Here is a 110174-nt window from a genome sequence, read left to right as displayed (position 1 = left end):
TCTTAATAGATTCCAGTCTTCTTTGGTGCCTCAGTAGACAGTAGAAGTTTTTAACAAAGTAGAATATATTCCCTGGTAAATTTATATTCCTAGCTTTTTATGGTTTTGCTAGTAGTGAGAATGATATTTTTTTTCACTGGCATTTCTAACTGGTTAGTGAATTTGGGATGTTTATTTTGTAACCTGCCAGTTCCTTGGAAAAGACGACTATTTCACTCAATCTTCAGTTTGGAGTTTCCATCTAAACAATCACATCTGCTGCCTATAGTCATTGTTTTCCTTCTACTTCCCAAATTTTTAAAAGCCCCCCCCCCCAATTTTTTGTTTGTTTTACAAAGGCACAACTTCAGTGTTTTTACACCTTTTTCCTTTTCTTGTCTGACTGCATTAACCAGACTTTCCAAACCAGCCTCTTGGTCTTGCTCCGAACTTTGATGGAAACGTTTGTCTCGCTATGAAGCATAATGCAGGCGGATCCTCTGAGAGAGGTATCTGCTTTCCCATGAAGGAAATATCTGATGGGAACGCCTGTGAACAGCATATCAGAGAAGCCCAGGCTGGTCTGTGCGCCTGAAAGGGGCTCTTGGGCCCCCCTCCGCGCTATCCACGCTCTGGTCTGGGGGCTGAAGTTTCTCCCTGCGTTTCCGCTTGAACAGCATCCAGCTGCCTCGCCTTTAAAATGCCGGGGCGGCCGCGGCTCCGCTCAGAGCCCCCATCTCGGCGGCTGGCCCGCGCTCGCCCGCGCCGCCGGGGCGCTGACTCAGCCGCAGCCCGGCCGCTGCCCGCCGAGCCGGGCCTGGACAGCTCCCTCCGCGCCCCGAGCCCCTGGCCGGCACGCGCCGCAGCGAGCGCTCGGGACGGCCTCGCCCGGTAAGCATTGCAGGAGCATCCCGGGACCCGCCGCCGCGGCGCCTGCGGGGCTGGGGCGCAGCGCGGTCGGCGGTGCCGCGGCGTCGCGCGGGTGGGTCCCCGGCCGCGGAGCCAGCCCACCGGCCACAGGCGGAGGATCTGCTCGCTGGGGTCCCGCCGGGCCCCGCCGCCCCCTCCGCGAGGGGACCCGCCTGGCCAGCCGGGACCGGGACGCCCCTCCTGGTGGCACGGCGCCCGGGGTGCGCCTCGGTGGGCACGGGAGGGCTGGCAGGTGGCTGCAGCCTTGGGCCGCCCGGGTGGGAGCCGCGCCGGGCTCCGCGTTGCAGCAGCCCCACTCCTGCTTCGGGGCTCGGGTCTCTAAAGCCTGGAAGAGCGGTGTGCTGTGTTCAAGGCGTAGTCACTCTCCTGGGCCGTCCCCTCTCCCTTTGGGGGTCCTCGGCCCCTCTCCACTGGGGGGTTTAAGGAGTCTGAGTTGAAACTGAATCAAAGTTAGAAATTTCTTTTCGTTAAGTTCAGTGCCTAAAATTCAGTCCCTTCTTGTGGCTGACAGTATACCTGGAACAGATTTTTCTCAGTGTAGCTGATGAAGGTCACATTTGAGGTAACTTCTGGGGAAAGTTCTGTTGGTGGCAGCCTTTCTAAAATGTCAGGCCCCGTTGGATTTTGTCCTGATCTGCAGCGAAAAGCCTCATACAACCTTTCAAATATTTTTTCCCTTGTCAGTGTAGAAGTGGAGAATGACTGGGTGATTTTGGGGGGAATGCATTATGGAACTGAATTTTATAATAGTCTCCATTGCTCATAAGGAAAGTTCTGGAAGGGAAAACCTGTCAGGAAAGACCAAGGTGATACACCTTCTCACTAGATGCCTGAACCTCCCCAGATTCCAACCAGAAAATCAGAGTATCTATGATGCAATCTTACTCGTTTACATAAAATATGTACCCAGGAAATTAGGGGGTTGATGCCTGGGTGCCAGGTAACTTGGGTCTCCTGTACTTTCCCTCCGTCTCTTTAAGCCACCACTTGAAATGAAGTGTAATAACCTGATTGGTGGTCTTTGCAAACCTACAAAGTGGGTTTAGGACATCAGAAAGCCGAACATCCAAGGCCTTAGATGTGATTTACGAATTGGATTTGGAATAAGGCTACCTTTTCAGGGATGGCTCAGCCTAAGACGTGTAGCAGCTTTGAGGAGAAGGAAAATTGTCAAGAAAAAACTTACCCTGGAAAACAGTTCTGGAACCAATGACTTCACATTTATCCAAAAGAGATATTGTGGGTCAGCTGCTAGTTGATTCTATATGATCTTTTAATATAGTCTTATTCCAAACGATTCATTTCCCAGTCACTTTTTTTTCAGTTGTATTTAATATTTCTGAACAACGTTCAGGTAATGAATGCTTGAAGTATAATGTGTCTCTGAACTCAAATACGTTTGGAAATTTATAGCAAATTTCCAGCTATTAGATAGTTAAGATGTAAATTTAAAATAGACAAGGTTATGGTAAAATAAAGGGCTTTTAAAATAGTAGGAACCTGAATTAGCCTGAAAAGAAATAGTTCTATTAACTGCTTATAAGTTGTGATTCAGAGGACTGCATGTCTCTCCAGTTTATTTACTTACAGGGTTAATGAAAAACGTAGCCACTCTGAATATACTGCCCCGCTAGTTAATTTTTCTCCAACAGATATTTACACGGCCAGGCCACACTATCACAGCACAGACTCAAAATCTGCAGTCCTTAGGTGGTTTGTGTGTAGTATCACTCAAATTCGACAACATTTCCAAGATTTACATGGAGAATGAAATGGTATCAAGGAAAATGTCCTTAAATTATCCTGTCCGGCCACAATAGAAAGAAGAGTGTTTCTAAAATTGACAAAGTTCCAAGACTCTGAGGCTAATGCTCTAGTAAGTCCTGACGTGTAGGAAGACCATAATGGCTCTGAATTTTGGCATCGAAGGCTCTGGAAATGGTCCATGTCAGTGAATTTTTTAGATAACTGAAGTTCACATTAAAAGTGGCAACATTTTCAAATATTTGATTTGTCTGGGAAGAAAATATCCCTCAAGTGCATCCCGTGCTTCCCTACAATTAGAAAGCTTGCTAATGAGAATGTATGCATTTCCTGACGCCTGGGGACCAGCCCCGTGAAAATCAGTTATCTTGTGTCCATAGCGGAGAAGGAGCCCTGACATTTGTAATCCAACAGATCAGCATTTAGTCCTGGCTCTGCCTGTGGTCAGATGACCTTGACTTAATCGAGATGCCTTTCTGAGCTTCTGTTCTCTCATTTGTAAACCCTAGGAGAACCGATACCTAAAAGTCAGTTCCATTTGTTAAGTACTTAGTGTTTGCCAAACATTTTATACATGCTGTCATTTAATTCCCAGAGAAACAATTATCATTCCCATTTTCCTGATGAGGAAACTTATGATCAGAGAAGCAACTTGAATTACCCAAGGTTAAAGGGTAGGAGAGCTGCTCTTCCAGACTGGGATCATCTGATTGTGAAACCTATATTCTTCTGACATATCAGATGAAGTTGCTAAAACGAAAACATCCCTGATGTAGAGTCAGCACTCAAAAACAAAACAAAACAAAACAAAACGGTAGCTGCCATTAACTATGATGACCAGTTCCACTTTGTGAGGGTGAAGTTAAATGAGGTCATTCACATTTGAGCCTGGGAAGTGGTCCCTCTGTAACTGGTCTGTATACAATCAGTTATTACATGGAAGCTCCTAACTCTTTCTGAGACTCGGTTTCCCTGTTTTAAACTTAGGAAACCAATGCCTTCTTTGCTGGGTGGTTGTGGAAATCATAGTCGGTGATGTATATGAAAGAGCCTAGCACATAGTAACGAAGCCTTTGTGGACCCCCCCTTCCGGAGTCTGCCCCTGTCTTTACCATGGACATCCGTGCTCCATAGGTTTCCTCTGTGTGTTCTTGAACACAGGGCCCTATGCTGGCCATTCGTAAAGGTGGTCCCCCCAGGAAAAATGATGCTTCCAGCCCTTCAGATGGAGCCCCCTTGGAAAACTTATTTCAAGGGAAATATAGAAGGCCAACATCCTTGATGGGAACAGGTGAAGTTGGGATCCCTCATGCCAGAATCTCGTAAGAGACCCCTGTAGCACAGAGCGGCGTCCATACAAACAAGCATCCTTCAGCGTGTCTGTCCCCTTTAGTCATGTCCTGCCCTCTTGCTGACTCAATGACAAAAGAGTGAACGTGCCCCTGGGTCTCAGTAAATGACTGGCCTCAAGGCACACATTTCATGTTCAGTATATAGTTTACACTCTGTTCTTATGGGAATTTAAAAAATTTTTAATTCTTTTGATATTTTTTAATGTTTACATTATTTTTAAGTATTTTATTCTACTCCATAATACGGCTTTGTGTTAATATAAAGCAAGGCAGCCCACTACCAACACCACTCTGAGAAGGAAGTGCCCTTCTATCCTGGGCCACAGTCCTGCACCCTCCATGGTATGCATTTCCCCAGGTAGGGAGGCCAGGCCCTAGAAGGGTTTGGACCCTTCCTCTAAAAGATCTGGCTCCTAACACCTTGGCACATAGAACCGTACAGACTCCAGAATGGCATTTAATCCTTGCCCTTGGGATGGCGTGACAGAAAGGAGCCCTGAGTTTCCCCTACAGATTGAGCAGGGTTAGAGAAGCAGCCACTCCTGCAACCCTTGCCCGTGGCAGACATTGGGGTTGAAATATGGTGTTTCCGTGGACATGAATGTGGACATGAATTTTCATGCACAGGTAGCCATAACAAGTTGACCAGAGGTGACATTCTATTTGTCATCCAGCAGTTGACATTAATAGCCAACAAGTGTCCTGGAAGCGTCTGGCCTTCATCATGACATCCGACTCTCTCCGGTGACACTGACTTCTCCTCGGCTCAGATTGAGCTCCCTGTGTTCTAGAAGACTGCAAACGGATTGGACACATCTGTCACGCCTCCTTCACTTGGCCAGAGCAGACATTGCTAGTCAGTCATGATGTTCTTTCCCACGCAGCCAGAATGAGGCCTCAGAACCCTCAGCAACTGCCTGGGGTTGGCTCATGAAATGGTATTTCGTTGGGCATTGTAGGCAGTAAGAAGATACTGGGGAGTTTTAAGGGACACTGTGGAGTTTTAAGACATAGGAGTAAGATGACGGCCCCCTCACCTTTCCCCAAGCCCTCTTATAAGCCATAGGGACATTGACAAAATCTACCCCTGTGCGGCTCAACATGTCCCCAAACTTGCTAAGACAGAAGTGCCAGCCCTCGGTGGTGGCCTCTAGGTTATCCTGATGCAGTGTTGCCAGTGGGCCTCGGGGAGCTCACCTGTGCCCACCTTGGGCTGCCTGCATTGAATCAGGTGTAGCTTGTACAAGCAGGACATCTGTGTTAATTTCCTGGGGTACTGTAACAAAGTACCGCAGGCTGTGGGCTTAAACAACAAGAACTTACTTTCTCACCGTTCTAGAGGCAAGAAGTCTGAGATCAAGGTGTCAGCAGGGTGGGTTTCTTCTGAGGCCTCTCTCCTTGGCTTGCAGACAGCTGCCTTCTCCCTGTGTCTTCACATCTGGCTTCCCTCTGTGTGTCTGTGTCCTAATCTCCTCTTCTTATAAGGAGCCCACTTGTATTGAATTAGGACTCACCCGTATGACTTCCTTTTACCTTCATTACCCTTTTAAAGGCCCCCATCTCCAAACAGAGTCACATTCTGAGGTCCTGGGAGTTAGATCTTCAACATACGACTTGAGGGGAGCCAGGGACACAATTAAGTCCATAACAACATCTGAGGGAATGATGCTTGAACTTGGCCTGTTTGAGAGGGTGCGGTCCAGGCTGGCAAAGTTACAAGACCCCATACAGAGGACCAGCCACAAGTACCAGGTCTCTGGAGGGCGTGGATGGACCTGCATCCAAACTTCCATCTTTAAGGCAGTTGTTCAGCTTCCAAGATGTCCCTCCTCTTGGAAATAGTCTGCTCCCCTCTCTTATTAACTGATGTTTGGGAAGGGTGCTCTTGTCCAGTGGGCCAACGAACTGGCCAAATGGACGTTCTGGATTTGACTCCCAGGAGGTGACCTGGGCTCCATCAGTATCGACCATTAGGCGGAATTGTCTAGTATGATCAGAGCATATGTTTCCCTTCCCTGTGCCCCAGTTAAAACACTAAGACAGTCATTCTCAGTGTCTACAGAAGAAGGGAGAAACATTGCCACCATTGGCAAACCACGCTTTGAAACTCCTGCACCTCCCCCCTGGCCGCATCTCCAAGCGACCAAGGACAATATTGTTAATCAATATACATGCCCAGTGGACTGAAACTCTCCTAACCATCTGTCTTCTTGTTCAGCACTTTCTCTGGTTTCTGAGAATGCTCCTTAGAAAGATAATGAGTATCTAGTGAGTGAGGGGAGGTTGGGTCTGCAGTATTTCTATCAAGAATTGATTTCCGGGACTTCCCTGGTGGTCCAGTGGTTAAGAGTCCATGTTTCCAACACAGAGGGTTCCCGTTCGATCCCTGGTTGGGAAACTAAGATCCCACATGCCACGTGGCATGGCTAAAAAATAAATTTTTAAAAAATAATAAATAAAAATAAGCATAAAAATAAAGATATCCAAAAAAAAGAATTGATTTCCCCTCTTACCACTCTGCTCCCCGTCCCCTCAGTGCCTCCACTCCCCCATTCAGAGGAGGGGTTCCCCACCTGTGATTCCAAGGAAGGAACCCTTAGGGTCTTGCTCGGTTACAAAATGAGGTGCAAGGGCTGCTTTGTGGCTTCTGGACTGGGTTAGAAAAGGCCATTCGACTAATGCTGGGGACACGAGGGACTCTGGGTTGCCAGGTTCCCCGGACCTGGCTCCAAATCTTAACTCCACTGCTTACAGCTATGTGACCACAGACAAATCACCCCACCACTCTGAGCCATAGTTTTCTCACGCATAAAATGGAGATAGGAACGCTGAATTCCGAAGTTCCAGGAGGAGCACAGAAGAGAACATGTGAAATCAAGTAGCACCGCGCTTACCACGCAGCAGGCCTGCAGAAGCGCGTGTGGAATCTGACTCTGATTGTACCTGACGTTGCAAGAATGAAACAGAGAAATTCTCGAAGAATCAGCTGGGAGGCTCGTTGTAAGGTTCACATTCAGAGGCTCAACTCTGAACCCCTGAATCAGAGCTACCCGGCACAGAGCTGACAATGCACATTTCAACAAGCTCTGAGAGAGATGATTAGCACGCTAAACTTTGGAGCCTAAAGTTTGAGAATCACACCCCCTGCTTGGGGAAATTAGCACTCTTTGCACACTTGCTTGATTTAAACTGTGGACCCCTCCAGGTCCACAGCTCCTTCTGTCTGGACAGAGACACGAATGCTCTCTCTCCTTCTCGACCTAGAGAGGCACATTCGTTCCCACAACAGGCTTCACTCAAGGGCATTTTGTAATTTCCTGTTTTCCACAAAAGTCACGACACAGCCGGCTGTCAGCACGACCTGTAGCCAAAGCTTTGCTGTCCAGGCTGACGTGGCCTCAATCTCCGTTGCACCAGCGCTGGAAAATCACAGAAGGACAAACAGCGGAGGCTGTATCTGGAAAGAAACCTGTGCTTCTAGGTCTAAGGCAATTGTGTCTTTGACCGTTACTTTTTTACCACAAAAGTCCAATTTCAATCTACTGCTCCAATTTCAATCTATATGTTCATCTTTGATCTGTCTTGTGGTATTTTTTTCACCTTTATACAGAGTAAACTTTGAAATGATCTCAGTTTGCTTCTTTGGAGGAGAAAGATTTTATAAGCTTAATAGCTGAGTCCTTTGGATTCAGAGCAAGGAAGGTTTACCATTTATTTTTAAAGGTATTTGCTCTGAAAAAATTTTTTTTCTGATTATTCAAGTTATAGATATACTTTGTAGAAGTTTGGGGAAATACCGAAAAATAAAAAAAGGAGGAAATAACAACTACCTACGATCCCCAGCACATCACTATCATTTTGGTAGTTCCTCCTGTACATACCTTTCCCCCCATATACACATACCTTTTTGGTGTTATTTCTCATTTGCTTGTTTACATAACTGGAATTTGTGAGCATAAAACCAATGACTTGTGTCAAGAGCAGAGGATGCTGTAGGGCTCGGGGTGGCCCTGGGACAGGGCTCACTCTTGGAGAGTGAGTTTGATGAGGACTTTGGACGATGGGCAGGGTTTGAGCAGCACAGGTAGGCAGGGTGTCATTTCAGGCAGCGAGAGTGGTGGCAGAAAGAAATAGGGGCAGCAGGGACAGAGCCTCAGGGTGGTTTTGAAACATGTCCACAAATTCTTTGACACTCATTCCACCAAGAGGTGGAGCCCGCGCCACCTCCCCTTGAGCCCAGGTGGGCCTTCGTGGCTGCCTCAGTGAATAAAATTGTTAACACAAGTTTGTGTGCCCGAGGCACAGTGAGGATACACAGTGAGGCCAAACAAACTGAAACATCGGCATTTGGAGCAGAGAAAGGGTTATTGCAAGGGGACGGGTGGCTCATGCCCTGAAAAGCCTCGAGCTCCCCAAAGGGTTTTGGCAAAGCCTTTTTAAAAGCCAGGTGAGGGAGGGGATCGCAGAGTTCACTGATGGGCTGATGATTAGGGAACAGGGTGGTGTCACAGGGGTTAACTTTGTCAGTCCTTAGGCTCCGGGAGGCCTGGGGCAACGTGCTCATGGTCATCAAGTAGTTAACATCTTCCATTTGATGGGGGGTTTTCACATCTGCAAGACAACTCCGGAAATTTGCATCAAATACTGTTACCTAGGTACTTCAGAGAGGAGCTAAAGCAGAGGATCTAGGGGGAAGGAAGGCCCCATAGGGTCCTGCTCGGTTACAAAATGAGATGCAAGGGATGCCTTGTGGCTTCTGGACTGGGTTAGAAGAGGCCGTTCGACTAATGCTGACCTCTCTTGGGACACTTGCTCTGTGACCCTTGAGCTGCCTGAGGTCGCCACGTGGAGAGACCACGTCACTGAGGGCAATGCCCGAGGAGCCTGCCTGCTCCAGCCCCCGCTATGAGTCTTCCCAGCCTGGACGTGAGACCCGTGAGCGACGGAGCCTTCCAGAGGACCCCAGGCCCACCCAGCACCCGACCTTAACTGAACGTCAGAACTCCCAGCAAGAGCTACCCAGCTGAGCCCAGTCAGCCTCCAGCTTCATCAGCAAAACAAATGACTGTTATTTGTTTATGAATCAATAGCCAGAATAAGTCTCTTCAGGGACCATGTTTATTCCAGTCTTGAGGCAAACACACGATTGCCAAGGGCAACACGAGGATGTCTGGGGTCACAGCCTGGAGGCCCTTGATGCCCAAGGCCTGATTTCCCCAAACTGCTCAGCTACAAGTCATCACCTGCAGAGGAATAGAATAACGGCAGCTGGTGTTTGCACCATCATCTCTACACGTGGGCACTATGCTTAGTGCTTTCTGTGACGTCACTCCTCTAATCCTTATCTTGACTCTATAAGGTTGCTGCTGTAACCATCACCCTATTTTACCCGTGAGGAGACTGGGGCACCAAGAGATTAAATAATTGACCCAAGGTGCATTGCCAGGAAATGGGATCGGGGCTGAGATTCAAAACCCAGGGACTGGCTCCGGTTCCTAGTCTCAACCTTTATACTCTCTCCCTGTCCAGGGAGTGCTGGAATACAGACGAGATTGTATATCTGAAGGTGTAGGTACTTAACGTACCAGGGGCTGAACTGACCTTCTCTGCGGGAAAGATCTAGTCCAAAGAGCTCCAGGAGGGTCTGCAAGAGCAGCGGCATCACCAGGAAACTTATCAGAAACGTAAGTCCTAGTCACTGTGTCACCTTTGCTTTGATTGCAGAGGACTGTGTCTGGGTCTGATTAACCTTTCTTACAACCAGCACTGTGCAAAGCTATCCAATCCTTGCTGACCAGTCCACCAGCATCACCCTTTGCTGTGAGCCCTTCTGTACAGACTCAGAGGAGAGTCTACCCAGTTTTCATCAATGACGGTCCTTTACTTTCCCGAAAAAGAGACCCCTTAATTTTCTGCATGTCCTCCTGGGAGAGGGAGGTCTGGCTTTGCCCCCCGTGTCTTACCTGCGGAGCAGGCAGCTACAAGCCCAGCCTGCCATAGTCAACCGTGTGTCAGGCTGCCCCTCCCCACGGTTCGGTTTATCAAGAATAATAAAAGGATGCTTGTAGGGCCTGTTGATCTCAACACACCCTTTACCAGCGTATCCCCCATCGTCCTGAGCTGGGGGCTTTGCACATAAATTCTCAGGCCTCATCTGTTCACTTGAATCCTGCTTGCTGGGCTCAGAGGAAAGAAAGCATTAGCAGACTGTGAGAGGATTGCTCTATGTTCTGCAGAAAACAAGCCGACATTTCCAAGGACTCTAAACAGAGAAGGGTGATGAGTAATAACAGGCTGGACTCATCTTCTCATTTCCCACACCCTTGGTGACTGGGATGTGAAATTCGGCCAGGTGCTGCGTGACGGTCTCTGTGCGGACGGGGAGATCCAGAAGACGGACGCTGTGCTGTTCCGCGCTCCAACAGAGCTGGACTCCTCTCGCTCTGCAGATGGCCCGGAGCGTCAGACTCCTCCAACACCCGCTGTTTTCCCCCAGGAGCCGCCAACACCATTCTTTCCGCTTGTGCAAAATGCTCTCCCATGTTTGTTTTTTAAAAATAAATTTATTTATTTTATTTATTTTTATTTTTTTTGGCTGCATTGGGTGTTCGTTGCTGCGTCTGGGCTTTCTCTCTAGTTGTGGCAGGTGGGGGCTACTCTTCCTTGCGGTGCACGGGCTTCTCATTTCGGTGGCTTCTTTTGTTGCGGAGCATCGGCTCTAGGTGTGCAGGCTTCAGTAGTTGTGGTGCATGGGCTTAGCTGCTCCGCGGCATGTGGGATCTTCCCAGACCAGGGCTCGAACCTTTGTCCCCTGCATCGGCAGGTGGATTCTCAACCACTGCGCCACCAGGGAAGCCCGCTCTCCCATGTTTCCTGCTCCATCTAAGCCGGAAGCCCCGAGAGGTGGGTGTCACTGCCCCATTCTCGTGAGGAAGCACAGCGACCCACCCAGGCTGCCACACTGGTCACTAGCTCAAACTGAGCCCAGTTTGAGACGGCCACGTCTGGTCTGCATGCCACCTCATCTCACGGGCTCCCAGTTGGGAGGCATTCTTTACCCAAGGGGGTGGAGAGAGATGCTTTTGCATCTGAAATTTTGCAGGAAAGGTAGGAAAGGAGGTGATGACACTAAAGCGTTTGGATTCTCTTAATGTGTCACTACCTGGCTGGCCCTAGAGAATATCTCTGACCTCTTGTCCAAGGCATGTGCTGCAGCTCTTGGGCACCAACCTGTGAAGACTCCCCCATTTCAGGGTCCTGCCCACCCCACTCCTCATTCACCCACCCAGTGGCCACCCTTCTAGGTCTCCTGGGGCCTGGTTCAGAGAACAAGCCAAGGTGACAGTGGACAAAGGGAATTCCCTGGGTGGTAAAGTGTCTAGTAACCATTGAAGTGGCCACTGCCCAATGTGTAACTTTTCCAGCATACCTTGGAGAGACCTAACTTTGCATTTACCAAGCTGGGGGAGCTTAAAAGCCCCCAACAACCAGGCCACATAGGAGACCCTGGAGGCTCCTGAAGCCAGGAGTAGTTGAAAGGAATCAGAGGATCGGCAGATGGAAACTACAGCTCAGCATGGTCACAGACGAAATCTTTGACAAGTCCAAGGCTCTGGACCTCCCTGGGTGACAAAGATTGCATGTTCTAACTCATGACCTGCTTCTTTAAGCAACACATGCCTGGAATAGCAAAATCAAATACCTCCAGAAGCCGGGCAGGGAACATAATGACTGAAGGAGGCTGGGTCTAAGACAATAGGGAGTGGTGGAGACTGTGGAAAATGAGACCCAGGAACTGTCTAAAAGGGATGCTGGCAACTTAGCTCCCACTACACGTTGCCGAGCCGATATGTAGGCCCAGGATCGCCAGACCCGACAATCTTCCAAAAGCAGAAACTCTGAATCTTATCCAAAACCTCCCAATGGCCAATTCTTTAAAATTAAAACAAAATTCAACTCATAGCCATTCTGCAGCCCAAGCATAGCATATCTTTGCCCAAATCTACCAGAGGACACTTTTGTGACCTTGGACGTCCACACTACGCTCGCATTGTCTGGTGGAGTGACATAGGAGACCCAGTTTAGAAAACAGACAATTCAAAGCTGTTCTGGCGAGGAGTAGCCGGATGGGACCATATCTTGGCCGCCCTTTGCTGCCCCAGGGGGTGTTGGCCCTGAGACCATGGAAACTGAGGATTCTTCCCCAGGCACACAGGAGCCCCCTGGTGGGCCAGGAGAGTTTCTGCAGGTTTCAAACTAGCCACGAAGTCCCTGAAAGCAGAGCGAAGGGCGTCTGGGGTGAAGGAGCTCATTTCAGGACCCGTCCATCTGGCCTGCCTCTCAACAGGGTCAGTCACTTGGAGTGACCGTGATGCAGTCAAAATGCAGTCTCTTTAGGGTGGTGTCCCCAAATCTTCTCAACCTATGTCACATATAATGGGCTCAGAGATATCTGCCTGGATAAGGAGGTCTCTCCGAACCTCAGTTTCCCATCTATAAAATAAGAATACTAGTCCCCGCTCTGCCCACCTCCCAAGGGCATTATAGGAATGCAAATGGGATATGGATGTGAAAGTGTTAGATGTGAATCAAGGCAGAAGATAGGGCTTATTGCCATTTCGCGTGTCTGGGTTCTTGGCTAGCAAGAGCAGACGAACTTGACTTTGGTCCTTCTCTCCTCCTTCCCCAGCTGCACTAGGCAAGCATCCAGGAGGCAGGCCCAGCATTATGGATTTCTGAATGTCAGAAGTCACATCAGGACGCCATGGTTTTGCCAGTGGCAGTGTGTTTCTGTCATGCTATGGGTAGAACGGGTGGGCTACTGCAGGGGGCCCACACTGGTCTTGAGGGGTACCTGCCTCCTTGACAGCCAGAGAGCCCGTCCAGTCCTGCAGACACTGGGTGATGACAGAAGGTAGAGTAGGGGCCGCCATCCCCACTGTCTCCAGCCACTGAGCATCCCCTCTGCTCAGAGGGGTGTATGGGGGTCCCTGCCCTCAAACGGGGAGAGGAAAGGAAGATGGGCACATGACTGCTGAAGCCTTTCTATGTTGGACCAGAGCACACACTTGAAGCCAAGTCATAAGGAACCCGAAAGGAGATCTTCAATTCACATCAGAAGGGGTGGTTTTGAACTTGGCCTGAAATATTTCTCTGGGGAGTGGGCTTTAGAGGCAGAAGGGTCTGTGTGAGCAAAGGCATGGAAGTGGGGAAAGATAATTTTTTTTTGGAACCAAGATTTTCAGTTTAAGAGGTAAGAGATATATTCATTTGTTCATTTTAATTGGCATTATTATACATTTATGATTTTTTAAGATATTTTTCCTGATTTGATCCAATGAAAAGACCAAGAAGCAATACACCCTCGTAGCACTGAGCATCCCTAGGACCCAGATTTTGGTATCTAAATACAAGTTCCCATTAAAGGGAGCCAGTTCTCCTTAGGGAAATGACTGATTCTAGGGAATGTTGCTAACTGATGCCAAAGACATCTTGTTGATCTAAAAAGCAAAGAAGATTTCAGGGACTGAGATGATGTCAAAAGCTTATAAAAACCAGATTCATAGGGCTCCGTCTGGTCAAAACTGGGACAATTTTTGCCTGATTCTACTTGACTTAAATGTATTGACTATGTGAAAATCTACTAAATCGATCAAAATATTGTGTTTGTGAAACACAGTGATTGGAGTATAATATATGAGAAAAGGAGAAGCAGGAGACAGGAAAGGAAGCGGAGGGGAGGGGAGGGAAAGAGAGGAGGAGAGGAGGGGAGAGAGGGAACGGGGGAAAGAGGAAAAGAAGTGAGGGGAGCGGAGCAAAGGCCACCCTCCCGCCTAGACACCCACTGCCTTAGGAAATCTGGACTGTTAAAAATAGGAAGGCACATAGCACAGGGAGATCAGCTTGGTGCTTTGTGTCCACCTAGAGGGGTGGGATAGGGAAGGTGGGAGGGAGACGCAAGAGGGAGGGGATAGGAGGATATATGTATAGGTATAGCTGATTCACTTTGTTATACAGCAGAAACTAACACACCAGTGTAAAGCAATTATACTCCAATAAAGATGTTAAAAGAAAAATAGGAAGACTTTTCCTGCGAGCTCCCTGCCCATCCAAACCCTACTTGTTCTGAAGGGGGCGGGGGGTGGGACTCTGGTGGGAAGGCTTCCCAGGAGACATCCCTGCAGGGCTCCTCCTGCCCTGAGCACCGGCACCCTGGCCCTGGGGAGTGGTCTGAGTGAGCGGTCACACCCAGGGGCTCTGCTGCCCATAGGTGAGCCTTTGACCTCCCGCCCACTTCTTAGTTGCTATTGGCTGGGCCATTGCTAGGTTTCTTTTTTTTTTTTCATAAGTATAGAAATTTATTATTTGTAGAGCACAGTTCCAATAAAATTGGGAGACTTTTCAATATCTCTCCCTTAATAAAGAAAAATTTTAGTAAACAAGATGACAAGGTACCCACATTATTTGGAGAAAAATTGTAACATACCTTGTAAAACAATTCTGAAATTGAAGAAGGTAAATTAAAATGATTATTCTGGACTAATATGAATGATTTAATGTTTTATAGGTGAATTTCTTAAAAGTCACTAAAGTTTATAGCAGAGTTGTATTTTATATGTGTTAATACCTGTGTGATACCCTGGGAATCTGTTTCTTTATTTATAAAGCAGAGGTACCGTGCCTCTCCCCACCCCCAAGGCCTTGGCCAGGGGGCAGTGAATGAGCACTAAGGCTTTTGGGCACAGCAGCTGGTATTGGCTGGATTCCAGCACTTTCACCCCATAGCGCTAGTCTCCCAGCGGCTTCCCCTCAGGGCCTGGCACGAAGCAGGACCCAAAGGTGAAGGAGGCCAGGTTTCTCCTGGGGACTTCTCTATGTCCCAGGATGTCTGGGTGGCTTCAGAATAACGATGCTAGCAGCTGAAAAGAAAATAATGCCCCTCGTCAAGGGCTGCTTGAGCGTTTATTCACTGGTTTTATTTTCATTTACAGGTGACATGTGCCACTGGTTTTTATATCTTGTACAAAGTGCCTCCAATAAACAGATGCATTTTTATTTTTATTTTTTTTCTGGCTGCACCTTGCAGCATGTGGGATCTTAGTTCCCAGACCGGGGATCGAACCTGTACCCCCTGCAGTGGAAGGGCGGAGTCTTAACCACTGGACCGCCAGGGAAGTCCCAAACAGATGTATTTTTAAAGAGCTCTTATCAGTGAATCAGTGAGACAAATCAGCTTCTAAAATCCTTTTCCCCTTAAGAGTTGTCTGGAAAGTTCTCAGGACTTCCAGAAGGGAGTCTCCACGAAGAGACTTCTCACGTTACAGGGCGATTAAGAACTGATTCCTCTGCGAAGAGCGCATCATTTGGTGGGAGGCGGGGTGCTGGGGGGAAGTTGAGCCTGCAGTTCAATGTAACAGATCCGCAGGCCGGCAAATCAGTTTAGCGTGGGCTCTAAGCCATGTCCCCATCGGGGTCACCTGGCGGAACAGGCAAAACAAGACAGCCATATAGAGAGGGAGAGCTTGGTCCTCCCTGGGGATGAGGGATATGGGCAGATGCAGATTTTATGAGCCCTAAAATTTATATAATTCAGGGAGCCCTCCTTCATAAAGCAACACAAAAATATGAAAAAAAATTAAGAACAAAAGAGGATCTTTATTTCGAATGAGGAAATAAATCACAGCCAATTACAAATAATAAAAACATTTCAAAAATATTTTTGTTTTAAAAAAAGATAAAAACCCTACAGACATCACAAAATCCATAAAAATTAACGTAATTTAAAAAATTCACTGCTTGCCCCACCTGGATGACATTCTTATTCCTACATTTTTGGCTGAATTTTGATCTCCCCTTCCTATTTCAACTACTTTGGTAAAATCATTTCTACAGAAAACAGAAATAGTGTCAATCTTCTTTCACAGTTGGCCAAACTTTGATTTCTTGGGGGGAGGCTTAATTTCAAATGTTTCTTTTAGCTTCGCACCTCATTACTGATAATGTCTTAAATTATCATATGTGAGGAAACCTCTGTCATGGTTTTCTCACTTATCAGGGGTTAAGATTTCAAGGCATTTCCAGTCTTCTCAGATGCAGACTGATCTTAGCTATTCTGAATGATGACACTCAGCCAGCTGTCTTTGATGTCCACACTACAGTGGGGTGTTCAGAGCTTCCTCACATCTTCATGGGTGTCAGTATTTCATGCCAATCCAGTAAGAAGTCAATAAGAGCCACACAGATGGCTGAACTAGGCCATTTCAGGCCAGGAAGAGCGTACCCAAGACAAAGGTGTGGAGTCCACTTTGGGGAAGTCCGGGCACCTGGGGGGGGTCCATGAGGCAGGAAAGCACATGGGAACAGATGGAGAGTGGGAAACAGTGTCAGAGGCTGGCAAGGCTCTGAAAATAGACTAAATGGCCTCTGCTTAAGGAATCCAAGGCCTGTCCATGACCATAAAAGCATGGGAAAGCCAATACAGTGGATTCTAAAGATCAAGTCAGACAAGCCTCAGTTTCAATCTTCCCTGCCACTTTGTAGCCAGGGAAACCTAGCTACACGTGGCATTTTTATAAGCAAGTCATTGTGGACCAGATAAATATATTCCAGTGATCCAAACTGAATGTATTTCCAACTGAACTTCCTCTTGGCCTGATCCCCCAAATGCCGCTGATTCTCGAAGGCCTCACACTGGAGGGGAAGTGAGCCCAGTGGTGGGCAACTGGAGTAGGAAGATGCAGTGTTCTTAATCATTTGAAGTTAATATATCTTGCTTTTGCAAATTTTGCTAAACTACATGACCATGAGAACATACTGTTAGAGCACATACCTCCCAAGGTCTTAGAAGGGGCCCATGCACGTGAGGGGCCCTGAAACTTAAGCACCATTAGCCTTATGGGAAAGGCACCTCTGAAGAGGGACACAGAAGATCTGGGAGGGCTTCCTGGAGGAAAGGGCCATTGAGCTAGGCCTAGGAGACTTTTTTTCATTTCCTGTGTAACTGTCAATTTTATTTAGTTTTCTTTTTTAATTTTAAAAAATTGCAGTAAAATATACATATCATACAATGTTACCATTTTAACCATTTTTAAGTGTATAGTTTAGTGGCATTGAGTACATTCACATTTTTGTATAGCCATCACCACCATTCATCTCTGGAATTTTTCCATATTCCTAAACTGAAACTCTTTGCCCATTAAACAGTAACTTCCCTCACTCAGGCCTAGGCTGGTCAATGAGCGTGAACATTTAAAGTGCAGGGACTAGGGCTTCCCTGGTGGCGCAGTGGTTGAGGGTCCGCCTGCCGATGCAGGGGACACGGGTTCGTGCCCCGGTCCGGGAAGATCCCACATGCCGCGGAGCGGCTAGGCCCCGTGAGCCATGGCCGCTGAGCCTGCGCGTCCGGAGCCTGTGCTCCGCAACAGGAGAGGCCACAACAGTGAGAGGCCCGCGTACTGCAAAAAAAAACAACAACAATAAAGTGCAGGGACTAGAATGAACCAAGGTCCCCGGTGTGTCAGGAGCAATGGAGATGGGGCAGGGAGGCTTGGGCAGAGCCAGGCCACAGCGGGCCTTGAAGTCCTGGCCAAAGGGCTGACTTGACCCTAGGGATGATGGAGCTGTAGCACGTTGGTGATTAATGCGGCCCTTTGACATGGCTAGTCTGGCAGTGGGCATCGGACAGAGAGATGGGCCGCAAGGGACCAGAAGGAGGGGCCCGGGTCAGAGCGCTAGGGCTTATGAAAGAGCAGGAAGGGAAGGTCTGGACAGGGAGGGCTTCAGAAAGCCGAGCCTCCAGAGCTAGGATGTGGCCGACAGAAACAAAAGGTCTAGGAGAACCCAGGCAGCACTGCTGTCACCCATCGCTCAGAATGTTAACAGGTGTCACTTGAAAGAAAAAGGAAGATGTGGCCAAATAAATCTAGGAAACACTAATTATGAAACAGCTACACTGAGGAATGGATAAAGAAGCTGTGGTACATATATACAATGGAATACTTCTCAGCCATAAAACGAACGAAATTGGGTCATTTGTAGAGACCTGGACGGACCTAGAGACTGTCATACAGAGTGAAGTAAGTCAGAAAGAGAAAAACAGATATCGTATCTTAACGCGTATATGTGGAATCTAGAAAAATGGTAGAGATGATCTTATTTTGCAAAGCAGAAATAGAGACACAGACGTATAGAACAAATGTATGGACACCAAGGGGGAAGGTGGGGGGGTGGGATGAATAGGGAGATTGGGATTGACCCATATACACTATTGATACTATGTATAAAATAGGTAACTAATGAGGAACTGCTATATAGCACAGGGAACTCTACTCAGTGCTCTGTGGTGACCTAAATGGGAAGGAAATCCAAAAAAGAGGGAATATATGTACACGTATAGCTGATTCACTTTGCTGTACAGCAGAAACTAACACAACATTGTAAAGCAACTCTACTCCAATAAAAATTAATTTAAAAAGAAAACAGCTACTCTGGATCTCTTGGGACCTCTAACACAGAAATCAGCACACTTTTTCAGTAATGGGTTGGATAGTAAATATTTTAGGCTTTGAGGGCCATGTGGTCTGAGGCCACTGCTCCCCTCTGCCACTGCCGTGCAGAAGTAGCCATAGATGTGTAAACGCAGGTGTGGCCATGTTCTAGGAAAACTGCACTTATGGACACTGCGATCAGAATTACATATCCTTTTCATGTGTTGTGATTTCAGTTTTTTGTTTCTTCAACTACTTAAAAATGCAGAAACCATTCTGATCTCATGGGCTATGCAAAAACAGGAGGGGACCAGATTTGGCCCACGGGCTATAATTAGCCAATGCCACTGTTCCATATCGGTGCAGTGGGAACATCCCAGAGGGACCAAGAGATGGGGTGTTTCCAAAATGGACTGAGCAACACTCAGGGGATCCCTCCCCTGTTCCAACATGTTCCAGGAAATTTTGGGCTAAGAATTTGAACCTGCACGATTTAGTATGGTTCTCAGCTGCTACAGTTTCAATGTTTGTGTCCCCACCAAATTCATATATCAAAATCCCAACTCCCAAAGTGATGCTATTAGGAGGTGGGACCTTTGGAAGGTGACTGGTCACGAGGGTGGAGCCCTCGTGAATGGGACTGGTACCCTTACCATAGAGAGAGTTCCCTGGCCCCTTCCACCGTGTGAGGACACGGTGAGATGTCTGCAGCCTGGCAAAGGGCCTTCACCTGTCTGTGCTGATACCCCAATCTCTGGCTTCCAGCCTCCAGAAGTGTGAGAAATAAACTTCTGTTGTTTACAAGCCACCCCGCCTGTGGTATTTTGTTATAGCAGCCCGAACAGACCGAGGCACCAGCAAAAGACAAGTCCGGATAGAGAGCTGGCTGAGGAGTATTTTGCAGTGCTTGCTAGGAGCCAGACTGTCTTCTTAGTGCTTTATGTATATGAATTCTTCTTAATCTTCATCACCACCCCATGAGGTTGTTACTGCCGCTCTTCCCATTTTGAAGATGAGCTAGCTGAGGCTCAGAAGGGTTCAGCGGTTTGCTCCAGGCCATCATCATGAGGGGACAGAGCCAAACTCAAGCCTTTTGAGAGGAGAAAAGGGTTGGCAGGGTGGTGGGGCGAGGAGAGGGCTGCCTTAACTGCAGAACTACACAATGACGACTCCACGCAGCCAGGAGCAACATACCGGGACATCCCAGTGAAGATGGCCAGCTGGCAAGATTGGCCCTCAGGAGAGAGGGCAGGCTGGAGATAGAAACCGGGACTTGACTTCCCCTGCAGCCTTCCAGAGTGACGTGATGCAACTCACTCCCAGCCGCTCCCTGCCAGACAAGCCCGCAAGTAGGTTACGCAAATGAACACGATTCAGGGGGAGCTCATTCTGAGATGCTGAGCTGAGGAGGTCCGCCAGCCTGGTCAGTTTTCCCCCGGGAGACACATGTGCACCATGGCCCTTGGATCAGGAGGGCACCTGTCCTGAATCCCTTCTATAGCTCACGCTGAGATGTGCTTCAGGAACCCAGAGAGAGAATCCCATTTTCTAGGCTTCATCTGCTCCCGTGTCTGACTAGGTCCCTGTCAGCACTGGGGTAACCCCACAGGATACCATAAGTGGAGGAACACAGGAGGCCCATACACTGGTTCTGTCTTGCAGCTCCTCCCCCTGCCTCATCATCTCCCCATGACTCCACAAGGAAGAACAGCTGAGGAGCAGGGAAAGAACTCTGGTTGCAAAGCACAGAGAGGCTACGCAAGCTGACCAAGGTCACACAGCCACCAAGAGGCAGAGCCATTACTCAGACTCTGGGGTGGGGGCCGCCAGACGCCCCTCTCTGCAGCTCACCGTCCCTGCCTCACTGAAGAGGGCCACGACCAAGAAGCAGGCTCGTGTCCAGAACTGAGCTAGGGCGTCTGGAACACTGCGGGGTGCTGGGAGGGTGAACCGGTGCAGCAGTTGTGAAGAGGGGGGCATTTTGATAGAGGTGATTTGACACAGCCAAGGTGTGGCGTCCCAGTTTCTACTTCTAGATGTTGTGCATGGTAATCAGCCCATCTCACCCTGTCCCTGACCCAAGCTCTGCCCAGGCTCCATCCATCCCTGACCTCCATCACCCTACTCATTTAGCACAGTGCCTGGTTTTTAAAAACTCTTTAGTGATTTGTTTTCCAAGTTTCGTCCAAATGCCCCTGGTCTCGGAGGATCAGCCTCCAAACTGTCAAGTTTCCATAACCAATCCCTGTCCCCAAACCCTCCCCTCCCCCAAGAAGTCTGCAAATGCATTGAAGGAAGGAGGCTGGTGTTCCTTGGTTTCTGGCTTCTGCACCGTGCCCTACATGCCAAGGACGGAACCCGCCAAACCAACCTGCCCGTTTTCCTGGTGAGGACACCAGGCTCGGCGACTCGCTCAAGGTCATTCAGCTTTTCCACAGTAGATTTGCTCCCATTCTGAAGGACACTCTTCTCCTCTGTTTATGAGGATGGAGGAGGTAGGCAAGGAGCCCTGTGATGGTGACCCCATTCCTGACCAGTGTCGGAACTCGTGGGGAGCCCTGTGGATCCCCGAGGGCTCTGGACACCCACAGGGGTGTCATCTGTCCTCACAAACATCTTTGCATAGCAGATGAGTCTAGCAGCTTGGAGGTGCACAGCCACCGTGGCTGCCTGCCTTGGAGGGATCATTAATTTCAGGGAGATTAATTACTCCCGGGGACAGCCAAGTCAGTCTCCCGCAGCTTGCCTCTGTTGGTCTGAGTCATTGTGGGGAAACAGGCTTGTGTCGCTCTCCTGAGCCCCTCGTACCAGCAAGTACAGCCAGCGGAGTGCAGCCCTCAGCCCTCTGATCCAGCTTTGGGTGGAAGGAATGCTTCTTGGATAATCCAGTCATTGTGGTTGTCCCCTTGTCAGAGGACACCAGGTGATTTGCTGTGTGGTTGGCTGTGTTTTGGGGAAGCCAGCACAGAGAGCCAGGCAGGTGTGCAGGCTGAAGGCTGGGAGTATCTTTACTCCTGCTGTCATCTTGGGGGACTCACGCCTATGGAGGGGCCATCAAAACAAAAATCAAAGCAACAGCAAATATTTTCATTACGTGTTTACTCTCTGTTGGACACTCTGCTTAGCCCTTTTGACATATATCTTCCTTTATTCTTTTCAGAGATCCAGTGAGACTCATTGGGATATTATTATCCCCATTTTAAAGATAAGGAGACTGAGACTTGAAGAAGTTACATCACTTGTCCAGTGTCACGTGGCTGGTGCGCCAGGTGGCCAGAATCTGAGCCTGGACATCTTGTCCCAGGACCTGAACTTGTAACCACTTCACTCCCCTCCTAAGAAGGGGACTGGTTTCTGTTTTCACGTGAGAAAGGGCTTTGAGATGTTAAAACAGCAAAAAAAACGGCTCAATGTGCCTGAGTCAGCCTGACTGTTTATGAAAAGACACTCCCTGCTGAGGCTCTCCAGGAGGTGGAAGGTTTTCTTTGGGAGGATGAGGGGCACGAAGAACCATGCGTTTTCGGGGAGTCCTGTCCCCAAGGTTGTGGTTGAGGCCTGAAAGGGCAACCTGAGCAGAGCTGTTGAACCACATGTACTGCTCATCCATGTCATGGAAATCAATTTCATTATGAGGAGAAGAAAGGTTGATTCTCTTCATTTAAAAGAAAAATCTGTTAAAGGCTCTTTGCCAGTGTTGAAAAGGTAAATAATTATATAAGGGCACAAATGAAATTGCTGTCAAATTAGAAATGTAGGTTCAATTTCCTAAACATCTCTTTGGCCGCTGGTCTGATGTAAGACATTTGGATCGCTACAAATGAATGAGACTTTGTAAATGAGTTCTCCGAGCTTGAGAAAAAGAAGGGAAGTTCACAAAAGCCAAGGGTTTTCCCTTTTTCGCTGGCTGCCTTACCCACACTAGGCTGGTCCTCACTGCCACTATCCTCGTTCACAACCCTCATCATCTCTCTGCTTGTTGATTGCAGGTCTCCAGGTGTTCAGTGTCCCAGGCAGACCCCACCCCATTCCTAGGGCGTGGCTCTCCCCATGCCCACCCCAAGTACTTCCCTCCAAACATAGGAACTTAACTATTCAGAGCCATTGTGGATCCCCACGCCCCAGTGGCCCCAGAAGCACCACACTGTCCGGGTGCCCAGACTGGAACATAGTCTCCTGAACCTGTTTAGCTTGGTAACCAAAGCAATCCCATGGTTATTGCTTTAATATCACCATTAATGGAAACGCGTTTCCAAAATATAAACTGTGCACAGGTATCAGCCATTGCTGTTCTCAGCGTGTACAGACCTTTCCCTGGTCGCAAGATGGAAAATGTTTTTACGAAGTTAATGGGCTTTTCTCTTTCACCTTCACCCGGTTCATCCTGGGCAACGATCTGCTGGAGAGGAGATTAGAATGCTACGGGCAGCATGCAAAAGAAAGGTCACGCTCATATTCAGTTCCTGACACAATCAAAAATACAATTATGCAGCAGAATAATAGCCTTGCAAGCCAGGCTATTTTCCTGAGAAGAAATTTTCCAAACTCCCTTATTTCCTTCTTTATTTAGCAAATCACAAACCAACTTAGAGTAGTTGGCTCATAAATTTCTCCCGTGGTTTAGAGCCTTGTCTCTGTTCTTAATGAGATATTAGCTGCATTCAAGAAGGCGAATTAGACTCAGGGGAAGTAAAATTTCGAAAAAAAAAAAAGAAGAAGGCAGGACAAAAAATGGCAGGGGGGATGGTGAAAGAGAGATTGAAGGTGGTGAGATGTGTCCCCCAACTTCTCCACACTTGGACTTGGCAGGGCAAGGTGCATTAGAGAAGTTGAAGGATCACTGAGGACTGAGGGTCCTTGCCCCTTGGGGATGGTGAGACACACACAGAGAAGCAGTGGTCAGATGCCAGAGCAGAATTAAACTCGATATCAATAACAGGAAGGCAACCAGAAAATCTCTAAATGTTTGGAAATTAAGCAACACACTTTTAAAAAACGTATAGGTCCAAGAAGAAAGCGCAATATTTTGAGCTTGTGGGTTACAGCTAAAGCACTACTTATGGGAAAATGGATAGCTCTAAATGCATAGGTTGGAAAGAGAAGAAAGGTCCAACTTCAAGGATGTATGTTTCCAACTGAAGAAGGTGGAAAACGAACGGCAAAATCAAAGGCCGTAAAGTAAGCGTAGAAATCAATTAGATAGCAAACATACAGCAAAGCCAAGCGTTAGCTTTTTTAAAAGATTAATAAAATTGGGACTTCCCTGGTGGCGCACCGGTTAAGAATCCGCCTGCCAATGCAAGGGACATGGGTTCGAGCCCTGGTCTGGGAAGATCCCACATGCCGTGGAGGAACTAAGCCTGTGCGCCACAACTACTGAGCCTGCGAGCCACAACTACTGAAGCCCGTGCACCTAGAGCCCATGCTCCACAACAAGAGAAGCCACCGCAATGAGAAGCCCGCGCAACGCAACAAAGAGCAGCCTCCGCTCACCACAACTAGAGAAAGCCCACACGCAGCAACAAAGACCCAACGCAACCAAAAAAATTAATTAAATAAAATTTTTTAAAGAAATTAATAAAATTGATAAATTGGTGAAGAAAAAGAAAGAAAATGCTAATTACTGGTATCAGGAATTAAAGGGCAGCATTACAATAGATTCTACATATACTAGAAAATAGTGAGATGGGACTTCCTTGGTGGTCCGGTGGTTAGGACTCTGCACTTCCACTGCAGGGGCCGTGGGTTCGATCCCTGGTTGGGGAACTAAGATCCCGCATGCTCCTCAGCACAGCCAAACAATAATAATAAATAAATAAACATTTAAAAGAGCAAAGAAAATAGTAAGACAGTGGTATAAACAAACAACTTGCAGTCAATGTGACAATCTGGATGAAATGGATACATTTCTTTAAAAACACAGCTTAGCAAATGTAGTGGTCCGAGTGAGGTGGCCTTGAAGTTTGGCTTTCTCGAGCTCCCCGCTTTCTGTGTGGCCTCTGAGACAACACCGAGGCTCAGCACCCCATCCCAGAGACTGAAGTGAGCTGCACAGCCATCAGGCCAGATGGAGAAAAGGAGAGGGCTCAGAGGCTCTACAGCCGGGGAGAGCTGGTGAGAAGTCATACCAACCAAAGAACCAAAACACCACCGCCAAGTTACAGCATCTGACAGCATGAGCGAAGAAGAGTGAGATGGGACCTAGCCCCAGTGACCAGGGGACGAGGGCAGCCACCACACCCAGTGCCACAGGACACATAATCCACACACCCCACCTCCCTGGAGCCCAGACACCATCTTAGAGAAGGATGAACTAGAAGACTCTTGGAAGGACCTACCTTTTTTTTCCCTAGAAAGCCCAAGTGTTGCCTTAAGGTGCTGCGTACAATCATCAGATCAGACAAAATTTAAACTGTGTTTGACACTTGGAAAAAGATTACTTCAATAACAGGCAGAAAAGAAAGACGTTACATTTTCTCTGTGTATCAGAGTTGTGATGGGAATGATTTTCAATTTCCATACATTGTCTCATTTCCAAGAGGACTATAGAAGTGTCAATGTATAAATTTTAAAAAGTTAAAATCGGACTTGCCTGGTGGCTCAGTGGTTAGGAATCTGCCTGCCAATGCAGGGGACATGAGTTCTATCCCTAGTCCGGGAAGATCCCACCTGCCGCAGAGCAACTAAGCCCGTGCGCCACAACTACTGAGCCTGTGCTCTACAGCCCACGAGCTACAACTACTGAGCCCACGTGCCTAGAGCCGGTGCTCCACAACAAGAGAAGCCACCGCAATGAGAAGACCGCGCACCGCAACGAAGAATAGCCCCCGCTTGCCACAACTAGAGAAAGCCTGTGCGCAGCAACAAAGACCCAACGCAGCCAAAAGATAATTAAAATTACGACTCTCATGCAAATATATAAAATGAGCAATGATTTATTCAATTCATTAACGAAGGGACCATCAGGATGGTAAGGCTAGCTCCAGAGAACTGGAAAAAGTAAATTATTCCAAGTCCCTGAAAGAAAGCTGCTTGAATACAGTTGCTGATTTACGTACAAAATTTTTAATGTCTTATAGAGCAATAAACTGTAAGCTCTGGAGTGATCTTTTCTACCAGGCAAAACTCTTTGCCTTGCTATCAGGCAAGAGTCATCTGCATTGCTATCACTTTTCTACAAGTTACATCTACTCTTCAGATCTGTAAAATAGTCTAATCAATAAATAGTAAGGAGCAGATCAAACAGAGGCCCACAGCCAGAGAGAAGCAATACAGCCTGGGTAGGCCTGCCAGACACAAGCAACACCCAGCAAACAGAGAAAGGACATTCAGCAATCCTATGGCCCCATTTCCAAACCTTGCACACTTGTTCTTAACAGAAATGGGTGAGTATATGTCGACATTTGTGCCGTTTGGGAAGCTGTGAGTATTCAAGTGACAGGAACTGAAAGTCCTCATTCTTTTCAGTGGTGACATCATCCCCCCACCCCCACCCCCAGGGGCATTTGGAGACTCAGTGTGACACTGGCCATCCAGCAGGATGCAATTTGCGGTTACACTGCTGCAGATCTGCAAACAGAACTGATTCTCTACCTCATGTAATTCTGTCAGCTCAAGAATTCCAGAAAGTAGCTCTAGAAACGAATCAATTGATTTGGGCGAAGTCTATAAAAGTATCTTGTTATTTTCTAATAACTAGCCAAGCCTCAAAGAAAATTAGGTCCAGGCCCTTCAAATAATTCAGAACAGCACCAGGAATCATACTTCGCGCCATGCCCACCATTGCTGTTTTTCTCAACCAGGACACATACCTGTCTCACGCTAACCAGCTCCCTCTGCCTCACTTCAGTGTAAGGCCTTCCAGCCTCAATGTGAAAGAATTGGGTATCTTGGGGAAGGTCGTCCAGCCCAGATGGAACTCTCTTTGTTTGAGATAAAGATAAAAAGGAATTTTTTTAACGATATGTACGTATCTTTTATATTTTTTGCACCTGTTGTTCTCCCCTAATCAGCCCAAAGCACAGCATCTCAAGGATTATTCATACTTTGTTGTACGGCAGAAGTTAACACAACATTGAAAATCATCGATACTTCAATTAAAAACAAAACAGCTAAAAGAATGGGTTATTCAGCTTTTGACTACCATATACCACAGTAGAATTTCTTGGTCAAGTCAATATTGCTTTGAAAGCTAGAATACCAAGGGAATAGGAGGTTATCACCCTTTCATTTCCGTGAGACTATCAAGGTCATGGAGTTCTTCCATCCTACAGAGAGGTGCTCCAACACAACCCCCCTCCCCCTCCCATCTAGCCAGGCCAGGTGGCTTGTGGTCCCAGGGTGGAAGGAGAATACGGTGGAGAGAAGTGCTTCTCAAACTCTCCAGCGAAGAACCTGTTGTTGCCGGGTTTCCCCTAAACTCCCAATCTGTGGTTTTACTGCTCATGATCAGTACTCAGCTTGTACCACGTGACTCATACCTAGCTGGTCAGTGCGGTGTCCCGGGAGAGAGTCCGCTCTCACACACTTGGATGTCACTGCAATGTCAAATTGCTGTAAAAGTTTCCTAACACTCACTCTCAAGTCTGTCCTGAACCAGGAAGTTCAAGGACAGACATGAAGCCTGCTGTAAAACAGACGGAAAGCCTGAAGCCCGTCCCTTCCAGGGCGAGAGATCATGGGAGGGAAAAGGGGGACGAGGAAGGTGAGCATGTAGAGTGGCAGGATCTTGTATCCCAGCCTCACATGCCTTGGGGGTCACACCTTAGGGGCTTTCAGAACGTCCAGCTACATGTGAGGAGCTCACAAACATGGGGCCAGGAGCTCACTTTCTGGGCATGTGGTGAGGGAAGTTGCAGGACCTAAGATAAACCCACTGATGCTGACCGTGTGCAGGAGAAGTGGCACAGAGGTGGTGAGATCACAAGCCCGAGGCCGTGCTCCTGGGTCCCCACTGCCTGTGCACAGTGTGCAGGGCACCTGGACATCACTGCGCATCCTGGGGTGTGACGTGTGACAGGGTCAAAAGCCTCGGGTTAGGAGGAAAGTAGGACCATGGACGAGGACCTGGAAATAGGGGCAAAGCCCATCATTCCAATAGTCTGGAAGGGACCAGGCACACTGCAGCAGTCACTGTTCTAGGGAACGGAAGCCAGCGAGGATCCAGAGGAGGACGCATGGATCTGAAGGTCCTTATTGCCCATTGCAAGGACGTCGTAACCACTCGTAGACACAGATGTCAACTAGAGGAGGAGGAGGGGGGAAGAGAGGCAGAACTCCGAAAGCCTGCACGCTTACCTAAAGATATGGACCACTGAAGTCAGCCTCAGTGGGAAGTGGAAAGTTGAACGACAAATAATGAATGAATGAATGAAACTGAAAAGCTGAAGAAAGTAGAAGACTGTGATATTGTTAATGAGTCTGTGCCCTACTGCTCACCAAGGTGGGTGCCTGTGAAGGACATTCAATCTGCTGTAGGAAGCACAGGTACTTTTTCTTTGCACGCCAAGGTTACTGGGTTTGTTTTGTTTTTCTCTGTAACATTAAGGAAGGAGCTGCAATTCAAGAGTCAGGGGAAGCATGTAGGAAACTATGTATTTCACAGAACAGAAGTAATTTTTAAATAGAATCTGCTAGGCGCACTCAATAAAACTCAGTAAACCATGATCCCAACAAATAAGATATGAAGACTAGAGCAGTTAATAGACAAAAGGGCAAAGATATGGGGCGGGGGCGGTGAAGGTTGCTCATTTCAAAATGAATTGCTTCCTTGTTTCCTTCTCTTCATTGTTTATGTCCCGCTGAAATTACCAAAGAAATAAAATGGAGACACAAACACCTGTAGCAGTGCAGGAAAAGGAGTCAGGGTGTCCTCAGAGGAGCAGAAGAGTATAACAATTTCTGGAAGATATGAATCAGATGGGAGCAGGTGACAATCACTGGTTAAATGCTCAACACTTATGTCAAAGGTTGACCCCCGGAGGGATATGGGACTATCTCCAGCAGGAGCAGAAGGCCCAGGGCCAGAGCATCAGGCCCTGGGGCTCAGGAGAAACTGAAAAACTCCAATCTGAGAGCCGTGTCAGGGCCTCTTGCATGAAAGGCTTGCCGTTTGCCCCAGGGTCTCGTGCATGGACTGCTTCCTAAATGAAGTAGAGAATTTGCTCTTGGAGACTGCTAACCCAAGCAGGAGGGCTGGGGGAGGGTGGGGGGAGGGGGCCACCCCACCAATACTGAGGGGAAGGGGAACTCAGGAAAGAACCAGACCTCGCAGCAACATCCGCAGGAGAAGGCAGGTTGAGCGATGGACATTAGAGAAAAACGAAAGCGTTTATAAAACTCTGCCCTGAACCCAGCAGGGAGGATCCAGACCAGGAAGGTGCCCTATTCCTTCTTAATTGGCTGCAATCGGGGGTTTGCTTCTAGTGTGGATTTTGAGCTGCCCACCTTCCCGTGGGAGGAGCGAAGGGCTAATCTCTTCCTTCTGTTTCCAGCCCAAGTTCCCTGAAATAAAACTCGCCTCGTGCTCCCCACTTCAGTCACTGTGCCCAGGGTGGACCCTACCTGTGGAGCCCTGCAGCTCTTAGAGCAGATGGCTGGGTGTGTGGAACCAAGGTAACTGCTGAAGGAGCCGCAGCGGCTTCCAATATAAATGGATCTCCACCTCCTTTCATAGAAGTGAGCAGACAAAAATATGAGGACATTCAACATCCCAACAGGCTGAGCAAGGCTCAGGATAAAGCTAGAATAAGGAAATGGGGTTTTGGTAAAAAGAAAGACAACGGGGCTTCCCTGGTGGCGCAGTGGTTGAGAGTCCGCCTGCCGATGCAGGGGACACGGGTTCGTGCCCCGGTCCGGGAAAATCCCACATGCCGCAGAGCGGCTGGACCCGTGAGCCATAGCCACTGAGCCTGCGCGTCCGGAGCCTGTGCTCTGCAACGGGAGAGGCCACAGCAGTGAGAGGCCCGCATAACACAAAAAAAAAAAAAAAAAAAAAAAGAGAAAGACAATGGAACAGGATAGAGAAGTCCAGAAATAGATGGTTCTGGTTATCGATTGCTGTGTAATTTACCACCCAAATCTTGATTTAAAACGATAGTAACTATTCATTTTGATCACAGATCTGGGAGGTGAAGTCGGCTCCGCTAGACAGTTATGGTTCAGAATCTTTCAGGGGGTGGTGGTCAGACGCTGGTTAGGGCTGGGGTCTTCTCCAAGTTCTTTCACTCCCGTGTCTGGCACATGGGTTGGGAAGACTCACACAGCTGGCACGGGAACAGCCTGGCTCTTCTGGCAGTCTCTCCACATGGCAGCCCCGGGCAGTTCCTGGCATCATATCACAAGGCTCCCAGAGCCAGTGCCCAAGAGAGAAGAGCAAAAGTTGTGTGACCTTTTCTAACCCAGCCCCGGAAGTGACACAACATCCCTTCCACCTCATTTTATTCACTGAGGCAGCCACAGAGGCCCATCCAGGTCCAAGGGCCATGGACTGCCCCTTTGGAAAGGATTTGTGGACATATTTTTAAATCTGTACCTCAACCCAGTTATATGGGTCACTTGACTTGCAGTGAAAGTGCCACAGTAATACAGTACGAGAAAACACGGTGTTTTCAATCATTGGTGCAAAAGAGATTGGATATCTGTTTGGGAAAAATAAAATGAACCTTACTTAACACCAAACACAGACATTTATTTTAGTGCATGGCAACATATATAATTTCTGGGAGCAAACAGGAGATCTTCATGATATTAGGGTAGGAAAAAAATTCTTTAAAAGGATATAGAAAGCACTAACCGTAAAAGGAAAAATTAATAATCTGTATTTTATTAAAATTAAGAACTTCTGTTCACTAAAGACATCAGCAAGGGAATGGAAAGGAAACACAAAGACTGAGAGGAGATATTTGCAATATACATGTCCGACAAAAGATTCTTATCTAGCATATATGTCATGCCTACAAATCAGAAAGAAAAAGACAAATAGCCCAATAATTAAATGCTCAAAAGAATTAAATAGGCATTTCACAGAGGAGGATAGCCAAATAGCTAAAAAGAAAAGGAAAAAAACCCTCATTTCACATTAGGGAAATGCAAATAAAACCCACACTATACCCAACAGAATGGCTGAAATTTAAAAGTCTAAAAATACCAAATGCTGATGAGGATCCGGAGGGACTGGAATTGCTGGAAGGAATGTAAATGTGAGCATCTACATTAGAAAACTCTTTGGCCAGATCTGCAGAAGCTGAACATGCAACTACTATACGGTCCAGCAACCTGACTTCAAGGAATACAACCAACAGAAATGGGTACATATATTCACCAGAAGATAAGCAAAGAAGTCCAAATATTTCTTAGCAGCACAATTCATAATAGGCGCAAGGTGGAAATAACCCAAATGGCCCACAGCTGTAGAGTGAAAAAGTAAATTGTGCCATGGTCACACAGTGGAGTACTTTACAGCAATAAAAAAGATCTATCGATAGAGGCAGAAATACGGTTTAAAAGTTATAGACAATAATTTGAGTGAACGAAGCCAGACACAAAAGAGTACACACTTCATTTCATTTATAGGAAGTTTATAAACAGATAAAACTAATCTATGGTGATATCAGAATGTGATTTCTTCTGGGGAGCAGGATACGTGTGTGTGTGTGTGTGTGTGTGTGTGTGTGTGTGTAACAAATATGCCAAAGATATTATATTAAGTAGTCATAACCACAATACCTCTATCATAACCAACAAAAATTAACCCCAACTCTTTAATATCATACAATATTTAATCCATGTTCAATTTCCCCCAAGTATTTCAAAGAAAAATATAAACATATAAAGTACTCAGAAATAAGCAGAAAATGTGCATTTTCTCATGGAGAAATGATAAAACATGATTAATGAACATGAATGAAAGCCTGAATACTTTTGTCATGAGTCAAAGATTCCATATCATAGAGATGGCAATTCCTTACTAATTAACTTATGAATTCAGCACAATTCCAATCAACATCCCAACAAAATGATTCTAACATATTTGAGGAGCCAAGGTACTCCTGAATAAAACTAGAAAGTGGAGGACTTGGACTAGCATATATCAAGATGTACTACAAAGTCATTGTAACATAGTTTCAGACAGCATCGTACTGGCACAGGGAGAGACAGTAAACAAAAATAGATAACGAGCCCAGAAGTGGACTCCTGTGTAGATGGAAACTTGAGGTTGCATTACAAATCACTGGGGAAAGGACTGACTAGTCAATAGATGGGATGAGATGATTGTCTATCCATATGGGGAGACATAACTGTACACCTCCATGTCAGATAACATGAAAATCAATTTCAGATGGATGGTAAACCTAAGTAAGAAAAACAGAATGTCAAAATTCTAGAAAATATATATAAGAGAATACATCGAAGATATCTGGATAGGAAAGGATTTAAGAAGTCACAGAAAGCATAAATTATAAAGGAAAAGATGAATGAGGCTGACTATATTAAACTTTAAAACAATTTGAGGGCTTCCCTGGTGGCGCAGTGGTTGAGAGTCCACCTGCCGATGCAGGGGACACAGGTTTGTGCCCCGGTCCGGGAAGATCCCACATTCCATGGAGCGGTTGGACCCGTGAGCCATGGCCACTGAGCCTGCGCATCCGGAGCCTGTGCTCCGCAACGGGAGAGGCCACAACAGTGAGAGGCCCGTGTACGGCAAAAAAAAAAAAAAAAACAACCCAAACAATTTGAACAAGTATAAATAGATTCTATGAACAGAGTTAAAAGACAAGCCACAGACTGGGGGGAAATTTTGCAAAGCACAGGACCAATGAAGAAATATCTAAAATAAAGAAACAGGGACTTCCCTGGTTGTCCAGTGGTTAAAACTCTGTGCTTCCAATGCACGGGGCATAGGTTCGATCGCTGGCTGGGGAACTAGGATACTTCATGCAGTGCGGCATGGCCATAAATGAATGAATGAATGAATGAATGAATAAATAATAAATAAAATAAAATGAAGAAACAAACAAGAAAAAGAAAAGTATACCTAGGACTAAACCTACCTACGGAGACAAAAGACCTGTATGCAGAAAACTATGATACTGATGAAAGAAATTAAAGATGATACAAATAGATGGAGAGATATACCATGTTCTTGGGTTGGAAGAATCAACATCGTGAAAATGACTCTACTACCCAAAGCAATCTACAGATTCAATGCAATCCCTATCAAACTACCAATGGCATTTTTCACAGAACTAGAACAAAAAATTTCACAATGTGTATGGAAACACAAAAGATCCCAGACAGCCAAAGCAATCTTGAGAAAGAAAAATGGAGCTGGAGGAATCAGGCTCCCTGACTTCACACTATACTACAAAGCTACAGTAATCAAGACAGTATGGTAATGGCACAAAAACAGAAAGATAGATCAACAGAACAGGATAGAAAGCCCAGAGATAAACCCACACACATAGGATCACCTTATCTTTGATAAAGGAGGCAGGAGTATACAATGGAGAAAAGACAGCCTCTTCAATAAGTGGTGCTGGGAAAACTGGACAGCTACATGTAAAAGAATGAAATTGGAACACTTCCTAACACCATACACAAAAATAAACTCAAAATGGATTAAAAACCTAAATGTAAGGCCAGACACTATAAAACTCTTAGAGGAAAACATAGGCAGAACACTCTATGACATAAATCACAGCAAGATCCTTTTTGACCCACCTCCTAGGGAAATGGAAATGAAAACAAAAATAAACAAATAGGACCTAATGAAACTTAAAAGCTTTTGCACAGCAAAGGAAACCATAAACAAGATCAAAAGACAACCCTCAGCATGGGAGAAAATATTTGCAAATGAAGTAACTGACAAAGGATTAATCTTCAAAATATACAAGCAGCTCATGCAGCTCAATATCAAAAAAACAACCCAATCCAAAAATAGGTGGAAGACCTAAATAGACATTTCTCCAAAGAAGATGTACAGATTGCCAACAAACACATGAAAGAATGCTCAACATCACTAATCATTAGAGAAATGCAAATCAAAACTACAATGAGGTATCACCTCACACCGGTCAGAATGGCCATCATCAAAAAATCTACAAACAATAAATGATGGAGACGGCATGGAGAAAAGGGAACCCTCTTGCACTGTTGGTGGGAATGTAAACTGATACAGCCACTATGGAGAACAGTATGGAGGTTCCTTAAAAAACTAAAAATAGAATTACCATATGACCCAGCAATCCTCCTACTGGGCATATACCCGGAGAAAACCATAATTCAAAAAGAGTCATGTACCACAATGTTCATTGCAGCACTATTTACAATAGCCAGGACATGGAAGCAACCTAAGTGTCCATTGACAGATGAATGGATAAAGAATATGTGGCACATATATACAATGGAATATTACTCAGCCATAAAAAGAAATGAAATCAAGTTATTTGTAGTGAGATGGTTGGACCTAGAGTCTGTCATACAGACTGAAGTAAGTCAGAAAGAGAAAAACAAATACCATATGCTAATACATATGTATGGAATCTAAAAAAGAAAAAAAAAAGGTTCTGAAGAGCCTAGGGGCAGGACAGGAATAAAGATGCAGATGTAGAAAATGGACTTGAGGACACGGGGAGGGGGAAGGGTAAGCTGGGACAAAGTGAGAGAGTGGCATGGACTTATATATACTACCAAATGTAAAATAGATAGTGGGAAGCAGCTGCATAGCACAGGGAGATCACCTAGAGGGGTGGGGTAGGGAGGGTGGGAGGGAGACGCAGAGGGAGGAGATATGGGGATGTATGTATATGTATCGCTTTGTTATACAGCAGAAACTAACACACCATTGCAAAGCAATTATACTCCAATAAAGATGTCTAAAAAAATTATTGATGTTATAGATCAATTCTACGCTTTTCTCTTGCTTTCCAATGAATTGTTTTCTCATTACCTTTTTTTCTCAATAGTATCTATTACCACTTTTTTCTGCCAGTATTTTATTTGAAAGAGCTAAACATGCAGAAAGTTAGAGAGAATATGGAGAATATCTATATATTTACTATCCAGTTTTAACCATATTTATATTTTGGTTTTAATATATTTAATATATATTTTATATTTAACCATATTTATATTTTATATTATATTTATATTTTAAATATAAAAATATTTATATTTCCATTAAAAAATCAAAGTGTTGTTCATCATCCATTTCCAAAATAGACCCCAGGCACAGGCTGAGTTTTAAAAACTACTAAGGAACAGATAATTCCTCTTCCTAAACTATTAGGGACACAGAATTATACAGAAATCTTACTCTTGTGCTTAAAAACTAGCACAACCTTGATACAAAAATCTAACAGAATAGCACACCAAAAAAATCAATAGATCCATTTTACTTAGCAATGGTTGTAATAAAATAGATAAAACATTAACGTTTGAATCCAGCAGTGTTTTAAAAATAGTATACAGAGTAGAACTTATTCCAGGATATAAATTTGGTTCAACATTAAGATATTTTTTCATAGACAGTGAAAAACTCCACGTTCATCTCAAAAGATCCTGAAAATCATTAGAATACTAGAATCAATAAGAACAGCTAGCATTTATTAAGCATTTACTATGTGCTGAGAATTTCCCATGTTTTATTTAATCCTCATAACAAGCCTATGAGGCCAGTGTCGTTATTGTCCCCTTTTTTCTATATAAGGGAACTAAAACGTAGAGAATTTAAGTACTTTGTCCAAGCTAGGAATAAAACTTCCTTAACTCGGTGCAAGTTATTTACCAGAAGCTAATAGCCAACACCATAATCATTGAAATAGGATTCCAACCCCTTGCTTGGTTCTCCACCAGCCCTCATCTTTGGCAGTCTTGTCTCAATTTCCTAGATGTTTCTTTTTAGAGCTATGTTATGCAGTCCACAGTAGGACAGAGGCCCTGCTTATAACTGGCACAGACGAAAAACGCAAGATGAATTTTTCCCCTCATGTCTTCGCACTAGAGCCTACCTTCTGCCATTGGAAGGAATTCAAGGAAATCAGAGATTTTTGTTGGAGATCATGGATAGTGTCAAGTCACTGCGCTCCCCAGCAATCAGCATTCAAGAGTGCTGGTCCCATAAAGGGATCCTTGATCACATCATTTGCCCTCTCTGAGCCTCAGTCTCAAAATAATGACACTGGATTGGATGCTGTCCAAGGTCATTACTTCTGATTCTATATTGAAAGGCTAATTATCCAAAATAAGACTCAAGTTACTTTTGAAAATTGCAGCAAAGGAATTTGCTTCAGCTTCTTGGCCCCCCTGCTGCTAGATAACACTTGTAAAATTTGTAAGAAGGAAATGTGAACATCTCAATTCATGGCTGGAAATGAATTATGTTCCTTAGAAAAGAAACATCTCTTCCCAGTTTGCAAAACTCTGGGCTCTTGTCAGTTTACCCTTCAAACCCAGGAAAGCAATTTGTGGAGCTCTGCAGAGGGGATTTGCATTAATCTGGGGGAAATACTATCAACAGAAAGTGTTCCCTTTTGCCATATGTTTAACACGAGGAGAGACAGAAAACATGCTCATGCACTTTCATGGAGCCCCAGCCCTAGCAAACAGGAAGACAGTCTTCAAAGTTTTCTAACGCAAGATGAGATAAGGACAGACATTTTAAAATCTCATATTGGTTCTGTGTAGCAGGATATTCAAAGAGATGGAAATTTAACATTTCTTTCTGGGAAATAAACTGCTGATGAGCAGACCTAGAGAGATGCTGGGGGAGGCGGGCATATTTGCATGAGGAGCCTGGGAGCCTCATGAATGGAAACTGATTGAGACTCTACCCTTTTGTCCCCGAGATTCAAGTTCCAGAAATCTGCTTCAGTAGCTCACGATTTGCCTGAACAATATCCAGAGGGAGGAAAGAGCAACGAAGCCTCTGAAATAAAATCATTGTGAGGATAAAAGCATTAGGCTTGGAATTGGTGTCTCTTGAGAGAGGAATGGTTTGAATCCCTGAGGCTGTGGATCCTGGGATCGGTCACAGTCCAGCATCCTGGAGGCTGACTAGAGTCCCAGGAATGTGGCTCGTACATGGGAGCGAATCTAAGGAGCTGTGATGTGGGGTCTCTTGACAGAGCACTTTGGAAGGCTGGAACAGCCCACACCAGGAAGAACCACCTACGCTATAAAGTAAGCTTCCTAGTTGTCCACCAGCTTCCCGAGGTGATGTGGCATCCTTTGGCCTCAAGGGGGCACTCCACCTGGAAGGCATGAGCAAACTGGCCTTTTGGTCATAAATAAGCACGTTGGGGACTTCTTAGTCCCCGGAAACGTATTCAAAGTTGGTGACTTTGGAGCTTGAGCTGTTCAGTAGAAGTAGTAACAAGAAATGTGTTCCTGTTTTTTTGTAATCTCAAACTGGCAAAGAGGAGAGGAAGCCTAGTGGTGGCCACCAGGCGGTCCCCAGTTCTCAGAACAAGGAAGGGTGCCTCCCCAGTCCAGGGAAGCTCCAGGGAGGCCATGATGCACTGGAGGACTTTAGGCAGCTTCATGGACTTGGTCTTGGTCTGGTTGCTGGACCCCAGCCCAACTTGGGCTAAGTAGCGGCTCTTGACAATCATTTCACAGAGACTGTTTAATTTTGTTTTCCAATACTGCATATTTTTAGTCCATTTTGACCATTTACATTCTAGAAAACATCCATATCATTGAATTTTTCAAATGTATTGGTGGAGTTTTACACAGCACTGCCTCTTTATATTTTTAATCTCCTTAGTGTCTACGGTTATAGCCTCTTTCTCATTCCTAAAGGTGTATACTTGCCTTTTCTCTTTTTTTCTAGATTAACCTTGCCAGAGGTTTGCCCAGGTTCAAACCACACAAAAACCTTTCTCTATGGTCTATTTTTAATTCTATTGATGCTCTGTTTTGTGAATTGTTAATTTCTGCTTTTAATTTTACTAATTTCATCTTCCAGATTTCTTTGATGCTGTTATTTTTAACTGTCTCAGTTGATTTCTTCTTTCCCTTTGTTTAATTCTTTTTGTTTAATCATGAAAGCTATGATTTTGGTCCTGAGTGTAGTAAACAGCTGTCACTCCCCTCACCCCCTAACTTCTAATATGTAGTATTCTCATTACAGTGATTTTCTAAATATTCTGTAATGGCAGCTTAATTTCCTCATTAGCTCAATAATTATTTTTTAACGTTATTTAACTCAAATAGCTTGTTGGTTTGTTAGTTTGTTTAATCCTTTGTGGTCGGAAAATACAGCCTGTAAAACTTCTACTTTTTAAAATACGTGGGTGTTTTCGTTGTAAATTGACACTAAATCAATTTTTGTAAATGTTCCACGAAGATTTGAAAATCATGTATATTCCCCACAGGTAACAAAAACGTCTCTTCAGCTTACCAATTATATTATTCAATTATTTGTTGTCATTCTCCTAGTTTTATCTTTAAATAGTCAAACACATATCTTAACCTACACTACTCTATCAATATTAAAATAGAACTGGCATTAAATTATTGAATTAATTAAGATTATTAAAATATTTACATTACCCAAATAATATTAAAAATGTATTATATTCTGATTTCCTTCCCCCTTCCCTCCACTAATTTTTGTTGAAATAATGTGGGATTTTAGATACGGATTATTTTTATAAAGTCTTTATGTTACGTAACTTTTATTTTTAAAATTCTTTTTTTAACATTTACATTGTTTTATACCTATATTTATTATAATTATTTACACTATAGATTATTTTATTGGTTTTATTATTCTCTGCACGTTTTCCTCTCCCTTGAATCTTTCACTTTGAGTTACTTAGTGGTATGAATAAATTTATATCAATATTCATTTATCGAAAGGGGTACCTCTTCAAGCAAGTTCTTTTTGGCTGGAAGGATGGAGGACTTGTATGCATGAGATGGATACTTCAAATCCATTAATATCTGAAAATGTCTTTCTTTTGCTCTCACAGCTGAATAACATTATTTTATACAGAATTCTTTGTTTTTACTCTTCCCCTTCAAAACCCTAAAGATATTACTTCCTGTCCTCAGGTAGTTAGTGTTATTGAGGAGAATCTGATGCCAGTCTATTGACATTATTTTCTTACGCTCTGTGAATAGCCTACTTTTCTCTCTCTCTTTATATCCTCATAGATTTTTTTCTTCCCCACTATCTTTGAAAGTCAGAGGTCACCAAGAAAAATGTAGGTGTAAGTCTCTTTCCATTAAAAATCCATCATATTCAATTAGTCCTTTTAAGCTACAGACGTAAGGCTTTCTTCAGCTGAGGCAACTTTTCTTCTATTATAATCTCTTCTATTCTTTCCTCTCTTCCTGAAATTCCTATTCCAAGTATAATTTAGCTCCTAGGTATGCCATGATACTTATTGTTTGAGCAATCATATTCACTTCTGTTTTCCTTTACTTCTGAGATCTTCCTGTTTCTTGTAAGTTTGAAAATGTCTGAGGCAAATGACAGGAGCAGGTCATGGACAGGATATGACAGGCTCTTCCCAGAGGCCTGAGAAGTCACGGGCCAGGTGTGGAGGGTAGCTGTGTAGTCATCATCTACTTTTCAGTGGAAAGCACAAGCAGCAGTCAGCATGGGGAGGATACCAGAAGGATGCTCTGAACTGTGGGGAAGAGCAAAGAGACCTGCAGGCCAGACTGAGACCAAGAGAGCCCGGTGACCCAACTCCACATCCCCATATGCACACTGAACCCAGGAACCAAGCAGGTGACTTGGGAACATGGTCTGAGGACAAACAGAGGGGAGTCTGAAAGCAAGCTTATCAAAGGAGGTAAAAAAAATCAGAGAGCAGGCTCTGAGCAGACCAGGAGTCATGTAAAGCTTTCCAAGTGTGTTTTGTCCCTGCGCTCGTGGGAGAACGGGAAAGATCTGGGCCAGTAAAGGACCATTCTTGCATTTGATCCACATGCCAACCCCATGAGATAGGCATAATTAGCCTTATTTTATAGGCAAGGAGATTGAGTCTTGATGGGGGCAACTTTTTCAAGATCCTCCACTAGTCAACAGTGAAGTCAGAATTTGAACCCACATCCATGTGTCCAGAGTGTGAGTTTTCCTGTGGTGTCACATTGCCTTATATAGCATTATATGTATATACACTATAACAATGTAGCATTATCAGTAGAAAGCTAGTGCCCTTCCTGGCATTATTCAGTGCACTGCCTTCCAGAAACGAAGATGATTTTTTCCAGGTGTTTTCTATTTGAGAGTGACTCTATAAGGAACAGAAGTTCCCTAAGTTTACCACAAAGAATGGATCTTTTGGTGTAAGGACGAGAACAGCCTTGCCCCTGTTCTCCTCTCATTGCCTCTCACGGTCTCTACCGACGCGCTTGCTCTGGCTCCTCCTGTTGCTGTGACTGCCGTGCCTGATGGATCAGCAAGCTGGGAAGGGCAAGAGCTACAGCTCCCACTGCACCAAGTTCCAGGCCTCAGTTCCTGATGCTACGGCCTCAGCAAGACCACCGATGAAACTCTCCGTATCTTTTTTTTTTTTTTACTTTTATTTATTTTTGGCTGCATTGGGTCTTCATTGCTGTGCGCGGGCTTTCTCTAGTTGCGGCGAGCGGGGGCTACTCTTCATTGCAGTGTGCAGGCTTCTCATTGCGGTGGCTTCTCTTGTTGCGGAGCACAGGTTCTAGGCGCGCGGGCTTCAGTAGCTGTGGCTCACGGGCTCTAGGCGCGCGGGCTTCAGTAGTTGTGGCGCATGCGCTTAGTTGCTCCGCGGCATGTGGGATCTTCCCGGACCAGGGCTCGAACCCTTGTCCCCTGCATTGGCAGGCAGATTCTCAACCACTGTGCCACCAGGGAAGTCCTCTCCATATCTTTGTGCAATTTCTTTCCCCTCGCTTTCCCCGACTCTATGGCTGCCTTTGTCTGACTTGCGTCAGTGCCCGAAGCTGCTGTGCTCTTGTTCCGTCTTCATTTGGGTTTTCAGTTCCCTTTTAAGGTGCGTTTTTCTGACAGCCTGCCAGTGAGTCACTCCTCCTCTAGTAAGTAGACATCATGTTCTTGTGTACCTTTGATTGATTTGTTTCCATTTCTCCAAACCTGGGGAAATAGAGCATGTCTTTTATAGATTGAATATAAGAATCAAAAGGATTGTGTACAGAAATGCCTTTCTCTTAAACCTCCACAGTGACTTCCTGTTGCCTATGTAACAAATGACCACAAGCTTAGCGGCTTAAAACAACAGAAATATATTCTGTTACAGTTCTGGAGGTCAGAATGAGTCTTAAGGGGCTAAAATCAAGGTGTCAGCTGGGCTGGTTCCTATGGAAGGCTCCAGGGGAAAATTCATTCCTTGCCTCTTTCACTTAAGAGAGGCTTCCAGAATTCCTTGGCTTCTGGCGTCATCATTCCAGTCTCTGCTTCTGTGGTCACACTTCCTCCTCCACTGTAGCCAAAAATCTCCCTCTGTAATTACTCTTCTAGGACACTTGTGATTACATTTAGGACTCAGCCAGAGAACCCAAGATAATCTCACCATCTTAAGATCTTTAACTTAATGACATCTGCAAAGTTCCTTTTGCCATATAAGATAGCATTCACAGATTCCAAAGATTCAGTTGTGGACTTCTTGAGGAGGTATTATTCAATCTACTGAAGTGCACTCTCTGGCTTCCAAAGATTCATCTCTATCCTATACACATTCACCCCATTCTGACATCCCCCAAATTCTCAACCCATTATAGCATCAACTCAAAGTCCAAAATTATCAACTCCAAATCTAAATTAATTATGGGTAAAACTCTGCGTATGATCCACCCTGGGGCAAAATTCTATCTGTGGAACTAGAAGTCAAGTTATCTGCTCCAAAAATACAGTGGTGAGACAGGCATGGGAAAACAGTTACACACATTCCCATTTTAAAGGAGGAAAAAAATGGAAGGAAGAAAGGAGTCACCAGTCCCAAGCAGTTTCAAAATCCAACTGGGAAAACCTCATTAGTTTTCAAGGTCTGGGGAATAATCTGTGACTCAAGGATCCACACGGCTCCACAGTCTGAGCCAAAGCTCTTCTTCTCAGAGTCATCACTCTACTGTCCTGAAGGGAAGAACACTTTGCAGCTGACTAGTTTTATCATCCTGCTCCTGCCTGTAGAAATTTTAGAGTCCAATAGCCTTCCTTCGTTTTATCTTGTCTGTGTTCCTTTCGATTCTAGCCAGCAGCATTTCTTTCTTTTTTTTTTTTTTTTGTGGTACTCAGGCCCCTCACCTCTGCGACCGCTCCCGTTGAGGAGCGCAGGCTCAGCGGCCCAGCCGCCCCACGGCATGTGGGGCCCTCCCGGACCGGGGCACAAACCCGCGTCCCCCGCATCAGCAGGCGGACCCCCAACCACTGCGCCACCAGGGAAGCCCCAGCCAGCAGCATTTCTAATGTAACATTCTCAAAACCTTGTATATTACCCATGCATGTCCCAAGGATTCACTCCATTAGATAAGAGGGTCCTCCAAAGATCTTTTCTGGATAATCTCATTTCTATTCCTGGTTTCTGCTGAGATGGCCAAGTGGCACATCTAATCTCTTCGGCACTAGCAAAAGGCTGTCCAGTACCACCCTTGGCCTTCTGTTCAGAACACGCTTTCCTGATAGTGGATCTCCTAATTTCAGCATCTTGTGCGATCTGGGTAGGGTAAGAGTCCTTGATGTAAACTTCTAGGCATTTCGAGTTCTCTGCACGCATGGGTGAAGCAGCTGCAGTAGCCCAAGGGCAGTCTTCTAAAAAACAGTAGGTGTGAGCTGCTAGGATCAAAACATACAGAGGCTGGGGGGTGTGCACACCAAATAGTTAAGGCAGTATGAGATCTAAGTGAGACCAACAGCGTCGGCATCATATTATAAAAGTGATACAGCAGAACTGGTGTGACGGCTTATGGAACCATGATACAATGCCGATGCATTCTCTTGGCAGAAATACTCTCTTTTCTTCTATCTGAAACGGTGCTGCTTCATACAGCCTCCTTGCTCTGGAATGTTTCTTAGAGGCTAGGGATATTTAAATATTGGAAGATAACAAGTTCTCACCACAGTATTCCATGAATCCCATCCCCTCCATACATCCTTCCAGCCCTGGTAGTGGTTATGGTCTTAATCATCTCTTAGCACATACTCATCATTTCTCTCTGGCAAGCCTGTTAATTGCTCTGATGGAGGCATGGAGCCACCAAGCGCAGTCCCACGGGACGACGTAATTGGTGTCGGGTTATGACACTGGACATCTTCTGTGTCCTGAGCAAATGTCATCCACTTAATCCATCTGTCGTGTGGGGAAGTGATTCTGACAGGTCACGTTTCATAATGGCTCCACTACTATTTATAGAACCAGTGGATGATTGCACGTGATCAGCTCCAATCTTTGTTACCTGATTGAATTCACAATGTCGGTACAGCTCGTTGTTTCTTCCCACAGTAATAAGTGACATGCTTTTCAGTCCCCTTGCTTCCTCCCAATTGGTGTCCAGAGGGCAGCGGCTAAGTGCAGGTTTGCATCTTCTCTGACCTTTCCTGTGAACCCACAAGGGGCGGGCCTGGCCTGGTTCCAGGCTGGCAGTGCCTCTCGGGCAGACTTGGACCCTGCCCTTGAGGAACTGACACACTGCTATGGACTGAATTGTGTATCTCCCCAAAATTCATATGTTGAAGCCCTGACTCCCAATGTGTTGGAGATAAGGCATTTAGGAGGTAATTAAGGTCAAACGAGGGAATAAAGGTGGGGTCTTCGTCTGATAGGATTGGTGGTCTTATAAGAAGAGGAAGAGTGGGCAATGACTCTCTCCCTCTTCCCGTTCTCATATTGGGCTGGCCAAAAATTTGTTCGGGTTTCCATAAGATGTTACAGAAAAACCCGAACGAAATGTATGGCTAACCCAATACACTGAAGAAAGGCCATGTGAGGACACAGCGAGAAGGAGGCTTGTCTGCAAGCCAGGGAGAAAAGCTCTCACCAAAAACCAAACCCGCCAGATCTTCATCCGGGACTTCTCGCCTCCAGAATTGTGAGAAACTTAATTTCTGTTGTTTAAGCCACACAGTCGGTGGTATTTTGTTACGGTAGCCCTAGCAGGTAAGACACACATATGTACAGAAATAAAGAAATATGTCAGCCCAGAGAGTAAGGTCTTGAGCCCCCCACTCTCAGCCCTGGGGTAGTACACACATTTGTATGTAAATCCTCTATTTGTGTACCCTTTGAATTGTGGCTGCCCTATTGCTTGTTGACTGAGATACTTGTTTCCAGGGCCTATATTTGGACTGGTCACTTTGTCCTGTGACTTTCCCATGGCATCTGGCAGGACTCTTTTCCATTTGGATCTTCTACACCCCAACCCTAAAGCCTCTCACTTCGACAAGTGTGCTGGGTCAGCCCAGAAGCCATTCCCCTTCAGGGTCATTCACTCGCCCAGATCAGAACCCCGGACTCAAGCAAGCTCACCTCCAGCCACCCCAAGAGCGTGGCCCGTGGAGCATCTGGCTCGCGCAGGCGCCATGCTGAAGGATGGGTCAACTCTGTTGGGGACCACTGAGCTGGCCCCTGGGAAGGCCGGTTCCTCAGCTCCCAGGGAATGGCAGCTGAGTTCAGTGTGGCCTCACTCCCGGGTGTCAGGTCCTCCCTGGGAAACGGGGCTGGAAGGGACATGTGCCAGCCCAGTAATTAACATTAATGAGCACACTCCATCTGGAGGGTGGAAAGATGAATCTGTTCTTTGCATCCAAGTTCTTGGCATTCATTCCAGCTGGAAGCATCCAGAAAATGCTGATAATCTTCCTCTGGGGCATGTTACCAGGTTATAGGGACCAATTCTCGCCCCATACAAGACACGGGAGAGTCAGAAGACAATTTCTCTGAGATCTGACTTTTACAATTGGTGCAGGGTATCTGATATTAACTTAAGGCAGACCATTGGCCGGGGATTTCAGAGTCTGTGTTTGAGAGGTCACACTGGGTGCAGCTGTGAAACACAAGAGCATGGAACTCCAGCATGTCCCTCCATCCCTGAGAGCCACCGAGGACCGTGTGGCATCGGTGCATGTGGCCCAAATTGGCACAGACCTGGCTGGGGTCAGAAATGTGAGTGTGCTCCAAGGTCAGCTATGTTGTCACTCTGAGATGCTGAGGAACCCCCTCCCCCTCCCTTAATTCCAGTCTCTTCATTTCTGAAATGGAGAGAGGTGGACTAGATCCGTATTTTCAAAGTATGGTCCAAGGAACCCTAAAAGTTCTGTGGGTGCCCTGAGTGGAAAATGGACACCACACTCCAGATGGTGTCGCCACTGGATAGGGTGAGAGGAAGTGGTCCTGCATGCTCTAGTAGTTACAACAGAAGGATATATTTCTGGAAAAAGAAAAGACAAAGCAAACATGATGAGGCAGTACAACTGTCCCTCAGTAGCTGTGGGGAGTCTGTTTCAGGATTCCACTGGATACCAAAATCCACAGATGCTCAAATCCGTTATATAAGATGGCACAGTATTTGCATGTAATCTATGCACGTCCTTCTACATACTTTAAATCGTCTCTAGATTCCTCACGATACCCCATACAATGTAAACACCATGTAAATAGTTGCGAATACAATGTTTATGTATCGAATACCTCCAGATGAGAGGGATGTCTGAGGACCTCCTAACAGTAGTTGTCTGTCTGGAAATGAACTGGATTGCTTGGAGAGAGAAGTCGTTAAAAACTGTTCTTCATGGTTTTCTTCTTGTACTTTTTGAATCTGAACTGTGTATAAGTATTGTTTTATACAACGATGTTAAATATGATCCTCAAATAATTAAAAATAGAATTACCGTTGATCCAGCAATCCCACTTGTGCAAAAGAATTGCAACAGGAGAAGGCTCTAGACGCTGTGAAGCAGGAGGCACTTGGGATCTTCCGCAGGATTGGGACGCTACAGAGGCCGCCACGGAGCTCGCCGGAGCCACCCTTCCTACTGCTGCTGCCGCCGCCGCTGCCCGAATCGTAACCGGTGGGCCGCAGCCGCCGGCAATGCCACAAAGGAAGAGGAATGCAGGCAGTAGTTCAGATGGAACCGAAGATTCCGATTTTTCTACAGATCTCGAGCACACAGACAGTTCAGAGAATGATGGCACATCCCGGCCATCTGCCCAAGTCACCTGCTCCTCGGCCCGGCTAAAGCAGAGTCCCCAAGATTCCAGTCCTGTTGGAAATTTGCAGTCTTTCGGTACAGAGGAACCTGCTTGTTCTACCGGGAGAGTGACACGTAGTCAGCGGCAGCCTACCCCAGTGGCCCCGAAAAAATACCCGCTTCGGCAGATTCGTTCATCTGGCTCAGAAAGTGAGCAAGTTGTTGACTTTTCAGATAGAGAAACTAAAAATACAGCTGATCGTGATGAGTCTCCGCCTCGAACTCCAGCTGGAAACGCCCCTTCTGCTGAGTCTGATATAGACATCTCCAGCCCCAACGTGTCTCACGATGAGAGCGCTGCCAAGGATGCGTCCCTGAAGGACTCAGGCAGTGATCTCTCTCATCGCCCCAAGCGCTGCCACTTCCACGAAAGCTACAATTTCAGTACAAACGGTCCTACACCAGGCTGTGACTCCCTAGGACACCTTACAGGAAAACACGAGAGACATTTCTCTACACCAGGATGCCCTCTCTATCGTAACCTCTCAGCTGATAAATGCAAGGTGAGAGCACAGAGCCAGGATAAGCAGAGAGAAGAAAGGATGCTGTCCCACAGGCAAGATGGCAACAACAGGCATGCAACCAGGCACCAACAGAGAGGCAGTTGCGATATAAGCAATACGTTTGCTGAACTCAGGAAGAAGAGAAATGCTGGGCTGAGCAAAGAACTGAAAGAGAAATATACGGAACACAGGCAGACCTATGGGAACACTCAGGAACCTCTCCTGGAAAACCTGACTAGCGAGTGTGATGGATGTTTTTGGAAGAGCACAAGCCCGGGCTTCAGAGGGTCTGGAGAAGTTAAGGCTGCAAGGCCAAATCACAGAGGGGAGGAACATGATTAAAACTATTGCTTTTTGTCGCTATGAGCTTGATACTTGGTACCATTCTCCCTCTCCTGAGGAATATGCATGACTGGGATGTCTTTACATGTGTGAATTCTGTTTAAAATACATGAAGAGCCAGACAATATTCCGCTGACACATGGCTAAGTGTGTGTGGAAACACCCACCCGGAGATGAGATATAACGCAAAGGTTCAATCTCTGTGTTTGAAGTGGATGGCAAGAAAAACAAGATCTACTGCCAAAAACTGTGCCTGTTGGCCAAGGTTTTTCTGGACCACAAGACATTATATTATGAGGTAGAACCCTTCCTGTTCTGTTATGACAGAAGCAGACAACACCGGTTGTCACCTGATTGGATAATTTTCCGAGGAAAAGAATTCATTCCTCCACCACAATGTATCCTGTATCCTTACCATGCCTCAGTACATGAGACAGGGCTATGGCAAGATGCTCGTTGATTTCAGCTATTTGCTTTCCAAAGCGGAAGAAAAAGTTGGCTCCCCAGAACGTCCACTCTCAGATCTGTGGCTCATGAACTACCACAGTTACTGGAAGAAGTGCTTCTTCATTACCTGAATAATTTCCAAGGCAAAGAGATTTCTACCGAAGAAATTAGCCAGGAGACAGCTGTGAATCCCGTGGGCATCGTCAGCACTCTGCAAGCCCTTCAGATGCTCAAATATTGGAAAGGAAAACACCTCGTTTTGAAGAGACAGGACCTGATTGATGAGTGGATAGCCAAAGAGGCCAAAAGATCCAGCTCCAATAAAACCATGGATCCAAGCTGTTTAAAAGGGACCCCTCCGAAGGGCATTTAAAGTGACCGGTTACTCCGAGCCAGCAAACCCCAGCAGTAGGAATCTGTACGCTAGGGAGCTGTCTGTCATTTCTGTTGGTCTTGTGATTGGCAAGTACAGTATCCTTTGGGACGGCCGTCCCCCTCAGGACTGTCCTGGCTCCGACCTTCACGTACACTGCAGACGCTGGTTCTGAGGAACTGTTGTTCGGCCTCGGTGAGGTTGCCTGGATGGGATCTGTATTAGACTTGAGTGCAGATGCCTCGTGGCACCGACCCAAGGTGTTCTGTTTTGGTACTGTACCTGTCCAGTCACTGGTTCTCTCCTCTGGCCCCATGAGGTCGTGTCGTATCTTCTAAACTTTGTAATAGTACTTCTTGCCACCCGGTCACCAGGCCACCAACTATGGTTACCGCCACCAGGACCTTCCCAGTTATTCCTTACGTGTGTGTTTGGAGGGGCAGGGAAGAGGTAACACTTCTGAGTGTGTGTGTGTGCGCTGGGAGGGGTCCCTTCCCTTTGGATTTCATCTCACTTTAAGTTTTTTCCTCCATTTTTACTGAAAGACCTGTTTTTGTCAGTCTCAGGCTGACCAGAGCCAGGTACTTTTGAAGACTCGCAGGGATTAGTCTTGGTTATAGCACACTATCTGAATGAGATGGAGACAAGAATTGAGAGGTGGTGATTCTGTACTTGGATTTGAGTTCACCTGTGGGCAGTGGGCAACGTCTTGGTGGAAGGGAATGGAAGGCTACTTTTTGCCTCACCAGAAAGCGCTCAGTAGTAAATGTTTTCTCCTCTTTACTCCCTGCCCGTTTTTACATTTGCAGGTGCCCAAATAATTTCCAGTTCTCCCTTTCATGCTGCATGTTAACTGGTTAATTATACTGCAGAGACCTTTTCACCAGTACCGGTCTGATATAGCACACCTGTACTTCCACATAAGTTACATTGCTTTTGTCTGAACATCCTTGGAGAAGCGACTGAAAATGACTTCTGTGTCTCAGCCCGTGACTCAGCAAGGCAGAATGGTCACCGCTGCCAGGGTTTGCTTTCCATCACCGCCTCCCCCTCCCCCTAGGACTCAAGTGTTCATGCCCTTCCAAGAACTCCTCCTCCATTTCCTTTTCGGGATTTACCACCATCCCCCCATTCTCTGGCCTCCTGTTTTTTGGTGTTGTTTAAGTGAAGGAAGAGATGCTTCCTCTAATTTCCCTCTAGCCCATTATAACCTGCTACCTTGGGGCAGCTTTTGACGTACGTCACGTCACCCTTTCCTACAACACCACTGTCTTCATGTGGAGCCCTCACCACAATCCCAACTCTGGTCATTTGTGCCTTTCTCTTGTCGTCTTTGTACACGGTTTATGTTCCCTGTGGGTTGGGGGGGAGCTAATTTTAAGCAGTTCAGTGGCAGCTCCCTGCCAGTTTCAGTGTCACTGTTAAAATTTATCCAAAAGCAACTTCACTGGGGGTTTTCTTAAGGGGTAAAGGCCTTTTACAGAAGCTAACCCTTCCCCACATGTGGTAGAATGTGCTGTTCTATATCTACTCCTCAGTAAAGCATGTTCTCTGTTCAAAAAAAAAGAATTGCAGCAGGGTCTCAAAGAGATATGTGTACACCCATGTTTATTCACAATAGCCAAGAGATGGAAATAACCCAGGTGTACATCAATGGATGAATGGATAAACAAGACGTGGTATATTCATACAAGAGAATATTTATTCGGCCTATAAAAAAGAGAGAAGATTCTGACATTCATTGAATGACTCTTGAGGACATTACACTAAGTGAAATAAGGCAGTCACAAAAAGAAAAATACTGTATCTTTCCACTTATATGAGGTCCCTAGAGCATAGGACTGTGGATGCCAGGGACTGAGGGGAAGGGGGAATGGGGACCCGTTGTTTCCTGGGCACAGAGTTCAGTTTTGCAAGATGAAAAGAGTTCTGGAGATGGATGGTGGTGATGGCTGTACAACGATTTAATATCCTAAATCCACTGAAGTGTGCACTTAACCATTGTCACTTTATGTCATGTATATCTCACCACAATTTTTTTTTAATGTTATGTATTTTAAAAGAGAGAAGGAAAGAAAAAACAGCATCAGAATAAGTTGTGGCCGCTCCCACCACCATGCCCAGGGAGAAGCTGCCCAGGCCAGACCTTCCTGCCAGCGCAGCTCATGGCTGGGAGTGGGCATCTTGGGAGGTAATCAGCCTTCTTCTGTCCTGTTCTGTTCCAGCTGCTGCCAGTGTGGGTCCCTGCTCTATAAGGGAAAGGCCACTGCTCTCACTGACTCCCAGCTGTGATGTCTGGTCACTCCCCCTCCCTCCTGGAGCAGCCCACCCAGGGTGCGAGCCCACCCAGTGGCCCTTGTGAAATGGTGATCACTCCGACCAGCAGGTCAGTGCCCTCTGGAAAGGGGTGAGGATGGAGACGATGTCTGAAAGAGGGGCAAGCGGGACTTCCCTGGCAGTCCAGCTCCTCTAACACAGGGGACATGGGTTTGATCCCTGGCCAGGGAACTAAGATCCCACGTGCCATGTGGCGCGGCCAAAAAACTTTAAAAAAAAAAAAAAAAAAAAAAGGAGGGGAAAGCATAGTCACCTGTGGTTACAGATATGTCAGGACCAGCCAGCCCAGGGTTGCATAGGTGCCCTTCTGAAGTTGCAAAGTGGGTGGGGGAGATGGGTCCCCACTTTACTTTCCATCAGAGAAGAGAGAGGCATGCAGAGGCCTAGGGTTTGGGATGTGGGACCTTGGGTAAGTCATTTCCCCCCTTTCTGTAACTCAGTTTCCACATTTATAAAATGGGCATATTGATACACGGCTAACATGCCTCCTGGGCTGTCGTGAAGATCAAATAATAAACTGGATGTGAAAGCACAATGTACAGCTCAAGGGCTCTGAAAATTCAGCGGGGGGTGGGCGGGGGAGGGGGGTGATGATAACGAGCAGCAGTGCCCCTCGTCCTAAGCTCTCCCTGACCGCTGGGCTGCAAGGACGTGACCTGCCATCTTGGCCTGCTCTGGGGCGCCCACAGGGCCAGGGACCATGCTAGATGCACTGAATCCTCACACCCTTGTGATGCAGCCTCGCGCCCTGTATTATCACAGCAGGGAGGCGTACGCCTGATACAAGGATAACCTTACACTGCCCAGGACTGCACTGCAAGGCAGCTGGGCTCGGGGTCCACCTGACTGCCAAAACCGTTCTTCCGTTACACCCGCAGTTTATCAACTGTGACTCGGGGGCTCAGCAAAGGTCCCTCAGGAGTCCCAGAAGGCCCCCATAGAGGGGGAAGGGATGCAGACCCTCCATGCTGCCTGCCCACCCAACTCTGGGACAGCAGCTCCCCTTCAATCTATTCATGTATTGGTATTCAACGTTCATTTTCATTTGAAACGTAAGTTCTACTGCTTTAAAAAATATATATTAATTACCTAATTTTAAAAATGTTTCTGGGGACTTCCCTGGCGGTCCAGTGGTTAGGACTCTGCGTTCCCACTGCAGAGGGCACGGGTTCAATCCCTGGTGGAGGAACTAAGATCCTGCATGCCGATGCAGTACAGCCAAAAAAAAGCAATGATAGGGCTTCCCTGGTGGCGCAGTGGTTGAGGGTCCGCCTGCCGATGCAGGGGATGTGGGTTCGTGCCCCGGTCCGGGAAGATCCCACATGCCGCGGAGCGGCTGGGCCCGTGAGCCATGGCCGCTGAGCCTGCGCGTCCGGAGCCTGTGCTCCGCAACAGGAGAGGCCACAACAGTGAGAGGCCCGCGTACCGCAAAAAAAAAAAAAAAAAAGCAATGATAATAAAATAAAATAAAATGCTTTCTGATCACCCTCAGTCAGTGGCTTGACAGAGTTGAAAGCATTATTATAACTCATTCTAAAGGGTTTCAGAGGGTGGAGGCAACTTCAGGGGCTCCATCCTCAGCAGGTGCTTCGGCTACAGCCCAGTTCTACCCCTGCTGGGACTCCTCTGTCACCTCCCCCGCCCCCCCCCCCCCCCCCCCGCCCCGCTAGGACGCACTGGCTGGGCTCTGGCACCTGGGTTGCCTATAAGGTTCAGGGCTGAGACCACGTAGGCGCCTGAAAAGGAGGCACGTGACCCTTCCTCTCCTCGCTCTCATGACGGGGAGGGGAGGGGGAACAGCAGACTCCCATGCCAGGGGGACATATAAGAAGGGGGAGGGCTGTGCCCTGCCCGCACCCCAGGCAAGTTGGCACGACCCTCCGGTCCCCACTGCTGTGGCTCTCTGCAGGGGTGGAAGATGGTACCAGTCAACCGTGAGCCGGAGGAGGATCCCGAAGCCGCTGCCGAGAGATGGAGGACCCCACGCCTAAGCCCGTCTACGTCGACGTGGACAAAGGACTGACCTTGGCCTGCTTCGTCTTCCTCTGCCTTTTCCTCGTCGTGATGATCATTCGCTGCGCCAAGGTCATCATGGACCCTTACAGCGCCATCCCCACATCCACCTGGGAGGAGCAACACCTGGATGACTGAGGCGCCCGCGGGCGGGGGCCGCGGCGAGGGACCGAGAGCCCAGCGCTCTCTGGACAGGGTTGCCCCAGGATGTGCCTCTGTCCCCTGGCCACCGGCTTTCCAGCCCATGGAGGCAAGAAAGGATTTGGCCACCCGGGGATGGAGAAGGTTCACCTTAGCCTTGCCTGCTCTCACAGGAGCAGCAGGGCGAGATGCTGGGGATGCTGTGGGTGTTGCAGTGGTGGGCCAGTCTGGGGATAAGAGCGCTGGACCGGGAGTCAGCAGGCCCGGATTCCAGTCTGGGGAATGACTGTGAGCCTAGGGGGCGGTCATCTTCCCTGGCTCGCGCACACCTTTTGGCATCGGATACGGGACAGTCACCCACCATCATAACAGCGGTCTCGTTTTGAGGAAACTCTTGCCCTTAACATGCAAAGTAGCACACACACTGGGAGGCTCCCAGCACAGACGTTCACCTGAGCCCCAGCGCCTTCCCAGTGGGCCAGCAATAGAGCGCGTGGTGACGTGGGAAAGGAGGTGGAAGGTGCACCACCCCAAATTCACAAAAGGCGCAGGGGCTGCTTCCCAACAGGCTTTTTTTTAACTAAAATATAGAGGGGTATATTTTTCCTGTTATAAATGAAATGTGTATTTTGGAAGTTTGGGAAAATACAGAAAAAATAGAAGGATGGGGGAAAATAACCCTTATAATCCCACTTCCCCAAAGCCGCCATTTTGATATATTTTCTCCCAGCACTTTTTACATGTATTTTTAAATAGTCAAAATCATACTATGTGCGTGATGTTGTATCACTTCATATTAGAGCATGGACACTTTCTCATTTCATCAAGCACTCTTTATAGCCATCATTTTTACTGGCTGCAGAGTATTCCATCGGATGGATAGGTCCTAGTTTCATAATTATCTCCTTTGGTCTTCCAGTTCTTTTTTTTTTTTTTTTTCACTAACTTTTCCTCGTGCAAAATTATTTCACCCAGTGACCTCTTGAGAGCACAGAGTTATGAGATTAATATCGGACAGGAAGACCTGGCTTCTAGTCCTGTCAGTCACTCTAAGGCTGTGTGACCTTGAGCAAGTCACTTCACCTCTCGGTGGCTCTGTTCCCTGATTTTAAAAAGGGGAGGAAAAGCCTTGCCCTTTTTGTTTTGTGTAAACCTCGTGACTGAAAGGACAGGAGTGGGAGTGCTTTGAATGTAAACGTGCTGTGGGGTGAGACAAGGGATAAGTTGTTGATAATGACTTCTCCCTCTTTTCCCACCCTTCTGACCCCCTCCCACCCTATCACCTATATCTAAGACCTTGCAGCAAGAATATTGGACCAGAGCCCACAAACCTGGTCTCAAGTCCCAGCTCCTCTACTTCCTTGCTATATGACCCCAAATAACTCAGCCTCTCTGAGCCCCAGTTTCCTCATCTGTAACATGAGGGAATAACATCTACCTCACAAGGTTGTTTTGAGGATGAAATGAGAGAACACGGGCAAACATTGGTGTATTTTCTTGATTTTACCACCCCAGAAGAAGCCAGGGGTCTGAGCTGGGAGGAAGAGAGGTCTGGCTTCCCCCCTCTCTGCAGAGCCTGGAACCCTGGGCTTTTTTTCAGTTCCACGGCTGAAAGGCCAAATCTCCCAGCCAGGACCACTGGTCAGAGGAATTCTCACAGCAACCTCTCCCAGCACCTGACCTCAAGGGATATGGTGTCTATTAATTTATGTAATTATCATGGTCATCGGTATTCCCACAAACATAATATGAAGTTAAACTAGACCACCAGAATTCCCCTTCCTTCTGAATGCATTTATTCCATCCCTCTGAGGCACACCTGCCATCCCCATCAGAAGTGCCCTGCAGCTGTGAAGAAGCTCATGGTTCCCTTCCCACCACCTGCATCCCAGCCATGGGTCCCACTCCATCCCAGGTCACCTGGGAAGTGGGTTTCCAAAGCACCATCACCACTAGGTGACCCCTGAAAGTGAACAAGCCCACAGCTGCTCAGACAGCTTTCCAGAGCATATCCAGCTGTTCCTCCCTCCACACCCTCACTGTGTGGGATGCACAAAGGGACAGCTGGCAAAGGCAGTGGACCAAGGTGCATTGGAGGCTCTGTGTGAGGGGAGGATCTAGAGCAAGGACCTTGTACATTGCCTCAGGCCTAGCGGCAGCCTTCACTCTGCAGCCTACCTCAGAGATACCGAACACTTCAGTGAAAAGCTGATCAGCATGGATTTACAATGCAAATCAGAACCAATGCCGATCAGTTAATAACAGATCCCAAGGAACAAGAAGAGGTCTTGAAGACCTCCCTTGGAGATGCTTCAGAGCGCTCAGGAGTGAAAAACAGGTGCCTGAGGGCCGTGCTACTCAAACCATGATGAAGGACAAATAGCATCTACAACATTGAGGGGCTTGTTAGAAATCCAAAATCATGGACCCCTACTCCAGACTTACAGAATCATAATCTCTGGAGATGGGGCCCAGGAATCTCTTAGCAAGATCTACCAAGCGATTTGTATGCATGTTAAAGTTTGAGAGGCACTGCCCTGGGGATCCTTTGGTCTCAATTATTTCTTTTCCACACCTAGGTTTGCTAATATTTCCCACTCTATCTCTTGACTCTTGTTTAGGTGGCAAAGGGAAATAACATTTCAGAAAAAGATGGAAAATTTCAAACTCACTCCAAATCCAAGCCTCCACAAAATAGTGTTTCTATTGTGTGTCCATGTATTCCCTTCTAATCCTTGTCCACGTGCAAGATATTTTTTTCATAAAAGGCTTCGGTTGCATCATTTAAATCAATATCCCCTAACATTTCGTCATAAGCATGTTTCTGCTACAGTCTTCCTATTTATCATTTTACTGGCTATAAACCACGCCATCTAGTGCATGTACATAGTTATCCAGAGTCCTATTAATAAGTACTTAGATTGCCTTCATTTTCTCTATTATACATGTTGCAAAAAAAAAAGAAAGAAAGCTAAAGACAGATATGACGAACCCTGGGCTTGCTCAGGTTGGCGGAGAATAAATATTTAAATAACACCCCCTCCACCTTAGACACACATGGGGGACGAAGAGCCATCTAAACATTTGATCATATTAAGGGGAAAAACCAACTGAAATGTCAAGCTCCTGTTGTTGCTTTAGCTGCTAAAGGATGGAGGAGATGGTCCTTTGTCATCAGAGCATCTTAGCCAGTTTCCAGCTAGCTGAGATGAAGTTTGGGGTTTGGTATGGAGAGGTAAACTGTCCAGCAAAAGAAATGAAGAGAATTTTTGAAGACTGGAAACTGGCAGAGAGCAAATGAAAAGTATCCGTGGCATTGGCCCTAATCCAGGACTTAAGGCAAATATGATCAGAGAGAAACTCCCCGCTGCAGGGAAAGGGTGATGGATTTTCCGGACAGTGGTGTCTCGTGGCTGATTTTACGTTGTTGCCTGCTCTGTGCTCTGCTACAGTCCCTCCATGTTACTCCAAACCCTCAGTAAAGTCTGATACACAATCCACTTTGTGGTTGTGGTATTTGGGGGCAATAAAGACATCTGGAAGGGGGTCAATGTGAAGACATGTAATCTGGAAAGGGACAGTCATCCCAGGGACAAGTGAGGTAGCAGAAGTAAGCAGAAACAGGAAATCAGAAAGCAACTATAGTCCAATAAGAATTAATTTTAAAAAAATCAGAATGACGGTTGCTAGCGTAAATGTGACCCCTGAGAATGCTCAGATAGGCTGAGATGAATAATAGCACACTCGTTTTACCAGCCTGGTATATCAATTCCCATCATCTCTATTTCATTTTTTCCAATTAGTTGGGCAGGGTTAAGGGAAACGAAAGGGGTTGGCAAAATACCCATGGACGGGCAACAGGGTGAGTCCATTACCACTTGGGCCTGAAGCGACAAGGGGAAGGGGTGTTCCCAGAATCCAGTGGAAGCTGTAGCAGTGGGCGAAGAGTCCCCCAACAAAAGCCATGGCCACAGGTAGACAATCAAAGTGCAACCCAGTGAGAAGAGACTATATACCTTGACTTCTCTCCTCCTGCCCCCTAACCTCCTATACCATCAGCCAAGAACAGAAGCTAAAGGACAGGGGACTCTGGCTGATATCCTTCATATATATTAGCGAACTAGAGCAAACGAAAACTAACCAGTACACTGCACCCCTATTACCACTCAGCATCCATCGTGGATGGGGAAAATATAAATTCCCATCAACAACCACATTGTCTGAGGCTGCTATCAGTTTAGTTCCACTCCCCCTGGAACTTCCATTGTAACGTATCCACCTCTAGGTGAGTGAATGAGACGATTCATATAAAGCATAACTGCTGGAGTCCCATCTTCTATGGCTGGTCAGGAGGCCTAGGTTGATAACCACGGTGTCATTCTTCTGCCACGCATTCCATATCCCCTCTACCTTCTGGCGGTCCCTCCACTGCTGGAGTCTTTTATCCAGTGGAATGACCCAAATCTTCCTTCACAGAGGATCCAAATTCTCGGTGCCCTGTCTTTTTTTTTGGTTGCCAGTTTCCACTGATCCCCACCCCCTCAAAGAACTTGACAAAGCCTTGAAGGCCTCACCTGGAAGCATTTTTGAATACTCAGGAGAGAACAGGTGCCCTAGGACGCGCTAGTCATGCTATGGTCGTAGGACGGGATAGCATCAGCGTCACTGGGGACTTAGCTAGGAGTCTAAATGCATGCCCCCGCCCCAGACCTACAGAGTAGGATATGGGATGAGGAATAACGAGAGATACCCCAGTGAATCCCTGGGTTCCAGAGCTAGCCCTCCTTGCCCTCATTGTGGAGCAATACCGTTTCTTCTGAGATATTGGAATAAATCACCCTGACAGCACAGCGATCCCCTTCCCCACCTCCTAGTCCAAGATGAGGAGACCCAAATGGCTACAGGATGATCTCAGTTTCCAATTTAACAGACCCATGACTATGTTCCCTGGTGGAAATATTTCTTCTTTGTTACTAGGAATTTCCAAACCCACCAAGTCCAAGGTCACAGGATGGAAAACAAAAATTCTATAACTGGGTTATTAGGTGTCACAGTGAGAGGAATCACTCTCGCTTCCATCCCTTGGTTCCTAGACTAGCATCATCCAGCTCAAGGGAAGATGCCAACGTATATTGGTCTCTGGTTTAAGGTGAATACTGCATCCTGTAGGTCAGCCACCATACTGAGCCTTCCACAGGCCATTCTAAATTTCACTCAAGCCAACTGCTTCTGGGTGATGAGGCATGAGGTAAACCAGTGGATTTCCTGGACATGAACCCACAGCTGCGCTTCCTTCACAAATGAGTTCTCAGGGACTTCCCTGGCGGTCCAGTGGTTAAGACTTCGCCTTCCAATGCAGGAGGTGCGGGTTCGATCCCTGGTCGGGGAGCTAAGATCCCACAGGCCTCAGGGCCAAAAAACCAAAACATAGAACAGAAGCAATGTTGTAACAAATTCAATAAAGACTTTAAAAATGGTCCACGTCAAAAAAAAACCTTTAAAAAACAAACAAACAAGAAACAAATGGGTTGTCTGGTTGAAGGTCACGTTTGTGAGATACGCTGAGATAAATGAAACACCACAAAGCGAGGAGGGCAGAGGTAGCTAATCCGTATGCAGAATACGAATCTATTCCCACCATCCTCCATGATGGAAGGGGTCCCGTGTAATCAACTTGCCAGTGGTGGCTGGCCTGTCTCGCACGACCCATCCCTCGGGAAGGATGCCGTGCATCAGGGGCTGGGCATTGGCTTAATCCTGGGCAGGGTGCATACCCAGAAGTGATGGAAACCAGCCAGGTGGGCCATAGTGAGGGTAAGCCCATGTTGTTAAACCCATGTACAGCCTCCATCCCTTCCACTACAGTCACTTTGTTCACAGTACCACTGAGGACACACCAGAGTGGAGAGGGGAAGGCCTCCTCAGGTTGGGTCATGGTGTCCACCTGACTCCTGACAGCCTTCTCTGCAATGGATACCTTTTGACAGGCATTTAGGTGGCACATGAATATCTTCACATTCAGGGCTCCTTCAGAGACATCCTTCTACATACATCTCCTCAAGACTGCCTTGAGTCCTCTCTTCCAATCTTACTGCAGTTGGGTCAGCACTCTGATTCTCCTACTGGGGAAAGTCAGAAGCTCCTGACAGCATCTTTATCTGCCACAGACACTTCCTGTACCATTGGGTCTGCTGGGTCTTAAGGCTCAATTGATCAGGTAGCTTTCGTCACAGCCTGAACCGTTCTAGAGCCCTTGATTGCTCTGGGTCCCATTCCGAACCAGCAGTCTTATGACGTACCAGGTAAATGCAGCAGAGTGGCACACACAAATGTGCTCCACATTGCCTCAAAAACCCGAAGAGGCCCATCATCCATGGAGCCTCTTTCTTCATGATGGATGATGCAAGGAAAAGCAAGGTTTCTCACCCAAGAGGGAATGTCCCAACATGCCCCCGACTGCTGGAACCCTAGAAAGTTCTCCAATATGGCAGGCTCCTGGACTTCCATAGGGGTTTTCTCTCACCCTCTGGCAAGCATGTGCTACGTGTGGTCCTTGCTAGTTCACCAGAGCCGGTTAGCATAATGTCATGTATATAATAGACACCCATGAAGTTCTGTGGGTTGTTAAGGTGATCAGGGCCCCTACAATACAACAGAGAGAAGGAAAATGGCAATTCCCTGAGGTAATGCAATTAAGGGGTACCACTGTCCCCTGCCCGATGAAGGTGAACTATTTTTTATTATCTTCATTTTTTTTTCCTAAAGTAAAAATTCAGTTTATTCATCTGTTTACGACACAGCACTCAGAAGGCAAAGTGTTTCACATCATAGATTTCACTTCCAACTCCTTGGAATGTTCATTTCTTTGACTATAAAGAGAGACTAGATTGGAAAGCCAGGTAATGCTTAGGCAGCTAAACTAAGGATGGAGCGGGTGGGGTGGGCAGTGCTAACGTCATCCTCCCAGGGATGGGCACAAGGGGACTGTTAGCCACAAGCTGATTGTGTAGAACTGTTAGCTGGGAGCGCGGAGCAGCCATCCTGGACCCTTGGGCCATCACGGGCTTCAGTCATCCCTACCACACAGGTACAGCGGCGCTTTCTGGTGGTCGCCTTTGGTGTCTTGCTGAATGTAATAGTACAGGGACTTGCCATACTTTTTCTTGAATTCAGGTCTAATTTTCAACATGTCCACTTCACTGTGGGAGGTCAGGATTCTAATCAGGACCTTATCGTGAGTGCCCTTGCCCTTCATGGAGTTGTGCAGTCTGTCAGCAAAATACAGGGGCTTGGTCTGAATGCACTGGACTCGGTTCAGGAAGGCATTTTCCAGGTCTCCTCTGACCTCCTTCTTGATGCTCCCCAGCATGTCATAAGGGCTGTAGCCCTTCAAATACTTTCTGGAGGTGACCCACGCTCCACTCGGTCATGACGCTGATCCACTTGGGAACATTAGTTCCTCTCCTCTTCATGCCAGCATCACAGAGATCCCAGGCACCTTGGTCAATCAGTTCATAATCAATGACATAGCCATCCTCTGCTCTTTGACCCTTCGCAAGGGCAATCATCAGCTTGCGGAAGTCACCAGATGTGTCGGAAATGATATCCTTCCCCAGATCGGTCTCGTACGTTTCCTTGTAGACTCTGTTGATTTCCTGTAGCTCTTGGTTGGTCCTTGAGCAGATGATCTCAATGAGGGAGTCCTCATCGGTCCCCAGCCCCTTCATGGAGGCTTTCAGATCGGAAGCGTCACACTGAGCAGGTGTTTTCAATAGGCCCAAAATCACTGTCTCTGGGTAGCTGGACAAGGCTGCCTTCAGTACTTATGCAAGTTCCTTTTTGGTCCTTCTCTGGTGGGCGAAGGCAATATTCTGTCTCTGTTCATTGCTGCCGTTAGTCAAAGTGTTAATGATGGTGACCTCATCCACACTTTTAGTCTTGATGGGCGTTTCAATGTTCAGAGCGTCCCGCTCAACATCAAAGTTGGTGTATGCTTTGACTGACCCATATGCACTTGGAGGTGTGGCGTGATCACCCTCCAGGCTGAGCTTGCAGAGAATTTCATGAACGGTAGACATTTTGAGAGAAGCTGGGCTGGGTGCAGTGTGCTGCGAGCGTCCCCAGATGCGGAACCTACTATCTTTATTGATTGGGATGCAGTAGGAAGTATTTTCTGGTGCAGTGGCTCTCAAACTTTAGCGTGCGTGCATCGGAATCACCTGGGAAGCTTGAGAGAGAATAACCTACACTGAGCCCTGGCTGCTCTTCCCTGCCAACAGATCTTAGGCATGGCCTACCGAGTGCTCCAAAACCAACTCTCTAACTTCGAATACTTCAGAAAGGGGATCAGAGTGTCTGTCACCGATGCCCCTTGGGCTTCTTACAAAGTCTGGCCCACTATCTCTCCTCCCTTCTGCACCAAGGACGGGGTGACCTTGCTAAGTTCTGTTGTACTCCCTTCTCCAAGAAAAGGAGTGCCCTCTGGCCCTAATACAATAATTAAGAGGGACCACAGAACTCAGAAGCCTTCAGCCTAACTACACAGGGAAGCAGCTGGTTGACACATGCCTCCCCCTCATAATTACACTCCGTAGTATCAGCCAGCCTCATTTCATAACAGTCAGCCCATCAAATGGGGAAATGTTGGGTTTCACCCTGATGGGAGAATGGGGGCTCTGGCTTCCTATGAATATATGCTAAGGAAAGAATGACCCCAGAGGGCTAAGAGATGGGATGACACCCAGCAGGCTGAAATTTGGGCTCCATAAGCAGTGCTTCAATGACCATTCTTATGCACATGACTTTTTCCTTCTCTTAGATTACCAAATACAGCTCTAAGATTATTTGAAAGAAGAGCTTCGTGTTGCGCTCATAGCTGTGAAACAGGGAACTCCTTGATGCAACGCCACACACATTTATGAGCAGCTACTGTTTAATGGGGGGTTTGGACACAAAGATGAGTCAAGCACAGCCCTGCTCTTAAGAAGCTCACTTCCATGGGTCAAAATCAAAGTTCCAACCACTGTTCCACAATTTGCCAGCCTCAATGTTAAATTTCATGAGGTTGATAGTGGCACTGTGGTTATGTAAGAAAATATCCCTGTGCGCAAAGTGAGAGAGTAGCGTTGACATACATACACTACCAAATTGTCAAATTGGTAGCTAGTGGGAAGCAGCTGCCCTAGCACAGGGAGATCAGCTCGGTGCTTTGTGTCCACCTAGAGGGGTGGGATAGGGAGGCTGGGAGGGAGATGCAAGAGGGAGGATATATGGGGATATATGTATACATATAAGCTGATTCACTATGTTATACAGTAGAAACTAACACAATATTGTAAAGCAATTATACTCCAATAAAGATGTTAAAACATAAATAAATAATAAACAAATAAATAAATAAAATAAACATTAAAAAAAAAAGAAAATATCCCTGTGCTAAGAATACACTCGGAAGTATTTAAGGATAAAGGACCATAATATATGTAAATTACCCTTAAATGGTACAGAAAAACTAGTCTGAGTATATACATTTACATATATCATATTGGAGAGTATAAACATATGTGCATGTAAAGAGAAAAAGCGCAAATAACACAGCAAATGGGGTAAAATGTTAACACTAGTTAAATATGGCCAGAGACTTCTGGTGTGGTCTTTATATGGTGTTCTTTATACTATCCTAATTCTTGCAAGTTTTCTGTAAGTTTGAAATTATTTCCAAATAAAAAGATTTGTTTTAATGGTAATAAAATGTTACCATTTCTCAAAAAAACCCCAAGAAACACCACAATTTGCCAGGCTGAGAAAAGTGTTGCCCTAGAAGTTCAAAGTTGCGGAATCCAGTCTCAGCTCTGCCACTCACTAGCTATGTGAAATGAACAAGTCTCTTCTCTTATACAAAAACTATCAGAGACAGTGGGGGGTCCAGAGATGGAGGTGAAGAAGCAATAGTGCCTTTAGGCTTGGGGAATAGGCGGGCTTTCCCTGGGATCCATGCCCCGGAGGGCTCAGCATATCACAAACACACACACACAAATGAAGATATTCAAGAGCACGCGGGCCCCTCTCCCCTTGGGACTCATCCTGATGCGGCCCCACCTGTATCCTACGTAACCTTTCAAGAGTAATACTGCCCAGGCCCCAGGGGAACGCCTCTTCACACCTCTGGGCTGCGTCCACAAAATTAGTGCCCCCGTGAATACCACATAGCCGTGTGGTGGGTCACTGCCAGCGCTGGCGATGGGGGCGTCCTCCCTCCTGCGGGGGGGCGGGGGAGTGAAAGCACTTTGGTAAGAGACTGATTGGGTCACTCAATACTTCCTCCTAGCATGGATGCAACTGATTCTTGCCCCAACCTGTGTCATTTTTCAGTTCTACCCAAAATTCATTTTCTTGATTGTTTTCCAATTCGTGGCTCTGGCACGGGATTCACAACAGCTGCACATGACAATTAGGGCACATTTTGCAATGTTAACTAATTCATATTAATTTATATGTACATAAGTCTCGACGTAACATAAATGGAGCGTGATACTAATCCTTTACTTTGGCAACCAGGTGGACACTGAACGCTAGGATTATAAATAGTTTTATTTTTATAAAAAGCACTTAATAGGATGTAATCGAATTAAAAAAAATAAATTTAAACATTTCAACTTGATTTAAATAAGCTTGATATGAAATGCTGATGTTCTTTAATTATAATTTGTATCTTGTCTTTTCATTTTAATAGATAATTTTGAATGTCAAAGAAAAATAACTGGAAATGAATATAAAGTAAATTTTTCAATTTTTAACATTTAAGGTGTTGATGAAAATATTTACATTTCATATACTTTGAGTATAACTCAATTTACTTTGTAATCATTTACATTAGTCTGTCAATAAAACCCAAATTATGTGAAAAACTTGATTAAGATAGGATAATTAGTGATTCTAATGAAATTAAGGCAAGAAAAACTAACTTAAAAATAAAATTTTATTTTAAAAATATTGATATAGCAATTCACGAATTTGTACATCTTTAACCCTCATTCCAACATCACCAGCCCATCAACACTCTTCAAGTGCAATGATAATTATATTCATTTATATTTGATATTTTGCCAGTTTTCAATCATATAAAAACTGTAGCTTTGCAAATATTTTTGTTTGTAATTATGAAATGTGTATGCCAAGGTAGGAGAATAGAGAGTATTAACAGTTTTTAGCTTCACTTGTATCTCTTAAATATTGAGACATAAGTGGGTCTCCATGTGTATTCCTTGGCCAAGCAGGGGTGGACTTATTGAATAAACATAATCCCTGTTCCCAATAATCTCCCAGATATTCATTCATTATTTAACAAGTATATATTGAGTGCCTACTCTGTGCTAGGTTATGAAGAACTTTCCCATGAGCAAAAGCTGACTCTGCCCCCAGGAGCTTAAAATCTAATGAAGACAGACATTGCCTCAAAAATCACAGACAGCAATAGTGTATTCATCTCTGGGATCGAGTCCTTTTGTAGACACAGAGATGTTCCATCCAGATCCCGCTTCAGAAAGGTCTTATTGTTCCAGCTTTTATGTGCTGTTGGCAGAGAGCCTCAAAATAAGACTGGCCCCAGTCTTATTTAGTTTCTCTCTAAGAGCAGAAAAAAAAACAAAGCCAAACAGACAAAACAGACCCTTCAAGCAACCATCATTTGTAACCATCTCCCATAGATCGGTAGTTCTTTGAGTAACTTTCTGCCTCTCCCTCAGCCTTGGGTATCAGAGAGGACAGAGAGAGAGAGATACACAGAAAACAAAGTCTTACTGTGGAATGCAACCCTGACACATTAATTTTTCTGGGGTTGCTAAAAAGGAACACGCTCCCAAACTAAAGAAAGAAAAGAAAATTTTAAATGTAAACACTTTGGAGGTCCATTTTGGTATTGAGACTCTTTGAGATAATTATTAATTATGATACTTAAAATCCTAAAGTTCCCGGACTTCCCTGGTGGCCCAGTGGTTAAGAACCCGTGCTTCCAATGCAGGGGGCGTGGGTTCAATCCCTGGTCGGGGAAGATCCCACATGCTGACGGGTGGAGCAAAACCAAAAAAATCCTAAAGTTCCCTTGCCCTTCAAAAAACATTATCTTGGCCGAATCCACCCTCATCCTCAGAATAGCTCCGAATGGCTTTTTATTTATTTATTTATTTATGTTTGGCTGTGTTGGGTCTTCGTTTCTGTGAGAGGGCTTTCTCTAGTTGCGGCGAGTGGGGGGCCACTCTTCATCGCTGGTGCGCGGGCCTCTCACTATCGCGGCCTCTCATTGCGGAGCACAGGCTCCAGATGCGCAGGCTCAGTAGCTGTGGCTCACGAACCCAGTTGCTCCGCGGCATGTGGGATCCTCCCAGACCAGGGCTCGAACCCGTGTCCCCTGCATCGGCAGGCGGATTCTCAACCAATGCGCCACCAGGAAAGCCCTGTAAATGGCATTTTAAGGTAAACCAGCGTGAGTGAGCAGGCGCAGGGCAGGGAAGTCCCATGGTGAAAGCGACAAGGCTCCTCTTCCCTTGCTCCCCACCCGCCCAGGGCAGGGTCTCCTGGGCCCTGGTACCCCGTGCCTGCCAGGCCCAGGGCAGTGGCCACGCCCGTGAGTCCAGCGAAGCCCTCTGACACCCTCCAGCAGGCCGCATCCTGGCAGAAACATCACTAGGTTTGCTCCTCCTTTTCAAGTGAAGTTTAAAATAGATTCTAGGGCTCCCCTGGTGGCGCAGTCGTGAGAGTCCCGCCTGCCGATGCAGGGGATACGGGTTCGTGCCCCGGTCCGGGAAGATCCCACATGCCGCGGAGCGGCTGGGCCCGTGAGCCATGGCCACCGAGCCTGCACGTCCGGAGCCTGTGCTCCGCAACGGGAGGGGCCACAACAGTGAGAGGCCCCGGCGTACGCAAAAAAAAAAAAAAAAATTCATCATGGGCCACTGGTTAAAACAGGAAGCTGAATGAAGTATGAATTAATAAGGAAGATACAGTGATAATTACAGCCAATTTGCCGTGGTATGTTCATCACCAGATCTGTCATGCTCCAGCTATTTGATCAAACGTCTCTAGCTCTTAACAAACCATTGTTAGAAAGAGAAGATTTGGCCATGAAAGCATTTTGTCTATTTCATTACCATTATACACAGGTAGGTTTCAGTGAGCTCGGTTCCCGAACTAGACTATTAAATTCACTTCTCATCTGGAGCTGGCAATGGGAATTTTGAGATCGAGGCTGGAAAACAAAGAGGCTCATGTTGCTGAAGGTTAAGGGAAAGTAATCGTTGGAGAAATCGCACGCCAGACCCCCTATTAACATCCACCCTGTGTGTGTCTCAGACTCCAGGCCAGATCCAGCGGGTTCATCCAGCATCACCAGCCCCTAAGCCCATTAAAGGCACGGTGAGGGGATAAAAAATGTGATCTCCATAGCTGGCGTCCAGCTGTCTCTGGTACCAGCGGGCAAGTGGATTGATGATTTTAGATGACTTTTGCCCACGACCCAGGGACCTCTGGTGAAGATCTGCCACGTGCAATCGCTCTTTAGGTGTAGGTGAGGAAAACAAGATGGGTCACTCATGCATGCTGATGCCAGGAGATAGAGCTAAGGGAACAATCCCAAACACAAGGTGGGGAACAGAGATTTCAGTGGAGCAAGCAGGAGCTGAGGTGGCCCTGGGAACACAGCCCACAGGAATTCAGAACAAACCCAAGGAAGACTTCGGTCTTCCAAATTCAGAGAATACGTGTTTGGACCAATCTTATCTAGACAGTAGGCTCTGGGAGACCCTGGTGACTCTACAGCAAGTCCCCTACTTACGAACTTTCAAGTTGTGAACTTTCAAAGATGCGACCGTGCATTTGCATGTCCAATCACGTTGTTAGTCCACGTGTCTGGAGTATATTGTCACGTGCGTGCATCCTCTACAAGTGGTGGTGCTTTTGTGTACTTTACTGTACAGTACTGTAGAGAGCACAGTAGTACAGTATCTTTATTTCAAGCCCAGGATGGCTGGAAGCAAGTGAAAAGCAGCAGTGTACAGCCGATTGTGTTAGGTGAGCACCTAGGCTAACTTTGTTGGACTTTCGAACAAATTGGACTACGAACGCACCTCGGAACTCATTCGTATGCAGGGGACTTACTGTACAGGATTTCCACTGAAATCAGCAAAGCATTGAAGACCATGGCCCCCAGGGCGCAGCTTCATGGAATAAAATCAGCTGTGCAAGACAGTTCAGCCTCAGGGCACGATGCTTCCCAGCCTGTGTGTGGCAGAGACTACGAGCTGCACCCACCCCCGAGGATTCATTCTCCCCTTCTTCTTTAGCAGTCGAGCTCCGATTTTAAGCTGAGGAAGCAATGTGTTTAGTTAAAAGACTATATTCCCAGCCTTCCTTGCAATGAGGTGTGGTCTTGTAGTATGGGGTTCCCAGGAAGGCTGCTCAAAGGGTACCTAACTCATCTAGGAGGAGGGCCCTTCAGCCCTTCATTCCCCCAACCCTCACCTCTTTAATTTTTCTTTCTGCAAGCCTGGAACTTGGGTGTATTGGCTGGAGCTCCAGCAGCTTTTTGCACCATGCAGTGACCTTGAGGTTGAACCCCATGTGCCTCAGCACCCTGGGTCCCTAATGACACTGTGAAGTTGCCATACAAACTCCGGACTTCCTGGCTCCAAAATGCTTTTAGGTGAGAAAGAAATACCTTAATGTTCCTTAGAATTGATAAACATGCTCCACTCTCAGGTCTTGCACTGGCTGGACCCTCTGCCTGGAGCACTCTGCCCCAGATGTCCATATGCCTTGATCCCTCACTTTCTTCAGCTGTCTAGCAAAAAAGCACTAAGAACCAGAGGCACTAAGGCCTTCTCTGACCACCCGGTTTATAACGGCACCCATTGTCCCCCATTGTTCCATAGAATCTATCGCCATCTGTCATAGTGTACCGGAAGTGGGGTCCGGCCGCTAGCCCTCAAAGCCAATGAAGAGCAAGGTTGGTGGAAAGGAAAGTTTGCTTTACTCTGGATACTGGGGGTGGGGGTGGAGGGCGGACTCCTGTCCTAAGGCTGACTCCCCCGAACCGACAATCAGGGGGCAAGAGCTTTATAGACAGAAGGAGGGGGCTACATGCAGAAACAGCTCTGACAGTCATCTTGAAACTGGTCATCGGTGGTCTGACCACCATCATGTTGATGGTTTTAAGCACAGTTAATCTTCAGGTTCCAGGGTTGGTTTGTTTCCATTTTTTGAGGCCAATTCTCAGAATTGTGGCAGTTTATGTCATGGCTACAGTCTGGTCATCAGGTAGTTAACTTCTCCACCTGGTGTGGGTTTCAGTATCTATAGACAGCTCACAGGATATGGCTCAGAAAATTATCTATAGCCCTTGAGAAGGAACTAAAGGTCCTTGACTATGCTTAATGACTAAACTATTATTATCTGGTCTCCTTTGACTGTTTTCCTTTGTTTATGCATTTTCTCACTTCTCTGATTAAACTTATCCTTTGGCTAAAGTTTTTCCACAGACAGAAGGCAGGAGGAGAACATGGGGGGGAATAGACCATGGGGTCCTGCTCCGTTTCAATAGTACGTATCTTTTCCTTGCCCACTTGTTTCCCGTCCATCTCCCTCCGCTAGGAAGTAATCATCGCAGGGCGCAAGGACACCACAAGTCACAGCTATTCTGTGACTGCCGCACCTCTTGTGCCTGGTACAGTACCTGGCACAGAGAAGGCACTCAATAACGATTTGGTGAATAAATGAATGAATGACTAGCGTGATCTAATGGGCAGGCTCCGCAGGCTCAGTCATCCTCCCGGGCCCTGGTGTGGGGTCCATTAGGCCCAAGATGTGTCACCAGGCATCCTCTTCCCCTGTGGTCACCAGGAACCAGGCTGCCTGTCTGCAGCGGGCAGGGCAGAGGAGATGGGGCAAGGCTCACTCTCCTGACTCTGGTGGGCTTGCAAGGGGAGAGAAAGCAAGCCCCTGGCCCTTTTCCTGGCCTCTCACAGTTCAGGTGTGTGAACCCTTGACTTGGGGGCTCAGCCAAAGGTTCATAATGTGCTGATACGGCTACAGGGCCCCTTGAACCAAGTCTGCACCCCACGTACATCCATCAGTCGGGCCCCAAGAAATACTGAACGTGAGGGGTACCATGGTGCGTAAATTTATGTGCCAACTTGGCTGAACCATATTTGATCAAACATCAGTGTAGATGTGGCTGTGAAGGTAGATTTCAGGTGAGATTAACATCTAAGTCAGGGGACTTTGAGTAAAGCAGATTATCCTCCATAATATGGGTGGGCTTCATCTAGTCTGCTGAAGGCCTTAAGAGAAAAAAGCCTGATCTCCCTGGAACTGGGGATTCTCCAGCAGACCACCTTCAGACTCCAACTGTAGCTCTTCCCCGGGTCTCGAGCCTGTGGCCCACCCTGCAGATTTTGGACTTGCCAGCCTCTACAATCACATAAGCCAGTTCCTTAAAATAAATGTCTCTCTCTGTATACACATCTACTTGGTCGCATTTCTCTGGAGGACTCTGAGCTGATACAAGTGCCATTCTTTCTTCCGTGTTCCAGAGAATACTGGGAGCTCTAGAATGTCTGAGGAGGAACAGCAGACCCTCAGCCTCACTAATAAAAACCAGAAAACGAATTAATGAATGTCTCTCAAGGAAGCGGTACACACCTTGACCCACTGGGTCAAACCAAGAACACGAGGAGACGTTGCGCACTCAGAGCCGTGCCAGGCCCAGATGGAGAGGGAGCACGATGGCTTTATTTATTACTGAATGAAGAACCAGGGCTGCGGCCTCATTGGGGCCCCTGGTCCCCCGCAGGGAGGTGGAGAGGGCAGTGCTCAAGGCTTGTGTTTCCAGGAAGGCAGAGAGAACCTCAGGCCGCTGAGAGGGCCGGCAGCACTTTTCCCACACACTGGCCAAAGCCAATGCGGTACCCGTCCCCCTGGCACTGTCCTGCAACAGAGGAGGACAGGGGTCAGCCACGAAGCCGCTGGGCTCAGGGGAACCAACGCCCAAGCGGCCACGGTGCCGGTCAGCACACAGCTGGGCCCAAGGCAGGAAGGCGCCATCCGAATGACAAACGTATTTTCGACAGAAAAACCACCTTCTCCAGAAGCTGGGCAGAGCTACAGGTGCACCGAGATGGAACTCCAGGCCCGCCCTACTGTCAGGGACCCTCACAAGCGGTGCAAGGATGGCACCTTGGCTTTCCTGAGAGGTAAAGCAATAGGTATAGGTCAACTCTCCCTAAGTAACTCTGAGTTCAAATCCTAGGCTTGCTAATTAGCCTGAGGCTAGACTGACTGGGTTCAAAGCCTGGCTCTTCCACCTACTGGCTCCATGACCTTGAGTCCCCTTGGAACTCAGTTTCTTTTCTTTTCGTTGTTTTTTTTACTTTTAATATTTATTTATTTGGCTGCATCGGGTCTTAGTTGTGGCACGTGGGATCTTCATTGTGGCATGCAGGCTCCTTTAGCCTAGTTGCAGCATGTGGGATCTAGTTTCCTGACCAGGGATCAAACCCGGGTCCCCTGCATTGGGAGTGTGGAGACTTTACCACTGGACCACGAGCGAAGTCTCTGGAACTGTTTCCTCATCTGTGAAATGGATCTAATGATAGTACTCACTGCGTAGGGCTGTTGCAAAGATGATATGAGTTAATACACAGAGAACTCCAAAAGAGTGCCTTGCCCAGGGGAAATGCCCAGTGTCAGCTACAATGATGATTATAAGCTGGGGGATTAGGGGCAACTCGTTTAACCTCTGAGCTCAGCCCCCTTGTCTGCAAATGGGAATAGCAATCCTTACCTCTCAGGGTTGTAAGGATTCGATGAAACATGTGGCTGAAGCCCTAGCATGACATGTCTCCCAGAGCAGATGTTAAACAAATTCACTCAATTCCATTTCAACAGAAAGGCAGAGAGGAGGAGGCCCTTGTCCCTGGACCTGAGAAGGGTCCACTGAGTGGGAGCAGCTGTCTGAGTCAGAGCAGACAAGTCTATGAGGAGCTGGGAGAGCAGCATGGAGGAAACAGGAGCAGAAAGGAGGGAACATCGGAGCTGGGACTCGACAGGTGGATACGAGTTCACCAGGGGGGACACAATGAAAAGGGTGTGCCAGACAGAGGGAACAGCGTGTGCAAAGACACGGAGACCAAGGCGAGAGATGCACGAGGTGCATTTATTCAGTGAAGCTGTTGTGTGGGGTCCCCTGAGAAGCCAGATTACAGGGTGTTCTTAGAAGCCACGTGAAGGAGTTTGAACCTTTTCCTGAGGGCACTGAGGTGACTCAGGAGTTTTCAGCAAGACAGTGAAAGCTGTGTTTTACAGCTATGTTTTAAACAGCGCCCTCTCCAGTGGCCCCTAGAGAGAAGATAGATGGAAGCACATAGACTTATGAGTGTCAGGCCTATACAGAGGCTCCAAGGCTCCTCAGATCGAGATGCTTCTCAAGCACCATGAGCCACGGCAGTGCTGAGGTGACGGCCACCTGCCCATGACGAACACGAGGGCCACTGCAGGGGATGCCCGTGACCTTGAGTTACACAAAACACCAGACCCTCACCTGCTGAAGACGACTCCCAAACCTGGAGTTAGGCCTTCTGCTACCCAATGTGAAGAAGGGAAAGCAAGGAGTTGCAATATTCCCACAGCTGAGAGAAACAAATCGAAGCTCACTGCTGAGAGGACTCCCAGCCAACTGAACGCTGAGACCAAAGACATCTTTGGGAGATGGGGTCAGGGACGTCCCAATGAGCCCTTCCAGTGAGCCCAGGGACAGTCCTCACGGCCACCTGTAGCTCAATACAGCCTACCCAGCCTGTCTCCTCCCACTTCCTCCCACCTGCCCAGTCATCCCACCGGTCCTTCCCGTGAGGGCTGCTCTGACTGCTGGCCTTCTCTGGGGAGGTGGCAGCTTGGACACCAGCAACATCCCCAAACCAGCCCCTCGCCCTCCCCGGCATCACCGAGGCACATCCTTGCCACCCCAGTGCTGACCCTTAACACTCAGTGTCACCTTTTGTCCAGAGCGACACCCTTGCCTATTCTGTTTCATTATTTTTCCATCAGTCACTTTAGAATCTCAATGCTCAGAAATATTCATGTCCCTGGGGGGAAAAAAAGCCTATGGAAGCAAAACCTGGCAGAAATTCATCAATCATTTATCAAAGCAGCTCACTCCAAGCTGCATTTTTTTTTGTGTGTGTGGTACGCGGGCCTCTCACTGTTGTGGCCTCTACCGTTGCGGAGCACAGGCTCCGGACGCGCAGGCTCAGCGTCCACGGCTCACGGGCCCAGCCGCTCCACGGCATGTGGGATCCTCCCAGACCGGGGCACGAACCCACATCCCCTGCATCGGCAGGCGGACTCCTAACCACTGTGCCACCAGGGAAGCCCTAAGCTGCAGCATTTTTAAAGCGCCTTCTTCCTGGAGAGCTGCAAATACTGAGAGGGTGTCCTCCTCCCCACACCAACGCCGGGTGCTCTGTCGTTCACATTGCTCCTTCCTGCCCTGGGTTACAACAGAGCCACCCCCCCCCCCACCCCCAGCAAACAGCCCTGCCTGCTTCCTGAGAACAGATGCACGATTACATCCTGGTGGGAAAGCTGGCCACTTCCTCCCCATTTTACAGCTGCCAAGCAGATGGTCCACATGGGGTTTCTTAACATCAGAGACGACCTTTTGAGTCAGATGATTCTTTCTCATGAGAAGCTGTTCTGTCCACTTAGGATGTTTAGCAGCATCCCTGGCTGCCATTCGGAGACAGCCAGAACTGTCTCCAGATGTCGCCAAATGTCCCCCAAGGGGCAAAGCCACTCTGGTTGAGACCACTGGCCCAGAGGATGAAAAGTGAGGCTCTGCACCCAGCTGAGGAAGGTCTTTCCAGGCTCCCAAGCTGCTGCTCTCCAGTGCAGGGAGGAGAAGCTGGGGGCAGGTGCGTTCAGGCAGGGACAGAGGGCCTCGAGAGGCCAGAGCATGAGGAAAGTCTGCACCCAAGTCAGAGCGTGTCACCGAGCCCTGGGCAGAGGGGAAAAGCAGCTCCCTGCCTCCCTGGGTTGGGCTCCATCAACCATGGAAATGGAAGCGAAAAGTATACTCATCTCCTCTGGAATGTTATCTGATCTCACTGGCCCTTTCCTGAAATCTGACCCTCTGCCTATTCCCCAACTCCATCCCACCCATGGGACCGAGAATCCATAGCTACAGCCCAGTTTTCCAGCTTCCTGGAATGCCACGCCTGGGTGCACCCGTCACCTCCCAGAGGGAGGAGATCCCAAGGCCCAGAGCCAGGAGCCAGACCCAGCTGAGTTACTGGCAGAGCCAGGCCTGAAACCAGGGTTTCCTCTGCCACCAGAGCTTCAGGGGAGTCCCAACCGTATTATGTCACCGAATGAACCTAAAGGAAATGATCTGGGAAAGCAAATGGGAAGGGCTTGCAACTGTGCGGAAGTGAAGGTGGTGAGCTTTGCACTCCAAGGGAGTTGGTTGCATTCCAGGGCTGCCACCTGCCAGCTGTGTGATTCTGGTCCAGCTACTTCCCCTCTCTAGACCTCCAGTGGTTCATCTATAAATCAGAGTAATAGCACCATGGGAATTAGACGTGATAATGCAGGTAAAGTGCCATGCACGGTACCTAGCACACAGTAGGCACACAATAAATTGCTATTGCGTTACTGTTGTCTTCATCGTGGTTTTCTTGTGTTTCAGCTGAAGACTGTTTTAGTTAATGATTTTGAATAGCTTTAGGCTAGACTTCTGGTTCGAGATAGGGCATCATTCTATATATTAACACTTTCCTTTTCTTATATTCCTATGGAAATGGTCAAAGCAATACAGATATAAGGGAGAAGTCTGCGGCAACACTAGAATCAAGAATGGAAATACTAAAAAAGATGGAACTTGTGTTGGGCGTTAGAAGACATGAGGATTGAGAATGGTGGGAGGGGAGGAGGGCGTGCCAGGCAGCAGGAACAGCCCACATGCCTGGCGTTGGCAGTGGGTGCTCTGTTCTGTAGACAGAGGAGGCCTCCTCGTCCAAAAGGTTGGCCAAGGCTGGAGCACAGGAGCGGATACCATTGGTTGGGCTGGGGCTTTTGGTCTCCCAGAAGTGAGAACCGACATGACGTATTGGTTTAAGAGCACAGACCCTGGAACCCAACTGCCTGGGTTCAGATCCTGGTTTCTACACTTTATCATTCCAGTGGTTAGAAACGGATTTGGGGAATAGTCGCCCATGATGAGAGAGCAGGGAGATGACACGGTGGCATCTGAGCGGGTACAGCCAGAGGAGTAGGAAGAAGGCTGGATGGCTTCTAGCAAGAGGGTGGCTCACCCGGATCAGGTGCCAGAGGGGTCGTGGCAGGTGAGGGCACAGCACTCCGCCCACTGTGGTGACCTCAGCAAAGGCAACCCAGCTGACACGCCCATGCCCCCCGTCCACCTCCCCACACGCGAGCACAGAGCTCAAGTCTCAGCCACATTCACTCCCTAGAATTTGGCAGGCATCTCCTTCAGTGTGAAATCTCTTCTTGTTTGTTTTTTTGTTTGATTAATATATAACTTATACCTCTTCTATTGCCAAATTGTAATTTTTATTCTTGTTCCAGGGAATTCCACCAATCCATTCCCGTTTCCCTCTTTTCTTGCCAACATGTCCATCTTCAGATCCAAGGAATTGCCTTTCTCTGCATTTCTCTGCCTGGCCGTAAATCCTTCTGGAGCAAAGGCGCTGTACACACACAAGTGACCCTCGCAGCATCCTGGCTCCGTCCTCACCCCTTCCTTGACTCAAATGCCAAGAACACATGTGAATCCCATCTGCCTGAGTACTCATCTCCTTTCTTCCAGGCCCTGGGCAGCTGCCGGGTCCACAGCGGCTTAGCTGGGGGCTTATACAACAGTGACAAGAGAGCTGAAGCCGTCATTTCCTCCTCTCCCATCCCATCTCCTTCCTTCCTTTCCTCAAACCAAAACTTCAGAAAACGCTTTCACTCGATCCACAGAACCACGACTGAGGACCTGCAGTAGCTCTGGCAAGAACTGTAGGACCTCTTGATCAAAGCTGGCAAGGGAATCAGAAGACCCGAACCCTATCCTGCTCCCTCAGTGTGTGAATTTCCGCCAATAACCTATCTCCAATCAACCTAAGTTTTCTACTCTGTAAAATCGGGGCAATGACCTTACCCAAGGGCTTCTGTGAGTATGAAACAGAATCATGGAATCGGACGTGGCTGTAACATGGTTGGCCCCCACAGATATTCAGGAACCGTTAGTTAAAACTGGTATTAGAAAGGGTATGATAGGGCTGTAGGAAGAGTAGGGGCAAAATGGGTACTTACTGGTTAATTTTGGGCATTATTTGCTGCTGTCTTGAGCTCTGCCTGCATCTTCTCTACTAAATCCACTTCATTTATTCAACCAACCAACAACCACACTGAACACCCACTATGTGGCTGGCACACAGTCAGACTGTAGAGAGAGGGAAGGTCTGGACCTTGTCCTCTAAGAACTCTGTAGTAGGCTGACTAATGCCCCCCAAAAGTATCAAATACTAAACCACGGAACCTGTGAATGTTACCTTATATGGTAATGTTTTTGCAGATGTGATTAAGTTAGGGATCTTAAGACAAGGAGCTTATCTGGGTGGACCCCAAATGCCATCACAAGTGTGTCATAAGAGAGAAGCAGAGGGACATTTGACGGACAGAAGCAGAGGAGGCAATGTGAAGACGGAGGTAGAGACTGGAGTGATGTGGACTCAAGCCAAGGAATGCCAGTAGCCACCAGCAGCTGGAAGCGGCAGGGACTGGATCCTCCCCTTGAACCTCTGGAACAAGTGTGGCCCTGACAACACCTGGACTTCAGACTTCTGCCCTCTAGAACCAAGAGAGAACACGTTTTTGTTTTAAGCCAGCAAGTTTGTGGTCATTTGTTCCAGCAGCCCTGGGAAACTAATACAAGCTCTTAGCTAAGCATGGAAACTGACGTGCGTACAATTAACCAGAATTCAGTGAGTTGCTCGTGGAGAGGACAGACTGGTTGTCCCTGAGCAACCAGAGAAGGCATCATTTAAACTGAGCCAGATTTAAGCTCAAAGGTCTGCAGGCAGTAGGGAAAGCAGGGTTATGGTTAGAATGAGGCTCAGTGGGGGGAACAGAATCAGATGAGGGAAGGGTATGAATTTATGACACAGGCGACAGGGCGCCACGAGAAAATCAGGAAGAGAAGAGTAACGGGGGAAAGCAGACCTGAAGATGATTTTCCAGGCACCATGAGCAGGATGGATTGCAGGGGGCTGGAGCGAAGCTGTGCAAGCAATCCAGACACAGAAGGATGGTGCTTGGAGCAAGCCAGCTGCACAGAGATGGCAGGACACTTCAAAGGGATGGCCGACAGGATGTGCAGATGAAATGGGTCCAAGGTCCCAGCCCACAGAGCAGAGAGTCAGCAGTACCAAGACAGGCGCAGGAAGTAGGGGTGACAATAGGACACAGGAAGGGAAATGTGTGGTCGGCAGGCAGAGACCAGGATGTGGAGAGCGAGTGCACAGGACGGGTGCCCCCTTAACCTGCCTGCAGGGCAGATGGGCATGGCTGATTCCCACGCTTCAGGTAGGGACTCCTATTAAGGAGGGGTCAGGATGCTGGGCTTTCTCAAAACTGGGTTCTGGAAAAAACAGCAATGACAATGAGGACAACGGTGAAGACCGTCACCAATTTTAAGCACTCACAAGGTACCCTGCACCTTGTTAGTCTCTTTAGATATTATGAAAGGCTTAAGAATTGGGGTTCTGAAGATAAGCTGCCTGGATGCGAAATCTGATTTCATGACTTACTGGTTGCAAGATCCTGGGCAAGTTATTTTCCCCCTGCTAGGCCTTCATTTTCCCACCTGTAAAATGCAGGTGCACCAGTGACAGTGGAACATGACCCCAGGGGGCAGATCCTGCACTTGCCTTGTTCACCCCTGAACCCCAGCATGGGAGTCACAGCAGCTGCTCCAGAAACGTCCCCTGAAGGAATAAACTGGTTCGTCTCATCCTTACAACCATGCTGTGAGGTTAACTACTGTATCTATCATTAACTCCATTTTAAAGATGAGGAAACTGAGTTCACAAAGGTTCAATAACTTGAGGAAGGTCACAGGGCCGGTGGGGATGTGGGAGCCCAACCTGCACCTGACCCTGAGTAGCGGTCTGCTGACCACGGTGGCACCTTCTTCTCCAGCAATGATATGTGGTGGACAGAACGATCCCCCAAGATGTAAGGAGTGCCCTGGCCTGACCTCCTCGGAATGGGCTGCTGGGAAATCTTGTCACTAACTCAGCCAGGTCATAAGGCACAGGGTCATAGGGCACAAGGTCATAGGACACAGGGTCTTTGCACTGCAGAGTCCAGAACAATGGGAACCTGCCATTATTTTAGAATTTCGCTCAGGGAGAAAGGAGACAAAGCGGGACTTCTGCAGTCTTTTTGGTTCGGGGAGACTCTGATTTAAAGTCCCTGGCAGGGACTTCCCTGGTCGTCTAGTGGTTAAGACTCTGCGCTTCCGATGCAGGGGGCGTGGGTTCGATCCCTGGTCGGGGAACTAAGATCCCACATGCCGCGCGGTGCAGCCAAAAGATTAAAAAAAATTTTTTAATTTAAACAAAAATAAAGTCCCCGGCAGCCAGGGTTGGGGCGAAGGCCAGTACAAGCAGACACAGACCTGGGACTGCCAGAGTGGGGATGAGTTGGGACAGATGGCTTCCTGGCCAGACGGTTAGGACAGCGCCCGCGGGCGAGGAGGAGAGAGGACGCCCACGGGCCCCGGCCCCCTCACCTGTGATGATGACTTCATCCCCGTCCAGCAGAAACTTCCTGGTCTGTCCATTCCCCACCTCTATGGCCCTCGTTCCCTTCCACGACAGCTCCAGCATGCAGCCAAAGCTCTCTGGCTCCTTCATAACGGGAAAGGGAGGAAGATGTGATATGTATTTACATCACGGTGAGCGTGGCGGATCTGGTGTGGGCAGTGGTTAGCAAGGTGGGGGCCGGGGGGGGCTGGGAAGGGGCGGGGGATCCCGCGGCCCTCAGAGACCCTGCCTCGGTGGGACCACTGCAGAAGTGTCCTCGAGGCCGGGCACTCTACCTGCCCTGCTCACTCCATCCAGGACGCGGAGGTGCGGGATGCTGGATGAGTGTGCCCAGGCCCCTCCTGCCAGGCCCCTGCCGGCTCCGGAGACTGCGGCTTACCCAGACGCTGTCGTGCCTGACCCCACCCACTGGGAAGAGATTCTCCATCAAAGAGCCTGCAGTCTCGACCTTGCGGGAAGTGACTGGTACACGCACCACCCAAAAGTCATCACCAATGGCTCGTGGAGGGGGGCTGGGGGGAATCAGTGGGCCACTCCTCCTGGGTGGGGGCACTGTGAGGTGGTGACAACCAGACACTATAGTGGCTTCCTGCGTGTGCCCCCGTGTCACTCTCACTCTCCCCCAGTACACACAGCCTCTCATCCCTACACCAGCCTCTTCTGAACTTGAAATAGAAGCCCCTCCCGCACCCAGAGACGGATGAAGCTCTGAGTAGGACAGAGTTGAAAGACACACCTACTTCGGGCTGGAATCCCTTCTCAAGGGAGAGCTGAGGGCCCTGCAGTTTGTAGGGGGACTAGGGCAGCCCCCAAGGCAAGCAGATACTCACCGGCCCGCTGATGGTTCCAGAAGCCAAGAGGTCCCCCGGCCGCAGGTTGCAGCCATTGACAGAGTGGTGGGTGAGCTGCTGCAACATCGTCCAGTACATATACTGCGGGCGAGGGACACAGAGGCGGGGACGGGCAGGGTGGGCTTCCCCCAGCCTCCTGGAGCAGTCTGCCAGCCTGCGCCACTCACTGAGGCCTTCCCTGGGCTCTCTCCCGGCCCTCAGAGCAAGGACAAGCTGTCCTCCTGCAGCTACCCTGTGACCCTCCCCGCCTCTCTCCCCACCCCTTCAGCAGCGACAGCCCCCGCTCCTCTGCCCCTTCCAGCCCTCCCCTAACCCACCTTCTCCACGAAGCGCTCCCCGAGGAGCCGACCTCACTGCGCAGACCCTCAATCTGCAATGTGCTCATCTGTCCATAATTCCACCCTGTCCTGCGATCACCCCTGAGTCCTAAGTTGACAAGGTCTAGGTCCTCGTCATAGCAGAAGCTTCTCATGAGCAAAGACCTCCTTTCCATTCTCCCACCCTGGGCTTTGGAATAGACACTGGGCAACAGAGCTGAACGACTCAAACAGAACCTCAGAGCAGACTGAGGAATGAAGGAGCATTGAAGGAGGTCAGGCTTGGTGGGGGCGGGCCGAGGACCACACGCCCCGCCCCCCCCCCCCCCCCCCCCCCCCCCCACAGAGCAGCTCAGAGGTGGCATGCCTGTGCCTCTCCAAGGTCACAGCTTCTCAGATCTGCCACTCCTGGAGCTACACCTCCAGGCAGAGGAAATCTTAGAAATGGATTATTACCCAAGAGACCCCTTCAAGGAGGCCCCCATATTCCTTCTTAGTAGCCTAAGGAGCCCAGAATAAAGTTAAATTAGAAGGGAGACTGGAGGAAAAAGGAATACATTGAATCAGAGGATGTTCAAATGGCCAACAAGCATATAACAAGGTGCCCGGCTGCATCAGTCTTTTTTTTTTTTTGCGGTACGCGGGCCTCTCACTGCCGTGGCCTCTCCCGTTGCGGAGCACAGGCTCCGGATGCGCAGGCTCAGTGGCCATGGCTCACGGGCCCAGTCGCTCCGCGGCATGTGGGATCCTCCCGGACCGGGGCACGAACCCGTGTCCCCTGCATCGGCAGGCGGACTCTCAACCACTGCGCCACCAGGGAAGCCCTGCATCAGTCTTTAGGGAGATGCAAACGGAAATCACAATCCCCCAGAAAGGCGGAAATGAAAAGGCCGGCGATATCACGTGTTGACTTGGATGTGGAGCAGCCAAAACGCTTACATGCTGCACGTGTGAGTATAAATTGGAACAAGCCCTTTGGAGAAGTGTTTGGATGTACCCCTCAGCTGAGTATGGATACATATCCTCTATGACCCAGCAATTCCATTCCTGGATATCCACCCAACAGACATGCACACATACACGCACCAAAAGACTTGGACTAGAATTTTCACAGTAACTCTCCCCCTAAAAATGGAAACAACCCAAATGTCCATCAAGAGTAGAATGGAAAAATCCATTGTGGAACATTTATACTGTGAACACGATACAACAGCTAAGAATCATGAACTGTCACTGCAAACTGCAACATGGTTGAATCTCAGAAACATAATGTTAAAACAAAAGGAGCCAGGGCTTCCCTGGTGGCGCAGTGGTTGAGAGTCTGCCTGCCGATGCAGGGGACGCGGGTTCGTGCCCTGGTCCGGGAAGATCCCACATGCCGCAGAGCGGCTGTGCCCGTGAGCCATGGCCGCTGAGCCTGCGCCTCCGGAGCCTGTGCTCCGCAACGGGAGGGGCCACAACAGTGAGAGGCCAGTGTACCGCAAAAAAAAAAAAAAAAAAGAAGAAGAAGCCAGATAGAAAAGAGTATATACCATATGATTCTGTTTTTTTTTTTTTTTTTTTTTTTTTTTGCGGTACGCGGGCCTCTCACTGTTGTGGCTTCTCCCATTACGGAGCACAGGCTCCGGACACATAGGCTCAGCGGCCATGGCCCACGGGCCCGGCCGCTCCGCGGCATGTGGGATCCTCCCGGACCGGGGCATGAACCTGTGTCCCCTGCATCGGCAGGCGGACTCTCAACCACTGCGCCACCAGGGAAGCCCCTGATTCTGTTTTTATAAAATTAAAAAAACAGACAAAATGAATGGAGGGTAAGCGAAGTCAGGAGAAAGTTTACACCCGACGGGGAGAGGGGTAATGTGCCTGGAAGGGGCCCCAGGGGACAGCTGAGGTCCTGGAGGTTTCCCGTTTCTTGATCCGGGTGCTGGTTGCACAGGGATGTTGTTTTGTGAGAATTCATTGAGCTGTACACTTATAATGTGTGCATTTTCATATCTATGTGTTTTACATCAAATAAAAGTTCACTTTAAAAAAATACGTCACTCTGATCAACCCAGCCCCTGGCAAGACAGAAGTCAGGGACTAGCCCCTTAGAGGAATATCTATTATTCCCCAGGAAAAGCACTGGCCGTGTCCATGCAGCCTCCGTCTGGAGGGGCCTCTGTGACCTCCTGGCCTCTTTGGAAAGAAAAAGGGCCATGGAAGCTCTAGGCCCACATGCTGACCCATCATCATAGCCCAAAATGGATGCTATCCCCCTGGTCCTCCCAGGAAGAAAGGTCTCCCTCACTTCCAAAAAGCAGTTTGCCTAACTTCAAAGCTTACCTTAAAATTGGACCTGCATATGGTAGCTGCTTGGTTCATTCCTTCTCCTGTTGGGTAGACAAGACAAGTAACATTGACAAAGAGACCTAATTCTATTCATCAAGGAGGGAGGGACCCACCTCGTAGGGGGAATCGTTTTGTGGTTTAAGCTTCCCATTGTCTAATGTGATTCTACCTAAAGAGTCCATGAACCAATGAGCTCATACGATATCAGAGCTGGGAGGCGTCCACAGAGAGGATCTAGTCCACGGATGGCAAAGAGATGCACACAAGACACCACTTCCTCCTCCCACACCCACAGCAGACAGCACAAATTGATCACAGTACTGGTATCCTCTGAGATCAGATGCAGCCTCAGAACCCCCCTTAACATGATGCTCCTGGAAGCTGGTCATCAACTGGAGATACTGTACAAACTGAAACCAACTTGCCATACCCCCCCCAGAGCCCTTTGGACAGCTGGGGCCATCTGTCCCCTGCCAGACTCCTCCCGTGATGGATAATGTGCTACTATTTCAACAATATTTATTAAACAATTACACACCTACTACACACAAGGTACCAGGCCATTGCTGTACCATTTCTGAAGCGTGCTAATAATCAGAAAGCTCTTCTGCTCCCCAAGGACTGGCCTTCCTCCCCTGGCCCTGTCTTCCTTTCTGAGGCTGCACAGAACAGGTGTGCTCATCAGCCCCATGGAAGGTCAGGGTCCCCCAAGCCTGCTTCACCCAGACCCCAACTCAGAACATCAGAACTGCACATTCAGGACTGGTGTGGGGAAGGGTCTTGGAAGCCATCCCTGCACCCGGTCCTCCCTCTTCCAGGTCTTTCTACATCTCTGGGCACTGCAACTTCTTGATAATCTTGTCCCTTTCTCCGACAGTGCACTCCCCTGGATGTTTCCAGATGGTCAGGATGAAAACAAGAGAGAAATGACCTCCAAAGAGGCATTTGTGGGTAGGAGGACACCAGCCTAGAGCTTATGACATTTGGCTGTAGTCTCAGCCTTTCCATCGGCCGGCTAAATGACTTGCGGTGAATCCCTCTTCCTCTCTGAGCCTCACTTTCCCAATTGATAACGTGAAAGAGTGGGACCAGCACAGTTTTCCAGGGGCGCTCTGGCGGCTACGAGGCTCTTCCTAGGAGCCCTTTCTTGTGTGGAGCAACCTCCTCCCGAGAGAGACAGCTCCTTCCTCTTCCTGGTGGACACAGCCTGCTGCCAGGATCACCTCCGTGAAGGATGGAGACCCTGGAAGCTGCAGCGACAGAGCCACAGCAGAGCCTGGGGTATGTAAACAGGACAAAAAGAGGAGCGAGATCTAGGAAGAAAAGAGATTGGCCAGAGTGTGGCCCAGGACGTCTGTGTGCAGCCCCTAGACGAGCCCTCTCCCAGCGCCAAGGGCCCCCATCAGGATCGGAAAATGACACCTGATTCTACCCAGGTGCAGGTGCTGTTCTAGACCTTGATGTGAATCACCTTGCTTACCGCTCACAATTACACCTTGAAGTCGATACCACTATTATCCCACTTTTCAGACGACAAACTGGCACAGACAGATTCAGTAACTTGTCCAAAGTCCCACCGCTGGGCAGGGGCAGAACCAAGACTCGAACCCCAGCCGTGGCCTGCAGAGCCCGGCTCTCTCTTACTACTGCTCCACTGGCCTGTTACCTCAGCCCAGCTGGGCAGCCTCAGGGGGACGCAGGCCCTGCTGCGAGGCTCTCAGGGCTGACCGAGAGCAGGACCTGGGGGCTAGGTGTGCTGGCTCCATGTGGTCCCGGAGGACAGAGCCAGGCCCACGAGGACAGGCTTTCAAACGGGCACTGGACAAAACATGCCACTCAAGGGTGAGGGGTTGGCAGTGGCGTGTGAGCAGAGGCTGGGCAGACTTTGGTTGGAGAGGCTGGAGAGGGGATTCAAGTGGAGGGTGAAGGTCCCAGACTCCACGGTTTCTGGCCCTAACAGCTGAGAGCCCGGTGCTATGGGGCTAAGGCCACACGGGCCCCGTGTGGCTCGCAATGAGCACAAGGGTGTCCCTTCCCATCCTTTACAAGAGCCCCCATGTCTCCCAGTCTGCAGCAGGTGGCACCCCATCACCTCCCCCCTTCAGAAGCTCAGCAGCCACCTGGGCAATGGCACTTGGGCACAGGGGTCCACCCAGCTGCTGGACATACCCTTCGACCTCACGACAGTACCTTTCAGGGTGACAGACAGGTTGATGTCGAACGTGTAGGGCTGGTCGTGGCGGAGATACGGCAGAGGCTTGGGGTCCTGTGAGGGCAGAGCACAGCACAGAGGGGCTGAGCCCCACAGCCCAGCAGAGCAGCTGGCAGAGAGAACCTGAGGAAGAAGGGGTGTCCCCTCTCCAGGACCCAGCACTGTGTCCCTGGACACTGGGGGGCGAGGGTGTTCATGTGTGCTGGACTCTGGGAAAAGCAGCCGAGGGAGGGGCATCGGCAGGTCAAAGGTAGACAGAGGACCCAGAAAGCCAGGGAGGGGAGCGCTGGGGAAGGGGGACAGTGGGAAGCGGACAGTGGGAAGGCCAGAGATGCGGGAACAAAGCCAGACCTGCAGGGAGAGGCCAGGCCAACAGAAAGGGAAGGCGGAAGGCAGGGGCGGCCAGCAGAGGCGCTCAGCCCTTCTAGTGCTGGATTCAGTGCGTAGGCAGCTTTGGTAGCCAGAGCTTTGGTAGAAGGTCTGAACTTTGGCCAAAAGCAGTGTTTTCCCAAAGAGCAACATGTACCTGAATCACTAGTGGGCCATGAGACAATGCGGGGTGATTTTATTTTAATGGTTATGTGTTTCTTTTTATGATTAACTTGGTGGCTAGTAATGAAGATCGGGACATAAAGTTCCTTTCCTAAATACATTATGAGAGTTTTCAGAGGGAAGCTGAAAAAGCATTTAATAAATAATTGTTCAGAAGTGGCAAGGGTCGTGAAGGTTGCACGTAAAGGGTATTTGGGAAGGGCTGGCATGAAGGGAGACAGAGCCCAGAGGTCTCTGGCGAGGGTGCAGCAGTGCCTGTGAACAGAGATCTGGACCAGGGATGGAGCCTGGAGGGGACGAGCAGGAGGTGTGGCGGCAGGCCAGGCGGTCCTGGGAGGGCGGGACTCACCAAAGACGGAAGAGACAAGTCTGGGAGACTGAAAATGATGGGGAGGGAGATGCTGTGGCAGGAGCGGTAGAGGAGGGAGCAAGGGGACAGGGTGAGAGTCGCACAGGAGCTTCACGAGGCACCGGTCTGTGGGGAAAGACTCCAAGTGTTGGAGCACAGCTCCATGGGATGACAGGAAGGCTGAGAGGTGTCCAGGAGCCACGTGTGAGCAAGGCGAGGGGGAATGGGACCCGGGGAAGGGCAAGGCTCAGAGCTCAGCTAGGGCTGCCCCCATGTGGAGGACGGAGTTGGCTGGAGCATCACAGGACTCTAGGAGATACAGGAGAACCAGGACAGGTCACATGCCAGAAGCCAGGGGGAGAGAGCGCCTAGGAAGAGTAGGGGGCCACCAACGGGTCCACACTGAAGAGGGCACAAGGTCCCCACACTGACCAAGGTCACTGGGCACTTTGGTGAGACCACCGGTGCTGATGGGGTGGAAGCAGCGGCCGGACTGTGACAGGCTGAGGAGCGAGGGCTAGGATTGTGAGATGGGCCTGGACAGTGGTGCAGGGACAGGAGGCTCAGGGAACACAAGGCCGAGGTTCAGCGCCAGGACGGACGCCTTGCTGTCTGACCCCATGCTGCATTCTATCAGTTGGGCTCCAGGGGGCGCCATCACACAGAACACAACTTGTTGACCTGGAAAGTTGTGCAATGTGGTGATACTGGAAGGGACCCCTTTTCCTGCCAACTGGCCAGTTCCCGGCCTCAGAGGATTCTAAAGGTTACAAAATTCCATGTTCTCCTCAAGAACTGTGCAGGGGGCAGGGAAAGCACAAGGCAGAATGATTCCTGCCACGCCTGCCTGGAGGTCACCATAACCAGGACCCCCAGCACATGGGCATCCTCCAGACCCTCTCCACGCCTGCTGGGCAAACAGCCTTGGAGGCAGAGGGGCCTGGACTTCTTGCAGAGGGTGTGCTTACCTGCTCCTGGTTGGGCACAGCAAAGGGCATGAGGGCATCCATGGGCACCACCCACGGAGAGATGGTGGTTCCAAAACTCTTCCCGAGGAACGGCCCAAGAGGGACGTACTCCCACTTCTGAATGTCTCGAGCTACAGAAGAAGGGCCGAGCAGGGCTTACAAAGGCTGACCGGGCCCCGCGGCAAGGCTCCCCCCTTCCCTTGACCAAGGAGCACAGACACTCAGCACAGCCCTCCCCCACCCCCGTGCTCTGGCCCCAACCAGGCTGGCTGCCCCAGGACCAAGGACAGAGGTCCTCTGAGGTCACCGTGCCAAGCTGCAGCAAAGAGAAGGATGACCAGAGGGCAGGCAGGATACTTCCCCATGAAGGGGCTGGAAGCTCATCCTCATACTGGGAGGCAACACTTGCTGAGATTCACAGCACCACGGTCCTCCTACAAATGGTAGAGGGGCTGAGATGGGCTCAGAAACTGGGCTGCTGTGTTTGAAATCTTAGCTCAGCAACCAGCTGAAGCCGTCCTTGTGCCTCATTCCTCACCCGTGTAAAACAGGAGTAGTAATATTATCAGTGTCTCGTAGGGACCTGACAGGAGAGTCCATGTGACGTAATCAGCCCTGGGCCTGGCACAAAATTGCTCAAACGTACTAGCTGTGACATCAGCCTTGTCCCTGTTCAACTTACAAGAAAACTGGAGCTCAGAGAGGTGAAGTAACTGGCCAAGAGCTCAGAGCTGAGAAGTCTGTTTGATACCCAAGCCTGTGCTCTCAGCCACTTTGACCGGCATCAGACCCAGGAGACCATCCACGGCTTCCCAAATACCCAGCTTTCACCCGGAGCAGAGCGCGCGCAGGAAACTCAACACCAGAATGCCCGACATCCCGTGATTACCACTCCAGTCGTTCATAAGGACCATTCCAAAAATGTGCTCGTGGGCCTTGGAAATGGGGATCGGCTCTCCAAATTTGTTCCCAGGGCCTACAAAGAAAGCCTGACAAGGGGAAAAGTTGATGAGAATCTGGCTCTGACCTGCTGCCCCAGGTCACTTGCCTGGAGGGTAAAGGTCAGGCATTTCCAAACCCCAGCTAGGGACCTGGACCGTTGTGTACGAATCCACAGTTTCTATGCCATGACCAGCACCCGAGTAGACAGGCGGCTACCCCGGGGACATGGTGAGCAGCTGCGTGCCAGTGCCCACCCAGGGCCCCCACTCACGGCCCCTGATCACCAAGGCAGACCCCTTTCCCTCCTTCAGCCCACCCCACACCTCTGCCCTTTCCCCTTCACCCGATACCGTGCTCTGCATTTTAAGATTTGACAGCTACACCAGGCTTGTGAAAAACGAAAATATCAGGGTTTGTATTCGTGTCACAAAAAATCAGAAGGCCTCTGTGATGTGCAGCAAAGAGAGCCTGCCGGGGCTTACCCCACACCCCAACCCATCACCCACGGTCTCAGAGGAAATTATCACCAGCACAACGTCCAGGAAACAAGAGAATACGAAGACATCATTGGGGGGGGAAAATTGAGAAGATAACTCAAAAGCACACAAAATCAGCTATGACATTTGCAGGACCTAGGCTGCAGTTATATTCATTCTGTGACAGTGTTTAAATGTTGCAAATTTTTGTCAAGATTCTAAAAAAAAAAAAAAAAAGAGATGCCATCTTATAGAGAATCTTACCACCATCGTCAAGATTATCTGTGCTCCCTACCTGTCACTGTTTCTCCACACAATGACTTTCTATTTTTCCTCTACCTGGGACCCTTTGCTGCAGTGCTTGCACCTGGACAAACCTCTCCTTGAGCAACAAAATGCAAACAAACTATACAGGACTAAAAATAACTGGGTGCATGCACAGGTGGGGCAAATTATGGACAAAAAGATACAAAAGATCAAAAAACCCAAGTGCCATTTCTGAAGAGCTGGGAGCAAAACTGGTGTTGGGAACAAAAGCAGGGTACTGCGCATGCCCCCTGCACACAACACCACCTAGGGGTGGGCAGACCACCTAAGACAACCCTCCGGCCCGACCCCTGGACACACCCCTACCCTCACCCCAGATAAGGAACAAGCTCGCCCCCCCACCCCAGCTCGGGGAGCAAGCAAGGGAAACTGTTGTTTGTTCTCACTGCACCCCCCCCACCCCCGCCGCTGCAGCAGCAGGGGCCCCGATAAAGCCTTGCCTGAATTTGTCTGCCTCTAGGCAATTTCTATTAATTAAGGAGGCCAAGAACCCTGGTCGATATCATGCCCACCCCTTCCACCACCCCCCCGCCCCCCTCCCCCGGAAATAGGAACCAACACAGGTGAAGCATCTGTCTGCAGAGTCCTCCGTTCCCCCAGAGAGAAGACCCTGCCCCCCAACCGGGGGACCCTGCTCTGGGGGATCTGGGTTGGGAGACCTCCTCTTAGGGTTCACGGGGCAGCCTCACAAAGGCATCAGGGGGCGGAGGGCTGGCCGGTAACGCCCTGCTGGGACTAGGGGATTAGTGCCCACCTGTTCCCCTCCTCTGGACAGCATCTAAAGAAATCACAAGGCAGGGCTGGAACTACAGGGAGGTCCAGCCTGCCTCCAATCAACCTAGATTCCCACGCCCCCAGCCCTACCAGCGCACTCCGCAGCCACTTCCCTCCACCTGCATGAGGAGACACTCTGCGTGCTGACTTTGAGAAGCCCCCTCCACGGCCTGCCCGCACCTCCCTGCCCCGGCCTGGCTCCGCTACCCAGCATCCCATGACCCGGCAAAGACTGAAGACACTGCCGGTGTCCCGGGACACTCCCCTCCAGTTCAGCTCTTCCTTCCCATCTCTTTCCCGGTCCCTTGACCTTGGGGGCTTCCTGGAATTCAGTGTCCCTCTCAGAATGCACAGCCCCGCAGCACGAAGTGTCCTTGGGGGTGAGGGAACCAACTGGATTGATGTCGACATCTGGCTGTGAGATGGCAATCTTGCTGTGCAGGATGTTACACCGGGGTAGAGTGTGTGAAGGATCCTGGAGCTCTCGGTACTGTTTCTTACACCTGCACGTGAGTGTCCAATGATCTCAAAATAAGTTTAATTTTAAAAAATGCACAGCCCTGAAATAACCACAGGTCTGAGGTTCTGCAGGTCCAGCCACAAGTGCAATGGGGCTGATGTCGTTGATTCTTGTTATTGGTAATAATTATATTCTATAAAGCCATTAGAAACACCGAGTTAGCAAATACAGGTATATCGCTTCTAGGGGAAGTACGGGGCTAAGTTCCTGCCAGCCTCTGGTCACAACATTCACATCTACAAATCAGCATATAACCTTGCTTTGTGTGTGCTTCTGTTTAAGGACAGCTGGTTTCATATACAGGACTACCTTGGTCATATTTCAGGTCGCTGCCAGACCACAATTAAGCGAAGATCTCAATAAAGCGAGTCACACGAATTTTTTTTGGTTTCCCAGTGTTTATAAAAGTTAGTTATGTTTATGAAATAATGCCACTGGCAGCAACATGGATGGACCTAGAGATTGTCATACTGAGTGAAGTCAGGGAGAGAGAGAAATGTCGTATGAAATCGCTTATATGCACAATCTAAAAAGAAATGATACAAATGAACTTATTAACAAAACAGAAACAGACTCACAGACTTAGAGAACGAATTTATGGTTACCAGGAGGGAAGGTTGGGGGCTGGGGGGAGGGATAGTCAGGGAGTTTGGGATTGACATGTACACACTGCTATATGTAAAATGGATAACCAACAACGACCTACTGTATAGCACAGGGAACTCTGCTCAATATTCTGTAACAACCTAAATGGGAAAAGAATTTGAAAAAGAATAGATACATGTATATGTATAACTGAATCACTTTGCCGTACACCTAAAACTATCACAGCATTGTTAATCAACTATACTCCAATATAAAATAAAAAGTTAAAAAAAAGGAACTTTAGAAAAAAAATTCAAAAATCAACTGAAACTCCAAAAAATAAAAAAGTTATAGTCTATTAAGTGTGCACTAGCATTAGGTCTAAACCATCAATGTACATATCTTAATTAAAAAATAATCTATGGCTAAAAAATGCTAACCATCATCTGAGCCTTCAGTAGGTCATAGTAGTGACATCAATGATCACCGATCACAGATCACCATAACGAATACAATAATGATGAAAAAGTTTGAAATATTGGGACTTCCCTGGAAGTCCAGTGGTTAAGACTCCGTGTTTCCACTGCAGCGGGGCATGGGTTTGATCCCTGGTTGGGGAACTGAGATCCCACATGCTGCCTGGCATGGCCAAAAAAACCCAAAAAAGTTTGAAATATTACGAAAGGGGACTTCCCTGATGATGCAGTGATTAAGAATCCGCCTGTCAACGCAGGGGACATGGGTTCGAGCCCTGGTCCAGGAAGATCCCACATGCCGTGGAGCAACTAAGCCCGTGTGCCACAACTACTGAGCCTGTGTGCCACAACTGTTGAAGCCCGTGTGCCTAGAGCCCGTGCTCCACAACAAGAGAAGACACCGCAGTGAGAAGCCCGCGCACCACAACGACGAGCAGCCCCCCTTCACCACAACTAGAGAGAGCTGGTGCCTGGTAACAAAGACCCAACACAGCCAAAACTTAATTAATTAATTAATTAATTATTTTAAAAAAAGAGGGACTTCCCCGGTGGCACAGTGGTTAAGAATCTGCCTGCCAGTGCAAGGGACATGGGTTCGATCTGGGACGATCCTACATGCCGTGGAGCAACTAAGCCAGTGTGCCACAACTACTGAGCCTGCGCTCTACATCCAGAGAGCCACAACTACTGAGCCCATGTGCCACAACAACTGAAGCCACGCGCCTCGAGCCCGTGCTCTGCAACGAGAGAAGCCACCGCAGTGCGAAGCCCGCGCACCACAACGAAGAGTAGCCCCTGCTCGCCACAACTAGAGAAAGCCCGTGCACAACAATGAAGACCCAACGCAGCCAAAAATAAATAAATAAAATACATTTATTTAAAAAAAGAAAAGAAAAGAAATATTATGAGAATTACCAAAATGTGACACAGAGACACAAAGTGAGCAAACGCTGTTGGAAAAATGGCACCAGCAGACTTTGCTCGATGCAGGGTTGCCACGAACATTCAATTTGTAAAAACGCAATATCTGTGAAGTGCAATGTAGCGAAGTGCAGTAAGACAAGGTCTGCCTGTATGTGGTTGATTCATGAACGTGAACTCAAGGCACAGGCACTATCAGGCCCCAGGGCAGCTTGTCTAGCACACACGTTTTCAACAGGGTGCACATCACAACTTTCTTGTGCTTGGGAGCTAGCACCTCAACGAAAAGCACAAAAATGGAAAATAACGTGGCACTGAATAGACAGTAAAAAGGACACTTGTTTGCAGTACGAGAGCTGAGACACGAAGGCAGAGCCGGGCCTTGTTCAACCTCAGATGGGGACACGCACATCGGGAGACTCAAATTTTTTGCCACCCTGTGTATGCCCTCAGGTGACCCCCCAAAAGCTCCCGCTAGTATTGACTTGGAGGTTACGAACGAACTGTTAGTGAGTAGGTGAATTTTCAAATACGGAATCAGTGAATAATGAGGATGGACAGTACTTCCGATGGCCAAGTGGGGACCCAGGACTGCCATTAACGTGGCTGAGATGGGGGAATGGCCTGTCGTCCAGGGCGGCCATCCCAGGGAGCTCTCCTGCCCTAGTGTATATACAGACCCTACGCCAATGAAACATCAAGACATGGCTTACTGTTTCCAACTCGAAGTCCAAGAGTTTGCAGGCACCATACACAGGAGGCTTAGCTGGAATCATACCAGAAAGAGGCTAGTGAGTGCCAGGCATGGAACTCAGGGTGTGGGGACACAGAGCGGAGCACGGCAGGGTACTTACAGTCATCGGGTCTCATCTGTCCCTTGGGCCTGCGGATTGGGGTGCCAGACACCACGATGGAGGAAGCACGGCCGTGGTAGCCCACTGGTAAGTGCAGCCTGAGGAAGGAAGGAGAGAGAAAGCATCAACGCTGTTACACGTGCAAAGTAAATTTCAAAATGTTTTCAAATTAAAAATGAAAGGGAGAAGGAATAGTCAGGGAGTTTGGGATCAACATGTATACACTGCCATATTTAAAATGGATAACCAGGGGCTGGCTCCCCTAGTGATGCAGTGGTTAAGACTCTGCACTCCCAATGCAGGGGGCCCAGGTTTGATCCCTGGTCAGGGACCTAGATCCCACATGCATGCTGCAACTAAGAGTTCCATGCCACAACTAAGGAGTCCATGTGCTGCAACCAAGGAGCCCATGTGCTACAACTAAGGAGCCCACCTGCAGCAACTAAGACCCAGTGCAACCAAATAAATACATAAATATTTAAAAAAAAAAGTGGATGAGAAAAAGAGAGCTTTAAAATGGATAACCAACAAGGACCTACTGTATAGCACAGGGAACTCTGCTCAATGTTAAGTGGCAGCCTGGATGGGAGGGGAGTCTGGGGGAGAATGGATACATGGATATGTACGGCTGAGTCGCTTTGCTGCACACCTGAAACTATCACAATATTGGGGTTTTTTTGGTTTTTTAAAATTCATTTATTTATTGGCTGCATTCGGTCTTTGTTGCTGCGCGCGGGCTTTCTCTAGTTGCGGCGAGCGGGGGCTATTCTTCGTTGCGGTACGCGAGCTTCTCACTGCGGTGGCTTCTCTTGGTGTGGAGCACAGGCTCTAGGCGCGTGGGCTTCAGTAGTTGTGGCACACGGGCTCAGTAGTGGTGGCACACGGGCTTAGTTGTTCCCCAGCATGTGGGATCTTCCCGGAACAGGGATCGAACCCATGTCCCCTGCACTGGCAGGCGGATTCTTAACCACTGCGCCACCAGGGAAGTCCCTATCACAACATTGTTAATCGGCTATACTCCAATATAAAAGAAAAAGTTTTTTTAAAAAAAGAAAGGGAGTCAACATATATACATGGCTCAAATATCGAAAGGTACTCCCAAGTGTCCAGCAATAGATAAACAGATAAGCAAGAATGAGGTCTATACATACAATGGAATATTGCTCAGCATTAAAAGGGATGGAAATAATGACACAGGCTACACCACGGGCGAAGCTTGAGGACACTGTGCTAGTGAAATGAGCCAGACACCAAAGAACAAATACTGCCTGATTCCACTTACATGAGGTACTTAGAGGAGTCAAATTCATAGAGACAGAAAGTAGAATGGTGGTGGCCAGGGGCTGGCGGGGCGGCGGGTGGAAACGGAGTTATTCTTTAATGGGTCCAGAGATTCAGTCTGAAAAGATGAAAAACTTGTGGGGACGGATGGTGGTGATGGGTGCACAGCAATATGAATGTACTGATGCCACTGAACTGTGCACTTAAAAATGCTTAAGACGTAAATTTTATGTTATATGCAATTGACATTTTTCAAAAAAGCAAAAGGTACTTAAACAGTGGGGAAAAGTATGATTTCCTCCCATCCTTGTCTCCGGCATCAATATGGTGTTGATGCAAATACACGCAGAATAACTGAAATGGTTACCGTGTACGTACTCTGCGCTGAGAACACGCAGCATCACACGGGTGCTTTCCTGTTGTTTCCCTTTTCATGCCCTCCTCACAACAGCCCTGCACGGTAGGCGTAACGAGACAGCGCCGAGCAAACTCAGGCTCAGGAGCGTCCAAGGCTTGGCCGAGGTGACCCCGTGTGAAGTGCTGCCATTGGAATCCAAACCTGGGTCTCTCCGACCACAAAGTTCTGCTGCTTCCCCTGTAGCCCCCTCCCTACCTACTACAATGGGACCCGGGGACTAGATCATAAAGCTCAGAGCGGGAGAGCCATCCAAAGCACAGGAACACTGTCAAGAGTTCTGTTTATAAGACAGAAATATGGGAGAGGAAATGAAAGGGGAAAGAACTCCCAAGCATCCAAACACCATCATAAGGTGATTTACGGTATGGTACGGTACTGCTAGGAACAGACCGACTGAACAAGTTGGTTAAAACAAAGAACATAATACACAAAAAGTGAAAAACGTTTTTGCATAACAAGATAAGTTAGATCCTGTAATGGGTAGAATATGGTTCCCTGGAAGTATGTCTACGTCCTGACCCCTAGAAAATGCGAACTCGACCTTATTTGGAAAAAGGGTTTAAGTTAAGGATCTTGAGATGACGTCATCCTGGATTAGCCAGGTGGGCCCTAGATCCAGTGACAAGTGTCCTTATAAGAGGCACACAAGAGGAAACAGAGAAGAGACGAAGGCCCTGTGTAGACAGAGGCAGAGTCTGCAGTGATGCTGCCCAGGAAGGATGGCCTGCAGCCACCAGAGCTGGACAAGCAGGGAGATGGCCTGTCCCCTGGAGCCTCCAGAGGGAGTGAGGCCCTGCCAAAACTTAGATTCCAGACCTGCGGCCTTCAGAACTGCGAGATAATAAATTTCTGTGGTTTTAAGCCACCCAGCGTATGGAAGTTTGTTACAGCAGTCCGGGAAACGAATACAGACCCACACCTCACATCACACACAAAAGGAAATCCCCAGTGGATTATAGATCAGAATTTATGCAGAGTAAGGCTCTAAGAAGTCCTAGGAAAAAATACTCCCCAAATCTTCAAATTCCTGAGGTGGAGAAAGTCTGAGCACGACATAAAAGTAAATGCCGGGCTTCCCTGGTGGTGCAGTGGTTGAGAGTCTGCCTGCCGATGCAGGGGACACGGGTTCGTGCCCCAGTCCGGGAAAATCCCACATGCCGCGGAGCGGCTGGGCCCGTGAGCCATGGCCGCTGAGCCTGCGCGTCCGGAGCCTGTGCTCCGCAACGGGAGAGGCCACAACAGTGAGAGGCCCGCGTACCGAAAAAAAAAAAAAAAAGAAAGTAAATGCCATGAAGGAAATGATTGACATGTTTGACTTTATAGAAAGGTAAAATTTCTGCATCAAAAGAGACAGAAAATAAAGTAAAAAGATGCCACATTGGGAGAAAAGAGTTGCACCGCATTACAACCAAGGGTTAATTTCTATTCAGCACAAAACAGTCTTTCAAATTAATAAGAGAGCACTGACTGTGTAGAAGAGTATCTGTGAAAGAATCTCTAAGCAGCTGATAACGGTTTTGCCTTCAGAGAAAGGAAGGAGGATGAAGGACAGGGTGGGAGAATCTTGCTTTGTTCCCACTGTTTACCCATAAATTCCTTTGGAATTCCGGACTATGTACATGCATTGATGATTTTTTGTAGCTTTTAGTTTTTTAAATGTTTGAAAATGTATTTTGCAATATTTATGATATACAAAAAGATATAATAAGACAAATAACCACAGAGCACCAACAGGCTTTCTAAGCCAATTAAAAACGCCCCCTTCATAAGGACCCCCCTGGCGGTTCAGTGGTTAAGACTCCACGCTTCCACTGCAGGGGGCATGGGTTAGACCCCTGGTCTGGGAACTTAAGATCCCATGTGCCGCGTGGCCAAAAACATCAAAAAATAATAATAACACCCCCTTTGTAGCCCTCCCAGTCCCTTCCCTCTGCTTCCCACCCCTCCTGACCCCACCCCAGAGGGGCCACCACCTGGAATTTACTGTCCCTTGATATTTCTATACACTTTTACCACTGTCTAGTATTTTTCGCATCTTGTTAGATAAACGGCAATTTACCATGCATTTGCCTTATATTACTTAATCAAAAATAATCCATTTTCGTAAAGACTGAGTTAGATTTAAGTTTATTTACACGGAGCAATGTCAATGACATATTAAAGTGAAAAACACAAATGTCAGTCAGCATGGTCTCGTTTTGTTAACTAAAGAAATGAAACGTGTATGTGGCCGTGCGTGTCCGTGTGTGTGTGTGCATACCCGTAACCTGGAGAGGTGAAGGCGATGGGCCAGCCAGCATTCAGAGTAATGGCCTCTGGGGAGTGGGCTGGGGGTTTCCCTCTTCTCCCCCTTTGCTCCCCTTATTGGCTTAAGTTATAAAATACAACGGTGTGCAATTACATTACATGTAATGATTCAAACAGCACAGAAGTTAGTCAGCTCTCCCTATCCAGCCACTCCCCTGAAGGAAGTAAAGTTGGTCTGGAATCTATTATTCTGGACCTTTCTCTACGCTCATAGCAGTCTATGCAAATGTGTGCATGTGTGTGTGTGTGTGTGTGTGTGTGTACAAGTGTGTGTCTATGTGTAGATATGTGTTTAGGTATATGTGTGTACATGTATGAGTGTGCATGTGTGTGTGTGAGGCTCAATAATAGCCTCTCAAAAGATACCAAGGTCCTGGGACTTCCCTCATGGTCTAGTGGTTAAGACTCCATGCTTCCAATGCAGGGGGAGTGGGTTTGATACCTGGTCGGGGAACTAAGCTCCCGTAAGTCATGAGGCACGGCCCACAAAACAAAAAAGATATTCAGGTCCTATTCCCTGGAACCTATAGATGTTACTTTCTATAGCAAAGGAGACTTGCAGATGTGATTAAGTCAATAATCTTGAGATGGTAGAGATTATTCTGAATCATCCAGGTGGTCCTTAAATGTAATCATGAGGGTCCTTATAAAGGGGAGGCAAGAAGGTCAAAGAAGGAATTAGGACAATTGCAGATGGAACTGAGACAGGCTGGGACCTGGGACCCTTTGCTGCAGTGCCGCAATCCTTGCACATGGACACATCTCCATGAGCAACAAAATACTAAGACACTGTATGGGACTAAAGATAAATGCGTTCATGTGCATGCACAGTTGGGGCAAATTCTGGACCCAAAAGGTACAAAGAGACCAAAAAAATCCCAACGGCCACTTTTGAAGAGCCTGGGGCAAAAACAGGGTGTCGGGAGCAAAAGCAGGGTACTGCGCATGCCCCCTGCACACAACACCACCTAAGGGGTGGGCAAAACACCTAAACCATCCCTCCGGCCTGACCCCTGGACACACCCCTACCCTCACCCCATATAAGGAACAAGCTTGTCCCCCCTCGGGGAGCAAGCAAGCAAGGGAACCTGTTGTTTGTTCTCGCTCCCCCCACCCCCGCTGCAGCAGGGGCCCCAATAAAAGCCTTGCCTGAATTTCTTGTCTGGCCTCTAGTCAATGTCTATTGCTTGGGGAAGGCCAAGAACCCTGGTGGGTAACAGAACCAAGAGGGTGGAGTTATCTGAGGCAGGGGTCCCAAGCCAAGGAACGTGGGCAGCCTCCGGAAGCTGAAAAAGACAAGGAAATGGATTCTTCCCCTAGAGCCTCCTAGAGGAACCGGCCTTGCCGACACCTTAACTTTGGCCTAGTGAAGCTGACTTCAAACTTCTGACTTCCAGAACTGTGAGAGAATATATCTGTGTTGCTTTAAGCTACCGAGTTTGTGGTAACTGGTTATAGCCACCACAAGAAACTAATACAGTATGAATGTACATATATTTTTCTTTGTCTTTTTATAAAAATGAGAACTCACTTTACACAATACCTTCACTTCATATATCATGAAAGTGGGGCTTCCCTGGTGGCGCAGTGGTTAAGAATCCACCTGCCAATGCAGGGGACATGGGTTTCAGCCCTGGTCCGGGAAGATCCCACAAGCAGCAGAGCAACTAAGCCCGTGAGCTACAACTACTGAGCCTGTGCTCTAGAGCCCGCGAGCCACAACTACTGAAGCCTGCGCACCTAGAGCCTGAGCTCCGCGACAAGAGAAGCCACTGCAATGAGAAGCCCGTGCACCGCAACGAAGAGTGGCCCCCGCTCTCCGCAACTAGAGAAAGCCCGCGCGCAGCAACAAAGACCCAACGCAGCCAAAAATAAATAAATAAATAGATAAAATCTATTTTAGAAAATACATATGTATATCATGCACATGACTTTTGATCCTAAATCTTTCTTTCGACAGCTACAAAACATTTCATATTGTGAAAAGACCATGATTTTTCAACTAGTCCTCCACCAATAACCATTCAGATTGCTTCCAGCTTTGGGTCCTTAGAAAGATTGCTGGTAAACATCTTTGCCCTTGAATACAAACATTACTTCTGTAGGATAGATGCATGAAAGTAAGACTGTGTGTCCAATGGTATGCACATTTGACATTTTTACTTTATGTATTTTCTGTTTCGGTTAATTACAACAAGCATATATTACCTTTATAATAAAGGATATATGCATAAAGTAAAAAAGGCACAGCCGCCAATTACTTTGCATCAGACATTGAGAGAGAAAGCCTGTGTGCTCTTACCCTGCAGAAGGAAATGGGCTGGGACTCCCCCACTTGGCCTGGACCATGCACAGGGCCAGAGTCTTGACTCATTGGCCTCCTGCAGTCCTAGATGCACCCTGGCCTTGTTCTGCAACCTTGGCCTGGTTGCCTAACTTCTCTGGGTCGTAACCCACTCTCTTCCCCGTTCTTCCTCTTGGTTCTGACAGACGCAGCCCCTTCTGGTACAGCTTATCTGAAACACCCACTAGAAGAGGGGAAGGTCTCTGTCCACCCCAGTGACGGTGTGTGGCCCAGGGCACTCGGCCTGGGGCGTGTGCCTGCCACTGTGCTCTGAATAACCGTCACATCTAGAGGACAACACACAGCAAAGGGCAAGGATCTTGGCTCTGCGTTCTAGGCTCCGGCAATGGCCTTGACCTGGGTGTTAGGAGACAGCCTTTGGCCCTGTTTGTCCTCAGGCAAGTTGCTCCTTCTCTGTTTCCCTTCCTGTGAAATGGGGGTGTCAGTCATAGCCTTGGCGACCCCAAAGAACCCCTCTGAGGATCAAATAAATAAATGCAGCCCCCGTTTCGAGCTGACCACTCTTTGAGAAAACACAGCACTGGGCACACTTGAGGAGTCTCCTCCATCAGAAGAGTCTAAGTATGGAGAATGTTGGCATGGAAGACTTGCCAATAAAACCGTAATTCACAGCTTACAAACAAAAGGATCTGGAAGGATGTTAGTGAGTCAGGATCTAATTCCAACCCGTGTTCTCTAGATCAAAGAGCTTAAGGGAAGTCCCCATGATCCCACAGCAGGTCCAGGGCTGAAGGGAGAGGAGGACCAGAGTCTGAGGCCACTGTTTCCAGAAGTGGTGACATCATGGTCATTGTTAGCTTTCCTCCCGGGTTTCCTTAACCTGAGAGGACTTGGCAGCTCCTGGGACAACACGCTACCGGGCACGTAAAGACAGACTTGGAACTTAGCCACACACTGGTCCAGAACATACCAATTGGGCATCAACGGGTTCTCTGTGCCCCTGAACATGACTCCGACATTGGTGGCGTGGTGCCGAGAGGAATAGAAGTCCGTGTAGTCGCCTGCGGGGGAAAGGTCGGGAGATGCCGTCAGTGACCTGGATTCCGCAGGTCGGAGAAGGGCCAGTTCCGAGGCGGGGTCGGAGCGGGAGAACAAGGAGGGGTGGGCGGAAGGGGCCGGGAGAGCATGCCCGACATGCGACACAAATTCGCCTCACTAAAAATTCGTTCTGAGAACTCCCAGTTGAGAAACGAAAAAGAAACAAGGAGCCGAGACTTCCTGAAACAGACAATGGAATTTGCAAAAGAGTGGCGGACACCCCTCCCACCCGCGGGCTCGGCTCGTCAGGCCTTTGCTCAAGCTGTGCCTGCCCCTGAGCAGCCAGCTGCTCCGTGTGCGTCCTGGTAGAGAGACTGGACTCACCTATGGTGGCCGGAAGATGCATTGTGGCGGAAGCCTGGGAGGTGAATGCACTGAAACACAGAACAAGGGGCTTCAAGGTCGAGCTTTGGTCATTCACAGGCTCAGTCTAGATCATGGCCCAAGTCCTGCTCACAGTCTTCAGCGAGCACTTCCAGACTGGCCTGGGGCCACCCCAGGATGGGCACCCACCCACTAAAGACAAGTTGCCTCTCCCTCGCTTCTATGTTCCACTCTAGGCAATGGGCTATATTACCCCTTGTTTGGAAACCAGACAAGGACACAAATGATGCTGAAGAGGAATGGCTGAGTGAACAGGGGAGTGGGCCGGTGGGCCAGGCATGGCCTGGACACCCCAGTCCAGGCAGAGAGGTAATCCCAGTCGGCCCAGAGCCCTCTCACCAAAATGCAGCCCAGGTCGGGGCTGGATGAGGCCAAGGCAGCCAACCCGTGACTCAGAATGTCCCTGACGACCACACCGTCCTCTTCCGACAAGCCAGGTCCCCTCCTCCCCACCCACCACGGTCCACGGGCTCCTCACCGCTTCCGAAGCTCCGTGTCATCTCTGAGCCTGGCTTGGCTGGCGGACAGCAGGTTCTGCAACAATCCCCTTGCCTCCTTCCAGGCAGCCTGACCCAGGCCCATGAAGCTGTTGAGAGCTGGCTAGGACCAAGATGCGGAGGAAGAAAGAAGATCACACGTGGGAAAGGCCCCTGTGCTACCCCTCCTACTGACAGGAGAGAGCCTGGCCAGCTTTCTGGGTCCCCTGTCACTTATCCCAGTTCATTCCAACTCTCAGGACTTTGGTTCCTAGTTCTGTCATCTGTTCATTGAGCTGGGGAGATGTGTCATCTTTCCTGATGGGGCTTCATCCCCTCATGGACTTGCAACTGGCAAAGCCTGGGGGCTCCTATCTGGGACAGCTGCCTGGTTAAGCTTGGCCCCGCCTGCAGTGAAAATGGCTGCGTTCCTCCAGGAGGGGCCTCCGGTCTGCAGGGGTACTGCAGTCTACACCAATCCCCTTCACATAAGTTAAGAAGAGGTTTCTGAGCCAGTGAAGTGTAGCAGAAAAAGCACTTGTGGATTCTCAAGGCCAGAGTTCCAACCCCAGCTCCAGTCCTTATAGCCATGTGACTTGGGAGAATTGTGTCCCGTTTCAGATTAGACCCTCATCCATCTAATAAGGATTCCATTCCTATGCGAGAGGGTCGTCCTGAGAATTGAACAAGAGATGTGTGTAAAACTCCTGACACATAGGAGGTACTCAATATATATCATCTTCCTTCCATGGAACGGGAGGGAGGATGCACACCAAAGCACTGGACCATTTACAGGGAAGTAAATTCACGTCCATCACTCATGTACGTATCCTTCAGGCTGACTCCTAAAGTGGTGGCAACACAGAGGGCACTTGGGGCAAGCTGTCCATTCTTCCCAGGCTGGAATCAAACCTGGAGGGCAGGGCTCATGGCTCCCTCCCTCGGAGGGCCCAGCACCGGCCTGGAACAAGCAGAGACTCAACCAGCTTAAAATGAGGAAATGAACCAGTTATTGGAGAGCATCATCTCAGAGACAACTGGGGAGGGCCTAGGACTGTGGAGGGACTGACACTCTTTTTTCCGGACGCGCAGGCTCAGTGGCCATGGCTCACGGGCCCAGCCGCTCCGCGGCATGTGGGATCTTCCCGGACTGGGGCACGAACCCCTGTCCCCTGCATCGGCAGGCAGACTCTCAACCACTGTGCCACTAGGGAAGCCCGGGACTGACACTCTTCTCACCTAGGAACCCACCCTGCGCTGTCCCAAGGCTACCTCTTGCCAGCCTGTCTGTCTCACAGCCAACCCCCAACCTTACCCGAGTAAAATCTCTGAGCCCTCAAGGCACTACCTCTATCAGAAACGTAAGGCAAAGGGCATTTTCTTAGTGGCATTTGCAACAAAGGCCACTGAGATCCAGGACAAGCCATGTCACAATGTCCTACCTGATCAAAGACATCCTGGTGTTGGGAGAGGACAGGCCCAGTGAAGAGGTGCTTAATGACACTGAGGTCTAGGATCTGGTCACCAATCGCCACGCCGATCCTTGGTCTTGGCTGGGAGGAAGGTGGCATGGTCAGCACTGGGCAAAGCCTCAGCCGGGCTTGGCTCACTTACCCAGCAAGTCTGTCTATTTACAAGCCCATGGCTCTTGTCTTTACATGGCCCTCTGTGGAGAGGGACTGAGGAACTGGATCCTTAGCACCGTACCCCAGCTCCCTTTGCCTCTCAGAGGGCTGAAATTGACCCTGTGATCTCTGTCCCGGAAGAACCTGGTGCCATGCTTGCCTCTAGGACAAGAAGGGAAAAGAATCTGTGTTTCCTGAATGGAAAATAAATCAAACACCCCTTGGAGTGGGTAAGTTGAAAGAGGCCTAGTCCAAGCCCCTTATCCAGGCAAAGTCCCCAGCAAAGCTCCTCAGGTGTTGCTTAAATGCCTTTAGTGATGAAGAGCTCACCACCTCACCGGGCAACTGCATTATTTCTCAGGTTTAACCTAGGCCTTCCCTTGGGGGCAATTCCTCTGCACAGCAGAGCATGTCCCAGGCACAGTGCTGAGGGCCAGGGGCTTGGACTAATGAGCTCTGTTATGGCTCAAACAGAGCAGAGCTCGGGTCACCAGGGAGCATGAAGCCGACTGCTCAGAGCATGCAGGAAAAGTTCCTTTCTGCACCATCAAATCCCAGCTTCAGGCCTGAGTGTGACAATATCGCAAATATTTGGCAAAGCCTGACCTTTGTCCACATGGCCCTGAAATTTGCTCATCAACAAGGAACTTGAGAGCATGTCTGCAGACTCGACCTCCTAAAGCTCTGTCCCGAGCTGAGCTTCCAGCTCTCCTGAACCACCAGCTTTGCCATTTCAGCTCCAGAGAGTTTAGAGGTGGGGCTACTGGCTGGCCTTATCTCCAGTGGCTGCTCATTTCAGGGGGCTGAGAGAAGATGGCTATCCCTCCGTGCACAGGGGTAGACCGGAGCCACACCCTCACCTGGCCCTGAGGCCCCGGGCAGACCCTGCTCATGAGGAAGCTGCCTGGAGAGGGTGGTCCTCATTCCCAGCTCCCTGGGCCTCATCTCCCTGGGCAATGAGCTGGGCCACCTGGACCCCAGCGGCTGCCCACTTAAGGGATATACAGGCAGACCCCTGGGCCACTTCTCTGACCCTGGCCCCCACACCAGGCTGCAGGAAGGAACCGAGGCCACTGAGCAACATCAGAGACCTAATCACAAGTGTGGCTGCCTGCCTCCTCGGCTGCAAGCAATGGCAAGAAGCTGCCCTTGTGTTCCAAACCCTGGCAATTGTGAAACCACATGTTGAATCTTCTAGACCTAGACGTGAGGACCTGAGACAGTGAGTCCCTCTACTTTAACTGTTGGGAGTTATTTTCTTCAGTGTTAGACTCCCGATCCCTGGGGTCCTGCCTACTCTGTCATTCACCATCTTATCACTTTGGACAAGTCCTTGGTCCTCTGAGGGCCTCAGGTTCCCATGTATAACCTGAGGGAGACAAATTAGTAAGAGATATCCTATGTCTAACTTTACGACAATGCGTGTGCATTGCCTCCGCTTTATAACATTTGGTCATATCCGATAGAATGTTGTCCAAAGGAAATCTTTACCCACCTCCCAGCTTGACAGAGGGGAAAGCATGGGGTTTGGGAGCTCACAGCTGTGGGGTGCAACCCCAAATCTGCCTCTTACTGGCTGTGAGACCTGGAGCAGGACTCTTAGCCTCTCTGAGCCTCAGTTTCCTCATCTGTAAAATGGGGACAGTAGCACAACAGCAAGTTTGTAGTGAGAATTCAATTAATTAACATCTGTAAATCTCTTATCGCCAGACCAGACACAGGACAGACATTCACTCAGACAAAAAAATTTATGGAGCGTCTACTTCATCCCAGCAGTACACTGACGATAGAGGAGAGACATGGTTCCCAACCTCCAGAAGCAAAAGGAGGCACACGGTGAGGTGACAGACGATAACTGTGGCTGGAGTTCAGTGAGGGTGCTTAGGGGACAGCTCTCTCTGAGGAGGTGACATTTAAGCTGGGCCCAGAAGAGTGAGAAGAAATCAGGCATACATAGAGTAGGAAAAAAAGAGTATTCCAGATAGAAAGAACAGTACGTGCGAAGGTCCTGAGGCAGGAAACTGCTCTTAGAAAGTTCCAGAAACTGGGACTTCCGTGGTGGTCCAGCAGTTAAGACTCTACGCCTCCAATGCAGGGGGCCTGGGTTCAATCCCTGGTTGAGGAACTAGATTCCACATGCTGCAACTAAGAGTTTGCTGCAACTAAAAGATCCCCAGCGCTGCAACTAAGACCCAGCGCAGCCAAAGTAAATAAATAAATATTAAAAAAAAAAAAAAAAAAAAAAGAATACTTCAGAAACTGAAAGGCAGCCAGTGTGGCTAGAGAGAGCAGAGGGTCTGGAGGCAGAGGCAGGGCCGGAACCATGGGGACTTGAACACCTTGGCCGTCAGCTCCAGATTACTGCAGCGTCTGTTTCTCAGAAGCCACGGTCCCTGTCTTCACAGAGAGAGCCAGGGTCTGCTCTACTAGTTCATGAGCAACCCAAGATGGAGGAAGGGTGTCCCGTGTGCCTTTGAACCCCAACTCCCAGCCCAGAATCTGGCCCAGAATTGGGGTCCATAAGCATTCACTGAATAAAAGAATGACTAAAATGAAAGCCGGATTAATTCACTATTGTTCCACCCAAATTATGCACGGCTGGCCACTGGCATGGAGGAGTGGGAGGCTGTGTCTCGGCGACTAGGTCAGCCTGGAGAGGCAGCCACCACCTTTGGAATGCCCAGTGCCTGCCGCCATAGCTTCAGACACAGTCTGTTCCACTTGAAGGCCCTCAGCCTTCTGCAATGCCCAGGGGGCCCACTCCCAACCCCCAGCACTCTTTTCAGAGGGCAGTAAACCTCCCTAGTGGCTGTCCTTGCACATTCTAATGTGGAACAGCTGGGGCATGGAGTCTGAAAGCCACTAGCCATACCCTGAGGGGCGTTCATTCCAGAATCTTATGGGAGAACAAGTCAGAGCACCCCCCCCCCAAAGGTTTCTGCCTAATGGATTTGTGGAGTAAAGGTTGAGGACACACAGCTGAGGACAAAGTGTCAGCGGAGTGCAGGGAAGGGCTCGCCAGCAGAGTGCACTTGGCTAACACAGGTTAAGGTTTAACATGCATCTTATTTGTATTTGCGGCCCTCCAGGGAACTGAGTGTTACCTTTTTGCATCCTTGCAACAACTAACTGGCCAGGCCAGGCAGTTGTGAAACCCCATGTTGAATCTTCTAGACCTAGGCATTTTTGCCATGGGGGCAGGGAACCCAGTTTCCAGGAAGGGGCTAACTGACAGGAACTCCATTTAGCAAACGGTTCCCGAACACTTGGGCGCGAGCAGATTCTGGGCTTCTATGAATCAGGAGTTTACCTTTAAAGCTGGGAGCAGAAAGCTAAGCCCAAAATACCATGAATAAATCCAGGGGAATCTGCTTTCCCCACCCAGGGACCTTCTTATATCTTTGTTGATAAACCCCCAGTTTTCAAAGATCTCTTTCTGCCAATCAGACTACACTTACTAAGTGAAATTTCATTTCTCTGCCCAAAAGGGCTTCTTCTGATCAGCAAGGGAATGCCAGGGAGCCCAGGGAGCTGAAAGAAGTCCAGCTGGAAGTAAAGAAACGTAACCTCTTAGATCCCAGGCCTCTACCGCCAGCAAAGGCGCTCATCCCTCCGAGCTACTGAAAATACCGGGTCAGTTAATATTTCCCGAGTTCTAGGGTTAGAGGCTAACCTGGGAGAAAACAACCGGTTACAACGTGGTGCCTTGGGGGAAGACGACAAAGCCAAATGACTTCGGAGTAGGCAGTATAACTGTGCTTCAACTCCTCTGTAATAATAAGAGAACTTGCTCTGCCTACCTGAAAGGGAGACTCATATGTATCGTTTCATTCTGCGTTTAATTCTCACACAAACCTGCAGAAACTGAGGCTGAGAATTTCAATAACTTGCACATCTAGAAAGTTACCAGGAGGTATCTGAACCCACAAGTACAATCCATGATCGGCCCCTCCAAAGAAAAAAGGCCCTTGCCTCCACCCCACCTCCCATCGCACTCCCCAGGGAGGAGAATGCAAGGCACCGCTCGTTAGGCCCCAAATGACACCGGCGGTCTTCGCGACAGGCGTCTAGCAGGGAAACAACGGGCCCGATGTTCTGCTCCGTCGGGTGCTGGCGGAGGTGGCAGGGCTGGGCTGAGGCCAGGGGCGGATCAGGAAGGTGGCGTGGGGGTCCCGGGCGGAGGGGAAGCCCTCCCTCCCCGCGCCCGGAAGCCGAGCACTGCAGCTCACGTTGCCTTTGGTGGAGAAGACGCCGTAGGGCAGGTTGTGGATGGGGAAGTCGGAATCCTCGGCCACTGGGACGAAAGACATGCTGATGGGCACGGAGCAGGGTGGCGGGCTGCGAGCTGCGCGCGGCTAGCAGGACTGGATTCGCAGAGGTGGTCACGCAGGGTCGCGCCCCCTGCGGGCTCCGCCCCTTCAGGCCCGTCCCTCCAGAGCTGACGCTGTGACACGGTAGGACCCGGCCCGCCCCCTCCGAGGGCTCCGCCCCTCCTGGAGCCCCCGCCCACCAAGAGACCGCCCTCTAGCCCCGCCCACCAAGAGACCGCCCCTCCACTAGGCCTGTTCCTCCGCAAACTCCACCCCTGCACAATCCCTCCTCTCCCTGTCACTCCAGCTTCGCAAGCTCCACCCCCGCACAATCCTTCCGGGCTCTCCCACTACAGTTTTGACCCTTCGCAAGCAGCCCCCCCTCCTCTTTGAAGGTCCTCGTCCCGGAGTCCACCGCCCGGGAGACCTCGGTCCAGCTGCCAGGCCCAGGGTCCCTGGTCCTACCGAGAGCGATCCCCAGCTTGGCATTTAAGGCTCTGCCCCTGGTGACTTCAGCCTCGTTTTCCCCCGGCTGCGTGGCCCGCCCTTCTGCTCAACAGAAGTCTTGTTGGGTTTCCGGGACACAGCAGACCCTTTGACGCCAGACGCTGCCTCCTGGGCTGGTACAATGCTTCCAGTCTCATCCTTTCTGCCTTCATAAACCGTGCTAATCTGTCAGCTATGGCATTTCCACTTTATCGGGGAAAGGAACAGTCGTGCCTGTTTGGAAGGCTTACATTAATGAGATTAATATTCTAGAAAATATAACTCACCTGTTTCATATTCTAGTGTTAAAATGACACTGACAAGATGTTTGACCTTGGACAAGTTACTTAACCCCTTTCTGCTTCAGCTTTCTTCTCTGTATGACGTTGACGATCATGGTTTCTACTCCACAGAGTTGATAGGAGAATTGAATTAATTGTGGAGCATTTGTGCCTGGCATAAAGAAACTATTTGTGTGTAAAGATTGAAAGGGGAGACTGAGAAAAAAAATACAGAGAGAAAAGAAAGAGAGGGAAAGGGAGTGAGGGAGAAAAAATGAAGGAAGGGAGGGAGAGAAGAAGAACAAATTTACACCTTAATCCTCTTTGCGATGCTGGTGACTAACAGCAAAAAGGAGGAAGATTTGAGATCCACCTCTGACAGCACCAAAGACAGCTTTAGGCAAGTTAAACTCTCCAATCATCCGTTTCCTCATCTGTAAAACAGACATAATAACAATACCTACTCCAGGATTTCTGTGATGGTCAAATAATGCCTGGCACAGAGTTAGTTATCAATTAACTACTTTTTTACCCCCAGGGACATCCAACCAGAAAGTTAGCCATTTCTTTGTGTCTGGCTTTTGCTTTTCTTTTTGAAGAAGACAATCAAAAAAGGAGAGAACACAGCTATAAAGGTAAAGTGGTCAGCACTGACTGAAAATACATTTATAATAGAAATGCAATTTCCTAGAAACCTAACAAAATTATTTCTTTACGTGGGTTAACATTAAAGTATAGGCTCCACAATGCTCATCAGTACACAAGCCAGTATGTGCAACACTGACTTTTGATTAATTGCTTGGGAATTCTTACGAGAGTAGAGTCCAAAGTTAAAGAATTAATGGATCCACAAGCAGAGCTGTCTGAAAATAAATTTGAAAACCAATTTAAGCCAAAATCCTAGAAGTTATTTTTAAAGGTGGCAGAATCATCCTAAGGTTTGTAAACGTAAGTTTCCCTTCAAAAACATTTCATAATGAATAATAGTGATAGATGGAAAGACCTAAAAGTAAGTAAGAAGTTGCACCTCCTTTGACTGCAATGTCTTGCCCATATCTCCTCTCATCCACTATCCTGCTCCCTAAATCAGGTTCAGTCATCTTCATTCTTCAAACACATTTGTCAACAGCCAGTCCCAAGTCTCCTAGCTGTTCCTCCCTGTCTTCCTTCCTCTGTCCTCAACTCTAAAACAATGCTACCTTTTCAACAAGATCAGCAGTAAAGTGTGTACCAAAGAGCTTGTAGTTAGAATCAAGTATTAAAACTGTGGGTGACTGGGACTTCCCTGATGGCGCAGTGGTTAAGAATCCACCTGCCAATGCAGGGGACATGGGTTCGAGCCCTGGTCTGGGAAGATCCCACATGCCGAGGAGCAACTAAGCCTGTGTGCCACAACTACTGAGTCCGTGTGCTGCAACTACTAAAGCCCAAGCGCCTAGAGCAGGTGCTCCGCAACGAGAAGCCACCGCAATGATAAGCCAGTGCACCACAACAAAGACCCAATGCAGCCAAAAAGTTAATAAAATTTTTTTTTTAATTAAAAAAAGCATACATACATACAACTCTGCGGAGTTAGGGAGGCTGCCCTGCAGTTTGGCTTGGAGGGAGGAGAGGCTGGGTTGGTGGCATCATGTGAGATAAGAGGGCCTGAAACCAGAAGGCCTGAGATGAGGGGGTATTACAAGTAGGGCTGGCTGCTGAACCTCCTCCCTAGGTCCAGATGGTTGGAGCTGACCAGTGGTCACCCTGCAAGGGGCTCCCTCTTGCTCAACCTGTTCTCGGCTCTCATCTCCTGCCCCGAGTGTCTGTGCCAAGGGTAGACCTCAGTTTTGGTTAAGTCTGCCCTGGGGTGGGGGGGGGGGGAGGAGGGGGATGAAGGGCAGTCTCTGGCAGTGGCAGATGTTCTGACTCACTCTGGCAGGTTCCAGAAAGGGGAAAAGAAACAGGACAGGGTCCCAACTCTTGTTCTGTGGCCTTAGTATAATAAGAAGCCTTCTGAAATGGAGCAGGACTCTGTGGTCTACGCCCCCCATGTCCTCCACCTGCCTTTTGTCTGTGGAAAAACTTTAGCCAAAGGATAAGTTTAATCAGAGAAGTGAGAAAATGCAGAAGCAAAGAAAAGCAAACAGGACTAAACAATAATAGTTCAGTCAGTAAGCAAAGTCAAGGACCTTTAATTTCCCCTCAAGGGCTACAGATAATATTCTGAGCCATATCCTGTGATTTGTCTTGTAGGTACCAAAACCAGCACCAGGTGGAAGAAGTTAACCACACGATGACCAGACTGTAGCCATGACATAAGCTGCCACAATGCAGAGAACTGGCCTCAAAGAAATAGAAACCAACCCTGGAACTGAAGATTAACTGTAGCTAAAACAATCAAGATGACGCTGATCAGACCACCAATGACCAAGTTCAAGATGACTGTTGGAGCTGACTGTGCTGTTTCTGCATGTAGCCCCCTGCCTCCGTCTGTAAAAGCTCTTGCCCCCGATTGTCAGTGGGGGGAGTCAGCCTTCGGACAGGAGTCCACCCTCCCCCCCACCCCCCCGCTGCCAGCATCCAAAATAAAGCCAACTTTCCTTTCCACCAACCTTGCCTCTTTATTGGCTTTTGAGCAGCGAGCAGCCGGACCCCACTTTTGGTTACTCTTCCAGGCAGCACCTAATACCTACAGAATTCTAGTGACTCTTTAGCTGCAGGGCAATAAACTATTTACTTGTTCTGTACTGGCCCTGCCTCTCCCCTTAGAGACAGGAACTGTCTTTCTTATTCTTTGTGTAGCTTTGTCAACGCCCAGCAAAACACCTAGCATAGAATAGGTACTCCATAAATACTTAAGTAAATAATAAGAAACTACTGACTAAAGGCAATTAATCAATAACCAGTGAGCCTCCTCCCCTGCCCCCCACCCCATCCGGGCCCTGGGCATACTGCACAGCAGCTTCCTTATTTTCTGAGCATGGGCTGTGTGAGCAATGGGGCCAGGAGCTTCCCCTGAATACTCACAAGCTAATGAAAGCCTAGATGATAAAAACCATGTAAAGAGAAAACTTTTGGGGGGAAGGGTGTGGGGCTGATGTGTGTATGGGAAGGGGCGTGGGCATGAGATAGTTGAAGGGGGAGGAAGATTTCCTAGTTTTAAAATAGACTTGCCAACCCACTAATTATATATAGTGTCTGAAGACACCAAAGCTGTTCTCTATTTGGAAGAAAACATTTGAAGTAACTTGCAAATCCACTATATTTTTTCTTTCTCCTCTTTTGGGAGGGAGTGTGTCGAGCATGTACATTACAACAATTATAAAAAAGAGTTCTAAGGAAAAAATATTGCCTGTAATCCCACCATCCTACAGTTTTCACATTTTCGTGTTATTTGCTCGTTCCATTTGTTACGCACATGATTTTTCCATCTTTGTGAACTTCACAGAGGCCATTTTTCAGTCTTTCCTTACATTTTCCTCCTGAACATTTTTCCTTGTGGCCAAATGGGTTTCATTATCATTTTCATCACCTGAAGAAATCGCAATGTTTGGGATTGTAATAATAATGGAGCCATGAGATCTGCATACACAAAATGTTTTCCTTTTCCTACACTTTTGCTGGAGGGTAAATTCCTGGGTCGAAGGGTATGGGTGCTTTCAGGACGGGAAGTGAGTTTTGGCACCTCCATCATGAAGGGCTGGTTTGAGCCTCTGTAGCACCAAATTCAGTACCTCCCTCGGATGCTAAAATGTAGCCCACAAGAGGCTCCAACAGCTGCACTGCTGGCCTCGTTCACACAAGCATGCCCCTGACTCCCTTACAAGAGAACTGGAAAGGGCTTGCTGAATCCAGTGCGCAGATGTCTTGCAAGGGCTCCGAGAGGCTGGCAACTGCCATTCAGATAAGCAGGAAGTGGACTCTGCCTGCACTGGGAGAAGGAGGGTGGCCTTTTTGGGCAACCCTAAGGAATGAACCCATTCCCTTCTCCCCACCCTACAAATTTCACTTGCACTTGAATTACTTGAGTCCAGTTGCAAGGTCCTCTAAAGGTCGAACTCCTTGGAGAGAACAGAATGTCACTCGTGTTTGCACGATACACATCCCTCTGATGCTGAAGTGTATGGTATACATGCCAAACACATGGCGTCCCCTCTAAAATGTGCACAATAAGGATTTCTGAGCCTGCGCCTTAAGGAGAGAAGACATTTGCTTCATTGAAGAGCTCGGTCTCTATCATAGCTCCTTTTTTGTTTGTTTTTTCCTCTTTTTCTTGATAATTCTGAAGCAGACCCAAATGAACCAGCTCAATCAGGGCTGGGTTTTTTGCAAGACAAATTTTCTTCTTCCTGCCCTCTTTTATTCTGTCTTTAGTCTGCTTTAATCGTTTCAGGTACTATTGTTTCCATGTTTTGATGGAATACTACCTCAAAGCCATATTGGATTTAAGCAGGATCTGAAAGACCCATAAATAAGCAGCATGTTAAGTAGAGAGAATATCAGTGACAATTGACTTGATAATAATGTGTACCATACAAGGAGCTTTCGTTTATTGTTATCAAAGCACATGCAACTTTCCAGATCCTCCTCCTCTGTGATTTCAACAAGATACTTATAACTTTGGTTTGCTTTTTTGTATGAATACTTACTGAAGAGTTTTCCCATCCAAATTTTTCCTTTTCCCATCTGAATTTTCAGGGTCTTTTTGAGCTTTAGCTGTGGGTCACATCCTGTACCCAGAAATGCAGAGAAATTTCAACATTTAACATGTACTCTGTATCCAACCTGTTTGGCATAGTTGCAGAGACAAGTCTCAGTGCCTCTCTCCACAAACATTGCTTTCCTGTCAACAATAACTGCCCACTGAAATATGTCTCTCATAAACATCTCTGCTCCTTCCTAAGAAACCCCAGAAATATAGCACTAAGTTTAGACCTGCTTCTCTCTTACCTAAGGTTTTCAGATCAAAAGCTCTACTCCTGGGCTTCCCTGGTGGTGCAGTGGTTGAGAGTCCGCCTGCCGACGCAC

The 110174-nt window shown here is 48.2% G+C and overlaps 2 protein-coding genes, 1 long non-coding RNA gene and 2 pseudogenes across 10 annotated transcripts; 2 read left to right on the top strand and 3 right to left on the bottom strand.

Annotated features, from left to right (window-relative positions):
- Positions 1-798: 798 nt before the first annotated feature.
- On the top strand, positions 799-55353 carry CTXND1 (cortexin domain containing 1). 2 transcript variants are annotated; one of them, XM_032624773.1, is made up of 3 exons: positions 799-870; positions 49592-49752; positions 51613-55353. In XM_032624773.1, the coding sequence occupies exon 3, from the start codon at positions 51675-51677 to the stop codon at positions 51852-51854; it is 180 nt and encodes a 59-aa protein (XP_032480664.1). In that variant the 5' UTR covers positions 799-870; positions 49592-49752; positions 51613-51674; the 3' UTR covers positions 51855-55353. The 2 variants fall into 2 exon arrangements, with proteins under 2 accessions (XP_032480664.1, XP_032480665.1); XM_032624774.1 differs by lacking the exon at positions 799-870 and having other exon boundaries at positions 49535-49752.
- LOC116749926 lies at positions 45542-47397 on the top strand (annotated as a pseudogene).
- Positions 55354-58923: 3570 nt separating the features above from the next.
- On the bottom strand, positions 58924-59983 carry LOC116749198 (annotated as a pseudogene).
- An 8604-nt stretch (positions 59984-68587) lies between these two features.
- Positions 68588-104520, bottom strand: FAH (fumarylacetoacetate hydrolase). Of its 6 annotated transcripts, none has more exons than XM_032620433.1 (15): positions 103761-103837; positions 103546-103633; positions 99905-100015; positions 98465-98586; positions 97927-97976; positions 97475-97565; positions 90194-90291; positions 90053-90105; positions 85208-85307; positions 84319-84449; positions 82428-82503; positions 80232-80278; positions 77569-77670; positions 76705-76822; positions 68588-68835 (listed from the first exon to the last, which is right to left on the bottom strand). In XM_032620433.1, exons 2-15 carry the CDS (start codon positions 103558-103560, stop codon positions 68756-68758), a joined length of 1194 nt encoding a protein of 397 aa, XP_032476324.1. In that variant the 5' UTR covers positions 103561-103633; positions 103761-103837; the 3' UTR covers positions 68588-68755. The 6 variants fall into 6 exon arrangements, with proteins under 6 accessions (XP_032476324.1, XP_032476280.1, XP_032476307.1 ...); XM_032620407.1 differs by lacking the exons at positions 68588-68835; positions 103546-103633; positions 103761-103837 and adding exons at positions 71775-74759; positions 75456-75549; positions 104317-104520; XM_032620389.1 differs by lacking the exons at positions 103546-103633; positions 103761-103837 and adding an exon at positions 104317-104520.
- Positions 104521-104697: 177 nt separating this feature from the next.
- On the bottom strand, positions 104698-109867 carry LOC116747873. 2 transcript variants are annotated; one of them, XR_004348128.1, is made up of 3 exons: positions 109796-109867; positions 105478-105598; positions 104698-105336 (listed from the first exon to the last, which is right to left on the bottom strand). It is a non-coding gene; the product is annotated as an uncharacterized LOC116747873 (long non-coding RNA). The 2 variants fall into 2 exon arrangements; XR_004348127.1 differs by lacking the exon at positions 109796-109867 and adding an exon at positions 108565-108666.
- Between the last annotated feature and the right edge of the window lie 307 nt (positions 109868-110174).

Source organism: Phocoena sinus, chromosome 2 (assembly GCF_008692025.1).
Source record: "Phocoena sinus isolate mPhoSin1 chromosome 2, mPhoSin1.pri, whole genome shotgun sequence".
Classification (NCBI taxonomy): domain Eukaryota; kingdom Metazoa; phylum Chordata; class Mammalia; order Artiodactyla; family Phocoenidae; genus Phocoena; species Phocoena sinus.
This window is presented reverse-complemented; position numbering and strand designations above follow the sequence as displayed.

Coding starts and splice junctions, on each gene's coding strand:
- FAH (XM_032620389.1), bottom strand. CDS start 104,397: ATGTCTTTCGTCCCAGTGGCCGAGGATTCCGACTTCCCCATCCACAAC. Junction 97,977..98,464: donor GACACGGAGCTTCGGAAGCG/GTGAGGAGCCCG, acceptor TCTGTGTTTCAG/TGCATTCACCTCCCAGGCTT. Junction 90,292..97,474: donor AACCCGTTGATGCCCAATTG/GTATGTTCTGGA, acceptor TTCCTTCCTCAG/GCTGCACTTACCAGTGGGCT.
- CTXND1 (XM_032624773.1), top strand. CDS start 51,675: ATGGAGGACCCCACGCCTAAGCCCGTCTACGTCGACGTGGACAAAGGA.